Source organism: Dromaius novaehollandiae, chromosome 1, assembly GCF_036370855.1.
Source record: "Dromaius novaehollandiae isolate bDroNov1 chromosome 1, bDroNov1.hap1, whole genome shotgun sequence".
Lineage (NCBI taxonomy): Eukaryota > Metazoa > Chordata > Aves > Casuariiformes > Dromaiidae > Dromaius > Dromaius novaehollandiae.
Window position 1 is genome coordinate 42,539,060 of NC_088098.1, and position 144,179 is coordinate 42,683,238.

Genomic DNA, 144,179 nt, shown 5'->3' on the forward strand with positions numbered 1-144,179 from the left:
AGCAACAAGATATCTTTCTTTTCCATTTCCCTCTGCTCTTTCCAAGATTTCAAAAGAGTTGAGGGAGAGGTAAATGCGACATGTAAGCGGAGGGAGGAGCAGCATTCAGCTGGAAGTGATGATTGTCACAGCTGAGATAATATAAGTGTCTCAAGGAGGTAGAAATTTTACAGCAAAATAAAACAGACAAATTCAAATCACTTTCAGGGATGGTATAGACATCAGGATATTCAGAACATGCATGGAATTAGTTGCATAGACACAGCTTGTTAGTGGCTATGTGCAAAAGATTGTATTTTAAGTCAGTCTGAGCCAGTTAATAGCTGACCCAAGCACAGAACTTTGGCCCTGAATTGTGCTTTTCTTTTGGCTTATCCTTTTGTCATTCTGTAACTACAGCAAATGGACTGTCAATTAACTGCACAGCATAGTTATACCATGCCTGGGAACAAATGTTTGTTTCTAAATGCCTGTGAAGAGTCTACACTGTTAATTAGAGTCAATTGACAATCAATTTGTTCCTTTTATACCGTCGTGAAAACTTCTACTGTAGATAAACTTTTCCACTCAGGGATGTGCAGGAAGATATATCTGTTCATGGAATATTAAGTCTCCTCAGAAAGAATAACACCGTTTAAGATTTGTAATGCTTCATAAGATATAATTAATATAAATCTTGCTTTGTTCAACAAAAATAGTGAAAATTGCTTTAAAATAAAATTAAAAAAATTCTAGAAAGCGTGTATGCATGAGCAAATAACAAATGATTCAGCTCATTAACTGACTTCTCATGCATTTCCTGTAGTTAATCATTGTCAGCAGATGTTTTGTGCCAGCAGATAGATTAAAGTTAGAAAGCAGAGCTTACATTTAAAGAGAACGCTATTCACAACTATATTTACATTTAGCTTATTACAGAAAATGGGAATGGGAAGGTGGAAGTGAAGAACAGGAACACTAAGCTGTTTAATCTCACTTAGCTTTCTGGAGCAAGAGATTGCATCAGTTGAAAAGAACGTCTCTATTTATATTTAATTTAATTGAATTATATGTGACATTAAGTAGTTTGCACTATATGAAACTTCATGCTTAATGATGTCACTTTCAAAAAATGACCTTTACTCTGTATTCTTGAAAAAATTATCTACAAAATTTGTAGTTCCAAACAGTTTTACGAGGTCATAGGATCTTGGTTTTGGAAATCTGTGATTATCAGTAAATTATAATAATAAAGATGCTATTTAATCTGTTAGGAGGTCAACAATAAAATGTCAGATCTAATTCTAATGAACACTGTTAGTTTTAGGTTAAAGTGGTAATATCTTAAAAGGGTATGTCTTGTATCTTCAGTATCATTCATGAGCTAACAACCTAAAGTACCTTACAGACATGGTCATAAATGGTGAAGAATTTTCTTCTACTTTGTCTAGATTTTGCTTCCATATATTATTGTAAAACAAAAATGCTTTTTAAAAATATAATACAAGTAACTTTTGCTGGTGGTAGGCTAACAGGCTGAGACAAAAACAGGCATAGTATTATCAAAAAAACTTCCGAGATTTTCACATATTGTGTTACAGTTTGTCATAGAGAGTAGCTTCTATTACTTGAGCAGAACTAAGCAGATGGTATACAAAACCTGTCCTCATTAGTATATGGGTGTGTGGTTTGTTTTTTTCCCCCCCAATTTTACTGGCAATATTCCAGAACTTTTTACAAATATTTTTCTGAAATATGTTTTCTTTTCCCACACAAGTTCAAGAAAAGAATACATGGCAACATATTAATACTCTGTCTGTTAATAACACACTGGTGGTTATCTTTGCACATGATTTTCCTGCTGTAAATGCACTGAATTAGATCCTGATGTTCTGTACAAATACAATTTCTCTAACAATTTCAGTAATCAAAAACTGGTAGATAGAGGCACTGAGTACAATACAACAAAGGTATAATAAAATAAAGGGATAAAACATAAGAGATTGTTTATTAAAAAAGAACCAGGAAGCAACTTCAAGATTTGAAAATTCTGTTTAAATGTTCATTCACAGAAAACCACTTTTTCTGGAGAATATATGTGTTGCTAGTGATTTCTAATAGGCAAGGGACTGTCATACAAGATGATACCCATTCTAGAGGCAAAGAATGGAAACTTTCCCTCTTTGGAAAGAAACTTGGTCCTGAATTATTATTTTCGATTTCCTGTATTGCTTTCAGATCCAACCTGTTGCTCTGCCTTTGACTGATGGTCACTGGCCTGTCGATGGGATCTGCTGCTACCAATTCTCTGGTCTGCTCATCCTGCTCAGGTGCTGTGGGACTGCACCTGGTTGGTGGGTCACTGCCTCCCTGTGCTGGGGTCACCTTTGGCTGCCGGCTCACCTCATTATTGCAGCTCCCTGATAAAAGTCTTGGATGTATGGGAGAAAATATGCATTGCGAAAAATCATGCAGAAACCTGCATAGCCTCAGAATACAATAGGAGAAAGACAAGTAGTTTGAGTATACAAACGTGAAATTATCTTAACCTTGTATATTAGCACATCTGTCCTGGCAGAATCCCACATTTTCCTCTATGCAGAAACAAGTAAGGAAACAGCCATTTCCTACATGATCAAGCATTGGGACAGATTTTTACCAAGTGTCAGCTCTGTGAAATAGACCCCAGAGTAAAAAGAAAGCTGTGATTAGCCAGATTGCAACGTGGTTCAAATTATAGAATAGCTGAGGTTGAAGATCGCTTAGTCCAACCCTCTGCTCAAAGTAGAGTCAATTAAGGCAGGTTGCCCAGGATCATGTCCAGTTGGGCTTTGAATACCCTCAAAGATGGAGAAGCCACAACCTCTCTGGACAACCTGCTCCTGTGCTTGAACACTCTTACCATATATATATACATTTTTATGTTTAAATGGAATTTTATATGTTTCAATTTGTGCTCATTGTTTCTTGTCCTGTCACTGGCCACCAGTGGCATCCAGAAGTGCCTGGATCTGTCTTCTTTATTTCCCCTCATCAGATATTAATATGCATTAATAAGATCCCCCTGAGCCTTTTCTTCTCCAGGCAAAACAGTCACAGCTCTCTCAGCCTCTCCTTTTATGACAGATGCTTCAGTCCCTCCGTCATCTTTGTGGCCCTTTCCTGGACTTGCTCCAGTAAATCCATGTCTTTCTTGTACTGGAGAGCCCAGCATTGGACCCAGCATTCCAGATGTAGCCTCACCAGGACTAAGTAGAGGGGGAGGATCCCCTCCCTTGACCTGCTGCTAACACTTTTCCTAATGAAGCCCAGGATAATGTTGACCTTTGCTGCAAGGGTGCTTGCTGGCTCATGTTCAACTTGTTGCCTGCCAGGACCCACAGGGCCTTCTCTGACAAGCTGCTTTCCAGCTGGTCACAGCTGTTGAGTATTGCTTCTTTTCTGATTATACCTACTGCTATCGACTCTGGATTAATGTGGTGTGCTAAACATGGAGATAACTCCTGTGGGGAACTGTGGAGTTTTGGTAGTGTTCTTTAAGGCATTTATGGCAATTCTTGTAGTGTGTTGCTGCACATATCTCTGTTCCTGCCCTAAGAGAGTATTAACTACAGTAGTCAAGTTTGAAGATACTTCTGATTGTAGCTACACTAAATCATGTCAGTGAATACATCTTTCTTAGATCCAGGAAGCTGACATAAAGGTGCATGGAGTGAGGGGAAAAGGGGAGTAGTTGCATCTTCTTCCAATTTATCATGTCAAGTGTGACTCATTCAACTGCATATACTTGTCTATAGTTTGAGTTAGTCTCATATGTTCTCTTAATAGACTATGAAGTTCTAGTCACTATAGTCAGTAGACCCCAAGGTGTAATTCAGCTCATCCTGAAAGCGATATCTATATGGGGTCAGTTTGCATTCTAGTGTCTATTTCACTTCACTGAGTATAAAGGAAGCCCAGTCTGATTTGATCAAGTAGCTCCATGATAGAAAAATAAAACTAGATGAAATGGATGAAATGGTTCCCATCTACTTAGTCCCCCTCAAGAACTAATAACAAGCTATCCTCATTTATGCAGTGTGTGACTGTATGAACAGAGCTAAACATATGTGTCAGTTCAACAAAGTAAGTCCTCCTACCAGACAACAGATAGAAAAAAGCAAAAAAGAACTTATTTCCATTATCTGAATGAATTTATTGTTATCAAAATGAATCTTTAAGCTCGCCACAGTCACTGAAGGAGTGGCTTTCATAAATGTTCTTGTACATAAAAATAAAACATATTATTATATGCAGGCCAGTTACTTTGCTATTTGATTAGGTGAATTACTAAATTTGAGAGCCATAAGAAATTCCATGGGATACTTTCACATTCTTAAGTGGAACACAGGGGAAAAGCTGTCCCATGTCACACTTCCCTTCAACCAGCCCTGGATGATGCAGCTGTCTGACAACTGGACGCAAGCACTGACAAGTGTGCTAATCATCCTATGCATAGCTTTACTTCACCTTGCTTGCACTGTACTTCAGAAGTGGAAGAATAGCCCCTAGAGTAATCACAGTCTGAGAAAACAAAGAATAGCTTTTATTTTTCTGTTTTGTTTCTGTTTATTTCGTGTGATGAAATAAGAGTCAGAAATTCAAGAAGTTTCAAGTAACTGCCTTCTTTCAAAGAGCCAGGTATTGGTCTTTACAAGGAACTAGTACAATAAGAAAGATTTTGAGAGAGGCTAATTAGCACCAAAAAGAACTAATAAGAGTCAGTTGAACTGGTACATCTATACAACATCTTAGCACCTAAAACTGAAAAGAAGGAGACCAGAAAATAGCAGTATGTCAGGAATTTAAGAAACAATAACTCATGGCAAGAAAAAATAACTCATGGTGAAAAACTTTTGGCTTATGACAAGTGGTCAGTTGACATGAGTTTTGGGACAGTAATTAGCTTAAGCAATCATGCAGAAGGTGGGACACCAAAATAGCAAATGCAGACTGAAAGTTTACCTGAAATACTTCTTATCAGCAAAAGACATTATGACAGGGTTATTATAATCCAGGGTTCAACAAATTGTTTGAACCCTGAAACTGCCCCAGTACAGGATAAGGGCAATGCAAATACAGGAGGCAGCATTCTGTTACCATACAGATCATCAGGCAACTATGGGGATGTTTATTCAACCTCTGTTTCAGAGCTCTAAGATGAATAAAAAATAATTAAAAAGAAAAAAAGAAAACAAAGCAGCTTACCATCACTTTCTTGAACAGAAAGTTCATTCATTGTTAGATTTCAGCTTTTGTTTTCTTCTTCCAGAGGATTTAGGAAATCTTGCTGTATTCTCTCTTAAGAGGTGAAGTAATTTCCTGACTTTTAGAACAACTGTTCCTTCTAACTTGCTACAAGAATACTCCAAAGATGTTTAGCTTAGAGCAAAAGTTTATGCTGTTGTGTGGCCATCAAAAATCTAACCATATGTGTTTAATTTCCAAGTGATAATGTCTTTGCTGCTTGTGATTCATTTGCTTTCAAATGGCTCCAGAAATATGGCACAAAATATGTTCATATCTGCATGGAACTGAGTTATCCAGGTGGTAAGTCATCTTATGATTTACCATATGATGTTTCTGCAGAAACCCACAACATAACTCTGATTCTGGAGCTGCTGGAAATGTTTTATCGGTGATGTTTGTAACACTGAATTCAAAAAGAAAATTTGCTACTACTCATGACTATTAGGGACTTTGATGATATTTAATTAGCTGTTCCCCCCTCCCATCCTTTAGGACATAACAGCTCATGCTTAAACCGCCATGTGAGAAATGAAGTGAATTAATTCATGGAAGAATTAATAGAAAGTCAAATAAGGGCAAACTGAAAAACTGAGGCAAAGATTAGACTTTGTTTTAGAATCTTACCGATTAAACATAAAATCTGCTCACTCATAATCAGTTTTATTTTTCCGCTGGTGTATGTAGGCTGTGTGCTTGGGTTTGTAATGGAAAAGAGTGATCAATATCTGTTGAAGTGCATGCATTTTTCTACTGTCCTAAGATACTACTTATGGCCTCTCTAAAGAATTAAAACTCCTGTGTTGCAGACATGACTGTAAAAGAGAAGTGGCAATAAAGAAAAAGAGGGCTAACAAGCCCTCTAACAACCCTCTAACAAGTCCTTCAAATTCTAACAATATCTATATCATTTAACCTGGATTTTTTTCCTTGGTATAGCAGTCTCTTTCTGTAGACTGAGACTTCATATGTGCACATAAAAATCACAGCTACTTAGATATGGATTCAAGATGATAGAAAATAGAATGTCCTAAAGCTTCAGAAACTGCTAGTCATAGTACTTTTGCAGTGAAGCAAAACCAGGAATTATTAATGAATTTTGTTTCTATACTCATTGGAAGTACAAGCGTTCATCCTTTGTGATAGATCTAATGATTATGAAAAGTACTCTGAGATATGTAGATATCAAGCTATGCTCTATAAAAAGCTCATAATCCCCAGTAGCAATCCAAAACCACCCACAAACCCAGAATTGAACACTAAATGTATGCTACTCAAGGTCAGTTGCTAAGATGTTGACTGACATTTGACAGTTTTAAGGAACCAGCCAAGCTAGTTTCTCTAAAAGTAATCCAATAAAAATGGTCTCCAATGCTAATACTTTGTCTAGATTTTTAAATATATGTCATAGTAAGGAAATTAAGGTAAAACAGAAGTTTCTTTAAATATATTTTTGGCCAAAGAAACTTACTTCACATTTAGTCGAAGTAAAAATGGAAAAGTGTCAGACAGTTGTCACAGTAATTTGTTCTATAGCATACAATACTCTAAATGAATCATAAAATGGCAGCATTTTTAGAGGCATGGATGTTGGAAACATAACAAGAACATCTTTCAGCTGCATATCAGTATTTTAAGCAACAGTTTAGAAGTTATAATAAGGTGGATTCAGTCAAATTCCCTTTACTTAGCAGGAGAGATATGAAAGCAAAACTGAATCCCTCTGTCAAAGTAAAAGAAATGCTAAGACAGAGCTCTGCATAAAATCCATAATAGGTGCCCAGGCACATCTGAGAAACTTCAGACTAGCACTTATTTATTTGAGATCAGAATCTGAGCCTCTTGGCTGATTGGAAGAGCAAAATGTAGTAGCATTAAGTCAACAGTTAAATGTCTTGAATGTTAAATTGCTTCCTTAGTGATCCTTAGTAGTGTCGCTGCAAAACATTAGGATTCTTTGTATTCTAGTGAAACTGATCCTAGCTGTTAGGTTTTGCTTGGGCCTAATTTAAATTCCTCTACATCTTAGCCTGAAATACAAACCCAATCTGATCTAAAAAGCCTGGGGATAGGAAATTCTATGTCCATTTTTCCACTTCTTTCTTCTCTGTTTATGAACATAACTGTTTCCTGTATCCACTAGGTTAAAAAAAAAAAAGTTACACTGAAAAATTTACATTATTTCATAATGCAAAAAATTACGTTAGAACTTAATAATGTGCTTTGTTACATTATGCAAAGTCATGAAACACTTTTGGTTTGATATGGACATGAAATATCACAAGGCTGACTTCAGGTTTACTATAGGTGTTTTAAGATTGTTTATCTCAGTCTAAGTTCAGAGCTGTTTTTACACCTATGCAGAAAATTCCATTAATCTAGAAATTGATCACTGGTGAGTGTAGAATTCAAGATTTCTCTCCTTTCCATTGATCAGATACAAGGTGTGTGGGCCTCATGCTTAAAACTCTCATATTGCTTATATTATCACATGCGTCCAAAGATCTACCTTTATCTTTCTACACCACTACAGTGTTCTTCAGTCTGTGGGTTCAGTTTAAAGCCATCCTTAAAATTAGCCATAAGAAAGAACATTTCATTAAAACAAAGACCCACAGAACCCCTACATATGTGTTGTAAATTCACACTGATTTGACCACTAACGTGAAAGACATGTAAGAAGGGTAATCACATCAACAATCAGTAAAAGTTAACTAGTCATCTTGATTAATGAAAGTATGAGACCATGCATACTCTAACAACTTCCAAACTGTTGGGTTATTCAGTGTTAACATTAAAGTTGGAGAAGCCTGGTCAAAATTGCTTCGACCTGTATCTGAAAATTCATTTAATTTCACTGACTATTACATATTAGTCCTGGTTTTGGCCATATCTCAGGTTTTACAGAACCAGTTTCCTTCAAATCTACCAACATCAGGTTCAGTGGACCACAGGGGAAAAACTCTGCCTCTCCACTATATCAAAAAAATTAAAAACAAACAAACAAAAAAAACCACAGCAGAGACAGAATTAAGGTATTAAAAGGTCTTGCAGCCCAGCTTCACTGGGCTTTGCTCTAATAGGTGAGGAAATTAAGGTTATACCAATGCAAACAACATAGACCAAAAGGAATAGATACATAGAACTAAATGATTGGTGCTGAGGGCCTGATCTCCATACCATATGTTTTTGACAAGGGGGGAGTATGAACTAGCTCAGCAGATCCTGTGGACTGAATGCCCATTAGCCACTGGAATGCACCTTCTCGTTTAACTTAATCTTAAAGGATTAAGCTTAAGCATCCTGGGACAACTCTGCAATGTGAGCCAAAGAATGGCTAAAGAGTTTGTTTCAAACTAAAATGCTAATGTGGATGTACCTGATGCAGTCATGCACAAGCAAATAGCTAAGGAAGGACAAACCCATACGGAGCTTTGAAAGCTGCAACAAACATTTTCCATTTAGTGCATGGGAAAGACAATAGAAGAATTTAGAGACAAGATGATGTGTGTAGGTCTGTGGCCAGGGAGAAATGAAGTGTAGTGAATAAAACAGCTGTTAGCAGAACTTGTGATGACCTGACAAAGGTTACAGGGGTCAAGCCACGTGACAAAGATCCAGCAAAAAAGCAGGCATGTCCAGTAGCACCCAGGAAAGCACTGACACATCATCGGACATACCTTATTCCAGACTTCTATTTGGGTCCCTACAATTTAAGGAAAATAGCAACAGACATCACAAAAGATACTGCAAGACCTTGCCTCGTTTAGAACAACAGGTAACTGCTAAGAAGATGATTACTCCCTTGTTAATTACAAACTGCTGGAAGGGAAAAGAACAATTAAAGCTGAAGAGTAAAAGTGCATTAGAGTAAGCATTAATAACAATATTAAAATACTTGTAAATTTGACTTTATTTCTAGTTGGGTTTTTGCTACCATTTGTTGTTGAAATTAAACTAATCCTTAAACTGAGACTGAGAGAATAGAGCTGAAAATAATAACTGAATACCAATGTTGAAGACATTCAGGGAAGTGACAAATGGAAGACTGTTATAATTCGCAGAGTATCAGAGAATCATAATTTAAGGTCCATTGACATATTATAGGAAACCTTGCAGAAGATCTTTTGGCAATAATTTGCAAAAGCATCTTTGTTCTAAGGTTTTTTTTTTCTTGAAAATAAAATGTTTAAAATATCCACTTCTATTCTGCCTCTTCTTCTGGAAGTCCTGATCTTGTGATTATGACAAATCAGATGGTGAGAACATGCTTAAGACAATACAGACTTAGGATCATTTCAGGTACAGAATAAGTAGCACGTGCATATGAACTTCTAACAAACAATCTGTTGGCATCTAAATAGGCTTCAAAGAGACTAAAACATTAAACGTGTAGATTTCTTTCTAGATAAAACTTTTCCTATTTTTTTCTCAGAAGAAACCTTTGTGGCCTTTAGAAATATCTAAAGGCTTTTATAATAATATAGCTTTATTATAATAAATAGCTTTATTTCATACACTCTTCTTGTCATTCACATCAAATAAATTATATTCAATAAAGCCAGAGAATTCTGATAAGATAACAAGGCAAATAGAATATGGGGCAAAACACAAGTTACCTGGACATATACAACAAAGCTTTTACTATCATGATGTGCAAGAGACTAATTTGCAACTACAAATATCAGGAGTGAGCTACTTCAGAGGATTAATAGCTTTCTGGTGCATTATACTGGCATTAGGAAGTACTATAGTACTTGAGAATGGAATCAATTTGGGAATGGAATCAATTTGGGACTGAGGGAAATAACTAAAGGAATACTGAAAAAGAAGGCTTCTACTAGATAAAGGTAGGCAAACTCATTTTGTTTAATTTTTAACCCATTTAAAAATCCCGGGCTTGAAACGTCAACTCAGGCTTGAGTGATCAGGTTTGTGCTCCTCTGAGGGAAGTTTGATAAAAGGAGGAATGGCAGATAAAAAACAAGTGGAAAATATACAGTGAGAGCTGGAAAAAATATTAGGTACAATAAAATAATGATGGCAAGGGTGATGTTTAGACATTTGTAAAAGTTAGGTTAAAAAAATATCTGCAGAATATAGTAGTCATGATGAATGTATTAGGTTCCTCTTAAATTAAGATTGAAGCTAGTTCATTTACATGCTCACTTTTCTCTCACCTTTCTTCCAACTAAATCAAGCCACCTTTCTAGGCGTTTCAGAAAGAAAAGACTATTTAATATATAGGATAAACAACATTACAATTTGCAAGACTTTTTTTCTAAACTTAAGATAGGCACAGTTCTCATCTATCCACATTTCTGATTATATACATAAGACACTTTTTACATACAGAAATGTATAAAGTTACTTCATCTATTATAAAATGGAGTGTAAAATACAAGTATTTCAAGGAATAGCTAAGTAAAAGTTAATTTGTGTGAACTGATTTGCTGCTACGGCCTACTATCAATATTCTAGAAAATGTATTTCCTATCTTTCTTTTAAATAACAGTACTATCAAGATGAGGCTCTAAAAAGAACCAAAATGTTCTTATTTTGATGAAAATGGTTAACTAAACTTGCCAGCTAATTTTATGAGGCTTTTTCTAACTCTGCTTTCCTATGGAAACAATGCTTATGCACTCATGTTATTGCTATGTGTGTGCGTCCAGTAAATTGTAAACCCATTTGCCATTTTCAGTTCACATGTGGCAGAGTTTTGAACCTCAAACATAAAGAAACCCTTTCAAGTTTGGGGAAACTTATCAAATTTGGGGAAACTGGTGTGGCGGACAGATGAGTGAACTTTTGCCTTAAACATTTCTTGGTACATAAGGTGCAAGCAAACCATAACCCCGAACAAGCCATCTGTCCCTGGCGGAAACAGGACTGAGCTGCTGCAACCCCCGAAATGGTCTCCCTGCGACCCCAGGACACACTGAGCCTGCGCTGAACCAGACCATGATTGGGCAGAGACTTTGGGACCTGGACTGTAAATTATTGCCGTTTTAGCACAACTTCTGTAAAACTTGCTTAGCATGAGTAGCTAAATTTGCTGAAGCCTTAGGCCGCACTCCCTAGTTCAGTGAAAAAGGGCCCCAGAGCTGGTGCAGGCTGGAAAGATAAGGGAGTTACCAGCAGTTTGCATTCCTGTGCGCTGCTGAAACAGTGCTAATTGCTGGAGTTACCACCTCTTTGTCAGGACCTTGAGAAATGATGGTGGGACCCGAGGAATGAAGACACACCTGTTCGCAGAAACTGCAACAGTAAAGATAAGGGAGAAAAAAAACAGCCTGCCTAGGAACAAGGATGAGACCCAATAAGGAGCAGGAGACCCCAGACCACAAAATTACTATTGGTCTGAAGTACCACGTGGAGGGTGGGAAACTTAATTTGAAAAAGCTATAATTGCCCAGGGATTTCTTTGTTCGGGGTCCCTTGTCGGAGGCACCCAACTCGAGCTGTAACTACTGCACGCGTGTCACTACAATTTATTTATTTAATTTGCCTTGATTTGGCTCTGAACTTTTCAGCGGGAACCTAGGGTCAGACCCTGCTCGAGTTGTAATTACTGCATGCGCATCACCAAAACTTACACCCAGGGTGAAGAGGACCCACCCACCACCAAACAGGACCCCCCCCCCCACCGCCGAGACTCCCAAAGGAAGAGGACCAACGGGACGCCGCTGGATCCACGGGTGGTGATATCTTTTTTTCCTCTCTCTCTCTTTCTCTTTCTCTTTCTTTTGTTGAATGTTGGTAAGATCTGTTTGAAACGTGTGGCACGGGACTTGCCTAGCTAGTTGAAATAACCGCCATTGAATTATCCTATTTGACCACATGCCTTATCTTTGTGTTAATGAATCATAAAACTGGTTGGCTGGTGTAGTTTCACCTTAATTCAGTCCAAGGGCATCACGAACTTGGTCGTTGGTCCCAAGGGGAGGGAGGTTGTCCTAAACGACTCCTTTTGGGCCGCGACAGCTGGTAAGTAGGTAAAATAAAGAAACCTTATTAAGGCCCTGACAGTGTGAAAAGCTGTAGCATGAGCTGATGCTGAGGAGCTCAGACAAAATGCAGTGGAAAGACATTTATGTGGGAAAAGTTTCTGCTGAAGTTTATGCTTTATTAAATCTCACAAAGTTAAATAATCCCATGATACAGATTGATAGGAAATTAGTCTTCATTCATTCTAGTGCTGATGTAATGAGCTGTATGGGAAGGATTTAGACTCAAGATGTATTCCTTTGATTTGTTGTATTGATGCCTTGTAACAGTTTATTATTTGAAGATATCTATAATTTTAATATTCAAAGATTTTTTAATTTCCTTTCATTATACTCTATTCCTATGTCACATCTTGTGAATATTGCTGAGACAGCTTTATTTGCCCTAGGTTTGCAAAACTCCCTTCCCAGACTACAAGGAGTTTTCCTTTTCAGGTTCAGTGACTATTCTAACATACCTGAAGCTGCCCTAGCCTCTTCAGTGCCTTTCTGTAGAGAGTCAAATGACAGGAGGGGTGTGAGGAAGCAGGGCAGGAAAAGCGACTTATCAAGTTTTTGCTAGGTTATGCAGGGTCATCCACACAGGGAGCCTTTTCAGAAGAACTTAACTTTCCTTTTCTGTCTAGTACAGTGCTGCAGGTATTCCCCCCAACCCTAACGAAATACACACTTGAAAAAATAACTTCGTTTAGATACTTCACACAGGGGTTCAAAGACATGAGACCTATTTCTTATTTCAGTGTATTAGAATGCCCCTGAGGGCACCAAAAGGCCTTACTTGCCCTGACCAGCCTCATCAGGGACCTGCCCACGGGTCTTGGGCCCCATTTAAGCTCAGGCCCGTAAGTACACCTCTCCTGTCACCTACAGTTCTGACCTACTGACAGGATATGTTGGATGGACCTTGGATAGATATTTTTTGTGGCCTTATTGCTAGTCCTGCCTCTGGCTCAGTTTCCTACTGTTTCTGACTGAACTTCCTGGCCGGACCATGAACCTGACTCGTTGCCTTGGACCTGTTGCTATCACCATCCCTGCCCAGGACTGCATCCTGCTGGTGGGTCACTGCCCAGCCTGGAGTGCTGAGGTCACCCTTGGCCCCCAGGTGGCCCCTGGAGCAGCCCTACTCCTGCTGCTCCCTGACAAATACACTCTGAGAAAGCTATTTTAAAATTAAGCATATATAAATGAAATACACAAATATACCTTTTCATCTGTCAGTACTAGTAGCAGTTTCACTTGAAGCGTTTAATATAACAAGAGCTTACATATTCAAAGAACTAACTGGTGGGTATGTATTGTGAGAGTCCGTTTTCTTATTCTATTGAAATATTCTAATTGATGTCAATGGAGAAGAAAACAGCTGTTCTATCTATGAACTTTCTCTATATTCCTAGTGAAGCTTTGAAGCAGCCAGCCAGATTGCTTGTGTAAGCATTTTGAGCAAAACCATCAGTACCTGCTAGGAGAAGTCTTAGGTTAAGTTTCTCATAGCATCCGGCCAAAAAACACAGTATAAAATCATTTAGAAAGAAAGCACTAATCTAGTGTGGTGTTTACCTTGTATAGGGCATCTGATGCATAGTTCTGTCACCAAGACAAATGCGTATTAAAATACCAGAATTTAGATATGACTAAGTTTGGTTTATTTAAACTTCCAGTTGATTAACATGGGAATGTAGAAATGAGATATACTAAGTGACTGATAAAGTCGGTTCCATCAAAAACTCAACAGCCATTTACTCAGCAGTCACAGTATTATCCTACAGCTGGAATAATGTGATCCTTCATAAGTAAAGTCATTAATGTTTCACCATTCTTCTCCTCTTGTACTAGGGACACTGAGGTAGGACAGGGTCACATTTCTGTCATGGTTATGGAGTCACTAGGAGTCTCTCCATTGGTTGCAGGATCACTGAAAGAGGCGTCCTGTTGTCTGTATCAGAATATAGTGTTTGAATGGGATCTAAAATCTGCCACCTGGGTTAGAAGTGGATATTATACAACTGCCGTAGGTGAGAAAAGAAAGGAAATGTTTTATGATCTGAGGCCAGAGTCCCTGGGATATCCACATTAAGAACAGATTTTACAAGAATTCCAAATTAACGGTTAAATATTTGAAAATCTAGTTTATATTTAATGTTTGCTATGGTCTTGTTTTTGTCTCCCCTCCTCTTTTCAAATTTAAATGTGCCTCTTGGCTTGGATGGGAAGCAGAAGTGCTGAAATATCCAATCTTGTAAGACTTCCAGCCCAGCTGTGGAGAATCAAGTGGCTTTAGACAGTTGGAATACAGTTCAAAAGAGCATCCACAGTTTTTGGTGTTTGTCCAAGTGTTCAGACTCTTTATAGTTTACCCATCACTCTTTGTAATGTATCAGAAAGTAAACATACTCTGTCAATGAGTAAAAATGATATGAAAGTAAATCTGTTCCTGACCCTGCTGTCCACTTGCAGACATGACTCTGACTGAATTCAATGGGAGTTTCACTCGGAACGGCTTCATGATTAGACATCTGTACTGAAAACAGGAAAATATGTATTAGTATATGTATGTTTTCTCTCTGGAATCAATTACAAGTGAGAAAAGAGAACTGTGAATACAATAACTTTCCCATGGACAGAGACTGAAAAACTACTACTGTGTATCTATTCAATATGGTTGTAGAAGTTAGCATAGAAGACGGAAAGCAAAAATTGAAAAGTATAGACAAAAGGAGAAAGTCCATTTTCATATGGCATTTGAAACTAGAGGAAGGAGTAAGCATTAGAAAAACCTTCTTTTTCTTTGAATTAGAGAACCTGGTAAAGGGGCTGAGAGCAATACTGTACGATTGCCCTAGAAACAGACTATAGAAAATCTATCCAGCTTTTGAAAAGTAGGGAGATAGGCTTTTTCCTGACTGGCAGAGTGAAAGATAAATGACTGCTTTCGTCCTTGCCCCTTGCAAAGAATGAAAACTTGGCACCAGGAAAGGTCCTTTGGTAGGAGCGTTATGGCGCTGTCTATAAAACTGTACAAAAGTGGCCCCAGGACTATCTTAACTTATTTCATAGGAAGTATCTGGAGTGACCAAATAGTTACTTCCCTGGAGGAAACTCTTGATTTGTTGCAGGCTTTACAGGTCACTAATTGGCGCAGTTGCCTGTGGTGTGTTTCCCTGGTACTCTGTGCAGACTCTGTGCCTCAGTGGTCCCCAACGTGCAGGAGGTGCCTCCTGAGGTACGCTGAGGATGTGTACTGGAGGGGGCTGAAAATCAGAGTGGTGACTCCACTGCATCCAGTGCTGTCTTCCCCTTAAAACTCCAGCAATCCTGCTGGCTACAGTGCAGCAAGGAGAACTCCAGCAGGGACTGGTGGAGACTTCCCCTTGTCTTGCCTCTCCCATTGTAATCCTGGGTTGAACTAGGACCTTTGAGCAGTGGGACACAGTGAAAATGGCTAAACAGGCTGCTAAGAGAAGAGAAGCGTGTTGTTCATGATGCGTCAGGTTGCTCCTAGGGCTAACAGGCTTCATCGGGTACAAGATAAAAACTGTCTATTTTTTCACCAGTGAATTCCTCATGTAAGGAGGACAACTGTGAATAGTAGCAGTGAGGAACTCACAAGAGCTATGGCCATTTTAACTCATTTAGTATGTTTGGGAAGTCCTGATTTACTCCCTGCTACCCAATAGAGAGTAAAATCCTCATTTTCTGTAAATATAGCTAGTTCTTTACTTCCAAAATTTCTAAATGTCAGATGTTTCTATAAACACTGCTAGAAAAAAAAATGATGCAGATATAGGTCTGGAGGTGAGCCAAAAAGCTGAGTTGAATGGCAGAGTCAATGAGAAGACTGCCTAGATGGTGATAACCATTTACACATAGTAGGTGGGAGATGCCCGTTTAGAATGAAACATTTTGCTATACACTGGAAATACTTTTATTACACAGAACTAGAAAAAGTGAATTGTAGAAAGGTGAGTGAGATGCCCATTTAGAATGAAACATTTTGGTATACACTGGAAATACTTTTATTACACAGAACTAGAAAAAGTGAATTGTAGAAAGGTGAGTTTAAACTCAAGAAGGACAGAAAGGTACTTTAGTTTCTCATGAATATCATCATAAAGTAGGCATGTGCTGCTATTTCATAGCCTTGATAAAAAATTATCCATGTTCCCAGTAAGGAACTTTGTAGCCATACGTAGAGATACTTTTTGGAAGTGGTTGTCTGAAAGTATTGTGGGAAATTCTGGAGATCTTTCAAAATATATTAAATCTGCCAAAAATGAGATAAGTACAGTCAGTCCTTTTGAACCAGATCTTTTGAATCCTTTTTAAAATTTTCTCTACTCCATAAATCCCTCCCAGTGCTCATCTTCACAGATTCAGGAAGCTTGTGACCAGTCATAAACCTTACTCCAGGACAGGTAGTTCATGTGTGCTGGTTTCATGTGATGAGACACATAATATACCTGTCTGTACACTTGCACATCTACTAATATATAGAAGCTATGAACATTTTTTAGAATGACATTTGACTGTGTGTGGTGGCCGTAGTTGTGGCAGGTGATAGTATCTGGAAGACCAAGTGGCAAGCATCTCCCCACGAAAATGCTGGTGAACACCTGTGGCCCTCAATATGCATGCTTCAGGGAGCTGGAGCTACGTGGTCACTGTGGTAGTCATACAAGGGTTTTCTCCCCCTCTCACACACACAGAGGCACAGTTGCCTACGTTCTCTTTATCTTCATATAGACTTTCTCCTGTTAATCATGTCAGCTTGTCCCAGGCTAATAATGAAAGCAGTAGAACATGGGGGATACAGACTGGATTGTCACTGTACATCATGATTTGCCTGCACACGGGAACTGAAGAGGGAATTGAAAGAAGGTTGTAGTGACTCAGAGGTTCGATTCTTTACTGCTTTTCCATAGAGCTAATTCAAGATTTAATCACTCATATCTTACTACATACAAAAGTATGACAAGTCATAGCAGTGAAATTTTAAACAACTTAATAGTTTTAGTATCAAAAGTAACTAAAATATACCAGTTTAAAAATAAGTTAATCTGCTCAATAAGATATGGCCCAAATCATAGCTGGAAATATTTTTTCTTTGAAGCTCCACTAACTGCACTGCTGGAGAAGGCAAAAAAAAAAATCTAGAGAAGATCTTCTTTTTGCTATTAAATTTATTTTTCTTTCTATTCAAGATATTTTCCTAATTAATAGTTTTCTCATCTGTGAGGAGATTGAAAGAACTTTCCCTTAAGTATAACTAAAATGTGACTGAGGTCAGAATTTAAATTCAGATAATATAGCTTTTTGCAGTAATTTATATTGAAACCAAACTCCAGTGCAGTAATGAAGAACACTTACTTCCACTTCAGAGTGAAATCATACATACACACTAGATCACTGATACTTGGATCAAAGGACAGAAAAATGTTTAATACTGTACATGAAGTTATTTCAGTTTTATGAATCCAAAGTTAGATGTTATTCCAATTTTTTTAATCCTCAGCTTTTTAAATTACAGCTTACTGTTCAATACATACCAGTAGGTTAAAAATAATAATAATGCTTTACAAAGAGTCTTGGATTGTCAGACTTTCATAACTACCGAATTAAAGTAAAATCAATAAATGAATTGGGGAACGAAACCTGGGGGAAGGGAGGGAGGTTGGCAGAGAACATTATGCTGTGGGAGTACCTTATAGGATGTAAAAGTCACATTTACAAGCAATGACAAATTTACTGACTGAAGGTCTTCTTTTTGAATGTGCTGATTATCTTTCATGTGAGTATATATGAAGCATTCACAGTTCATACATTATCTGTTTACCCGGATCATTGGTTAAAATGATGAGACACATCAAAGTGACCCATCTTATTTATACAGTCGAAAGGTTTATAGAAAATTAAGATGTAGTGACAGCTTGAGTGGTCTGTGGCTACTGCTCTGATATAGTTAACCAGCTGTCTGAAGGAGTAAATTACAATATTGTTCTGTGATGACGATTGTGATGACCCCTCTTTTTGGCTGTTATAAATTTTGTTGTTGTTGTTCTATTTTTCATCTAAATCTTCCTAACATTTCTGCCTTTCATAACCCAAAGCACGTCTGAATCAGAAAGTGCAGTGTATTTTCATGTTCCATTTTTCATGTTGCATTCCTTTGATGTGTTATCAGAAAGATAGCACTGTAAATGCTGCGTTTTTCTGCTCTGTTCCCTGTGTGTACTTCTGTGGATGTAATTACTTACCATAGGTTCACTGAAGGAAAAAGAGCTGAACAGAAGAACTAAATGTATTGTCTTGCACATACATCAACAGAATTGTTAACTCAGCTTCAGCCATGGATTTGTAATCCTCAATTAGATATACTACAGTGATTTGTCAGGGGAAATGGAGAGTCTAGCCTGCATTACCAAACCAGAATAGAGCTGTATATTGTTCATTTTTTATTTTCCTTTTTTTCATGTTATGTGTCATTTCATAATTTATGTTTATTTCAGGTTTATAATTTCTCTCTCTCTCTCTCTCCCTCTCTCTAAGAATAAGCAAGGTGAGATAGATAGATAGACTAATTTTGAAAGAGATTTAGAAACTGAAAAGAGATCTTGGCATCCCGTTGTGCTGTTTTAAAGATGTTTGTTAGGTCTGAATTGAACTTTTAGATCCAAATGTTTTTCGGTGAAAACTTATATTGCACAGATTAATGGTCACTGCAGAAGCCAAGCAAATAATCTAATAAAAATTGAAAATAGGTATTTTTTAAAAAAGTAATCAGTTTTACAATGTGCATCATCTGTCTTAATGACTAAAACTGGGTTTTAAAAGGTATGCGCAATACATACCAGGAAATACCTCAGAAAGGTAGTCTATGAACCTTTCATTAATGTAGGGCCTAACAGCCTTAGAAATTTTATCTCCTAATAGCCTATGAAATAGGATATTATTATTATTATTGCATAGGACATGATTAAAGTACAAAGATTATGATCTGGCACAACGTTATAAGAATTCCTCTGATGATAGATGGGGACTTGCCCTTGTGTGCTAAGGCCATGCCTTGACAACTGAATCTTCCTTCAGCTAAAATCAAAATAACATCAAATACCTCTGTATCTGAGTATGATATACAAATGTTTGAGCATTTCTACAGAATACTCCTTACGGATTTGGGATTGAACTCACTGAGGAGCAGAAATATTACCAGTCATATATTTTTGAAGAACAAATTGCAAATATGGAACCAAGCAGTGGAGGTGGCAAATAGCTTACAAGTCACTTCCCAAAGGAAATAAATGTCACTAGTTGGGACTATGAAAAATTCCAGCCCATGAACATTAAATCATTACATGGAAATGTAGGAGTTATGTTTATAGTTTCACTTAAAATAGTTAGGTTCTGGTGTAAGAGAAAGACTGAAAAATAGTTAGTAATCTACCGGTCAGGATGCTGCCTGGAGATATACAGAGAAAAACCTTGAACCTGTGTCTCTAATGAGTCCTGTGCTTTCCTACCCTCTCTCAAGGGAGCAGTAAACCTAGGATAAGTTTTTACGAATCTCTCCTGTTGAAGCAATTTTGCTGATATTAAATGTTTTCTGATGTCTTGTTTCTAGATAAAATGTAAAAGACTTCTCTTTTCGAGGCTTAGGAATATTTTACCTGACAGGAACATCATTTCCCACACAGATGCAGAATTAGAGGGTTAAAAGAAATAAAAAGATAAATGTTTTCTTAGAAATCAAAGCTTCTTTGCGCAGTTATTTATGAACTTATTTATGAACAAATAAGGTAGCAGTATTTCTCTCGTTAACTGCACATACTTTGCCAGATCTTAACAAAATACACTTCTTTTTACCTCCTGACCTCTTCCCCACTTCTGTATTTCTCTACACTGTTTGTTCTTTGCCACTCAAGCAAACCTTTAGCTTTTTCTATGTTTTGAAGAATTCACTTCAAACACGGGTACCAGGAGGTTAATCACAGAATGAGCTGTCTTTTCCACTTTACATAAATCAAGATTCAGTCCTTTTTAGCAGCCTTACAGGATTAGAAGCTCACAACTTTGGAAACTGGTCAAAAAATGAGCTAAAGGAGGAAATAGCACAAAGTAACCTAGTGAATTTGCCTAAACAGCTTCCTCCCCTCCCCTTGCCCCGCCCAAAGGATTTAATTTTGCTTCAAGCATAAATGAGAAGTGTTTGACACATCCAAGGTCTCAGGGGAGCAGAAAAACTACAAAATAAAACTAACATAGCTTTCGGTACCATTGGCAACGTCTACTAGGACAATGCCAGGAACAATTATAGTAGGAGACTGAGTCAACCATTCACCACAGGAAAGGCGTAAAGTTTATTGGTATTGCACTATTAGGGAGTCGCAGCTCTAAACTATAACGTTGTATCATACTTAGCCAAGGAATGACGTAAAGACTTTTCTTCTAATTGTATCAGTCCATCTTCTTTCATGTGCTTTCATTTAAAGCAAATGTTATTCATTAAAGTTAAATTAATAAATTAAATGGTGGGTTATCGTATGCATACTTTACAGTTCCTAGCTATTTTATAAGAAACAAAAAAAATCCCATGGATCAGATATGAAATTTAATTTTGATAGACACAAGCAAACACTTTCAGCTCAAAGCATGACAGTCACTCCCTACCTTACTTCTTATCTTTTATATGTAGGTTAGTAAGGCTGGTTCTATATTCCCTCCCAGCCAGAGAAGACTCACTCTCTGGCTATTTAGAGCCTAATTTTCTTAGAGTCACAAATAAATGTAAGAGAGGTCTCTAACTGAGGAAATGCCTGAAGAGATCCATATATTTTGCTCTGAATTCTATAAAATAGACTGAATAAGCCTTTAAAAGACCAAAACCAACAGTATATGATAGTATCATGTCTCTACAGCACAGGCTCTTGACATATCTGTTTCACTGTTCATAGTAAGCAACCCACCAGGATCCTGCTTTTCAGTAGGAAACACTGAGTATTTCTCTGATGTGGAGCTAAAACACAGAACCATTCATGATTTATAATTTGAAACCATTTCCCTTTGGAAACCTGGGAAATGGAAGGCATAATTTTGTCCTTTCTTCTAATCAGAAGCTTCAAAATTCCAGTCTGAGTTAGTGATACCTCTCATTTTTCTTGTATGTAGTAGAATGAGTCATCTCATATTCATACCCACAAATATAATTTTATCCCTGTTTTATTTTCCTTACTTCATTTCAACAGCTCTATTTTTTTATGATACTTGTTACTTATGGAAAAGTTAGAAGTATAAAAGAAAGAAAAAAGGGACAGTGACATCATTTATTTTGTTATCGTTCTTGAAAAGAAAAGTGGATATGTGGATGCCAACTGTCTATGACCACAGAATTATATCTGAAGGTCCAGAAATGTTTGGTGAAATTCAGTTGCCTGAATTTAGACGAATTTACAAATAATTTTGAAAGTTTATTCCTAAATCACTTTCACAGTTTTTTGCTACTAACTGGGACCAATGCAATCAAGACTAAGAGCAGCAATACAAAAATGCATTTTTTTTTTTGTGATAACAGCAGCCATACACAATAGGTAGTTAGGCAAAACAAATAAAAATAATTTAGCTGAGTAATCAAAGAATCAGTCTAATTTAAGACTTCCCAATTCAAGCAAGCAACACTTTTATGCCTTAAAAAGGACAGACTTTGAGAAATTAAGGAAACTTTTTTATTAACTCAGCTGAATCAATTGGGCTGAGAAGATTAGGGAATTAAATTATGCTGGGAATTTCTTTGAAACGTTAGTGATGAAAGAATAATTGGAGTTTGTATCTCAAACAAAGGGGACAAGTTGTAGGACAGGACTCCAGACTCAGCTGGATAAACAGCCACTTCAGAAGGGATATTAGGAGTCAGCAAAGAAAGCTATGTATGTCTTGAAGATCAGGAAGTTTAGAGGAAAATGAGAATTTCCAGAAGTCAAGCTGAGTCAGACCTTGCAAAGGAAATTAAAACAAAAAGCAAAACTTCTTTAGCCATAGAAATTAAAAAAGAACAAGGAAAACAAAGAGAACTATCATGACATTACAGGAGAGGGTGGATATTTATGATAATCTGTCCATGCCCCCAAAACTCAATGAATACTTTGCTTCATTTTTGAATGGATATGTTAATCATTAATAGGCACAAGAGTGAAGATATGAAAGCACTACATCTAAGCAGAGACAAAACTCAAAGACAATGATGCACACATGTTAGTAAAATCAAGTAACCTCCATCACAAAATTCTTAAGAACTGTGACAGAAAGCTGCAAATATAGAATATCTGGAAATAGACCTCTAGTAGATTTAATAAGACCTAAAGTAGATTTAATAAACCTCTCAAAATCAGAGTTGTGCCATCTGACTATAAAAGACCTAGTATAGCACCTTTTCAAGACAGGAAGTGGAAATTCATTTGAAAATAATAGATTTGCTTGATCTCAGTATGATATAATATGCCTTAATAATGAAAAAACAGGAAGTAAATGAACTGAGACAAAATTCAAACTCTATTTACAAAAGCAAATTATTCCAGAAAAAATATTGTTCTTTGAAGATATAGAAAATATAGTTGAATCTGTTGTTGATGTTGTTATTTTAGAGAACATAAAGTAAATCTCATCTAACTACATCTCACATTTCATCACACTTCTCGCATTTGATGATGGAAAAGGACCATAGTAGAAGAATTGTGGCTGAAGACATTGCTGAGGGGATAAAAGGATACAAAACTAGTTTATGTTAAAGAAAGTGGCTACTGTAGTAAATACTTAAGAGTCAGTACTGCATTTGACTTTATTTTAGATTTTGTTAATCAAAAAGCTAGGCACCTGAAGGGCTGGTTTTGGTATTAACCTTGAACTAGTGGATTTCACCAGTAACACACAGTTGGAAGGCATCATAAGTAACAATGAGAATCAGAATATAATGTAGGAAAAAATACATGCCATTAAGGCCTAGAGGAAGAGAAATGGGATGAAATGTAATAGAAACAAAATGGAGAGGCATGTACTTGGAGACAAATTGGCTGGTGACTCAACTTTTTAAAAATTGTTGAAGAGGACAACGATCCTTTTAAAACTTAAATGTGATCTTAGGGCACCCTTGTAGAAGGAACTGGTGAGACCTCATTAAAACAGAAATTAGGAGATCTCCAGACCAGTTAAAGAGTTAATTTATAAATGACATTACTTGAGACAGTTGCTTGTGAGAAAAGAGATCAGTCCTCTGTTTTTCATATCCCTTTCCAAGCATTTGTATTGAACAGTGTGGCCTTCTGGGGGATGTCTAACATGCAGGTCTTGTCAGCTCATGGACTGTCCCATATGAACATGCCTGCATGGCTTCTAGACCAGACCTGGATCATGCCTAGCTAACTTCTCACAGGAGCAGAAAATCTTGAGTGTCTCTGCACCCATGTGTACAGATACGCCTTAGTAGCTCCACCACATGCAATAGCCTTTATCTGTAGCTTTCTTTAGGTATCCAAAGATGTAAAATGATGACAATTTTGGTACATAAAGGTGAAGTCAGCAGAAATGGAAAGTAAAAAAGATACTCATGCATCTAACTGTCCACTAACTATAGCAATCCAGATGGTCCTATGTTAACTCTTCTCCTCCATGCCCACAATATTTTTTTATAGCAATATGCTTATTAGCTGTAATGACATGCTTGGAGGTTGTTTTATTTTTCATGAAAAACTTTTGTTAATTTGATGCAGTGAGCACAGAGAAATCACAGATAGTAGCACAGTTGGACATATTTTTAAAAACAGCAGCTTCTTTAAAATGATTGTCGGCCATGCATTTGTTTGAGTTAAAATAGTGAGAGCCAAAATTGATGAAATAATGGTTTCATGTTGCTCTTGCCAACAACTTGCATGGCTTTAGTTGTTGAAAAGTTATTCCCCTCAAGGCTTCAGGAGTTCCTTTTAAAAATCAGTCTGTTACAATTTCACTTATAAAACAAAACTTGGTAACTCTTGACTTCTGCTTTGTATTATCAATGGGATGAAGAAAAAAAATTGTTTCCCACTAATGCAGTTTTGATTGTTATAACCCCAGCAGAAAATGCTCCACTTGGCTATCAAAATCTAGTTGTTTATTGAAAATAACACCCACATTGTAACTGAGGTGACAGTATATTTGTAGCAACTAGGATTTATGGGGAATCTTTTACCTATTTTTCCATATCTCTGTAGTGTACAGAATGTGAGAATTGGTGTGTAGCTTTGGTTTGGGGTTTGAGTTTTATCAACTTGAGCTGGAAGCTATTAACCATTATATGTTCCATACTTCTGAACAAGCAATGGTGAAGTAACTCAAAAATGGTAAGAATCATCGATCCAACCAGGCAGTATCAATATGACGTGTTTTCTTTTTTCTTTTTCTTATTTCAGTTGTAGCCTCCTGGCCTTCATTCTGTCTTGTTCTTGTATGGCTGATATTCATATTTCTCACTTATATGTCATCAAAGTTCATTTTGTTGGATTTGGGAAGACTTGTGTCTTTATGAGCCAACAAGATGATTCTATTTTTACATTAGTATCTTTTAGGCAGTTGTTGTAACCTGTCTGGTATGACACCAGTGCTGTGATGCTACAACACTGGGGTCTGGGGACCTGGCATATCAGTTTGTGATTCTCAGAACTGGGGCCTATAAGGACTCACTATAGCAGCTTTGGTCACACGAGTAGTGGCCCTGAAGGAAAGGCAGTACATGCTTGCTCAAAGCATGAGAAAGTTGAGCTGAGATTGCCACACGCATCAGGAATCAGAAATCAGCTTTTTATCCAAATTTCTGCTGCTGATGCTTTCTGACAGATGCTTTCTTTTGTCAAGATATCCAGGAAAAGTAAGAGAACTTACTTTTTCATTTTCCTTTTCTCTAAATCTTACTTCTGTCCTAGTATGAATTTGAAAGAAAAAATGGCCTAGCAACAGGGCTAATCTACAACTTTGAAGATCAAATTTCTCATCCCTTTCTCCATGGCAAGGCTCTTAGCCCTTCTGTGACTTACTTCCCTGTCTGTGAAACTGGCACCAAAGCATTTTTATCCCTCATGAGTAATATGATTTCCCATAAATTAATGACAGGACACTCAGCTGTTTTAGCAAAGTAGGCTGAATAAGGCCCATGGAAAGGTAAAATAAAATAGAATCTATCTTGCATTATGCTAGGGTTTGGGTTTTTTTTTATTTATTGGCATCTTTAGAGACACACTGTCTCAAGAATAGCCCCTGTATTTTACATACTGCATAGTTACATGAACATATCAGGAGAAGGAAATAAAATTTAGTCCAGTGTTTTCTTGAAGCTAAAAAAATTTTCCATGGCACTAACAGAAGCAGGAGTGAGGAACAAGATCTTATTTTGGAATAAAGATGGCTAACTTATTACATTCAGCCACTAAAAATGAATGTTTCCTTGGTGCTGTTTTTCTGGTATCTATTTCCTCCTTTTTCACTTAACACATTTCTTTCATTTACAACTCCATATTGCCAAGTTCTCTTCAAATAACTTGCACTGTATTATCCAAGATACTACTGCTTTTCTTAGGGATGGTTAGCTCCAGGCATTTCTAAATGCAGCTGACTTGAGGTCCAGCTTAGCACTGTATGATTTGCTGCTTCCTTATTCCATGATTTGACTTCATCCATCATATCAGAGGTATTCCTCATTAAGCATCCATTTTCTCCTTAAGAGTCTGCTTGTCCTAGTTTATAAAAAACCTAGGCATTTTTACAGAACTTTATTAGATACCTCAGTGGGAAGAGATGAATGGAGTAGCCACAACTAGATAGTTTTCTATCAGACATGCTGGATCCAATCTTATCTAAACTACTATATAGCTGATCCATGAATTAAAGTGTTCTAAGTTACCTCATCGGTGGCCTGAAAATTTAGAGCTGATACTGAAATTTCATCCTCTATCCCACTGTGTTAAACAGGTATTTATTAATAAGCTTTCCAAGCAGTCCATTTTTTAGTATTGCCATGTCTAAACCACAGTTGTCATAAGGCTGAAGTTTCAGGTCTAAGCAGAAGGTTGATGAGGTTTGGCAGCTGAGGCTTCTGAACTTACTTTATAAAAACATAGGGGGTGAAGCTATTTTTCTTTGAGAAGGAAATTTTATTGAAGAAAGAATATCATGCCAGTTGCACTGGACAAATTACATCTTCTCAACTAATAAACATTCATTGCAGTTTTCACATGCTTCAGCGGTCCGAACCTGGTATGTACAAAAGAACATGTGTGATGCAACGAAGCATATTTTATAAATATATGGGAATGATCATTACAAGTATTTATGACTAATTTCTCCATCATGAAGTGAAAAGTTTTATTAACTCTAAGACATATAATTGCAATAAATTTTACTACAGAAAACTACAAGTACTAACTTTTGCAGAGAAAGTTTAATTATTTATTTTCCCTATGTAATACTGAGTGAGGCTTCATCCTAAATCTTCTATGAATTCCTAGGAAGGTGAGTTATTTTCATGCTTACTTGGCTGCAAACAGAAGTCTGCAAAGCAGAAGAGTTTTATATAAAAACATGCAAGCAATAACTGTCTGCAGCTGGCAGCTTATAACACTGCTGCCTTACAAATCATACCAAAAGTACAAGGTTTAGAAAAATTGCTCCTACTAGTATGTGTTCTAGACACAAGTGCATCAGTAATATTTATGAATATTAATTACTTAGCATTTAAATGGTGTTTTGCAAAGAAGTTTGAATATGTAAAGATTAAACATTATTTTACTACAAAGGAGATGAATCAGAAAATATGAAAGAGTAATACAACGACTTAACTTCAATGTATTTGATGTCCAGAGCTTTTCCTGCTGCAAGGTAAGAGGTTTTTGGCATACATCTTTGGTTAATTGGCCAACAGAGCACTCTTATCCAGATGTCTGGGAATTTTAGGGATATATGAAGCCATTTTAACTTTACATTGAGTTTTCGTAGGATTAGTATAGCAGAAACCTTTAGCTTTCTGCCTAATAAACTTTATGAAGTCACCCAGGTAGAAGAAACCTAACTAATAAAATTTAGTTGGTATTTTGATTAATTCTGTGGCTTTTGCTGATTTTTATGCAATATTGATTTTGTAGTTAGCATTTTTTAAAATAAGAATACTCTAAGTAGATATATTTCCTTTACTGCATTTCTGGGAGAACTATGTTTGGTGAAGTTTACCAGAAAGTGTAAGCCACAATGGTAATATCAAGAGTATTTTGTAATTATTTTTTCATCTTTTTATTGACTAGAGAAACTTCAGATATGTTTATTCTGCTGTGCCACAGAGAGACTGGAAACTGGTAGAATCCAGGTACAAATATAACATACTGTACTGAATACCTACGGAACAGACCTGGTTATAAGTATCACACAAAATATGTTTTTCACTGAAAGTGCTAGTCTGTCAAAATGAACATAATTTGAACTGAACTCTTGTCCAGAAATGTTTCTTACGTGTATAATACACAGACAGAGAAGGAGAGAGACCTTCCAATGACAGTCTGTAACTGCATGGCTGAGACTCACCTTAGAGCTGGGAGGCCTGCATTGCTGATTCTGAAGCCTCAAAGTCCAACAAAACACAGATTTGGAGACGGGTATCATATCTTGATATTCTTGCCTCCCAGCTATATTTTGTGCACTGTTGTCTCCATCTACAATATAAAGAAGAAAAAATAATAAATAATTATGCAGAAGTCTTGGTCATAAGTGCTTGAGCTTCTAAAAAGCTTTCATAGAGAGGAAAGTTTTCCTTAGCTCTCCTGAAAATGAGGATCTATTATTATGACTCTGCCTTCCACACCATTATAAATTATATAAATTTGTATGCATTTATAAAACTTGTATAAATTTTCTCTCTGAAGACAGAGAAACTCTACTGAAGTGAATGCTCCAAAAGTAATAGTCCTAACTCTGAAGCTTAGGACTTCACTTTGCTCACAGAAATTACTGGAACTGATGAGAAAATGCTTTGCTGAATCAGGGTCCTACTGTACAATCTGGCCCTTTTAGCAAAGTAACAAAAAGTAAGCAAACAGTTTTCGCATGGTAAAAGATGATAAGCATTTGTTATAAATCAAATGGCAGTGGAAGATCAAATGAAGGTGGGAAGCAACCAATACTTTGAAACTAATGCATACTTTTTGCTGGGTAGGGATGTCAGAGGTAGTACTTCCATTAAAAATAAAAAAAAATTAGCTATCTTTATTGGAACTACAGGTGTGACTAACCATACTCCATGAGTGATACCTCACCTTTGGTAAATGGCATCATTTTTCTGCATATCTTTACTCAGCCTGGTACTGTTACAATAGAATTAGGAATTATTATTTAGCTTATGTGATAGATCGACTACAGTTACCTGAATAAGCTTAGAAAAGAACAGGTAGAATGCTTTATCTGCATAGTATCTAACACAAAGGCACCTTAATTCTCACTTGGAGTCAGGACAGTAAAAACAAAAAATCATAATACATACACCTCAGATACATTGGATGGTCTATCCCCATGCTTCACACTTCAGTGAGGTCTAATACATCTCTGTCTAGGTGAGTTATATCCCAACTAACTGCAACTGGTTACAGGATAGACATGGAGTCCAAACAACTTGCACAATCAATAGAAACCAAAGAGGGAGGAAATCCAGAGCGCCATTCATCACACGTGAGGATGGAAAATATTTTTCTCTGGTGCCTCAAGGAAAAGTGATGTGAGATTGATTTCATTCTTAATGACCATGCTTACTTCCTTCACATATAGTAATAGGTTAAAAGAAAGCAAGGGTGGGACCATTAGTGTATCTGGTTGTGATTTTTTTTGACCTTTTTTTTTTTTTTAATTGGAAAATGTTGGTTCCAAGAAAGAAACTCTTCTTGTGGAAATGTACTGGAGTGTTTTTTTCATGAAACTTTCTTAAATCTATGGTGGATTTTTTTGAAACAAAGAAGTGAACAAGACCACAACATATGCCTTAGAAGGCAAATGTTTTAAGTTCCTTTACACCTTGATTTGAACTTGAGTTCTTTTACATATCAGTAGGTGTCCCAATCATGAGGCCGTTGGCTGTTGAAGCTAATTATGTAACTCTGTACATAGATATGGAAATTTGGATGAAAGGAGAAGTCATATAAAATTTAGAAAGCCTTAACGTTGTCCCTGGGCAGAGCGGGAAAATTTTCATCAAGACTGGATTACTAGCTCTGACTGTGACCTTTTCTCTATTTATCATTTGGTCTCATTAAAGACCATAGTATGGCTCATTTTCCACATTCCCTTTTCAGTGTAAGCTTTCATCCTTCCTGAAGGGTACAATATGGTCTTTAGTTTTCAATCCATACAACACACTTTGAGCATTACGTCTAATAAAGACATACACTTTCCCAGTCATCTGGTCTATTTAGATAGTGGTAGTTCATTAAATTGATGCTTAGAAAATCTGTGCCATTGGGACTCTCTTCTATTTCTGAACACAGATTTAGTACCTGCTGACAATTTTTCTGTTAATTAAGATACATATCTAAATCTGAATGACTGTTAACAGAGAACTGCTAACTTTCCTATGAGGAGGAAAAAAGGAAGGAAGAGAAAGAAAATGAAAAAACTGTTGTTGCATCAAAGTGAACTGTAAATATAAGAAAAGATTTAAAACAGTTTTGTCATTGGATGTCCTTATCTAGACTAGAACTGCAATTTTATTTAAAGTATGAAAAAAGGAGATAAGCAAATCAGCTTGTATTAAACATATTCCAACAACAATACTTGCCTTTCAGCACCCAATTAGGTAACTCTGCTTAAAAAGTGACCTCTTTTTATTTGTCTCTTTTATTAGAAATTTGGGACGCATAGACCACAAAATAATGAAAGGACATATACTTATTAATGTTTCAGTAGGATGACATGAAACTGACCTATTTGGACCTTTCATTTGTATCAGTGTAAGAATTCTCATAATAGCTTCTTTTGAATATTTCTCTGATTAATTTAGATGAGAACAAGTCTAAAAAAATACATTGTTGAGCTTTTTGATGGGATTTTAGAAAGTGCCAGGTTTCTTAACTCTTGTTGGAACCAATAGAGTCAGTTCTGTCTAATGGCTTCTAAAAACAGACACTAACAGTAGGAGAAGAATAGCGGGAGCCATCTGACAAAATTTTTTGGTAGGCCTATACTGTGGTACAGCTGTCTTCAAGTTCTGGATCAGGTTTTGGCTCTGTCTACTAGTATCTGTAGTCTCATGCTTGAGTATAACAGCTTTGGGATCCAGCTGGCTCATCTTGCAGACCAGAGGCAGAGTGTGAAGCAACATGTAAGCTGGGAGTTTGCACTCAAGTATAATCTTGATCCTCCCAATCCAATGGTACAAATACAGCCAATTTGGCCCCGATCTTTCAGGTGTTCTCTCTTGCAAAGAGGGTGAGAGACAAAAAGAGCAATGAAGACAAGAGAAGACTGCAGCCAGTAATTGTTTAGAAAAGGAGAAAAATAATCTCAAACTAATGAATAATGTTTAATTAGCTAATTAAAGAAAATGCAGGAGAATTTATTTTTCTCCATCTTATTCATTTGTCCTCAGCAAACAATTTCTTTTTCAAGATATTTCTATTGATACTGTTTAGAGATATTTAGATACTATTTTTACTATTTATTTTATCCTTCCTATTTTTGTCTTTTAATGACCTTACAATATTATTTAAGGATCCCATTACCATGAATAGCACATTTTGTTTCTCTAGTTCCTGCTCTGATTGTCTGGATATCCCTGCTGTGCATAAAATTCTCAGTTTACCTCAGTTCTACACATTGTAATTTTTAAATTGGCTGATGGAAGAATTTCACTGACTACACATGAACTGTTCAGTTTTGGATTTGGTGATTTACTTTTAGCATAGTCTCATGCTGGACATTTAGAAAATACATTTTCTCATCTGGAGTAAAGTTAATGTGATTATTAACATCTGTACTGGCTCAGGTGAGTACCATGCTTTATTTAATTGTATTATGCAGATGGATCTCTTTTCCAAATATCGCATCAGCCCGAGTCATGTCTTTGGGATCTTTTAAGCAGCTGTTAAGGTACTAATAATGAAAACCTGCTTTCTGTATTGCAAGCTCTGCACAGATGCTATGGACAACTACACTGGGAGTAGAAAAAAAAATCCTTCAAACTGTTGAAAATCAAATCTACAGCCTAGTGAGGAGTTAAAGCTTCATGGGTTAACTGCTGAAATAGCATATGTAAGCAGTTCATAAAAAACAGACAAGTACACTATTATATTACTCGCTTCTATTGACTTCTACAATCTTTCTTCTGATCCTCTTTCTCTGAAGTATCCCACTGACTAGCAAAATAATCAGATATCTTTAGTAGACAGCAGGCTAAATTCCAACCTGCAAATCCATGCAAACTCTACATGTACTTCTTTAATTATTCTTTTTTTTCCCCAAGTCCATGACCTATTGTACTAAAGAACTATGAATTCAAAATGTAGTCACTGATGTGTACATCTGTCTGCCTCAAAACTTCATTCCACTCGACTCATTGCTGCTTAAACAAGGACATTCCCCCCTAGCAGTTAGTTAACCCCTTTTCAGTCAAGGGTGACTTGTTAGTGTATCAGTCAAGTATCCAATAGTTTAAGAAACACGAACCACAGATTTGGTTTGAAGCTCGGTGTGACCAGTTATTCTTTCCTAGCATCCTGCATAGATAGTCCCTTGAAGTTCTGTGGTTTGATACAGTCTTAACAGAGAAAGAAAGAATCTTTGAAGAAAAAAAAAACCTCATTTACGGTGTGAAACAGATAAAGAATTCTGCATAAATGAGGAAGCTATAAAAGGGTTACACTTTCAAAAGAAGCAAGACTCTAAAACCTGTTTCATTCCAGCACTATTTTTATAGCAATGATTTAATGAAAGTGTGCTTTGCATATAGATATGCAATAATCACATAAGCATTTTACTATGCATCTCTGGTACTGATATATTATGCTTTTCATAAACTAAAACATAAAACATACATATTGGAAGTGCTTTGGCTAATAAAGTCCAAAGTAAAGAAGAATTTCTAAAGAAAGCAGGGAAATTATGTATCAAAAGAAGGAGAAAGAGAAAAAGTGAACTAAAGAATACAGAGGGAAAAGAAGCCAGCCCAACTTTTGAATATTTCAGATTGAATTTCATGATTATCTCTAAATTATTTTTAGTGAAGAAAATAGATGAAAAAAGATTTAAGCTTCTCACCAATACACTAGCAAATTTTTGAGCTCATTACACAGGGAGACTAGAAGTGTACATGTTATAAACAACCGAGAACAGTGACAGTTGACATTTATTATAGATTGTATGTTATTAATCTTTATTATTCTTCTGACTAGTTATTTTGAGTTATTAAGGTTTATTTTCTTGAAAAGTAAGTAACAAATGTATATCTTCTGGCAAAAATGAGCTAGAGATAAAAGAAAACAGATTAACCAGCTGAACTGGTCTTCCTGTGAGATGGCAGGTGTCAATAATAAAGTTATGCTACTAAACTTAGAAGAAAGTTACCAGGATTTAATAACCACAAACCTATTGTCATATCAAACAAGTTAATTACCTTCACGTTTAGTCTGAGTCAAGACCAGCAATGAGCCAGGCCTATTCCAGCTATCTGATACAGAAGGTGTAGATAGCTATACATATACTGTATTTAGAAGGTTTCTTCAAAATACCTATTTCTTTTAACTGAAATAGTAGACTATCAGTATGGCTCTAGTGAAACATGCCAGAAGACAGGAAGGAGAGTTTTATCTTTGACTCCCTTGAGGAGTTGTTATTTAGCTGCTCAGTTACAGAAGGAAACACTATTTAACAGAGACATTTATTTTTTCAAGGTAGAGAAAAAAAAAAAATTAAGAGGCCTGGTCAGCTGAACTCCTGCAAAAGGACATTCTACAAGAACTGTCCTTGCCGAGACAGGCAATTTGTCTTAAACGCTACAAAGACTTGAAGGGGCATTGTGGCTCTAAGAACTTAACATTATCTGTTGAGAAAGCAGCTGCTCTGTTGCAGGGTCCCCACGGGAATGGATGCAGCCTCTGATGCAAGGTATGGATGGGCAGAGAGTGAGTTTCTAAAGGCGACAGGTTTACCTCCACCTAGGTTTACCTCACTTGAATTGACTATGATGGAAAAGAACTGTCCGGGGTGGAATGAATCCGTAAGTTGGGGTATTGGAGCACCCTAACAGGTAAAGATCCTCCACACATTTCTCAGAGCTTTTGAAGAACAGATCATCTCTTTATTTCTGCTGTATTGGCTTAGACCTGGTATCACATATGTCTCTTCAATATCAGGAAGGACACAATAAGCAGAGATCAGTGGTAATCTGCAAGGCGCCCTGTCGTACAGCAAGGTGTTGGAAACATGCTTAAGCTACAAGGTTCACAGGGAATGTGTCACATTTATTTTTCAGTTTGAATATAAAGCACACTATACATTTTCATTGTTCTACTAAGAACAAAGAACAGCTTTTAGAAATTCAATAAAAATCCAAGTTGTTTCATCAAGTCAGAATTATGGCATTCTTATGCCAATATTTCAGTTTTATATATCAGTCTTCCTTGTCCCCAGTAGCAAAAATTATGGGCTGAAACATTCGAAAAATGGTGATACTGCAGACTTTAGACCTTATTGCACAATTAAGCCACTGAGCCACAGCCAGATCAATTACTAGGTTCATGGCACTCATGTCTCCTATTAACTGAAAACTGCCAGGGGAAAAAGGCAGGAAAAGGGAAGTCAGGACTGATGGCTCTTAAAGTCAGTGATGCCTGTGATCACACAAAATATTGCTTTACGTAACTGTTCAAACAGATTTAACTTGGGTAGGTGGAACACCGTCATTCCAAAGTAGAGTCCCTTACCATATTTCTGGTAGCCATCAGTGATGGATAGGTTCATCATCTGACATAAGAAGTTTCAAAATTTTTTTATATTGTTAAGAATTTGTTTAAAGTTTTCAGCTGTTGGTATAATTTCCTGTGAGCACTTTCTGTAGTCTCCAGTATTATCTGTAAGCACAGAGACTTGGTATAAGGCTTTTCATGACTGACAGCTGCTTTTGGATTCAAAGATCTATAGCCCAATCCAGAGGGGATATAGCCCTTATAACAGTACCCAATTAGTGACTGCAGTTCTTCCATATATTGGGTCTGCAACAGGCTCGTATGTGCTTCCCTAGAGTGGTGTGTATGCCAGGTGTGCACTGGGCTGGAACAGTTTTGTGCATTTGGCCCCTGAGATTGTGCACTTGCTAGTGCGGGAAAAATGTTATGCATAATAGTCCCCCCTATTACTGAGCAGAAAATACTTTATACATCAGTATTGTAACCAAGAGGCATTCTTGCTTTTACTGCAAAGATAAAGCAGATTCATCTCATGTATGACATTCTCTACTCAGGACATCTCTCTTGAAACCTCATCAGGAAGAATGTAGCGTACTTGAATGTATTATGTGTGGAGCTACATCAGCCTAAGATTGTAGTAAAGAACACATAATACAAGTCGAGGTAGCCACTGGAGATAATGTAATCCACATTCGAGAATTTTGTTATGTTTTTAAAGGTAAAGTTTTCAGGTCAAGATTAAGAAAAAAGTTCTAGGAATTTTTGTCCCACTTGAAACAATCTTATAGGCCCAATTTTCAGAAAAATTGAAAGGTCTGTCAATATATATTCCATAAAAATGAGCACCCAAGATCACATCAGAAAAACTTAGCATTGGTTCTTACTCTGTAAAATTCTCTTGAACACAGATGATTGAGTGAAAACAAATATAAGCTCTCACACTCTAATGGCTATCTTAAAATCACAGAATCACAAAATGATTGAGTTTGGAAGAGACCTCTGGAGATCATCTAGTCTACAGCATGTTTCCAAGGATTGCGTCCAGACGGCTTTTGAACATCTCCAAGGAAGGAGACTTCACAGCCTTTCTGGGCAACCCGTTCTAGTGCTCTGTCACGCTCACAGTAAAGAAGTTTTTCCTCATATTCTGATGGAACTTCCTCTGTTTCAGCTGGTGCCCATTGCCTCCGTTAAGATATTTGTATACATTGATAAGATCTCTCAGTCTTCTCTTCTCCAGGCTAAACAGTCACAGCTCTCTCAGCCTTTTCACATAAGAAAGATGCTCCAGTCCCCTAATAATCTTTGTAGCCCTCCACTGGACTCTCTCTAGTAGCTCCATGTCTCTCTTGTACTGGGGAGCCCAGGATTGGACACAGTACTCCAGATGTGACCTCACCAGGGCTGAGTAGAGGGGTAGGATCACCTCCCTCGAGCTGTTGGCACCCCAGGATACCATTGGCGCTGTTGGCCACAAGGGCACATTGCTGGCTCCTGCTCAGCCTGCAGTCCACCAGGACCTGCAGGTCTTTCTCTGCAGAGCTGCTTTCCAGCAGCGCAGCCCCCAGCCTGTCCTGGTGCATAGGGTTATTCCTCCCTAGGTGCAGGACCCTGCATTTGCCTTTGTTGAACTTCATGAGGTTCCTCTCCATCCAACTCTCCAGCCTGTCCAGGTCCCTCTGAATGGCAGCACAGCCCTCTGATGTATCAAAAAAAAATATATTTACTTGTTCAGATATTTCACAACCATCTTGCTGCCTGAGTATGAATATTTCTGTTTTTTTTTTTTTAATATCTTGGCAAGTGTTAGGAAAGATGTGCTAATACTATAATCAAAGTACAAGTAAATATTATTTCACTTATTTTATTCTTTTTGTGTGTCTCCTTATTTCCTACTTTTTTCTCATAAAATATGCTTGTTTCATATAGATTTTCTTCTCATTTCCACAGATCTTTATTCATTTTTGAAGGCGAAAAGGTTGGCAAAGAGATAAATCATGAAAAAATATTTCAAATATAGAGAACCCACTCCTGAAATATTAGTACTAATGATTTTCTAGACGGACATGGAAAATAAGGTTTTTGATCCAAATTAAATAATGATGGCAATGAAGGAATATTACTAAAATGGTTTTAAGTATCTTTATGAATCCTTCTCATTTAGAAAGAAAGCATGTTTAATTTAATTTATCCAAATTTGTTTCCAGATTGCTCATTTTCTGGTGACTCAATTCTTTACTGCTAATAATGAAGGTCTCAGAAACAAGTAGAAGCCCCCATATGGCTCCTATTGTAATCTAAACTGTAACAAAATAAGTATTACTAGTTTCTTCTAGGTCTTCATTAAAAATAAATTAACCTAAATTCCAATAAAGCAACTTTAATTCTGAATAGGAATATGATCTAGAGGGTTAGTTCAGTTTAACTAAGCCACTTGGAAATATGTTATTTTTGCTGACTAACTCTGTTTAAACAATCCTTACGAAAAGTGTCAGGGCACAACTAACAGTGACATTGCCTTTGAATTTTGCTAGTGTTGATGATATACAGGTGGAAAAATATAAACTGTTGTCAGAACTGAACCTTGCAGTGCATAACACTGCAATCATATAACATTCAGTACATACTGAACAGCTGGTAGAATGTACTTTGACATTTAATAACATCACACATTCCTGATAATTTAATTTTCATCTTGTTAATTTGAAGAGCATTAAAGATTCAGGGTATACAGCTAGTGGAATATATGCACATGGTCACAGTGATTTTTTTTTTTAGGACCTGAGAGTGACAAAAGTGGCTACAAGGCTAAGGCTAGTATTCTCCCCAAAATTCCAAAGCATATAGTGATACACTGGGAAGGTGATTTATGAGCCTGTGGTACATGAACTGTAAAGGCAGTGGATTCAGCTGTTGTCTGGAAAGATTTGCTCCCACGGAAGGACAGGTGGCATCCAAACTCTCATCCTTTAGCAGCCTGTGCCTGAAGAAGGTATTTTTTTTAAGTACCTATATATGGCCCCTGATTTAAAACACATACTGAGTTGTTGTGTTCCTTGATAAACGCTGATCACGTTGCCCTCTTTAGCCCTTTTGACGTAACAGCAGTTTGACACTGCAGGTATTTGCACATGCTGTTTTTCTGGTTATTTTCTTTCCAATTTCAAGTGGAAGTGTCTTTCTGCAATGATCAGGCACTACCATGTAATTTCTACTTTGAGCACTGCAGCCCAACTTTATAGTATAAGAATAGGTAATACACACAGGGGAAACAAAGGAAGTGACTGCACATTTTATTGAAACTGCAGGAAAAGGAGACTTCCCACTACAACCAATCAACACTTATACACACAAAAAAGCCAAACATAATGAACTACAACTAGTTCCCAAAAAGCAGGGTGGAAAATGCGCTTCTACTAACTGCAGAGACGATTGACTCAGGAGAATATTCAAATACACGTGGCCACGGTCTGCAAGCAATATCACCATGCTGTGCTCCTTTGTGAACAATTTAGTTCGTAAAAGCCATAGGACTCATTTGTATCTGCATGAGAGAGACATGTAAAAATGACAGTTGGATAAGATGCAAACTAATTTTCTAGTTGGAAAGCACACTGAGCATCACGACTATAATGCTAAGGGAGAAAACAGAAGGCAAAAGAATAGAGATTTAAACAAATCTATAAAGCAAGATGTTCTACTTAATTTACTCTCTAATGAATTCTCCTTATATTTACAGGTTAGCTGGGATTACTGTATGATGAACTAGATGCAAAATGCTTTTTGTTATAAATGCAGATTTGGTGTCCGATTCCTTACCTATTACACAGAATTCACAATAAACAGTCTTGTCTTTTTAAAACCATTTCTTTTAATGTAAATGGTATTTAGGTGATGGGGAGAAAAAGGTGAATTAATATCCCTCTTTTCCTTTTCAAAAGTAACGAAGGAATCTAGAGATGTCCTGACAAGTTTTTAAAAACTGTGGGCTTTCCTTGTCGGCCAGTGAAAATCCACAGAGGCCTTGGAATGGGAACCATATTTTTTGACAGAAAAACAAGTCAATCAACTTGAAAGACAATGTCTTTGGCTCATTTCCTAAAAAAATAGTTGCATACAGTCAGGTCATACATTATGAGTCTTGTAAGCCTGTGACATCTGAATATACATAACAGGACCAAGTTCTTGTCCAAATTTCCTAGTATTTAGATTCTTTCCATGCTTTTTCCTTGATAATTTTATAGCTTTAATAACTAAGGTGCATTTAATTTTATTCTTTAAATAGTTGTTGTTTACAGAGGTGAAAAAAAGATTCTTTGAAAGAGAAAGAAGGCTCAGTACATTTACTGAGATGATACTCTGTGAAGAGGACGCAGAATGCAGTGGTTAAAAATGAAATCCTTCTATTTGATCTAATCTGTTGCACATAATAGGTGAACAACAGCCTTTAACCAATGAAGGCACATCCTGTACACCACTGAGAATAGATGAAAGTATCTAAAAAGAATGTCACTTTGAACATGAGACCATGCCTATACTGAAAGACACCAAGTGAGCCCAGAAATGTCACTGGCACTAAAGCCAGTTGGCCTGGAATAGCCTGTGCTGGTGTTAGCATATTATCTCGGCCTTTAAAACATGGTGAGTGCCCTCAGACAGCCTGCTGGGAATGACTCCTGATATGTTTTAACTGATGAATTGTATCTGGAAGTTGTTGGGAAGATACTAGCTGACATGGGCCAGAGGTCTGCTAAAGGCCCTTCTGTTAATTTAGAATTATAAATGATCAGATTCCAGTGCTGGGTGACATTCCTTGTAACTATTTAATCTATCAGTATAAGCGTAGCCTCAACTGTGTAACCCACAATCCATTACCCTTAAATAACACAAAAATCTTCCATAAAGCTCACCATACAAAGGGGACTTAAGGCTCATAAGGCTATTTCTATAAAACAATGTATTTGTCTTGGAAATGCACAAGAACATGCAGCTGTCAACCACTCAGAACCTAATTTCTGGAAAGAATATATTTGGACACTCCACTATATCTGAAAAGGTTACTGTAGCTTTGTCTTCCCAGCTTCTACTTCTCTTCTTATAATCCAAAATATCTTCCAAATATTATTTCAGTACTGAAAAGCAAGTATCTCCATAAAACAGACATATATATAGATATAGATATATGAAATATTAAATGCAATCATGCACACACACTTTCTCTAAGAGAAAAAAATACTTCCTATTACTGGCAATAATGTACGCAGGTTTTGTTTTGTTTTGTTTTTTCTTTTATTTGGAACTCAGATAAAACATTTGTTCCACAGTTCCTTTCTACTCCGTGCTCACATATTGCCACAGTTTCAGGAGTTTACTGTGCATCTTGGGAGAACCTTTTCAACAATACTTAATTTTTTTATGCCAAACAACTACTTATAAATATATTGTGCTCTCAGGATCATATAAGTCTAATTGACTCTCAGTATCATATAGGCACTTTAAAAAATTGTATTCTATTTCTCTAGCTGCAAATTTACCTAGTGTAAAAATGACTCTTTCCTTTTAGATTCAACACATTCAACAGTGATTATAGGAAAGCTCAAGTAACACACTAGAAATAAAATTATAAAAAAAATCTAAAAATTAATTAGATTTTATCAGAAAAATAGGGAGCAATGGATCTCTATATATATTCTTTTTAGTTAATTATTTTATTTAAAGGTATTACAATAACTTGCTTTGTTAGTTTTAAAAAATGTTTAGATGCTTAATTACTATCAAAAGTGGTATTAGCATACCTGGAATGCAAAACTTTAATTTTCATGATATTACTGTAGTTCATGTGAATAACTGAAAGCTTATGTTTCTGTTTGTGTCATAGATTTAATGACAACAAAATTAATCAAGTTACAACACAAAATTGTAACAATGCTGTAGATCTTATTTTTGTTGTATCTTTCAATAATGTGACAACAGGATTGTGGATGATTAGCACAGCTTTCTGGTGTTCTTTGGTGTTTCTCTGGTGTTTCTGTCTTTTTTTTCTACACAAAAAATGTAATCCAATGTTTGGTCTACATTAGTATCTGGAATGCTTTCTTAGCTATAAAATGTATCAGACAATTTTGACTCTGTGATGTGTGTTGCATTGGCTAATCAAATAATTCAGAATTCAATAAATGTTGTACAGAGATTTCAACAGTCTTAAATTAGCTTGTGTGAGAAAAGTAATTATTTTCCAAATGTTAACATATGCTGTTCTTGCAAAACGTCCTAACATGCAAACTGAAGTGTAGCTGTATCCTCCATACAAATTATACAGTACAGTGTAATAATTCTAAAAAGTATTAGTATGTGAATGATACATTGCTGTGGAGTTAACTATAATAACAGTCTGTGGTTCTGACATAAAGCTACTTGAATTGGGTAGATAATTGTTGTAGTGGCATTTTCAAACATTTCTGTGCTTTATTACTTTAACCTTAAATTAATTATACAACAGGAAGTAATTTACTTCATATTCTTCAAACAATTAAAATACTTTAAAGCAGAAAAAAACAGTATAACTGCTTTGGTGATTATTTACTCTTTTACTCTGTTTGTCATTATAATTCTATACTTAGAATTTTACACAATGGAAATATGTCAGAATAAGGGAACAGAGGATCAGAGCACCACAGTGCAATGTAAAATAAGAAACTGAACAAGCTCCAAACTAAACATCTCTTGATAGTTAGTGTAGAAGTTCTTAACCTTTGGAGTCTGAAATTATGACAGTTAACATTTTGGGGGTCTTCTCAGCATATATTTGGCAACAGAAAGGTCTAATTTCATAAAATCCCTCGTGCAAAATTTATGCCTATGGTGTTTTTGGACCAGATCCAGACTTCAGATTTCATGACTCAACTTTCAACACCTCTCAGAGTAATAAATCATAAAAGGCAGCTAGGAGTTTACTTATAATTCACAAAACCAAGACATTGAGTCATGGAGACACCACAGAAATCTGGAGTTTCCACATCTGAGGAGCAAAACAAATGCTTTTGAGATTGCAAATTCATGTTAGCAAATGGTAGGACAGTAACATTAAGACAAAACAGCCCTGTTGTACAATGAAGTCCATTTGCTCTTCTCATCATGGCTAAATTTGGCAGGTTAATTTGAAACAATGAAGAGTCAGTGTGAAAAATCAATGACAATGACTACAAATATTCACCACAGGACTGTTTTTGGAACTTAAAAATAACTTTTAAATATCAGGTTTCCTGGAAGATATCATGTGAAAGAAGAGTTGATTTTAACATACAAGGATTACATGTTCTAAAGGATGTCTTAGCCTCATACAGCTACAATTTGCTTTGAGACACTGACACATCTTTTGATTTGAAGGTAGATTTAATGACTGAATATGAGATGTCCAAACCATCAAAAAGTGTGGAGCTGAGCTGGAAAATGTGCTAGTTCTCATAATCTTTATTCAATTTAATTTATATTTGCCACAGATATATATATCCTTCTGAGGTAGAAAGGCAGGGAAAAGAGCAAATGGAAAAAAAAGGAGACAAAGCAAAATAAAAATCAAAGAAATAACACACTTCCTAAAATAATAGGGGAGAATGAATAGCATCTTTGTTTGAATTAGATGAAAAGTCTCAAAAGTTAAAATGAAACATTCTATTTGTTGTCTCCAAATCTGTCAAAAAAAAATTGTTCATCCAAAGGAGAAAAAACTTAAAGAAAAAATCTAGATTTTTTGCTGAAGAAGTTAAGAATCCAGCCAAAGGAAGCAATAATTAGTTTCTTCCTATCCCAACTCATTAAGGTGCTGAAAGCCAGTGAAGGGGGAAGTTTTATGAAGTAACTTGAGCATCTACAATACAAGAAGAGGCTGAGAGAATAGGGACTGATCAACCTAGAGAAGAGAAGGCTCCGGGGCATCTTGTCAATGTGTATGAACATCTGATGAGGGGAGTAAAGAAGAGGGATCCAGACTCTTGTGAGTGGTATCCACTGACAAGAGTCATGGCCACAAATTAAAACACAGGAAATTCTGTTTAAACACAAAAAATATTTTTTATGGTGAGGGTGGTCAAGCACTGGAACAGGTTGCCCAGAGAGATTGTGGAGGCTCCATCCTTGGAGATATTTAGAACCTGACTGGGCATGGTCCTGGTCAACCCGCTCTAGTTGATCTGGGTTTGAGTAGGAGGTTGGACTAGATGATTTCCAGGGGTTCCTGCCAATCTCACCTATTCCGTGATTCTGTGAGAAATATTTCCCCTTACTAAAAAACAAACAAACAAAAACAAAGCTGAAAGCAAAACTATTTCACTTTTGGACAACTTCCTTTAAAATTCTAAGCTTTCATAAAAATCTAGAAAATCAACAGTTTGGGTTTCAAAACTGAAATGTTTAAAAATTTTTTTTTTACAGAAGTTTCTTTTACTGAAAGCAAATTTTCTTTGAACCTAGCAGACAAGCAAACAAAAGACTCTGTAAATATTTTTACCAGATGTATAACTGCATTTATTCTGCTTTACATCTCTTTTATTGTCAAAGTAATAAAAAGAATCTTTATCATAAACAAGATGTTAGCTCAGAGACTCCTTCCTTTATATTTCCTCTTGAAACCCCTTTAGCTAAATCTTCATTGCTGGGCTAGTGGAGTTCATGACCCAAATGCAAGCTATTAAATATTTTAGTAAGAAGGTCTTTTTTTGTGCAAGGTCTGGAAGATACAGTTGAATCAGGAAGCTGTAACTTACTATTCTGCATTTGTAGCCTTTTTTTTTTTTTTTTTTTTTTTTTTTTTTTTTTTTTTTTTTTAAGCCTTAAAGAGGTAGTTTACTGGTACTCTAATGTTAATCTGATCAGATGGAGAATTGGCTGTAAATACTTTTATTTTTATTACTTTTTGACTCAGAAATACTTAAGCTGTAGGAAACACAATTATGCCTTGAAAATAATTATCAAAAGGAGAAAGTTGAAGTAAAATAAACAACAATATACATTAAGTAGGAAGAGAAAACAAAGGCATTTTTGCTATTCTAACAATAAAAACCAAAACAAAAAGTACAATATTTGGCAAACAGAGCTCTCCATTTAATTCTTATTTTAAAAAGACCTAAGAAAAACCTTTTCACAGATAATAACATAGTGCTTAGTCTTATTCGTAATTATATTTTTCATTTACTTAAGAAACAGTAGGCATACAACATCAGACTGACATAGGGAAATACATCTATTCATATCTGAAAGTCATCCTCCAGAGAGGGACATTTTCCTAAGGGACAGCCTTTGAGAAAGAAAGAAAGGAGGCATGTTTAATTCTACTATATCTGTTACTTTCCATAGAATTTCAGAAAACTGGAAAATGAACAGACCTGTCAGGTGTAAGTATCATACAATTGCAATTCCTTCTTAAATAAAATTCCTACCCCATTAACCAGCCCCCCCCCGAAAAAAAACAACAACAAACTTTGGGAGCAAAATAAATCTCTGAACTGGCTCAACAGTCTTTGAAGACATTTTTGCCTATTAGAAAGTCCTCTTATGCTTTTGCATAGAGAAAACAGCATAAGAACCTTAATTAAAATACAACAAAGTGGAAATACTCTGGGGATGATAAGAGAATATACATTCATTTTAAGACACAAACATGTACGCTGTTTAACCTTACCCCAAAGTCTGTTTTCTGATGCTGAAAAAATAGAAATTAGAAAAAGGGGAAAAAATACTACTAAAGATATAGTGCTAGCACATGGTGAACTCTGAGAAGAGAAAAAAAAAAAAAAAAAAAGAAACTTGTCCAGTCAAGGCACTGAACAACCTAATCTAAATTCAAAGGTGGACCTAACTTTGAAGTTTGACCTGCTTTGAGCAGAGGGGTTGGACAAGGTGACCCCAACGGACCTTTGATTCCACCTATATAACTGGGGGGAAGGGAGGATAAGAAAGAAAACTAAGAGTTTGTGTATTCATAGGAATGGTGCTATTCCTAGATTTTTTGTTGTTGCTTTTGTAGTTTGGAAACAGTTGAGACTATTTTTTTTTTTCATTTGACATGTTCTCTTTTATATGATTTTCATGAAACTATCATTTTGGTTTAATAAACAACATGGAATTCTGGTTGAATTGAATTTCCTGGCAGCTTTCGATGTGCATATAAGAAGTTATAGACTGTTATTTTTATAGTTCCATAGAAAACAGCTATTTTCTTCATACAAACAAAATTACTGACATCTTAATAAAAACGGGAAGATTTTTATAAACATTTCCTACAAATTATACAGACAATTGACAAGAGAGTGGTGAAAATATCAGAGAGGGCACACATGCCTCTGACATCCTTTATAATCCTTATTATTTTTGGCATATTTATTTCCTAAGTACACTTCTGTATTCATGTGGCAGTCCATGCAGTATATTTTTGTTCTTCTAAAAAGTATTGTATTTTCTGACTGGTGTTTGGAAGAAAGAATATCTAGTTCTTCAAATGTATATAGAGATATATTTGTAATATGTTAAACTAGTATTACTTTATAGCTCATACCTTATATATTTGAACACAAGATGAGGAAAGAAAAACTAAACCACTAGAATATTTGTCAAAATAAATTAAAACCACAAAATCTTACACTTATTTGGGACTTGGATTATCTGTCTTTGATTATTTGATCCTGAGTCCATAATGAAATGCAACTATAAAAGGAACAAGAATCCCAAGTGATTGTGAAAACTCTGTGAAATTGAGGGAAAAGGATGTCTCCATAACAAAGGCTGGAGACAAGACTGAGAGTGGAAAAGGGTATATTTGAAGAATCATGACCAATCAAATTAAATTTGGTTAAAAAGTTAATCTGGTTGTTTTCCAAAGTAGTGTCAAAGATTACTAATGCTCAAAACCAACACTATTGAAATACATTTGCCAAGGAAGACTCCTTTCGTGCTTATATGACTCAAGCAAATAAAAATAATGTGGAAAACAATGAAGCTATCCTCAAGCCACTGCAATATAACATTAAAAGAAGTCTACCTGGGTAACTGGAAACTCGCTGGAATGTCTGATCTACATTCAGCTGTGAAAGACTGACTCTGTCAATATATCCAAACTCTACAGGGTTCAGGAAATTACTTAGCAACTGTAAGCCAGTCCTACTCTAGCATCATCATTACACTAAGGATCTCATTATGGGCAAAAAAGAACACAGGTTTTGGCTGGGAAGTCATGGTGGGCATTTCTCCAAGTCTCCAAGACTGAGAAGGAAGAAAGCATGAACACCATGCTTCTTTCCTGGGAGAAGCATGGTGTTGGTGTTTTCTTCCACCTCAGTTTTGGGATATGCTTGGATTTCTTCCACATGCACACTGCTTCCTTGTCATCAGTTCCTACCTGAAGCCTGGAATAGCCTCGCCCAGCCTCAGTAGACACAAAGGGGTATAGTTCCTTCTTCAGTGACTTTGCCAAAGGTTTTCCAGACCTTCACCATAAGGTATTCACAGGGCTTCAGCTAAAACATTTTAGGCAATAGTTACTTGGCAGCAGAACAGCAGTTAAAGTAAGGTAAAAATAAAAATAAGGGTCAGGCCAGGACAAGCCCAGTAAGTTGTGAGACTCTGCACTGTCAGGTCCATGCAAAGCCAGTGTCTAGAAAGACAAATTCATATTTACTGGGCTACAGTCAAAATTAACATCACACTGCAAGGAGGAACTAGGAGGTTCAACTGAGCCAGAACAGCTAGGTCTTCAGATTGCCTTTCTGTGATATAAGTTTTATCAGTTTTATTTTTCCAACTAGGCCTAATGAAAGATTACTATAATTTGCTGTTTGTGACTTTGCCAATTTTTAACACAGCTATTGGGTCCCCAGGAGGCATTAGAGCTGGAAAGCTGGACTGGAGAGGAACTGGAGTTTTCAGTGAAGTAGAAGTTAGACTGAGTAAGGATAAAAAAAGAATTAAAAGAGAGTCTGAGATCATATAATTACAGTCAATGATGTAAAACCTATTTTTATATATACATACACACATATATATGTACATATGTATGTGTGCATGTGTGTATAAACATTTCTAAAAGGAACCAAGATGAATTAATTCTAATAAGTGATAAATTTGAATAGGCAGAATTCATAGCTCGTTTATATCCACCTTTAATAAAAAGCATCACATAATGGCTTCCATCCCAACTGGCTTAATTTTCAAATTTGAAATTACAAAAAGATATTTTAGACTTTAGTATACTACACTTTAAATGCAGATGTGTCTCTTTCTTCCTCTTTGTGATATTCTCCTGACTCTTTTGAAAATGTAGCTACCACTTACATAAATATATATCATAATATATTATTTGTTTTGTGAGAAAATGGAGGGAAGGGAAGAACAATTCTGTTATATTACCCTATAGAATCATTTTTTGTTATTTTTTTTACCATTTCAATATAGTTGACAGGGGAACTAGTTATTTGGGAACTAGTTATTTTTGTTTACATTTATTTTCTCTAAACCTGGCTGCAGACTTTCTCATGAAATGGTTTCTCTCAGAAAATTATTATTCAACAGATTCTAATCCCATAATGTCTTATGTGAATTTCTTGATTTCTTGTTTTCTGCTTGTGAAATAAGATTTTTTTACCTCTTATTATCAAATTATTTTGATCTATTTTGAATGCGTTGTTTCATTTTAATTTATTAAAACATTCATAAGCAAATATTCCCAGGATATTCAGTGTTGAAATAATTTTAATCTTACCTTACTCTAAGCTGAAAATGAAATGCTAGAATTTCTGGGTGATAAGAATTCAATCTTTCAGCTGCTTTTGCTTTTAAGTGTTTTTGTTTACTACTGCAATTTATTTGGGTGCTTTTGCAAAGTATACAAAATCCAGTATTATTTTCTGGGGCATTTATTTAATATGGTAAGTCTTTACATGGCATATGGAAGGAACTTTGAATGATACCAACCTAAATAATAACTTATGAGCTAAATAACTATTAACCTTTGAGTGTGCTTTGAACTGATCATTTCACTTTTATTGTTAGTTTTTAGTCAAATAAGTTTTAAATCATGACAAGTATTTCTTTCTCAGTGTGGCTTTCAATATCTTCAGTAGTACCTTGTGAAAGATTTTCACAGACTCTTTTATTAAGTCTAAATAAATGAATCCAGTTGATTTTTCTCTACCTACCACTTCAATAATAGGGAAGACATAGTCCTATGGAAGATGTGCTTTTCTTTGCTCTATTATATTATATTGGTCCTGGTGACTTAGTCTAATTATACCCAGTTCCTCAGAGAAACTCCTTATCTTGACAGTTTCCTTACCTGAACACCAACCATTTTGCTTCTGTTGATTTACGCATTTTTGATTTATGAATTTTGATTTATGATTCTGTTTGAAAATGAAACCTACAGTGAATTTTAGAGTGGGCTGAAAAGTGTGCTAGAAATTTTTCTCTGAATTCTTAAAGATATTCACACTCAACTGTGTCAGTGCTCTTCCAATATCCTTTTGTGAAGTTCCTAAAAATGAATTTGCTGTTGATAAGAGTTATAAGAATAATATGGCAATTAGTTTGGTAGGCCTCTTTGTTCAGGGCACAAGTCTTCATAAGTTTTTACCAGGACCTCCTTTAAGCGATTTTGGTCTTTTGGGGACCTTGTAACTTGATACTTGGATTTTGTGTCCAGCTGAACAGAACACTAACTATTTCGTCAAGTACTTAAATACAAATCGCTGCCCAAAAAATCTCCTTAACTTTGTCCCTGAAGTCCACTTTACATCAACTCTGTGATGCCAATGAGCTAGAAAATCATCTAGAGCTGGCCCCTGAGGGAGACCGCTGGTGGCAATGAGCTGCTGTGGCACAGCTGGCCCAGGGACAGAGCCAGAGGAGGTGGTTTTACAGCAGCATGTCCACGCTGCAGCTGTTCTCGGCTGCTAGAGTGGACCACTGCAGCTGAACATGAGTTACCAAAGGGTTTTGCCTGCTCTGTTATATGGGGGACTACCCAGCTTTTGAAGCATCCTGTACTTATATTTTACAACCATGTCTCCTCACAGTTGTGGCATTATATTCCACAGAAAAATAATAGTACAACACAATAGGTGATGAAAAGCTGAAGATTTATTTAAACTAAGTACAACATTTAGGATGAACAGCTTGCTGATGTAGTGCATTTCTCCAACTTGTCATTGCTAAGTTTCAGCTTCCCAAGAATATACACTTCTGATTTACTGTAAGCTCAAGTATTTGATCTGGCAAGCAATGGAAATTTAAATAGACAAACACAATAGTATAATATTTAGTCTAATATAAAACACATTTCTCCTCTGCTGTCACAGAAAATTGCGATGCATTTTAGGGAAGGTGGAGTGAGTCAGAGCATTTGGCAGTGAAGAAAGAGGTTCAGCTGTGGCAATTCTAACAAGCAGATTAATTAAATTGTAACAGGGACTCCTACCCACCAGCCAGTGTAAGTAAATATGTTTAGAACTTATGGAACATTTTAACCTTTTGATCAAAAGTGCAAAGACAACTATTGTGTAAATTAGGTCCCCTTACACTCCTCCCTTTTGCTTTCTAACCATGCTATTTAATCCTTGCACATGGATGGCCACTTCCAGATGCTTCTCTGCTTTGCCCAAGGTTAGGCAACTTTCTTATTTTCTCGCCTAAATATTAACAACTTGAAATATCCATGGAAAAAAAATTCTCCCTCTCCAAACAATATTCTCTCATGTTCTTCTGTGGTTTGGCTCAGACTCACACAGTCCAGTCCCTTTGCATCTGTGTCCCTATCTTCTCTCACTTTGGACCTAGAACTCCAAAACTGAACAGCAAAATATGGCTGCAGGGAGGTGACTGAGTGTGGCAAGGAGCCTTTAGTTACATTGCTCATGGCTAGACAACTCTTATCAGGGCTTAGAGGAGAACTTCAGGAGGTAGTGGAAACTCCAGCATTAAAAATTAAAGTGTCTAGAGACTTCTGAACTCAAGGGAGAAGACTCCAGGATGTAAATCTAAGTGGAGAAACTTAATTCCATGCAGCACAGAGGGAGGCATTTAATTTTAGACAAGAATACAGCAAGACTCAGCACTCTGTTTTGTCCTTTGTGCTATTTCAGGCAATTCCCTGCTGAGAAAGCTGGTTGTAAATCCCTTTCTGAGATCCAAAATGTTTCCATGTATGGAATCTAGGGAAGCAAAATTCAGATACCTAAGCATAGGTTTCTACTTCCATTTTAGATGCATTGTGGTCTTCACCTGTTGCTGCAAAAAGGGATTTTTTTTTTCCCGCCTGTAATGCAGCCTCATGCAGATAACTCAGATACTCTAAGACACCTAATGGCACTAGGGGCACTAGTGACTGCATTCAAGTATGTGAGTTGCCTGCTATGCGTTGCCACAGCTTGGACAGAGAATAAGTCAGATGTAACATTCTCTAAAAGTACTAGTTTGTATCCATTGGCTTTAAAATCATCCTAGGGTTGCTGCCTTGGATATAGATGTGTACACTGACTCCTACCACTAGCAGTGATGTCCTTGGGAGATTAAGGTCTTAAGTTTTATTTTTTATATGCAATTTTTAGTGACCATTCAAGAAGTCAGGTAGGGTATTGCAGCATATATCTTGTCAGGATGTTGTTTTTCTTGGCCGATGAAAAAATCATTGTTCTTTTTGAACCTGCGAAAGTGGGAGAAATTTTTTACCTTCTAATGCTGAAAAATATTTTAGCATTGTCACATATCTTCAGTGCTGGCAAAGATGGCTGAAACAGAGCCTTAGGGGGGAAAAAAGGAATGATAGAATGTATGCAAATTTGACTCATGATTTGTGTAAGATCATGGCGACCCAATTTTATAATCAAAGCATAGCTGGCTCATACTAAATGAAATCTAAAAATTTTGGAAGATCTCACAGGCTAGCAGAACCCTTGTAACAAAGAATGTGAAAGATTACTGCATCTTCTTTTTTATGTAATTCTGTTGTTAGTGTATCTGAATCAGGGATAGCTTACATCCATAATTTATTAGAAGCTAATTAGTTAAGTCTTTGAAGTATTCAGAGCAAATTTAGAATAGCACTGTGTAAGTCAGTAGCTGATATAGCAGTGTGTAAGTCAGTAGCTGATACACTGTTTGACATTTAATGTAATAATTAGTTTGTTCTTAGTTGAACTGACAACCAAGAAGCATGTACCAGTGGGTTTTCTGTAAAAATGAGGTCTTGAGGTCTTATTATTACTACAAGAATAAACCGCTTTATAATCTACAGTTAGTACAGAACATACTTGAGGCTTTTTCTTTAGAAATCTTTTCTTTCTTTCTGTAAAACAATATTTTTCTTAACTCAGACTGAGTCAAAGGTAAACAGGATGCAAGAATTCATGTCGGTCTGTTGAGCAGCTACTGCTGAAACAGCACAAGCAGACAGAATAAGAGAGGCAAGCTTTCAGCAAGCTACCAAGATAATTAGGGAAGGAGCTTGCCCAAACAATTATCTGGGGAATTTGCAGTAATACTTGCAACCGTAGCTGGGTGTAAAACATTTTTCAGAGTGTTTGAATGTAGCCTCTGAGAGCAGCCAGGAATACTCTTTTATACCAGCTGCTTGAATAACTAGAAGAGAAAAGAGATTTGCAGAAAAAGTGTTCTAGCCACAGGGGCAGATATGTGTCTGGGTGCACTAATGTACATGAGTGCACTAATAGGCCATAACTGCCCTGACCAGCCATGCCTGGGGCCTCCACCCACCCCCTTTGCTCAAGGGGCCCAAGGGCTCCATTTCATTAGAGGCCTGGGCAACCAAACCTCCCAGGAGGTTTGCCTGTCAGAGGTGCGCCTGTCTTCTGCCCTGTCTCCAGGCCTGTCTGTGGGATGGGTCTGTGTTGAGTCTTCTCTACAGCCGCAACTCCTCCTTCTCCTGATGGGGCTACCTGGATGTACCCTGAAGGGATCCTGAACTTGATTCATCTCCTCCCCTTGTCTGGGGATGATGGACCCTATTCTGCCCAGACCCTGCTCTGGGCTCACCCTTGGTTGCCAGCTCATCTCCAGGTGTCACAAGTCAGAACATCAGATGCGGTATTTCAAAATAAGCTAGGAATATAGCCCAAGAGACTCGAGAGTCAACTGGGAGAAAACTACAGAAGTAGACTGAGTATCCTAAACTCTTCTTCTTTATTGCCAACACTTTGTATATTTTGTTGTTGTGACACATTGCCAATAATTATACACATCGAAAAAAATCAAGAGTGTCAGAAGATCTTTGAAAAACCCTTAGCACATTTGGCCCCTTTTCTGCCATGACTCCCCAGAATTTTGTTATGATCTGTGTAAAGAGCAGAAGAGTGATTCTTTCAAGTAACACAGTCAGAACCTTAAATGTAAATGCCCTATCACACTAGCTGAAGCATGATGTATGGACATGACCCTTTCCCGTTTGTGCATAGCATTTATGACCCCAGGTCTCAAAGAAAAACAATCCTGCTGTCTGTCAGTCTTAAGTAGGAACACACAAGTCAATCAACAGATTCAATCAAGAAAGCTTAAACAATCACCACATAGCCAATGTAACTGATGGGTTTTTCTTAGATATGAAAAAACTTGCCTGCTTGAGTTCTTTCACTGAGGTTTTGGTTAACAAGGAATTGTGATACGTTAGATGTATGCCCACTCAACTAATGCACAGTAAATTGTTAAAATGACATAAATTAGTGATAGGGACACAGTCTCAGTTTCTGCAGATAAAAATGTACACGAACAATTTAATATTGGCCAGTGGAAATCTATTCACTTTTGTCTTTCTTGTTAAGACTTGCTTCACACATTCTGGTCATATTCAGTTTTCTAAGCTGTAACAAAGTACTCAAGGCTCTTATAAAGCCTGGTTGTTTTGCTTATGTTTTTTTGGATCAGAATAAAGCCCAAATGTACAATAGTGCAATCAGTTGTAGGCATTTAGGAATTAATTAAGAATTAGATCTAGCTGAAAACCATTCATTTTAATGATAAAAGATTCATTTTTAATTATAAAATTTGACAAATCTTATGAGTTGCAGTTAAGATAAGGAGGGCCTCTCCAGGATTTCTTACTTGACATAGTAAGAAAGATGCTGTTGTGTACCTCTCTGCTTACCTTTGTGTGTCACTCCTATCACAGAGGATTAAAATTAAGAGAGGTAAAAACAGCACTTAGAAATGCCCACCAGTCAATCCTATATAGATCATAGAATCACAGGACAGTTCAGGCTAACAGGGATCTCTAGAGGTCATCAGGCCTGAACCCCCCTCCCCCCCCCCAGTCTTTAAATCTTTAGTCTTCTTTCTGACTTCTCATTTAAAGACAACTTTCACTAATGAGAGAAGCATCTTCCAGAGGGTCTGCATCAAAATAGCCTGCTACAAATACAAGTTTGGTGTTCTCTATCCTAGAGAAGTTCTGTACCTAATGTAAGACTCCTGGTCCAAGCTATATCTGGAGAGGTGCTGAGCTCTGAGGATTCAGTTAAAGCTGTTATCTGTGGAAATTTTGACCCTAAAACTTGGGCCAAAACAAAAATGTTTGAAGGGGCTTTTGGCCCATCTTTGACTTGGAGGATTTATACATTACTCCTATTTTGGCAAGTGTTGTGAGTAATAATGAAAAGATTGGGAATAACATGTAAATTTCAAAAGTCAAGGGACAGGCGTGGGATAGATGGTTTGCTTATGATTCCCTAACGATTGCCAAAGATAATATGTTATGGGCTTCTCAAGCCAAAAAGAAAAAGGACAGTGGGAAGTGACATGTCCAGAGGAAATTAGTGTGAGAGATGATTTTTGCCTGAGTGTTAATTTCAGGACACTGAACTGACTCCCTGAACCTTGGGCACAGCATGAGCATGTACAGAAGTGAAACTGTTAAAAACCATTTTAGCAGAATCATTGCACTTTTAAGTATTATACACTGTTTTTGTTTAAACTGTGAGTGAATTTAATGTTCCTGAAAATGAGAGATGAAGCCAGCTAGAGCCAGGCACTCTACAGGCGAGCTCTCTATCAATTCCCTTGACAGCTCTATCAAATGCTAATGTGCTTCATCCCTGCCCTGGAGCACCTGGCTCCGGTCTCCCTTGAGCAGCACTTGTCAGTTAGGCGAGATTGTGCCAAATTGCTCAGTGATTCTGTAATACGGAAGAACCGGGGCAGAGGAACAAGTAAATAGCCTGGCCTGTCTCACTGGGGTGAGTTTAGGCTGCGCTTCAATCCAGGGATAAGGAGGTGAAAGTTAGCAGGCTATCCAGCTACAAAACTTAACATTTAATGATTTATGACTTCTATATTCCCTTCTGAAAATGCAGATAACGTGAGTTATCTGCGTGGAGGCTCTGTGAACATAATTTCCAGCTCAACAAAAAGCAAAGGGTAAAGCAAATGAGCTATCATGGACAAAAAACACCTGGAAAAAAGATCTCACAACTTAACTTTTGGGCATCTCGCCTCCCAGTACATAGAATACACTAAGCAGGAGAGAAGCTGACATGTACTTTGTTCTTATCTTCATGAAAAACAAACAAATTAAAAAAAAAGCATCAAAATCCTAAAACGGCAGGAATATTTCTGGCCTCATGTATGTGCAACTGACTGCTTTTGTTTAGACATCTGTCTAATGTAAAATGATACTCTGCACTTCAGCTGTTTGTGAGAAATTGTGGCCAAGTCTCCATGTTGCTTTCCTGTATGAATGAAGTAAAAGCAATATTAGAGCAGGCTGATGATCCAGGAACCTCCAGAGTGGCAACATCCATGAATTGTTTAGGAATTTCTATCCACGGACATCTATACTAACTCCCATGTGCTTACCTATATTGAAGGGGGAATCAGTTTTGGATTGAAAGAACTGTGGTAAGTATTTATATAGTCCTACCAGTAGAAAAGTGGATTAGAGCACTGTGCACTGATTCCACTGTGCATGTCTTTCAGTTATGGTGTTTTTATTTCAGGAAGTTTCCAGTATACATAATAAAACAACAAACAGTTACTTTACTTTTTAATGGGAGCAGAGTTTTTTTTTTTCATTTGAAGGTATAAATAATTCTGTTCCGAGGAAGTTTTCATTTACTTTTATGTAGGGAAGCAATTTGGGAGTTTAATCCAAAATTTAGTGATGTCAGTGAAAGTCTCCCCACCAATGTTAATAGGCTTTGGAGCAGATCCCTGTCCTCTTAATCCATAATCTGCAAAATAACTCTTTGAAATGAGTGTAAGAATATTACTTTTAGTAGAAAATGGACCAAAAAATAGTTTTTTGAAAATTATAAAATTCCATGTTTCAAGGGTTTTTTTGTTTTTGTTTTTTTCCCCCAAAATTAGGCTGAACCAAAAGTTGGAGCTTCTGGCAACCCTAGATCTTCATTGAAATACCTCCTCCTGGCTACTTTAGCAGCAAGGAAACTACCAAGAAATGTATTTCAGGGAGTAGATTTAGACAGGGAGACAGATGCACACCTGGCTTCTCGTCTTTGAGAAGACCTGCTGAAAACCCAGGCATGCTTATGATTCTTTGAATGTGATGGAAGCTTCTCCTCCCCGCACCCCCACACTGCCAAAAACAAACAACACCCCCCCAAAATACCCCAAATGATTCAGAAAACAGACATTTATGCCCCAAACCAAATGCTTGTGCCTGAAAGTTCTTTCGCTACAACATTTCCAAACAGCTCTATTCTGAACCAATTAAATTCTAGCATAAAGAAAATTGTTAGCAAGTGAGAAGTATATCCATGGGTAAATTTAGCTATTCTTTCCCAAAAGACATTAATAACACATACGATTTTATGTGACTTTTTCTTTATACTTATTTTTAAAAGTCTTTAGAGGCCATTTTTTCAAAACAACAATATAACTGTAATTGTACTAATAAAGATCACAGAATTAGAACATATGTTTTTTCTTAGCTTGCATTTTTTTTAAGACAAAATAATTGGAGACTCTTGGCATCAAGACATCCTAGTCAAAGCATAAGAATACATTATGTAAATACTACATATTACCGATATTTCAAGATCCTTTATTAACCAACAAAAATTGACTTATGTTTCTTATAAAGCTATTAAAGTAAAACAAAGTACAACTTTACATTACTTTGTTTTTCTAAATAAGAATTTCTGTACCAGAATCCTAGCTTCTTTTCTTTTCACTGAAATTGCCTTACTATTTGTTGTTCCACGAGGACTACCTTTCTTATGTGCTCGGTCCTATGTGATGAAGAATGAAGAATGGAAGACAAATGTTTCCTGGTATTCCATGAGAGATGCAGCAAAGCCAGGAAATTTAACTAATGATGTGGAAACTGGGACATTGACTTCCTGATGCCCTGATGCATGATAGTTGATGTAGTTCCACAACAAACTGATTTCAGTTACGTGAAAACAAAAGTGATGGTTTGCTTTCAAAAAAATATTCCTTTCTTTTAATGTGGAGCAAAAGCAAATGTTGGAACATTTTCAAATTTTGCTTGGGTCTAAGGAATTTCACTAGTTTAGAGTGACTAATAAGTGAAATTCATTTCTGTCTTTTTGCTTTTACCCCTCTTGCCTAACGTTCTCACAACTATGGCCATGAAGAGTGTCCTGCAATTGAAAGATTTATGCATGTGCTTTAAATTAAACTTGAAAAACTGCATCCTTCCTCTCATTTGTTTTTAATATATTGTGCTTGTACTGTTTCTAATTATTGAGCCAACATCTTGCAAAATGATTTTAAAGGCCTACAACATTCTGTAATCATTTTAACAACACAATCTCTCAAAGTAGTAAGAGGCATGAGTATCTGAAGTCCACAAGTTCCATTTTATTCTATTTTATCAGTTTATCTTTTACATTGTCTTTAAAGGGTACTTCATTTAAAGTTTTAAGAGTAGTAATCTGTTAAAATAGTGACCCTATCAAAAATAATTGATTTTTTTTCTTTCCTTTGTGGAGTAGTGTGATATAGTGTACTCCCATTATAACTTGTAGTGCCTAATTTTGACCCTGATGTGAAATTGTAGTTTGAAAGGTTTGGATTTTTATTCAGCGAAAACAATCTTGAATGAGTTATTAGTAGTGCAAAGTGATGAAGAACTGGATTTCTGTTCCAATAATTTAATTGCATCTGCAGATACAGCCAAAAATGAACACCGAGTGGAATTAACATATCTGTTCTTATATTAAACCTGCTTAGTTGGTGTTTGGGGCTGGACATCTGCTCATTAGACTTTTAATCTGAAGTCAGAAAGTACTGAAAATATTTTAAGTGCTCAACCTATTAGCTTATTAGTAAAATATGGGAAGCACTTGATAAAATCGGTATATTTCCTCTCTGGAGTGCAGTGCCATAGTAGCTATATCACATCAAATATCTCCTTCATAAAAGATGATGTAAAAAGTCTATATCAATATTAACTTGATTGCAGCATACTGACTAGTGGAAGCTTCTTTTTTTTTTTTCTTTTTTTTTTTTTTTTTTTTAGACTAGCCTTGATCGCAAATTCAGCCAAACATAGTTGATCTATGGTAATAGCTCTGCAGCATAAACTGTTTGTTTTAAACAATCTTTTTTTCTTTTAACTTTCATATGACAGATGTTAGCAAGCAGCACGTCACGATCACAGGAGTAATTTGCTGCAAGTAAAAAAAAAAAAAGTCATGGAAAAATACTGCCCACGAGTATAGAAGCTGAACAGCTTCATATTTAGATGATCACTTTAAATGCCCTCATATAGGTGAATATCAACATATTTTTTAAATATCTCTGATTAGGTGAAGATTATGGATAAAATGGTCTTCTTCACTGGTCTTCATTTGTTAAGCTGTCCTTCATTTCTAGGAAAAATGGCTTTTACTTTTCTTGTTTTTAGGCAAATCCAGTGGGATATTTTTAAAATTGGCAGTGCAGAACAATCAAGATTTAGGGAAGGAACCCTGCCTGAAGGCAAGTTTCTATATCTGTATTTATCTGATAAGTTGTCATATGTTGCTTGACAGGGGAAGAGAATGGAGGCTGAGCACCTCGGGAGGCCTTATGAGGCTATAGATTTGGCCTGTGTGTGTGTGTGTATTGCTGGACGAAGACACCTGAGCTGGATCCTACTGCTGAGAACCAGCTAATTAGTTCTGCTGTGAGATGGAGCTAATTAGCCTGGCCACAAATTACCATGCTAATACAGTTTTACTACTTCTGGGATCCAAAGTAGTACCTATATCCTAGACTTCTGTGGGTAAATATACTAGCTCACTAGGGAACTTTTAACATAGTGCTATATCTTGCAGTATGGACATGTCCAAAAGTGTGACTTTAAGAAACAAACCCTATAAACTATGGTTTATAGCTAGAAGTCAATTAAGGAGCCAATTGAAGATTGGAATAGGAAGCACAAATACTTCCTTTTCAGGGAAGAATTACTAGGATGAGATATCTCACGCCAAGAAGTCTCAATAGTGGAGTGAATTCAGGGGAGTGAATTTCTTTAGGAGCTCTAAAGCACGAGTTACTATAATGAACGCTTTGTTTTGTTAAAAAGGAAGTGATAGAACTCAGCTGTATTTCAGATAGAGTAAATCTGTGCTGAATTCACACTAAAAGTCCCTCCAACATCCACATAAAATAAGAGAACCAGACACAGAATTGAACAAAAAAGGATGGCTTTCTAATAATAAAAAGTGGGAATTAGTAGTTTTAGGAACTCTTTATGCATAACAATCAACTCCTTTGGCATAAGTTCCAGATCGGGCTACACTGACTGATGGAGCATGGCAAAGAAGCACCCAGACAAGCCATATACAGCCCTTACCAACCAGACCTGGACTGAGACAACTGCTTATATCTGAATATTATGTAACATCAGAAAAATCTAGTGCCTGGGTTAATAAATCCTTCCTTGCCCCATTACACAGGAAAAAGGTTTAGGGTATATTATTCAAATTCTACTGATTAAATAGTATCCCCCAAACCTGTCCATTATTCAAATTCTACTGATTAGATAGCATCCCCTAAACCTTCCCTCAGGTCTATACAAAAGAAACAGTTTAGCAGTGCAAAATGACTGTCAGTCACTGTAAAGTCTCTTCAAGAGTCACATCTTTCCTGTTTTCTCTGGTATGTGAAGCACTATGTTTTTCAGTGATATATCCTCCTTCCATGTTAGGACAATGTTAACATGCCTTCTTTCTGTTTCTTTTTTTTTTTTTTCCCCTTAGCTGATAATTGTGTATTCATCATAATCTAAATAAGTAAACAAATACTCCAAATCATTACCAAATCCAGTTTTTCCGGTGTGTCCTCTAAGTGTCTTAGCTAAAGAGAATTTTTTATCTTGTTTACATGATGTGTGTTTTGTCTTTGTATCTGTCCGTAGAGAATAAAGTTCTTTATTCATTTTTCTGTCATTGTAACACTAATTATGCTAATTTCCAACTCTTCAAAATATTTCTGTAAAAATGCCTATCTCTTGTGTATTAGCAGAGTTTAAAACTTCATGGTTGACACCGCTTTCTTAGATTTCTTAAGGAGCTTTCAGGTAAAACTTAATGCCATATATAATACTTAATGCCAAATATATATGCAAAAGCGGAAGACAAGAATTCCTTGCAGACTATGCCCATAAACCGTAACTAATTATTTAGAACATATGTCAACATATGTTATGTGACCAGTTGTATTTTAAGCTGAAATCCTATAAGCAGTCTTTATGGGTCAGTGTTTCTTTCGACAGTGACAACAGTCCTACTCCACCTCCTGGTGCTTCTCAAGATGCCTCTTATGTGGTGCCGATGTGATCTGTAGCAATCAGCAGAGCACTGGTAGACTGCGCTGCTCTACCGTGGGCCGCTACATCATCAGCTGCAGCTTTTTTTCTGACAATGCAATAATAATTTGCTCTCAACATCTTTGTAAGAAACTGATTTACTTCAAATTAGATCTTGTGTGCCTTTCTACTCTTCCACCTGATTACGAAAATGTTTTTTTACTTCTCCTGACCCAACAATTAGCCAACCCATCATGCAGATCATCTGATACCCATTACCCCTACTTTCTGTTTCAAGTAGTTATGGATTTTTTTTTTTTTTTCTTCACTCTTGTCTTCTTCTTCAACATGTCAAAAATCTCTGATCCCACCTCACGGAAAGCTGCCAAGGGGAGAAAGACCAGAGCAAAAAAATTTTCAAAACTCACTAACTGGAAATTCTCATTCCAAACTTGTTTCAGATACAGAAAATTATGAAGTTTCTAAAATGCCATAGGCTTCTAGCACTATTTCTTAATATGCTCTGAGTGATGTACTTGACAATTTCAGCGAGCAGTTTTGTGTCTAAGAGAAAGAGGAGACGGAAGGGAAAAAGCACTACGAGTACATGTACATTGTGGCTCCCAGCCATAGTTTATCCAATCTTCACACATTTTCTGCAACCACAGAAGAGCATAGGGCTGTCTGACAGCTATGAAGCTCAAAATCTCTAAGGCCAGCTCAAAAGCCAAAGCCAGAATCCACAGGTCCAGGCATCAAATGGACTGCCTTGACACTTCAGAGTCTGTAGGATTCAACAGTTAAGAGAAAAAAAACAGGATTATTCAAGAATCGTGTCTTAGAATCAGTGAGACTTTGTCCAGCTAGGAAAACTGCTGAAGGTACATTTCAGGCTCACTTGGTTTTCGATAGGTTTTACTTTTCTATTCTCACTTGACTGTCCCCAGGCTGACTAGTTTGCCTAGGGCAAAGCCTGTTCGCAAAGATCCCACTTGTCACATACTCTGTTAAGGGAGGTGCTGTAGTACAATTTACACTGGTTCTAATAAATAAAAATAAGAAAAATGCATGTTTTGGCTCACTTAGAAATGCAAAAGCATGGTGATGTCAACAAGCTTGACTCCTGTCATAATTATTCTGTAAGGAAATAACATTCACTCATCCTGTTTGATAACAGTGACAATTTAAATATGAGTAGCTCTTTAAAGATTTTGTCATTGCTCAAGCCTAATTTTACTGTTTTGCAGCTCTCAGTAATAAAATTCTCTCAATAAGAACTGAATGCCTCTCGGATAGCTCTAATGTTGCTTTACAGGAGGGGAAACCGAACTGCAGAAAGACTGATTTGCTCAGGACTTTGGAAGAACTGAAATGAAACTGTGACTTCCTTATTCCTATACCCTTCCTAATTTAACCACGTTTTCCCTACCATCTGTAACCAAAGAGATTCTTTCATTTACTGTACAGTACAGTACAAACATCTCTCATACGATCATCTCAGCTTTGCTCTCAAGCTGATTACTCTGTACTTCCATCTATTGGGAGGATGTAAATACTACATTACTATATTTGCTATAAGACCTAAAAAATGTTCTTCCGCAGACACTGAATGTTTTAAAAATGTGTATTAAATCTGTTTAATTAAATCCTGTCATTCCCCCCAATTCTCCATAGAGTTCTGTGGAGGCAGATCTCAGCTGAAGATGGGGGCAAGGTTTCTGGATATTGTAAATTTTCAGTATTGAGGAAATTTAACACTAGATAAATGTTAGATGTTACTACTCAAAACATTGAAAAATCACCTCAGTGGGCAAAAGTGTATTTTCTACAGGAAATTGAGAACAGCTGTCAAGCATGTAAAATATAGACAATAGTATCTACTCAGCTGTTAGTGTGGAATCTGCTAAATAATATATATCTCAAGCTTTGCTTACAGTAAATATTGTACACAGCTGCAAAGACAATGACAGTCCATGAAAGTAAGATATTTTTTAAAAAGCAAAGTAGCTACTAGTTGTGTAAAATATTTCAGATTCATTTTCTACTTAACTTGCGTTGCACCATAATTAATGTGTGCATACAAAAGTGTTAGTGAGAAAATTGTCTTTACACCTTAGTTCCAGAAATGTGCTATGTGTCCAGCTCTTCTGGCTATTGTGACTACTAATATACTTGCTGATATTGATCAAAGCAATTATTCTGCTTATTTATCAATCAGATTAATAATTAACATTTGCTGTACCTAATACTATATAAAACTTCTGAATTCAATGAAACTGAAACATATTGTTCCACATGTTTGTCAGTTTATGAAGGAGTTTACCTACTACATAGAAGCTCTGGCCAGTTGTACGTACTTCAGATAAATTAAATGAAATGTGTGGACATAACTAACAACAAAAAAAGATAATTGATTTGTACAGACCTTTTCAAAAATACACATAAAATGTTAATTAGTATTCTGTTATGCTCACTTATGTGGTTCGTTTACGGTGAATTCTTGTTTTTTTAAGCACTGATACTTTAATTAGGTCTGTGTGCTGTCCCTAATTATATAGCCACATTAGTGATATATATAGTGTGCGTGTGTGTGTGTGTTTGTGTGTGCGTGCATGTGTGTATATATATATATACACACATATATACATATATATAACATATATGACCAGAGTCTAAAATAACAGTTCAGTTCTATTTCATCTTACAAAATCTTTGAAAATTGTATTATGATATAATTTTAAAATAATTATTGTTTGCATATTTACATGATAATATTGTGTTAAAGATATAGAATAACATAAAATACAGTTTCTATGCAACCATGATCCGATCTTACCTTGTCTCATCGCCATCCTCACTCTTACTTTCTCTGTCTTCAATATCAATGGCAATCAATCATTTAAAATCCAGTTCTCAATGTTCATTCTATCAGGTCAAAAATGGCCAAATCCAAGCCAAATGGAGTTGAACTGAACGGATTCAGGAAAATTCTTAAAGCAAGCTCATTAAACAACAAGTTGTGGGGGATGCCTCATTTATTACTTTTCTGTTTAATTGGCTTCTGTGTATATTTTTCAAAGGGAGAGGAGAAGAGAGGAGAGGAGAGGAGAGAAAAAGAGAGGAGAGGAGAAAGGGAAAATGAAAAAAAAGGAAAATGCATGAAAAATGGGGAAAGAAAGAAAAAAAAGGAAAAAAGGGGGAAAAGTTGTGAAGCTGTGTTGGAACTGTATTACCAAGTTCAAGTCAGGGCTCCTCAGTGCAGTCTGTGGCTTTGCAAAATCTGCGTGCTGTCATACTGGGTCTCACCAAGTGCAGTGGAGGCTCATCAGGAATAAATTTGAACTAGTGAATTCTTGAAGGACTAGAAAAATGAATGGTCCCAGTAAGGGGTGCAGTTATCCTTAAGGTATAGAAGATGTGTTTCTACCCCTACTATTCTGTCACTTTCTTCCAATAATAAAACTTTGTCACCATTCTTGGAGCTCAAGCATTACAGTCTAAAACAACTGTTGTTATTTTTGTCACATAAGTCCTTTGTATCACAGGGAGAACTGTACAGCAATCACCTGGCAATCAATAGAATAGATCTTGCCTTGTGTTTGGTACATAAAGAAAAAGTCTTATTGTGTACCTCCACCTCATCACCCTCCACTGACACATTTCCTGTACTCAGCTAAGAACAGTTTTTCTGCACATGAGAGTAATTGGCAAGCTCAATATTCTCTTTTGTGTTGGCTGCTGACATACAACAATCTGGGATAAATGATGAAAAGGAGAAAAGGAACACCCAAGCAGATCTCAGCTGCTGAGGAGTTCATTCAGTTTTTATAGCAGCTTTGTAGAAGTGAGTGATACACAGGATAGCTGTTATGCTTGTTTTGATATAGTGTGAGAGTCTGATATGTGATTCCTCACTCCATGGACAACGGTGTCATTGTGTTTTATCTGCTTTTCCCAGGGTGAAAGTCTATGTGCAGGATTTTTTTTTCTTTCCTTTTTTTCTTACCATGAAAAGGAGTTCACAGAATGCTTCATGGTGCTCATGTTCTTCCTTGTGGTTTACTAATAAAACCACAGTCCGTGAGTTTCTATTTTATTAATTTGTATTAAAAAAGCTTTAATCTACAGCTGTGGTTTAGTAAAGCTACTTATTTATAACCCCTCAATTAACAACTAAGCTCAGAATTTGTGGATTAAAAATCTGGGTTAACAACAATTTAGGATAAACTTGTTACTCTGTAGGTTTTAGTTAACACCACAAAGCCTGATCCACCGTTAAAACATTCCTGGTTATTCAGTTCGTTATTACCTTTCCAGAGGAAGAAATGTTGCTCATCTAGTCAGTTTTCTGTTTAAATATAGGGTCTTCTTTCAGAAATAAAAATGAACAAGCAAAAAAGTATGAGTAAAATAAAAAAGATATATATTCTCTTGAATGACTCAAGCACACAGCTTTAAAGGCACTTTTTGTGGATGCTGGATGCCACTATTCAGAATCTTAGTTGAACATCGCATGATGTAGATAGGCCTCCTTAGGTACGCACGGACTCTTCAGCTTCAGATGTGCTATTTTATTTGCATGTACAAATCCAATAAAATGATTTATCCTTTGACAATTAATACAGACTTTATTTTAGATCCCCCCTCCACGCCTTTACTGGTTCCCTTTCTAGGCATTTTTTTAAAAGTTTATTTTCCCCTCATATATTAACCTTATAATTTTTAGGGGTAATAGGGAAGGATGTACAGATTTATTTATTTATTTATTTTTATGGGAGGAGATCACATTAATAAAAAAAGCCATGTCCATAGTCACTAGTTGGCTGTGCCTCTGTTGTTCTTACAGACATTCCTTGTTTCAGTAATTTTAGATATGTTACTGCTTTACTTTTACTATTGAAACATCTTTCCAAAAATTGTATAGTATTCTTTCATTAATCTTCAGTCTCTCTTTGGGGAAGTTTTCTGTTGGTGTTGGCTTAATGTAGGCTTTTATAAAATATTCCTCAACTGCTATAAGCATCTTCACTGCTGACATCCCAGTTGGCCTCCATTTAATTGCAGGGCCTTTTCCCAAATCCAGAAAGTTATTCATAATCTTTCAGCAGCTGACATATGACACAAGCAACTGTGAATGATCAAGGTTTAAATGGTGATGCACTGTTAATTATTATAAGAAATAGGCTTTCCGGTTCATAAATTCCTGTAAGCCTTTTATATTTTTCAAGCGGCAGCTCTCATTCCTTGGCTTGTTTAGGAGCTGGCTGATGAGTCTGCTGCACTGCTGGCTGTAGAGCTGCTTCAGGGACCGTCTTGGGGCCAGGTTGTTGTGGGTCTGGCTGGGCTTCCTTATATCATTCTGCAGAGTTTTTCTTTCAGGTCATATTTGTATCTGAGGAATTTTGCATGGCTTTCTACATGCAAATAAGGCCCTATACAAATTTCGCTGTTGAGATAGCATGCGGTTTCATGTATAGATCTAATGTAAAACATAAAAACTATTCCTCTGATCTTTTTTTATTATTATTATGGTACAAGAATTGAATCCATGTAGTCATCAAATAACAACATAGCTGGTAATTTTTCCATAACAGTGTATCAGGTAAAGTAATCTTCTTTAATGGTTTTCAGTAGACCTATAGAAGACCTACACAATGCACATCTATAAAAACAATATTGGCTTACTTCCCCCCTCCTCCCTAAAGGAAACCCATTCAGTTGGCTTATGAACATGACTGGAAAGAGACATGCCAAGCTAACAGAAAACATTTCCAATATCTGCAAGGCATCACATAAAAATTGGCAATGGCCTATAGAAAGATGGACTTTTTCTAACTGTAATGTTATTATTCCTCTAAATAGCATAGACCTCCTTAACTCATTGAATCATAATTTATTTTTGAATTTGATATCTCTGTGATGTTGAACTTCCCAGTTTATAGAGTTTATTTGCTGTGAATTATTATTTTTTTCATTTAGACAGTTCATGTTTTCAAATGACCTTTTTTAATAAGGTTAACATGGTATTTAAAGATCACAGTTCACAGTGGAGTGCTAAGCCTGTTGCACAGGATTGGAAATTTCCATGGCTATTTATTCAGATTCTTTTATTCCTTACTAAGTAATATGTTAGTGTAAATGTTAATATTTTAAGATGTGTCTCAGGCAGTTTACTTTTTCTGATAAATTAAACATTTACTGAATTGTATTAATATAGTAATAGAGAAGACTTGATAATATTTATTCTTATACAGACTGGGCCATTGATGGTCGTGACGATATCTGAGGAGAAATTCTGTCCCCTGGGCATGAATTATATATATAAAAAAGACTTAAACAGAAGTGTTTTCCACTCAAATGGACTGTTTTGTTTTGATATATAGTGCAGTATGAAACCAAAATACAGCTGGAGTTCCAAAAGCCTGACGCTCCACTTGAGAGGGACTAATGACATAAACACACTGCGCTTTGTTCTAGCTCAGAAAGCTTTGCTTGCTGCAGTAGAGTTTGCCCCAGACATGTCCATATTTGAACACTTTTTTCTCTATTGTCATTCACCTCATAGTGGCCCACGAGGTCAGTGCTGTTCTCTCTTCTTTGTAAAGGCTCTGCTAAGAGACCAAACAAATGCCAGAGCTGATGAAACACTTAACGTACCTGGTAATAAAGTGCTGATATGTCCACTTTTTAGGCACCTTGCCTCTAAGGTTAGACACTTAACTTCCCTATCAATTGTACAGGAAGCAACTGAAGAGATCACATACTTTCTAGGCAATATTTATTACTAGATAATTGAGAAGATTTTTATGTTCCCGCTCTCTTCTGGAAGTCTCTCTCTCTCTCCCTCTCTCTCCTTTTTTAAAAAACCCTGATGTCTAAATTGTGACTTAAGTGTAATGATGATTTACATTCTCTTTTGAGATTTAGCCCTAATCACCTTTTACTGCCTATCAGAATTAAAGGAACCGAACTGGCCTCTGCTAAATGGCTTACTAATTATCTTTATTCTAGGGAATCGAATAACCAAGTGAATAGCACAAACACACACACAATCAAGGCTACAGAACTTAAAAAATACAATTTCCCATAGAAAAGGATACAGCTGAACTCTGTGGATTACATGTGATGAATAATTCATTGCTTTTCACATTACCGAACATGACTGAAAGCTGAAAACACACTATGATGAAATTACCTGTTAGGCGTTCCAACCTAAGTATGAACAGTTGGACAAAGATGGATTTTCTTTCCTTATATCTATATAGCAGCTCACTCTAAAATTACACTGAGTTGAAATAGAGTAAAGAGAGAGAGTATTTAATATAAGAAACAGAGAAAAATAAGTAGAGAGAACCATATTTTGCAAGATTTGCTTTCAAAACTTGGCATTATTAATGAGCAGTAATTTAACAGAACATAATACCTACAAATAGGTGCATGTTACTATAATCACAAAAAATCTTCTAATATGTATCTAATAGTGGAAATATTTATATTTACAGCATTTTACATTAACAGAATTAGTTAAATTAAACCAACAATTGAGGCAATTATTAATCTCTTGCCCAAAAACAGTGTCTTGGCAGTGTAAAGAAGATGCTTTAAAGGACACAGTTTCTCTGCTTATCACACTAATTGCTTCCTATTTTGGCTGCCTGTCCTAGAGATATTTCCCAAATTATGCAGCAAAAAGAGATTACTCCACTGTATCAGCAAGTCAGTGTACATGTGTAGTAGCACTCTTTTTTTTCTTTCTATTTCTTTTTAAAAACTGTGTGAAAGCATGGGTCAGGCAAAGTTTAAGGACGCTTTGAAGCACCGTTAAAAATTAAAATGATCTGATTTTCCAAAGCTCGTTTTGGTTGGCTGCAATTCCTGTTTATACTCTGCTCCCTGATGTAGGTTTTTCCCATTTGCATCCTTTCAAGTTGTAAATAAGCAATACATTAAACTATTATTTTTAATGGAAGCTATTATGTCTTTGGAACTTGGGAAATTAAATGTATAACCTCTACTATATGGATAATGCTAGCAAAGCATTCACTTCTCTTAAAAAGCAGTTATAAATTATTACCAATACACAGCAAGTGAGGGAGCTTCTTAACAACAAAGTTGACTTATGCTGGTTGTAAAAGCCAACAAAACATTTCATTTTAGAACTAACTTTACAGGGGGCTATTATGGATCACAGTTGGTAATGGGAAACCAAGTCTTTTATTTTAAATCCCTGGCACAATTTTTCCTCAGTCTGCAGTCTAGCTTTATTTTCATTGGACCAGTGCTGGAAACCTCACATCAGCGCTGAAAGAATCCCCAGTACCGCGTACGTTAGCTTGGCTTCCATTGACATCTTCTCAAAAAAAGACACTTTTGAAACTGCTTCTAGCAGAAAAAAAAATGGCTCTAGGTCACTTCTCAAAGGGCTTTGTTAAAGATTTTGTTAATGTCTTTGGAATGAATTTCCCATGACCACCAAAAAATAATGTCTTAAAAACAGAAAGAGTTTGTTTCCTTCTTGACAGAGTCAGAAGAAAATCTGAGACATGGAAATCATACTCCAGATATGCTCTTAGGTAAATCTGTAGAACTGGACATTTGCTGATTCTTTTAGAATATGTATACTGAACGTGCCAGAAACTCTGCTGAACTGTCTTAGTTCTGTCCAGATTAAAAAATGGATCAATATAGCTATATGAGGTATCTAGGCAACAGCAGCCTGTGAAATTTTTTCTTGCTTGTACATCGTCCACCCCAAATGCAAGCCACAAGACCAGCATTTTCTTTGCCTTGGTTATTTGTGGCTATACCTATTTGACTTTACACTACAGTGGAAGCCAGGACAAACATTCTCAAAACTGGCGCTAATGTTGGCTGGGAGATATCAGTTAGCAGTACCAGTGTTGTTGTGCAGACACTCAAGGAGAGTGTTTGATTAAAAATATATATATACATTTATTGGAATGTTTTGCATAAAGGTGATGCTCATGTAGTAATCAAAGCTCTTGAACAGGATGGTCAGTTGCTGTCCACGTGTCTAACGGTCCTCTCAGAGTTGCCTCCACCTGAGCCGGGCGACTCCCCAAAGCACTGTGCTCCCAAATTCCTGTACCCAACTGGCCCATGGTCCTACCTGACCACTCCAGTACATGAATGATCTACTGCTATCCATTACCTTAACCTATGTATAAAACGTCTCCTAACTGTGTGCAACTATGTTTCTGTGCCTACAGGACCATTTCCTACTGCCTATTTAGAAGTACCTTATCTCTATGTACAGATTGGGCAGTCCTGCAGTAGGAGCCACCTGAGGATCCTGTGGGATGGCCAGGGTCATCATCCAGGATGTTACTCAGTGCTTTGAAAGGAAATCTCTGGGGCAGTTTGAAATTTGCATCCGGAGAGCTGCTGTAGCAGCTAGGCACATACTTTCTTGTGGAGGTGTCTTGGAGCTGTCAATCACCCTGTCTCAGGCCAGTCCGTTGTCTCATTTACGCAGAGACCAGCTGGGGAGCTCCTGGACCACCCAAGCAATTGGTGGCTCTGAGGCCTGACACCCAGCTATGTCACAGTCGCGATTATAGCACAAAGCAAATTTTGTCCCTCTGTAACACTTATAAACTTCCATAAGTCTTGCCATACTACTATTACCAGTCCAAACAACATAAGCACCCATACTATTGTTTGGGACCAAGCAGGCTCTCTGGGTACTGTGTCAGAAACATTAAAAAGCAGGTTTTAAATCTTAACTGTGTGAACAGAAAAGATGATAGAGTGCAAGCTTTGGCCTAAATATGCTGAGTTAATCACACCTGAATGAAAAAAAAAACAATTTGTTTGATAAACAATTAGTCAGATATGAAATTAATGTAAACAGAAATTAAGAAATACAAATCTCTTCTCCGTGGTTTGTCTTTTATTTTTGCCTAGATGCCTTCTTTCTGTTATTCATTCAAAAACAATAACTGAAAATGAATTTAGTATGAGAATGTATTTGGATGGGAAACTATTTATTGTCTTGTCCTCAGTAACCTTACTAAGGCATCAAATGAAGCTGGCAGGCTGCCTGCTTCTTGGTGAACAGATGCATACAGCAAGCGAAACGTGTATAAATTAGAATACTGAATGTGAACATTTTTTTGTAGCCTAAAGCTTTATAAATGTGTGTGAAGCAAATCCTATTTTTTGTTTGTTTTTGTTTTTTTGTTTTTCGAAAAACCTGGAGAATACAAATACATCAAGAAAGGAAAAAACAATATGAATTATGACTAGATAGAACTTTAAGTAAATGCTACTGACTAGGAGAAGCTCAGTAAATCAGTCAGATTATGCAGAACTCCAGTCTCAGCCCAGTTCCCTAATTCTTTTCATGTGAATAGTAGAGTATTACTACATGCTGTATTGATTTTGATATGTAAAGGTGATGAAATTAAACCTTCATTTAAGGCATCTTATGATATTTCAAGTTATAATGTCCTTATCAATGGTAGAAGAAATGTATTGACCCCCTTATTTTGATGTTCAAAAGAAAATCAGCTAATTCATGAATGTTGCCTATGCTGAGCCTCACTTACTGTACTATTCTTTGGCTTGAATGTAACACAAGCTGCAGATAACATTACCTATCATTTTTAATTCAGACTGACTATAGAGTTTATATGTTTACATATATAAACAAAAATATTATGTAGAGGAGATGTATCCACAGTCAGCCTTTTCAAACAATAAAGAATGATGGACAAGATTCATAAACAATAGTACCTTCCAAATTAGAGCTAAACTGCTCTGTTAATAATATGTTCTCCCTACAATCTAGCTGAATGCGTTCACTTTGTTATATATATGAATCCATGACAGCTAATAAAAAATATGTAATGCGTTTAGAAAATATAACCGGGTTTAAACACATTTATGCAATGAAAGAGTATCAAATTTAAACACTTACAGTGACTCTAGTACCCTCACAAAATTTAGAATTACATTACCAATAGAAGAAAGTTAATAAATGTGCCATCAAATTAATTTTGATATGTAAAACAAAACAAGTGTCTTAAATATTTCCTCGTGTTTGATCAAAACCAATTAGTGTTTGATCAAAACCAATTATGCCAGGACAAAGTCAGTCTCCATATGGAACTATTTCTAGTGCATTCTCCTTGACATAAATAAGGCTAGAAGTAATAGAAATAGGATGGAATACAATAGCACAGAGGGCAGGGTGCTACACACTTGGGAGCTAATAGTTTCTACTAGAACCTGAGAGCTTATCCTCAACAGAGGAGGAGAAAAACCAGGGAGTATTAGCTGATCACAAGATGACAATGAGCCACCAATGTACTATGTGTGGAAAAATGCAAATGTGATCTTAAGGCATGTCAAGGTTTTTTGGCAGAAATAAGGAAATATTCACATCATTGTACAAGACACTGGTGAGGTCATACATGTCATACAGAATACTACTTTAGTTATCTGTTAAATTAAAAGATGACCTCAAGCTAGGTCAGATTACAATACATTTTTTTCATGTTATTTTGCAGTATGTTATGAAAATCATAAAGTCAATGGCCTGTCTATCGACCCTGCCCAAATCAGCTCCTCCAATGCCCACTTGAACCAGAACAAGCCCTTAAGCAGGGAGCAGTATGATGGGTCTTGGACCACCAACAAAGCAAAATTCTTAGACTGAAAAGACTTTGAAGCCATTTACAGGACTGATCATAGGGATAGAGATGAAGTAATAGAGAATGATTTCAAAAAAAGGTCAGTTAGCTTTTCACTCTCCTATGGGAATCACCAAAGAATGACAAGACATGAGTGGAAAGTTTTCCCTAAGAGCAAGCTTCATCTGTCTGAGCAAATGATAACAGTCTGTCTGACCTCAGATGAAAAGAGACGGTAGGGACACTACATGTCTTTTACTGTGATTGTCTTTATTTTTACGCAAAACTAAGAAGCAGACAAAAGTACAGAGCTGAATACTCTAGCCTACCTACATAGCTTAGCTATCATAAAGATTTCTTAATTCATGACAGATTTATATGCGGAATGTATGATTCTCACTGGTCTGAGAGAAACAGATATAATTCTAAAGATTACCAAGAGCCACTGGAAACAATCACTTCATAATAACTATTATGACAGAGCCTGTACACAGATTTTTCACTAAGGAACCCAACTGACAGTACATGCAGACTCTCCAAAATTGGAGACTGACCAGAGTACATACGAGTAGTAGCATTTGTCCTGTGGAAAAATATCTGAAAGGTAGAAAAAGAAGTTCCCAGGATATGATCAACAGTACAAAATTTATAAGAAGAAAAAGGCAAATAACAATTTTCCCAGATTGAAGTGATGAGCGGCAGTATGTGTAATGACTTAAAGCAGGAATTTTCAGTGAGAAAGACATTGCTACATCTTAGCTTCTGGTGACCCAAACGTTGCCAATGTACAAAACTGGTAGAAGATGGACTGTTAGTTATTCAGTTGCCCTGTCTGTAACTGTGCAAGAGCAATGAATATTTTGATTCCAACTGCATTTTGGAGCTAGATGCAATTTCCTCTTAGCAGTACTGATTCATAGTAATGTCAGGTCTGAGAGATTATGTGTTAGAACAAAACAACTAAATGGTGAAGTGTGTGCCATCAGCAAAAAATTACACAATCATGCAATCACACATAAAAAGTTTAAAGCAGACAGGAAAAATGTCTACCAAGCAGCGGATATGTATTTAATAACAATACGATATTAAATATCTTCAGTGTGAAAGAGAATTAACACCATAAACCATAATAAGCATTCCCCCCCCTCCCCCCCCCCAAAAAAAGACAAGGAAATATTCTAGAGAAAAAGACACAAAGAGAGCAAGCTGCTGTTTGCATGACTTGTGAAACCATTACAAAAGCAGTCTCACTATGTCCTGCTGGAGATACTGATGAAGCCTGCTAAAGGAACCTTCTGTTGTGAAAGAAATAAAGTCAGTCAAAAAATAAGTGCAAAAAACTTTTCTTAAAAGAAGGATCTGTGGTGTCCCAAAGCACCAAACAGAACATTGAATATAAATCAATAACCTTGTTCCTCTGAGGTCAAACTGACCTATTCATACATCATTGAGGATGGCAAAGTAGATTCTAACATAGTCTCCAGAGAGCTTTTTCTAGCATTTTTGTTAGGTACCAGCACATATGCAGATGTCCTCCAATTAAAAATAAACCAATTCCTAGACATTACGTTTGTAGTCAATCATGTTCTTATTGTAGGAAAAGGGCAGGTCAAAGCAGAGTCTATTCTGGACTTTTCATAGGCATACTGAGCAATAACGTCAAAGAACTACTTGCAGGCATCTGGGGAAAAAAAGAAATCTTGACTTTTGAAAGATAGAGCCTGAGAATGAAAGAGTAAAATATAAATGACCCAGCAGTATAAAGAATGACCAAAATACATTTTAAGGTTCTATTCCATGCCAAAATCCTGCAGCCTCTTTTTGTAGGTTAACAGACAGCGAAGGAAGGAAATAGGCAGGATAAAAAACAGATCTGTGTTAGTCTGATTATCATAAAACAGTCACCCGTTATAGTGTCCTACAATCTTGAAGAAAGACACTGCTAGAAATTAAGAAGGAATAATGGCTCACAGAGTCTCAGAAAAGAAAAAGGAAAATTTCCTCATTCCCCACTTAAGCATGTAACTGAGGTGCAGAATTTTTTCTAGTATACTTTTGAAAGTATTGTGAACAGGCCCCTAAATGCAGCCAGGTCCCCATTGCTAAAACATATTCTGGAAATAGGTACAGAGAGAACACTGAATAGTAGTGGAGAAAATTTACGGGCTCGTGGAGTCTGAATACATTGCTGAAAATATATCAGAGTTGATCAGTTCTGATGCTCTGATTACTTCTGATGCTCTGATTACTTCTGATGCACACCAGATTACTACATGTATTCAAGAAAGTGAAACTACCAGGAGTCCACGAACAAACAAGCTGTGGCCAAAATGCTGACCTTGTATTTTTCAGGTTATAGTGAATAAACTGAGAAGAGCGTGTCTCCAGGAAGGCAACCCAGGTAGTTCTACAAAATGTTCTTGGCAGTGGCCACAGTACACGAAGGCCAAACTGAAATGATTCAACACCACTTGGGAATTTAAGCACCAGACCTCTATTCTGAAAATCCATAAAGAGATGAGAAGGCTGAGTTGCCGATACAGATATCCAAGAGTCTGACATTTTTTCTGGCAATCTCAGTCTGGTTCAGTACAGCGTGAGATGCTGATGGAGTGGAAAGCAAGAGTTGCTTGCCATGGAGGATACAATGCTGTGACGGAAGACATAAAGGCAGACTTAATGTGCAGATGAAGTAAGCAGTTATCTGGGGAAAAACAACTGCCTTGAGGAACAGGCAGGGCTCTGCTGCATAGCTGAGGATGGCTGAGCTCAAGAGAAGAGGACCTGCGCCCCTGTGCCATGGCCCTGCTAGCACCAAACCACACTTCGTGGAAGCAGAAGTTGCAAAGCTGTCTCCATTTCTTATCCTTCCCATGTGTATAGCAGTGTCCACATGTCCCATGCTACAGTGAGTAGCAGTTAGCAGAGCAGCTGAAAAGTATCTCTCTTCTCTATGTGCAGTGTCCTATTGTTTCTAGCTATTTTTTTTTTCCCCCCCTGGAAAGAGAAGTATATGGGTTCAAACTCCCTTAGCTGAGAAGGGATCTTCAGAGGTTCACCTCTAATAAGAAAAGTTAGAATTTATTTTGTTCACCATAATAAGCTGCTTCCATAATATAGAATACCAGATCAAGCTGTCAAAAACATAAACACTATAATTTTTTTTATAATTGATATGATTTTTGTTGCTCTATGATGATGATTTCTTTCCACTCAGACTGTAAGCAATCAATATACTTTCCTTATATATACTTTCCCTGTGCTGCAAGATTTGCCTAATGGAAGGAAAACTTACTAGAAGTGGACACAACCCTTGTATAAATGGGGAGCAATGGGTAATGACAAGAGAGGCTGTCCAGCTGCATGACTGCAATTATGTCATGATATGTAGGAGTTACTTTGAGATTCTTGGGTGAAAGGGTCTCTGTAAAGTGTTTCACACATAGATTGATTAAGAGTCAATTAAAGCCATATTTCGGATGAGTAAATCAACTCAGAAAACTCTGTTATGCTCTGACTCATTGGTGTTGGTTGAGAATGACAAATATAATCCCTGATTTGCAGACAAGATTTGGTAGCTAGTTCTAATAGCTAAATGGCTTTCTTTCCATAATCTTGTACGCTGCTTATAATCATTGTTCAAAAGACGATGAGAAAGAATTATCTGAATGCCAGAAATGATTATTTAAAGAGAAATGCTCCCTATTCTGTCACCAAATGCTTGGAAAGTTTAATGAAAATATTAATGCTTTACTGTACTGAAAAAGTGGGTGTTGTTGTCTTGGATTATAAACTTACTTTAGTCATAAATTTAGACTCTATGTTCTAAATAAGAACAAAGTTTAATGGAGAATTTGAAATAAAAATAAATGATCTGACAAGGAAAGAAGAATTTATTGGATGTAACTTGAAAAAATGCTGCAATTTTGGCCTGATATATAGACAGTAAAACAAGGAGTCTGTTTGTACAAAGCTTAATGAAATATAAAATGAGACTAAAATTCTGTATAGCATGTACAAATACCCTTTCCAGACTTGGTGATACTTTACATCTACTTGATATCTGCAGGGCACATTTTTAGGCTAATTTGAATCACAGATGAAAGAGTTCTATCAGGTTATCTTGCAGTTCGTCTTATTAGTAATGAAAAATTGTTCCCTAAAGGACATTTTGTAACCTTTTTGTCCAGTTTGGTTTTAAGTACTTAAAGACATAGATATTCCCGCTGCATTCGTTAAAAGGTTGTTCTACACACCAGTGAATCTCACTGTCTGTAAATGCTCCCTACCATTCGACTTAATAGTTATTAGTTGTTCTCTATAATCTATCTTAGTTGTTATCTATTTCATCAGCCTAAATGTTTCTTCATTTGGCTTGGTGTTAGCACATGAGAGTTGGTTAAATATCATTAAGTGTTAGGGCGGTTTCATTATACAATATTTAAGCTGAATTATTTAAATAACTTATCCATTATTCATTCAGACTGTGGTTAGGAATTAATTTAGAAATTTCTTCATTAATGCAATGTGTATTAGTATTAGAAATATCTTTTATAAAAGCTTTTCAAAATAAAATTTTCTACTTAACAAAGTGATGATTAAAGAAAGAAAGAAACAATTATATGTTTTCATCTTTTTATTTATCAGTCCCTCCTACTAATCTATTTATTACTCTACTTAACTTCATTTATTTTATCCATATCTTTTGGTCATAAAAGAGCCCCAGAAGTGTACAGCAAGCACCAAAGAAAAATAACTAGATGTATTCCAGCTCTGATCTACTGACTATGCGGCCCCCAAATGTGATCTCTTTCCCAGTCCTATTTTTTATTATTTATGTCTGTTTGTTCATTTATGAATTAAAGTTGTCAGTGAAACCAAATCCTACTCCCTTGTGCATGAACTTTAAAATAGGCTTTAATTGCATAATGAGCTCTTGCTTTTTCTTTTGTTCTTCTTTTTTATTTATTTTTTTGCATTTGTAATCATTTGTGTATTTGGCAACATTGCATCCTACACTATATTCTTTACAATTAGCCGAAGTAGTATACTGATCTTATACAAAAGCTAATTTTCTGCCCCCACTAAAGTCTAATGGGTATTCATTGGGATTTAGAATTTATCCTCTGTGGGAGAATACATAAGACCAATATCCAAGCAGAAACTAACTCCCTATGACACTAAGGAATATAATAGGGCCCAGCAGTGTGTCTTAAGATAGAATGTGTTTCTCAGCATGTGTGAAATACAAATCACATATTTTCTGTTTGGCAGAGGAACATGTTGTGATAATTTCAGAGACTGACTATGTATCTTAAAAGCTGAAATATACCATCAGCACACCGAAAGATGTTAGCAATACAGGCCAGTAAACACTGCCCTTAACTAAGGGGCTTAATAGTGATGAGTGTGTTTCTACCCTTATCTTTAACAGGCCTAATATTTTTTTCCAGTGTTTCTACTGGGCATGGATTTGCACACACAGTGGACATGGTCAGCAAGATTGGACTGACATGTAGGACTTGTATTCATAGCTGATGTACAGTTTAGATGTATGCTTTGAAAAATATATGTTAGTTATGATTGCCCAATAGATCTCTGAGATGGTTTAACTTCCTGTGCAGTCCTTTCCAGTAATGTTGCTGACCTCTCCTCAGCTTGACTTTTTTATTGGGACAGGTTTGGTTTAAGGCTCCTTCATATTGTCCTAAAATAATCTAATCTCATCCATTTTCTTAAAGAACCTATTTCTCAAACATTGAGAAACCATAAGACATGGCCTACATTATCACATAGCATGCTCTCATATAGCTCTTCATGCTTCATACAGCTCATGCTTCAGAGAGTACGCACTGTTTTCTTTAATGATACCCATAACAGGGACAAATGAAGCACAGCTATGTTTCTGTCTCCCCCTTTCAAAATTTTTATTAGCTTAATTTTCTGTGTCCCCTAGCACAGGGACTAAATTGGCTTTTTAAATTACACCAATTTAACATTGTTCAATTGAGATTAGCTGTTTGAATTGTTGGAGTGAGCACTCAAGCAAGTAGTTTTCAGGTGAGCTAGTATGTAGATGTACAGTGTGTTAGTTAGAGCAGCACTCGTGTAGAAGCATATTCCAATGCAGCTTTTCCTTCAGTGGAGACAGGACAGCTGTGAGCAGGTGTTCAGTTGACAGCTGTTGGTGTTCCACAAATGCCTCCCCCATAACCTCAGAGAAATGTGGTTTTGTTCCCATAGCCTCGGCGAAAGATCAGGTTCATAATGCTTGTATTCATCAGGTTACAGTCTGCAGCTAAGCACATAAACTTCAAAAAACCTGGGAGAAAGAGAAACTGTCCTTTGTCTGTCTTCTATCTTTTCCTTTTTTCTTTACCTATTTGTGTGTAGATTGACCACAGGCTCTACATATGATTAAAACAGTGGGCGGAAAGAAAGGAAAAAGAAATGGTAAAAATAAAGATCGTATTGAGGTATATAGCCGAATATTTAACAGAGATTTGGTGTGATAATGCACATCTGGGATATTTTTAGAAGTTAATATAATATCTTCAGAAGGACAAGCAGGGGAAAAGGGAGAAATATTTAACAAAAAAGTTTAGAAAGTATCCAGATAAAAATAATATTTTCAAAACGAGTAGTACAGTGAAATACCATTTGATGTCATTTCTGGGATGCTAGAAGCTATTTTTGCTATCTTGTGGGGGATGGATAAAGTTGTGTGTAGCCCAGTAAATATGAATTTGCCATTCTAGCAATGGTGACAGACCTGACAGGTCAGTCTCATGACTTACTGGGCTTGTCCTTGCCTGAACCAGTTTTACCTTACTTGCTGCCCTGCTGCCAAGTGACTATTACCTAACCTGTTTTAGGTGAAGCCCTGTGAGTACCTTGTAGTAAAGGTTTGGCAAACCTTTGGGAAATTCACTGCAGAAGGAACTATGCTATATAGTATAACTGTATATATACTGTATAACTACTATAACTGATACTGTATAACTACTATAACTGTAGGAAGTTTTTATTAATTAGATAACTTGGACTGTTGGTAAATTAATTGGACAAATAATGATTTCTTAGCTTCATGTATACAGTGTGTTCATTTTTGCCCATGACGACATTTTTGAGTGTAATACTTACAGTAATTGAAAAGGTAAATAAGCTCTAAAGAAAAGACATAATCAAGTAAAATATCTGTAACTGCATGGGAAGGAATAAATTGGGAAGTAACAGTCATTGTGTTTTTCAGAAAGAAACTGTCAAAATAATTTCATTTCCTTCAGTGAGTGGATATTAGACCTTGTAGATTGAGGAGAAACAACTATTGTCATGTGTTTTGCCTTTGGTAAGGCTTCCTAGAATTTTACTTTCAAGAGTTGACACTTTCAAGAATGTGGACCAACCGGAGAAAGGGCAGACAAGAACAGTAAGAATGACCAGAAGTTCAGAAAACTATTTGTATTGGAGTGAATTGGAGTAGTTTAGCCTTCAGAAGAAAAGACTGGGTAGGACACGATAATAGTGAGTTAAAAGATAATTGTTGGGGGAATCTGCAGATCCTGCTCTTGGTAACATGACTTGAAGAACAACAGCTGATAAGATAGAGATGTGAGTGTGAATAATGGTTGTGAGTAGAATACCCAAAGTTCTCTATTTGGAGAGGGTGTTTGCCCAAAGACTGGTAACTCTAAGATGATATTAACAATAAGCATTGCTTAAGACAACCATCAGCTGTATTAAACAGTAACATAAGGATTACCAAGCGATTTCTGAGACAAGGAGTCAGTTCAAAAAGACATGTAAAAGAAGAATGAGAATTTGTGGCTGCAGATCAAGATGTTTTGCAGTGCAACAGAGCAGCAATCAAACCAGGTCTGATGCTGACATAAGTCACCTGCCAGCATCACGGCCTTGGCCTAGCCCTGTCCAAGCATCCTTCCCTTTGGATACCATGAGTAGCCTAAATCCAACTAGTGGACTGACACTAGGAGTCCAACAGGTAGGGACCCACACCTCGGGTGCATATATGTGGGACACTTTCTCACTGGTGCATGAATTACTGGACTGTGGAGAGCGGTGCAGGTGCATGTAAAGTTAGAGCATCCCATCTCCAATGAGAAATGTGTGTAAGTAGGGAATCTGTGCCTGGAAGAGGGGGGGTTGCTTGTGATCGAAACATCCTATGAGAGAGGTTGTGTGCACACATAACCGTGAAAACACATATATGTGGGGAAGTAGGAGTGAGAACTTTTGGGGATCAGCTTTGTAAAGGTGATGACATTAGTAGGTATTTACAAACATTTTGTCTAGAATTGCGCCCTATCTATCTGTTGCATTGCTCCTATTGATTCTGAATGTATAGTTCATTGCTTGTTGGATAATTATGTTTCATTCATATTAAATCAATAAACTATTTCAATCCTGATATGATTTAAATCACATTGGTGGAGTATTTTTTCCCAGCAACTGCTGCTGCAATAAGAAAGCAATAATCTGTTATGGCTCAGAGAAAAAAATAACAGGTTTAAATAAAGAAGAGGAGAGTTAAGCTAAATATTAGCAAAAATCTTTACCACAATAAAGATAATGAAATACTGTAATAGGGGCTAGGGGAACAGGGGAATATGAGAAAACAAGGTTTATATAACTGCCATTATTGGAAGTTTTTAAAGCATTGCAATTTTTTTGAGAAAAGGTTTTGGATAAATCTATCTCAGGAATGACAGAGATAAGTTAAACTGTCTTAGAGAATGGGCAGAAATTACAAGATTGAAGACAAAATAATCTATCTGTTTAGGTGTTCTAAATGCATTCATTTAGCTTACTTTGACTTATATATTCACGTAAATAGCTTAAGTGAAATTAATCAGCCAGAGCTGAGAAGTGGCTAGTACAAGGACAGAAATCAGCAGAAGAGATCATAGTGAAAAAGGTGGAATTTAGAATATGTAAAGACTTGGCAGTGTCCTTGAGAAAATTTGGGTGCTATAAAAGTGTCGTTTGGTATTTCATTTGTTTTGGTGTAATTGGCATTGTGATGTCCTATCAGTTCAGTAACTCATTTCACAGTAAACCGTCAAAAGAGGAGACCCTGTAAACTCAGCATTAGTTTGATAGCATAAATAAAGAATTAGCTGTGAACAACTAGATTAATTAAAATGCAGTTATAGCCTCATGTTTTCAATTGCTGCAAAGCTACAAAGCTGCAAACTATTATTTCTGGTTGCTGTATTGTCACTCTATGCAGGAATGATACCAAACCCAGCCCATGTCTCTAGTACAGCCAGTCATTCTATAGTGATAAGATGCACGAAGACAAGATCATGATCTAGGGTACTATCCATTTTGACAGAAGAAATCTCACTTCTGTGAGATGTTTCCAGAATCAATTTGTATACAGACAGAATGGATTTGAAGCACAGCGAGGTTAACACAATGTTTCATGTCATTCCTGTCATGATCAAGAACTCTTAACCTCAAGTACTTTTTAAAGCTGACTTTAGCTGATATTGTTGGGGTTTTTTGTATGACAGGTTAGTACTGAAAAAGTTGGAGCATGTTTGTGGCAACCACTAGCATGCAGCCATATTTTTAAGTATATTGGGCCCTTACATATACATATACAAGGACATTCAGAAGGAAAGAGTAGAATAGACTAATTTTCCATTCTGACTCTTATTGTACTGTAACTAAAATTGGTGGTTTGACTTCTGCTCTCTCCTTTACAGTATGAGGTGAACTTCTCTGAGGATATAATTGAAACTTCTAGACATTATTACGAAATAAATAATAAAAATAAATTCAAGCAACTAAAGACAATCAATACAGAGTAGTAGTAATCAATACACAGGAACTGACTTTAAATTATGGCAAAACTGAAAGTATTCCTTTTCTGGTCACTGCACATAATAGTTGCTCCCATTTGTGCAGTACTTTAAATTACTCCTGAGAGTGTTGTTTTTGCTACTCTTTATCGATGTTCATGTTCATAACTTTCTGGTTTCATGCTCATAATTTTCACTTAGAGGATTTGTGGTATACTAGAATTTTGGAGTTTTCTTTGGTAGAAGTTTCTTCACCCTGACTCTCTCTTATTTTTTCTTCTGTTCTGGAACTTACTCATGTTTGGTCTAAAAAAATGCTGTAATTCATGCCTCTCCACTGACTTACAAAATGAAAACTGAGGCGCTGATTAAACAGTCTCTTTAACACAATATAAACCGTCATTTGACTCTGAAAAGTTTGGTCTAAAATTCCCCCTTACCTGGTGGCCACTTCCACCCCCTACTTATCATTGGCCCAGTGTTGACTCAAGTAATATGTGGCTGCATTTGTTAGCTGGACTGGAGAATCAATCTGATTGCAAATTATTTTTTTCGCTTGTTTGTCGTGTATTTTTTATTTTGTTTTTCTTTATTTTTGTGCGGGGGAGGAGTGAGGAGGGCATTGATTTCCACTGGATTATGTCCATAGTCTGAGTTGCCTTTCATTTAGTTGCCTCGCTAGATGTCTCCATGTCATCCTCCAAATGAACAACTCCTGTTACATTTCAGGTACAATTGTTTAAAATGAAGTAACAATGATAAATAGCAACTGCGAAAGTTTTATGAATTGTGTAGCAGTATTTGTAAATACAGGAAGTCGAAAGATGAGCATTTCAGCCTAGATTCTGTCTTTTTATGGTGATTTTTAGCTACATTGCTTGTGCTTTTCAGTCCACATCCCTTCATCATGGTGACTACTGTAGTTAATGTGAAATTCACATGTCAGATCTTGTGGTATACTAGCAATTTTAAACAGAAATTTTAAGTACTACTGTTGAAATACTGTCTTAAGATGATTTTGTGTTCTCTAGAATACATTAATAAAGTTGCAGTTTAAGTCATTATTTTTTACGTATTTTGGTAAATTTCCACTGTGTGTAGTTCAGTGAGAGGTTTGCTCAGCAAAATATTGCAGAACCTGGGCCTTAGATGAGAATCTATTAGTGATGACTGAAGAATCTTGGAATTTTTGTGGAAAAAAAGAAAAAAAGACCGCAAAAATTCATAGAGTAAAAGAATTTTCCATTCAAATTCTGAGCACTAATGAGGCCAATTACAGTTGTGTTCAGTTTCATCTCCTCCAAGTTAACTGGTCAAAGTTTCCCGAAACACTCTCTTGTCTGTCCCTCACTTCACTCAGTTTACAGCCACTCATGGCTAAAAGCCCAGTAGAGTTTATGGACTTATAGAATGTACTCATTGCACATTATAGCTGGGGTCTAAGGCTGAATGTTACGCCAAATCTAAAAAATTAGCATGTCATTAACTGAAGTTGACTTGCCCCAGCCTCTGAGTAAAAAAAAAAAAAGTTTTTTTTAAGCGGTAAAGTTTAAAAAGAGGACTTTCTCTGATTTGCCAGAACCCTGTCACACAAGATTAGTCTAACTCTTGGAAAATAACTTTCTACAGATTATCTGGCTCTGATAGTTCCAGTGTTATTCATGTGTTCACAGAGGTGAAACACAAATCCAAGCTATTTGAATTTTTCGAACAGTAACCTTGATCCCTCCTTTTGATATTGTTCTTGATTTTCTTCCACATGCCCAACCCTTCCCTCTACCTGTAAGGAAGATAATCAAAAGATAATTTGTTGATCATTTTAAAAAGGGTTTTTTCTCCTTCTCTGAAAGAATATAGATAATTTGTTCAATGAATCTAGAAGTGAATTTCTTTCAGCTTTTTGCCTCATTTATGACCTGTTCATGCTGAGTGCTTTTGTTGAGTACTCTTAATTCATACACAGCAGGAGTGGGATTTAATAATTTAAAAAAGATGATTTCAACATTCATTATTCCACTCACTGTTGCTTTGCAATTTTCTGCATTTTATGTAGTTGAGACCTTATGACTTGAAAATAGAGATTTGTGTATCCAAAAAACTTTGGTCCAAATCCTGCCATAAATTTATTCCTACAGAAATGCACGACTATCTCAGCATGGAGGTTGAATATTTGCTTAGTATAATAAATTGGATTCTTAGAAAAAAAAATTTTTAACAACTTGTTGTGCAGATGAATTTATTGTGATCTAGTGTTCTTATACCAAATAAGTAAAAAAAATCCCCCAAAACAAAAAAACAATTACATAGTGCAGGATGTAAATATTGTCCGGTATGTATGCTTTTAGGTAAATAGTATTTCAGATAGATGCATATATCCTGATCACTGCTGGAAATCATTATTTCTGAAGGAGGAGACTCACTAATTTGGGATAAAAACTAGTGTCAGAGAAAGAATCAAATCTTTTAGGAAGCCTCGTATGTCCTTTGATGATGCCAGCCTCTCTCAGGATGTTCTAGAAGATAATTCCACTTTGCAGAAACTGTTTGGTTTTGTTTTAATTACTCCAGTTTATCACCATTATAAATATTTTCTTAATCTTTGTTGAGTCTTTTGTATTGGGATACACACTTCCTCACTTGGTCTTTCAAGCAGGCAGATGTCTAGGCTTAGCTTGCCATGTGGGCTCTGTTTACAGTCTGTAAACTGCAGAAGCAGTTTCTCTCTGCTGTCACAGGAATCTCTTGAGTAGAAGTGGAGCCATATTACGTTTCAATGGCATAAGATAGGACAGATGAAACCTAACCCTCCTTTGTATATTTCTCTTTCTGGAAGCATATATTACTTTTCAGTTAATGAAACCTTGATAAAAAAGGTTTGATTGTTTACACAACCATAATAGAATTCCTTGGAAATTTCTGATGATTTTCAAAAATTGCCTTATTTCTGAGTGACCTAAATAATGAGATAAAATAAACCTGTTTCAGTAGTTTTTATATAAAAAAGTGTAATTATTGATCCATATTTTTCTATCTTAGCTTGTTTTAAAACTGATGTGCTTTCACTCTATATCCCTCACTGATTCATTTTTTCAGTACTAATTAGTATTATCTAGAGATAGGAGCTCAAATTGCTTTAAACAGAGAAAGGATGGGACCTTTGACCATTTGCACAAGGCTCTGTGATCACTATGGACATGTTTTGGACGACAGCCATCACATTGGAGAATGAAGCAGAAGAGTAACACATCCAGGTGTCTTATCAGTTGCAGGCATTACCTGCTCCTCCCTCTCAAGACACAGCTAGTTCTGGCCATATCTAGAAGCAGAGATTAAACTATCTAGATCATTGCAAATATCTTCAGGCACCTTCAGCTTGGCACCTAAGCACAGGTTTGAGGACTAAAAGTTATATTAGGCACTGAACTTACATGTAGTCATGGTACAGCCAGAATGAATAATCCTGATCTTGCCTTTTCTTGATCTGCTCCTCATCCTCTAGAAGGTTTCTGAGTGCCCTCTAGGCTGGGTGGGGAATTCATGCTACGGGGACCGCTCTGTTTCTGTTTGCATATACATCATCTACTTTTTCTGGAGAAAAAAATGAAAGTTGCTGTAAGGCCTGGCGTGTCTCATTCATGTGCCTGATTTGGTATGAGTGTGGTTTTTTTGCTGAGGATAATGTAATGGGTGTCTCTGTGATCCAACAATTATTTTCTACATATGAGACTAAATTTTTCACCCCATGTAGGTGTTAACATCAGTGAGTGAGAGTGCCAGTCAAGAAGTGCGTAAGGGAGTAGGTACCTGCAAAATACTGTAGACAGGCATAATTATCTCCCTTCCTGATGAAACTCTTCTGGAGCAGCCTGTTGATCTCCAGAAATGGTAAAAAGTAACAATTCTAGTAGGACTGAAAGCAGAGAACCAGGCCTAAAACTTTCGCCAGCCTTTGTCACACCTAGACCCCTGAGGTAGCATTAGGACTCAGTCTCAGCATTACTCCTTATAACCGCAAAAGAAGATTAAGCAATTTGCCTGAGGGTCAGTGTGGGCTAGTGGATCAGGTATAGAGATATCAATCAGAGGAAAAATCTCAGAGCTGTTAACTCATTTTTGCTGAAATTGACCAAAAATGCCTCTGGATAAAGATGGCCCATGAAAAATTCACTCCATAAGGGATTTATTTGATACAGCTACGAACAACTGAGTGCTAGTAATGCACACTGAATTAAACTGTAGCACTGTCTAACGCTCTCTTCACTGTACCTTTATTCGATATCCTTCATTCATTCTATTTTGAACTAAACAAATAATCTTTTTGGAGAGACTTGTTCTCTGGAAAGTCTTGCCATATGCAATCCTTTTGGCATGCTTTCTCATTTTTCATTTGATAAAAATGACTAAAAGAACTGATTTCTATTACTGAGCCTCTTAAGTCATCTCAAAGTAAAGATCTACTTCTATCAGGAAAATTTAAAGACAGATGTAGCATGTTATCTATTTTAGACAGCAGTATTCAGAATGTACATGTTCCTGCTGGGTGGTACAACATATAACTTTACTATATGACACAGTAATTTATATTTAAATGCATTTTTCTTCTTACTCATTTAAGAATATGCTAGTTCACCCACTGTGCCTTCCCTGTTCACCCACTGTGCAGCTAAGAAGTGCAGGATCAGAACAAGAAGAAAATGTATAGTCTCTTCCATAAAAGAAAAAAGAAAAGGAACTTCAGAGAAAAAAAATATTGTTACACATTCGGAGAATATTATAAGAAAATATAAGGACATGTTCATTTGACGTTAAACAAATGAGTATCAGGAATATTTTATATGCCTAGAGTGGGTTTTGGGTTACTTAACTGCAAGCTAGGAAACAGGAGAAAAGTACTAGAAGAGAATCAGTAGAATTATTTGTTTATCTGTATTTCCAAACAATTAATCTTAACATTGTAATAGAAATTTAATTTTTACTTGAAGAAATCATAAGGTTCTGACTACAAGAGCAGTACTGGTAGCTAAGCTACAAATTTTATGTAGATAAACACAATTCAAACATGTAAATTTTTAAAAAATGAGTGGGAAGAGGGTGGAGGATTACGGGGTGCTTAACAGTGTAAAGCAGGTGTTGAATTATCCTCAGATCTGAAGTGTTCCTGAATAATTTAAAATGCTTGCTTTTGGCAGATGCTCAAACTATGAACATATCTGATGATGTTTTGGATTGTATATTGCCTATGAAAATTTTATAGAATTATTCAGACTGAGGGAATATATTTCAATATTTCTGACATGTTGCTTTATGTCCTGGTACTTTACGTCCAAATAAATTATTTTGCACCAGATGACATGCTCAAATGGAACAAGGTGATGTATTCACTTTGTTATGAAACAGCAGCCATAGTCATCAGAGGCGTTATGGAAAGTATTTCTACTTAATCATATAGATTTCTGGGTTTAAAGAAAACAAGATATCCATGTCTTATAAGATGTCTTCATGTGTCTAATTATGTAGAAATAGGATTTATTTGCATTAGATAACACACATATATGTGTGTGTAAATACTTCCATGTTCGAATCACTGAACAAACAATGACAAAGTCAGTAAATATATTCTGTAATAGATTAGTCTCTGTTTTTCAGCCTACATATAGTAAAGAGAAACAATTCTGTATTAGTATTTTATAAGTTGATGGATATTAATGAAGGATTTCCAATAATATAATTATCCTCTTATGTGTTAGTAAGTGCCATCAATTTAATTTAAAGTACAAATTTTACACCCACTTAAATGTAAAAAAAATAGGTGAATACACTTTTACTTCTGCTTATTACAATATTATTTTGAGTTAAACAAATTGGGGAAATGGCTTAGATTAAACAGAAAAGAGCCACTCATAAATTCCTGATTTCATTCAGACAGTACAGAAAAATGTTTTAAATTGGATGGATGTAACGTAAGACAGTCTTAGACTTACCCACTGCAAGCACTTCCACAGAGCTGAGAGAAATCAATGGGATATGCAGAAACCCATGAAAATCACTAAAAACTGAAAGACTGAGCCTGCTTCATTGCTTCATAGTTCTACTTCTAAACTGATAACCTCAAACAAAAAATAAAACACTTAATGAAGCACTCAGTATAATGGATATTTAACCTTTTTGTTCTAGTGTCTTAAAATTCTTTATAAAACCATTTGGAGTAAAAAATGAAAAATGCTTATGGAAAACTCTGGAAAAACAAGCAGGGACCAACTTCATAGTCTGAGCTTAAAATTTAAATTCTGCATTTGAGACTAATTTGTATAAGTACATTACAGTTTCAGTGTAAGCATACTAACTATATATTTTTTTTTCTTTTATGCATTCTTAACTGTTGCTTTATATTTATGCATTTGGATTTAAGTTTGCCTAATATTTTCTGCAGCAAGCAAGAAACTATTGTTACAAGTAAACTTTTAAACTGTTTTCTGGGAAGATTACAACAAACTATGTGTTAAAATAGTTGTCTAGTGAGGCGGATGTTTGGATATATGAAGGATTAAAATGTTTCTATAAACTGTGATGGCGAGCACCGTCCTCTTCAGGTATCTGCCAGCCCAGGGAAAAGTCTTCTGTCACAACTGCTTATAGACAATTTCCAAAGATGTTGACTTCTGTACCTGAAATGACATTTGCCTTCACAGAGCAAACTAGCATGTTTCATCAATAGCTAGAACTGATGATTTGAAAAAGGTTTACATTTTCTTCTAGCTCTGTCTGCTATACAGCTCACGTGAACTATTTTGAACAGAAAGTGTTATTAGATGAATTACTTGTAGGACATACTTTTGGCTCTCTAATCTTAGAATGACATAAAAATGTATATGAAATGATTAGGAGAAGAGAAGATGTACCATCTACTTGCCCTCATCAACTTTTATCATTCCCTTGAACCAAGTGAGTAGAAGGAAGCCTCAGTGCTTCCAACCCCAAAGACACAACTTACAGCCACCGCTAAAAAACAAGTGCCTTCATCTTTTCTCCTAGGCCCAGCGTAACTTTATGAGCTCATGTGTGCTCATCTGTTAATATTTTTCTATGGGTCTCACTAGTTACATTCCTCACAAATAACATTGCTTCAAAACACTGCTACTTGTCCTTCAAACATTTTTGGCTTTCAGCAGCTTGTTCTGGCTTTGACCCTAACATGCTGTCAAATGGCACCAGCCAACTGGTAACATGGAGGATACTGAAACCCAGACATCGGCTGCCAGAACTGGTCCAGCTTTTCCTACTTATTTTCATTTTCTGTTGGTGTCTTTCTCTTTCCTCCCCAAAGTGGAATTGATTATTTTAAAATTCCATTTAGTTTTTCACTAGTCATCAGTTTTAATCATATTTCAGAAAGAAAACAAAAAATCTTACTACCATGTTCTCTGCCTTTCTTCTGTCGTTCCTGCTTCTAATTTTCCTGCTGCTTTTCTGGTTTGTTTGCTGCCAAAGAGACAGATTGTTCTTCCATAATTTAACATTTATCAACTTTTGAATTTGAATCCCTTTGATTTTCCTTAAATAGTTACAAAAGCTAATGACAACTAAAAATAAAAATAGTATCTCTACATTTAAAAGCTCATATATTTCAGAATACACAATTTTTCAAACCATGAGTGAAGGAATCAATTACTAAGACAAAAAAACAGTCTTAATTCTGAGATGCATGAAATTATCAAATGCTTCATATTCAGGAACACAATTCTTTAATCTCTGAACAAGATTCCACATTTTCAATATCAAACACATTTAGCAGTGACTCTTCAAGTGACCACATAGAATGATTCATAATCTTGTTGACCAGCTGCTCTCTCTCTTCTGTTGTTTCACTCGCTAGTCAGACAATTTTTTAAAGATTTTTTTTCATTATTTGCATCATTCTTTAATAACAGAATTGCCAAATACACAGCCTGAAGGCTGAATATAAGCTGTGAATAACTTAATGTGGCCTGCCAACAAATCAAAGATTTGAAGTCTTTCATAGCTTGTTGAGTCTTTATGTAGGAAGCAACTTTTGCCATGTAGGAGCTTAATTTACAGAGAGTAAATGATGATAGAAGACCACTTTGTAAGTAATACTATGTATAGTTCCATTAGGTGATTCTCATCCCAATAACATTAAGCATTTTAACATAATACTAGCCATCATTCAAACTAACTGACATGCCATCCTTGTCAGTAATGGCAATCTAGTTTTAGCAATTCATTGCATTGATAACACTATTAGACGAGATTTTGTATTGTTAGAGATGTTTGTTTATTTTATGACATTTTCTTTTTTTCACTTTTGTTCATATAGATAAGAATGCAATGATGTTAATCAATAAATAATTGTAGGTACTAATCATACCCAGGCAGTGTGTTGGCAGAGCGGCTAAGGGGAAGCTGCTGTGGATGACATCAGCCCTAGCCTTGTTCCCTGTTGATCCAGCTGGCACATGGTATTTTGGACTGAGAAATTAAAATCGGCAGCAGACGATGCAAGTCACCTTTTTCCCTTGTATGCTATTGCTTATCAGGAGCTGGTATTCCTTGAGCTCTTTGTGAGACGCTTATGCAATCGCTAGATACAGACACTCCATCTTAAACTACTGTTTCTTTTTGAAATGCTTAAATGCTTTTTAAATTGCACCCATATTTATTTCATTACATGATAAGAGTTCCATTTTATGTACTTGCACCTCTTGGAAGCATGGTAATGAGATATTTGTGTATATGTGCTGCTCACATAACAAAAGCCAGACAGATGTAATGGAGAAGGAAGTAATAAATCTACCTGAGTTTATGACTTGGCCCTGTTCAAGTAGCAAAGTTAATACAACAGATTTCTCAAGCATAAAAAGTATAAAATGAGATAAAACTAAAATAGCTAAGTAAACCTAGAGGAAAAATGTATTACTGCCTGTTAATTTTAAACAACATATTTTTCCATAAACCATCCTCACTGGGGAATGATACTTATTGTTCTTTTGAAAGCAATTACTCTACTGTGCAGTACATTATACTGCAAAAAACACACCAGTAAACAGCAAAAATAATGATCCTTTAAAGTGTCCCCTGTGTGCTGTGATGTATCTATTACTAACTCACATAGTAAATCCAAACTGCTCAGCAAACACTATAGAATGTATCTGCAGGGCTTAATCCAGATTTTCTCATTAAGGATCCTTAAAAGTGCACTATTGGCTATAACAATAAAGTTCTAAAAGCCACACTTCCAGAGTTTATTTAAATTTTCAGAAAACAATTATAGAAACTAAGCCATTGCAGAATATTAATGAGATACAGAAGTTAATGATAAAGCACTGTAAAGAAGAGTTGTAGGCCTTCAGTTTACAAGCTATTCTGTAATTGTGTTACTGGCTCCACTTTGTACCACTTAGTCTTCAGGTCTGAGACTCTTGATTCTGGACCATAAGAAACATTATACTATTTAAGCCTACTATGAAAGAAATCACATTATGTTTAACAATTATATATTTTAAAGCAAACTTCCTGGAACTCATTTTCTTATTTTCCTATTATAAATTATTTTATCTCCCTGCTTCACTAAGACTTACGCTATCCCTCGTGTTTGAAACAGAGTAAGGACTGCTTTCTCTTTGATGATTTTGGGTGCGTACATAATAATGGGAGAAGCATCAGCTCTGTAGTGGACAGATGAAAAAATGCTTCCCTCCTAAAGTTCTGAGTGACCTGTAATAATTTCCATATGATCACAGCAAGTATGAATTTTGCTTACACATCATGATTGTTTTGTCAAAACAGTCAGCTACTTGCCATGACGTCATTCTAATATATTTGCATGAAAATTTGATTTTGAAAATAAGATTGAAGACACCTCTTTCCATTGACCCCTCACAGAAAAATGTAAAGCACATGCTATTTAGTGACATGAGCTAAACTAATTTAAGAATCCATATTACTCAATATCAAATATAATTTTTTCTTAACTACCACCTGTATTTTTCCAAAGGAGAGTTCCATATATTTCACAAAAGTCTTTGATGAAAGCTGAGGTATTTCCATTAAAATAGCATCAGTCTATAGTTGTATTTTGTTTAGAGTTGAAACATTTAAGACATAATGCCTACAGTGGGGACATATGGTCAGTCTGATGTACTGTAAATGATGAGGTAAACCTATTTATAAAAGATGTTAACTTTAAAGATGTTAGTCTGAGTTCAGAATTATCTGTTTTCTACTGTATGTCATAACCCAGCATTTTTAATTGAGTACAGGAGCTAAGCACATCCTGAAATTGCCACCTGTCCAGAAAATTAAGAGTGCTCAGACTTCATCCAAACAGTTCCACTACTTTTTTTTTTTTTTACTTTTATGTAAATGCGTTATAAAAAGCCAACAGTTCTACAAAAATAAATGAACTGTTACATAGCAAAGAACTCATCAACTATCATTTTCACTGGCAACATCAACTTACTTTTCAATTACTGTTTTGAAATGTTTTTACAACTGCACTACCTATAGTTACCTAGGTCTTCTTTCCTTTCCTTGTTGAAGGTTTTGACTTCTGAGCTGCACCAAATGTTTGTAAGGCTATGTTTTACCTTAGTGGGCAGAAACTGACAATGAACAGATTAAAATGGTAACTTTTTTTAGTTTATATGATACAATTCATGATGCAAATTGTAATTCTAAATCCTTTCGACTCTGGCAGCTATAGATTTTCTGTGAATAATCTTTTAAATAGTCATTTTCCTATAAGCCTGAAATGGCAAGAGTTCATGCAAAGCTTTTTCACATCATCAAAGAAAAAAAAAAAAAAGATGAGCAGTGCAACTTTCTTCCTTGGATGAATCGTTCAGGCAATTTAATTTGAATTTAATTTGTCTATTGCTGATCTATGTTTACAGCTCATGACAACCTTAAAGTGATCTCATTAATGATTACACATTATGATATGAGAATTTGTCTGGTCTTTCATCATTTACTAAAGATAGAAGAATACAAATTGTCAAAAGTCTCAATATGTATGGATGCATAGACGGATTCTACTGCAAGTTTAAAGCTATAAATGTGTTAGTTTAAAGTCAAATTGGCTATGTATCATTAAGAAATCTTCAACTACTCTGACTGAGTCTGTGAATAATACTTTATGATACGTTGTCTTGCTGTGTAAATGCACTAGAACAGTAAAAAGCCTAAGAATTTTGCAAATTGATTTCCACTGTGATTTCACACAAAGCCACTTTGAGTTAAGAACAGCTGACCTTTTATTGAGAACAATGGTTTTAGTTTAAACTTTAAGTGTTTATGTTAACCCTACGTAGGTTCAGAAATCGATTAATAGGTGTACTCATGATTTATATGAAAGAAACCTTTGACCTGTGTTGAAAACATCACACCTTTTTCAATCAATATTACTTGGAATTAATTTGCAATGTAGTTATAACACGGTGATTGTGGATCCCACATAAGAATCAAGACAAATAGATACTGGTTTCATAATATTTTTAGATATATTAAGTGGCAATTCAGCTTATGTCACTAATAAATCTAGCTACTCACATACCTCCACAAAAAAATTGATTTTTTTCTGTGCTGCTGTATCCATCATACCAAAATTCTCTCAGGTGATGGAAAACAGCTTTCTGTGATAAGGGATAAAACAGTCATAGAACAAGCTGTGTAGGCAAAATTGATTTCTTATTTACAAAGTGAGTTTGAATTGGCAAAGGGGACTGCCTGCTGTTAAAGTCTTTTTATGGGGAACATCTTCAACAAAATTGAATTTTAATGTTCCCATGGGCCTTAAGGACTTTGAGCAGGTTGTGTGTTTTCCTGAGCTCATTTCATTTTCATAATCATCAAAAAAATGTGTCAATATTGAAAAATACTGGTATATACAAATGATCCTGGGCACCTCCTGGGAAAGGCTTCTTTATATGGATGATGTATACAGAAAGCGAATTCAAGTTAGGAATCTAAGGAGAAAATGTCTGACACTTTCATATTTTGTTCACATTTCTGTGCTAAAAGGCTTTGAAAATATGAGAAAGAACAATCTGCGCACAGACAGATTTCTGTGATTAAGTGCTTTCTACACTCTTTTCAACTTTGATTCCTTAATCCCCTTAAACATTATTTTCACAGCAGGTACTGACTGAAAGTAGCTTTCATTTTAGCTGGAGATTTCTTCTGTGAAAGCTCTGAAAATCTGCAACTGTTAATACCATCTTTTTCTTCATACATCTCAACCTATAAAGTAGAAGGAAAAAAGCATCCTTTAAAGTACACATTTTAAATACAAATCTTTTCATCCCTGATGTGAACATTCATCCTGTTTCATTTGATAGGCCTTTAATCCATTATTCAGAGTTGTTGCAATCAGCTGGCAGCTGTTTTCATAGAATCAAAACACCTCCAGGTTAGCTCAAAGGGAAACATGAATTCAACTTTCTTTACCAATTTGTGTGCATTATGCTGCATTAGGCATATAGACCTTCACCATGTTTCTCAGAAAATAAAAAGAGGGGAAAATCTCAGATTTCTGAAAAAAATGTTTTTTACAGATTTCTGAAGTGATCAATTATGATCAGACATTTGTTTCTCCAGTCTAGTTATCTCCTTGCTTCTACCTTCTTTTACTCTCCTCATGAGATGGTGGCACTCTTGTCACTTCACTGCTTTGATTTGCGAAGATGTGCAAAACAGTCTCTTATGAAAAGCTGATTCACAAAAAACTTGAATTGATAAATCACTGGTACCACTGATATTAGGGAGGAGAAGTATCCCTCAGAAAGTGATGTAGGCTAAAGAAAGTATAGATAAAAAGCACTGGACCATTTAGCAAGTCTTTACTTTTCCTTGCTTGGCCCTACTTGGAAGATAAAATGAACCAAGGGAAACTATTACTTCTTTGGTGCTTTCTTCCCTCCAAATGGACCAAAGCAATTTACATTTGGGTAGCATTTCAAGACGAAGCATAGTGTTAATGCACTATTTAAGTGAATAGGACTGGCAGAAAAATGGTAATTAGTTTTATGCAGACACACACACACACACACACACACACACACACACACACACACACACACAAGACCTATGTTTGTAGAATGTGGTTTCATTCCAATGTGGAGAGAAGTCAGATTCTTTCAGAAAGCATCATGAAAAATCAAAGAGATCTTGTGCAACAGAGAAAGACAATATCACTGTAGATAGATTTACCTTGGGCTGCTTAATTTGAACCTGGAACATAAGTCTTGGTCACCACATATTGCAGGTAAGATTTTCCACTGACAAATGGTGAGCTTAGACTATATTTTTGATATCAGGAAGATTCCTGTATCAGGAAGAATGTCCTTAAATATCAGTCCCCTAAATCTAGGGGATTCTTACTAGGATACTTATTTGATAAAAATTTCATTAAAATGTAAATATTTCTTTATTATTATTATTATCATTTTGAAGAAAGTAATGTTTTCTTGTGGAAAAAAAAAACTATAGAAATATTCCCAATCCCCTCTATAAATAAGATTGGTAAGCACTTTCATTATAAATGGCAAATTTGCCCTGTTTTGATGCTTAACAGAAAAATGAATCACACTGTAAGGGCAATAAGGATTCTGTGGCTTTTGCTAATGATGTGAAAGAAGCTGTTAAGAGAACTGTAGACTGTTCCCATGTCCCACTGTTTCAAACTATTGCAGAAGCATACAGTATAGAAGACCATGGTCTTTTAAGGTCTCTAACTTTGCCTGAACAACCTTTGGAGGAGCGATTAGTACCTGTGAACTTTCACCTTCTACTAATAACATGTTGGAGGATACCTGCGGACTTGTACCTGCACATGCATAATGTCTAACCCAAGCTGAGGATACTGACAAATCCTAGCTACCCTTACGGCACATGAAATTTGGACATTTCTAGAACAGCTTTGTCGGCTGACTTGCCTTTCCCATCTCCACCACAAAATGGTCCTGGGAGTGCAGATGGGATAAAGGTCAGCAGTGTGGCTCCGGGCTGCAAGTCCTACCTGCCCACATTAGGGGTCTGCCTGAAGCCAAGAAAAAGAGTGTATAGGCCTTAGTTTTCTTCAGTGTGAGTCTTTCAAGCAGTACAAACAAGAAGAAATTTGGATCTTGAGCCCACAGAGGTAATTTTGGGTTCAGGCTTATATTCAAAAGGCAGCATATTGTAGCTATCGTCTCCTCCAAAAGGCTCCAAGGAATTTTGCTATATCAGAAAAATCCTATGTTGTTTCCTTCATGGTTGATGTATAAACTGCTCCTAATATGTTAATTAAAAAAAATAAATGGAGTGTCCAGATTTGGCACTGGCTTCATACCATGGAAGCTGCCCTATCTTTGACCCGACTTCTGCTTTCTGGTTAATCTCTCTGTAAAGTCTTCAATAGTATTGGGACCGATAAAATTATATTGCAGATATACAAAAGGCCTCATTTTCTTTTGTCAGAAAAACTGATGCAATATTACTGGAGTAATTTCAGTTGAGTCAGAGGAATTATACTGAGGTAAGAGTAGAATAACTAGGTCAGGACTTTGTTATCATAGTAGCTTCAGATGTATTGAATGTGAAAGACAAAATTTAAACTATCCAACATATGTAAAGATTTAGTGGTCATCAGCTGCTTTTGAGGCTAACCCTTGGAAACACTGCAAGACAACTCAAATTTTACAAATGAAAGGCAATAAGTTTAAGGTTTAGTAAGGGAGTTTCAGGCTGGCATTAGGAAAAAAAGTAACAGAAAGGACAGAAGAACCCCTGCGGAAATTTAGAATCTCAGTCATCGGAAGTTTTTAAGAACAGGTTGGACTAACATCTGTCGAGGATGGTTTAGGTACTGTCAATCCTGCCTTTGAGCAGAAGTATGTAACAGATGACTTCTCAAAGTCCCTTCCAGCTCTTTTTTGTCATTCTGTGATTACATGTCCTTTCCATTATATTAACTGGAATTTATTCTAGATATCTGAGAGTCAACACAGTGCTTTCCATTAGGCATCTCAAGAGCACATGGGCTTTACAGAATCTCTCAAGAATTAGGAAGTTCTGCTCACCTTTCTCCTTAATAGTTTCTAGTCTAAACTCTGTCAATCTTAGGGGAAAACAAACAAACAAACAAAACCTTGAAACTCTCTCACTAGCGGTTTGGTTTGAAAATATTTATTTGATCTCTAGTTTAAAAAGAAATACATGAAACACAACAGTTTTTTTGTGTTACTTTTTTAATGATTCTTTATGCTTTTAGAGTTTCTATATCAAATATTCCTTGCACAATTATGGATAACCTAGATATGTCTAAAATACCTGTGAATAAAGGTCTCTGTCCTGTGGGACTATCATATTTTTCAGGCTAATTCCTTTGTGCAGTAAAAAGTAGGTGCAACTTTCTTTTAAATTCATGTCCAGACTGGATCAACTTCACAGGTCACAGCCTGCATGAGACAGACCTTTGGATAAGCATGGAGAGCTTGATTTGAATGAAAAAGCTGGATCTTCTATTAAGTGAAAGAGAAAAATACTATATTTTTTCTCGGTGATTCTGCTGAGGGCCTGCCGAGACTTCTGCAACATGACTGCAATCAGAGCAGTGCCCTAACAGTCATTGATCAATCAAATGAAGGGGCATATAATAACCATCATTTAGTATAAAATTAGTTGTCTTCTGTTTTCACCTGGAATTCTATTTTTAGTGTGCATTTTTCCCTTCTACCTTATAATCTTTTTAACGTTAGTTCATTGCTTGAAAATTGTAAGCTTTCTGTTACCGGAAACTCATGCAGACTAGGCATGTAGAGGCAGTTTTAGCAACCGTAATTGGAGGAACATATTAACCACAAACTCAGGTGAATAGTGAAGATGCAGAAAAGATAGGAAAGAGAGAGAAAAAGAAAGCATGAATAGGTAAACAGGTAAACATAGCTTCTTGTATGCCTTCTTTAATAAATTAATATATACAATATCTATACATTTTTTCTTTCCATCGCTTTCTCAGCATTTTCCTTTTCAGTGTAATTTTGATATGACAATACCTGCCTCTTCTCTGAGGTGCTATGATACTGAAATTCCTTACAGAAATAATACTACTCAGAAGGCAAGGTATTAATTATAGACTCCTTTACATATCTCCCTTTGAGGGTCACTGGATCAAACCTTTATACTATATAGTGTCTTATCAAAACTCTATCTTTAAGTATTCTTACTGCTCCTATCACAGTCATTCCAGAATGTTATTCATTCAGCAAAGAGAAACTATCCTTACAGCTAAAATTCACTAAATTAATTGACTAATTTTATGCTAATTATTCTTGTCCTTAAATTTTTAACTCTCTTTTTTCACTGTTAATCCCAGTTGATGCATTTTTTAAGAGAAAAATCTTATCAGCCTTTAACCTTTGACTTTTATATTAATCTGTTAACCAGCTGAACACTTTAAACCCTTTCTAAAGATGCTTAGGGTAAAACACCTATAAAAATTATGATAACAAATGTCCTTCTAAATGACACTGGCATTTTAAAATCAGTATTTGATCAACTGATTTCAGGAGAATTACTAGCCAAAGCCATGCAGTTTTGCTCACAGTAAGCGACAATATCTGCATACTCCATACAAAGAAACCCTTAGTAGCGTATCACCAAGTTTTCACACTTGAATAACTTGAATAGAATTAATCTCAAATCAATTTTTGCATCGGGATGTCCCCTATGACATGGTGCTGTAACGTGTAAAAAGAACATGTGAGCAGTTTAATAGAAGCTAGTATGCTAAGACAACAATTGCTAGAATACAGCTTTATCTTAAACAAAAGTCCCTAAGCAATAAAATATTTTCAGTTGCTCAATTTCAGTTTCAAGTGATAATATTTTTTGTTCTGAAAAAATTCTTTTAGGGTTTTAGACATCAGCTCCTGACATATAAATAAGTGAAATAAATTGGAAATTGCTTTCTAACTCAAAATTTTTCTTTATAATAGGAGGTATAGCTACATTACTTTCACAGACATTCACCTGAATATATTGAAAATAGCATTTATTTTCACAGAAATATAAAAAACGCTTTCCCATGGTGTAGTCCTTTAAAAAGGTTTGATTGAGGTGGGTCATTGTTTTAGCACTTCTCTTAGACCCTGATCTTGCAAATATTTACAAGAGACACCAGAATTGTCCCACTAACTGTAATAGGTCTATTGATACAAATAATTTTGAAGTGTTTAAATATTTTCAGGATTAGGTCTCAATGATATATCTATATATCTTATTTTTCTCTCTTTCAAGTCCTATCTCTCTACATAGCTAACAGCATATTCATAGTGATTATCTGCCTATGTGCTTTAAATTTGTGACCTACAGAAATTAATTTAATTTCTGCCCATCCATGGTGGTCAGCAAAACACTATTTATTTTATTATGAAGTTGGTGTTAAAGTAATCCATTTGTTTTTAGTACATTTAGTTCTTAAATAGTCTTACTGTTCAAGAAAACACTTTTATTGAAAAATGTACAAATATCTGCCTATTATTTTTGCAGTAATCAGAGTAACACATTCAGGAGCATATAACCTACAGCACATTGTGTAATTGCAAAACATCTGTTAGAACAGGTAATCTTGGGGCAAAACTAGAAAAGAAAAAAAAAGGAAAAAGAAAAAAAGTCTGGCTTTGAGGTGCAGGGCATTAATAAGCCTCTGTTTTCAGTAATGTCCAGCTGACTCCTCTCTGTAAGTAATTCTGTGAATATCACAGTTGTAATGTATATTTGGTCATAGAAGTAATGTTAAATTCAATTTATAATGACTTGTTCTCATTTCTTGAGGTTGTTCCCATTTCTCCAGAGGCAGAAAATTATGACATTATAACCGTATATAACCATATACAATCGTCTTTCTGTTTTGACTGTACCTCAGTTCTGGGAGAGAAGATATCAATACAAAAAGAAAAAGGTTTTAGGGTTTGTAGGCTGCAGTTTAATAGGACATTGATAAACACAGAAAGAGAAGTATTCATACAAATTCTATACTTCAGCTGTGAGACAGGAATTTACAGCTCAAAGAAGATAAATATTAAGGGATTTTTAGTTCATATCTGCTGATATGAACACTGCTTTTCTGTTCCTTCAAAACTGGCAACCTATGAAATCTTTTAGGTTGAGTACAGTAGAATGAATCTTTTTTTTTTTTTTTTCTTAAAGATTCTTTAATGATATCTGGCACTCCATCCCCTATCTACTTTCAGACGTTTAGCATATATATGTCAAGGTCCTCATCTGGTTTGATGCTAACTTCCTGAATTTGAATTTCTATCTGTAAGCAGGTTGAGAAATTTGTGGCTTTCTAGACATGATACAGGCTTGGAGAGTAAAGAAAATCAAGATGAAATTTTAAAATTTCTTTGGCAGTGGGTAGGTCGGTATTATAATTACAGAGATGATGCTTACACTGCATTTGAGGTGGTTTGTCCCAAAGCCTTAACAACCTTTCTTTCCTAATTTTCCTTGCAAAGAGTCTAAGTTTGGCCTGACAGCAAAACTTGTTTGCTATTTTAGTTGACTCTAGAGAGGTTTCCTTGGCATCTTATCTACCTAACCTCAGTCATGTGGCATCCTAACATGCCCTAATGGGAGGGACAGAGCTTTGAGTGTGCTCTCATTCACTTTGAGTGTGCTAAGAATGAATTTAGTTTTTTTTTCGCTTGAGAGAACAAGAGAGGTTACTCTGAGATGTCCTCATTGATGGTCCTACGTGGAAGTATCATCCATGGATGGATATCACACTTAGCCTTCAGACCAACCAAAAGACTGTCCTAAATCAGAGGGTCTGGCTTTAAACTAAGTGTCTGGATACAAGTTGGATGCCAGATAGTACATGAATAAAAATCAAGCAATGGTAATATGGGATAAACACGAGTAAATTGGCTTGTGATGCATATTGACCCTGAAAGTAACTGTAACTGTGACAGGCACGATACTGTTCATCCAGTGGTTGTATCTTGCTAACAGAGTGCCTAGATTTTATCAGTAATGAATTTTCAGAAGTATCATCTTTAACTGTGCTCTTTTACTGCTGTAACATCTACAAAGCTTGTAGGAGCAGGACAGATACTAGTCGCTATGGCAATTAACTTTTTGTGGCTTCCTGAGGCTTTAAAAATTTATATTTAAACCTTGGCTGAGCTCCATCTGTCCACAAGAAACAACTAATCTTCCAAAAAGACAAATCATATTTATATTTAAAATGCATTTTGGAAAAAAAAACAACCTTGCATAAACATAAATACTTACTCCCTAAGTAGATGCATGAAACAGAATAACTTATTACCAGTAAACATATCCAAGTGTAATACAGAGTAGATGTGGAACTGTGTAGAAGACACAGATACTCATAATGCTCATTCATTGCATTACATAGTTTTTCTGAATTACGCTAGGCACTCTGTCATCTTGCTCTCACATGCATTCCAGAATAATCTGTAAATCACTTTACACCATATGTCCTATAGGAAGTTTATTATACATAAGCTAAAACAGGCCAAAACAAAGAGGAAGCACTTTGCAGTAGATAGCAGAGAAGACTGAAAATGCCTCATTCTTCTGCAAAGTTTCTGTGTGGCCTTGATGAGTTGAGGAACCTGTCTGAATTTATTTCCACAGCTGCAAAATGGAAATAATATTTATCCATGTAAACAGAAAGTTATGAAGCTCTTTCTAATAACGTTTGCCCAGAAGCCTGAGATTCTTCTATGCAAGACATTGGCTTACTTACTGAAAAATATTTTCTATAAAATGAAGCCTGAGACATGAATGGGTACAATTTAGATGACATAGCTGCATTTAACATATGTGATGTAAATAAAATTAATGCAAAATCAATGGTGTTTGACTGATATTTATAATGCCAGGACCAAAGCTAGTCAGAAATTTTCTTTTGGAATACTTTTCAATAGGAAATGTTTACAAAATCAACATTTTATCCATGCAATTTTGAAGTATTTCCTCTTTTGTCATAAAACTAAAAATAAATTGCATAGAGTTAGTGAAATATTAGGGGACAGAAGTACTTACTCTCTGCCTTTTAGACTCTCAACAATTTCACTTGCCACCAGTAAAACTGAAAGGAATTTTGGGCAGAAAGCAAGCCAAAAAATTCTCTTTATGTTATCCCCAAACCAAATATTCCTGGGAATCCCTTTGCTCATAAAAGTTATATTTTTGACTTTTTATCCCAAAGTGGGATGACAATATGAAATGTTTCAATAATTTTAAAAGGATATTTTCATTTTCTATTGCTGTTTGTACAGGAGACTGTTAGGCAAGTAGTAGACTAAAACTCAAACAAAAGATTTCTATGAGTGCCATGTTATTGCACAATACATGCCTATGCCATCGAGGAGCCTTAATATAACACCATAAGCCAGTGGATATAGGCAAATGTTCTGAAAAGTGAGTTATCGGAAAATCTAAACACTTTCTATGTGTCTGACATCTTTGTTATATGAATTTCTGTTGCACTGGGTTACAAATCTAAAAGCATATTTTATTAATCCCAGTCACATTGCAACAAATTCTACTTTCTCTAATGTCTGTTCAGTGTCATGGGACTTTGTGAAAATAACAGAAATTGTAGCCTAGACTGTGGCAGGACATTATTCAGAGAACTTTTACTAATTCATCTTCTTCCAGTTCACATTACACTGATGTCATTTTTCTAGGAACTGTTGTTGGGGAATTGCTATTGCATATTACATAGTTATTCTTTCATCTCACAATACTTCTATTCCCAGGACTGGAGGGAAGCAGGGCAGGAGCGGGAGGGGGAGAAGATGTCATCTTCTATTAGCTTCACTTACCCATTTGTGAGATACTTCTAAAGTTCTGTACTAAGACATAAATCCATAAACAGTTATTTACACTGAAACCTTATGGTAGGAAGCTACATTTACAGGAAATGCATAAAAATAATGACTAGTGATGATATTTTATGGACAAACCAGAAGAACATTCAGTTGTAGAAGATTTTAAAATTTCTAATTTATGTCAAAAAAACTGTACTGTCAATAATACATGTTTTCCCACAGTTGAACAAGTTACCTTGCTATACTAATGAATTTCAGCTTAGATCTCCAGCATGCACACACACACATTCTGCTTTGCAACCTGCAATGCTAAACCCTTTACTCATTGTGAAATCAGGCCCCATCTGGAAAATACTCTCTTGCCTCTATAACCAGGTACTTAGGGCTTCCTTTTCTGTTGATGAGTACTCCAGAAAATTCATTCCTATGATGTTATTTGACAACAACAAAAGAGATTAATTCTTGGGCTGCTCGAATTTGGGGAGGAACAGGAGCTGAGGACAGAAAGAGAGTGGTTTTGCCATTTGGCACGTGCATGGCACCTACATTCCTACATTTACCTTTTGATGCTGCTGCTCCAAATGAACTTTCTTTTCTTCCTTGTCCTTCATCTCAGATTATTTGAGAAGAATTAACTGCAACTTAAAAACCGAACATTACAGCTGCAAGATCCAGGTGCTCAATTGTGATATACATTTTTCTAGCAGCATCTGGAAACTTGGCTGGCTGCACTGTGGAAAGCAACTGCCTCTATTATTGCTTGTATTGGCATCCAAGGAATTGCCTAAGAATCGGTCTGTTGTGGGGCTGGCTGGGATATGTTGCCCAGCTGGAGTCTGTAGTCCTCTGATAGGCCTGTCATTGTCAAGAATTTCTTCAAGTTTATATACCTAAGAATAAAATCCCGTTCAAATTTCTTGTGATTTCTTCCACATGTAATGGTACAAAGGAGCTTGTCCTAATTCATTGGGGCTGAGATATAAGGAGCTTTTTAAGGATCCACTAGTCTGGCTAACCCTTTCACAAATTATCAGTCCACATACTGCAGAATATGTCACAGAATACTGCCTTCTCTAGGTTATACCAAACTTTTGTTCCTAATAAGGCTATTGTAATATAACTGGTTTACAGTGCAATTGAAGAGATGCCTTTTAATCTTGAATTTTAAAGGAAATAACCTTAGGTTATTAAAGATTGGCCAGCTCTCTCAAGCACACTTCTTGTGGTCATACAGACTTGTGGCTGGAAATACTTTCTTTCAGTTAGACATTAAAGAATATATATAAGGAGTTCAGGAAGCCTCTGGCAGAGAGGTGAAACGAGTTGTGTAATTAAGAAGATTAATAATACTGGCTCTGTGCAAATAATAGGACTGGAAAAGGATGTTTTTTCTTAAATCAATAATGCATTTTTTAAATTTATTTTTATTGGGTTTCTTTTCCAAATTACAGACATTCAATAACAACCAAAACCAAACAAATAATACTATGTATTCCAGAGTGAGAACACAACTCAGGTCTGTTCTTCCACATACGGAGGAAAGGCTGGCAAGGCAGTTGTGCAGATGTTATTAATAAGCCTATGCATGCTATCTTTTCCTCCCTCCAATGACTGTCAATATTTCTGAGTTTCTCCAAGTGGCTTCTTCCACCTTATACAGTTGGGAACTTCCTACATGTCACCCAAACTCCACCATAGAGCAACACTTACTCTTACTGTTAGTTTTGAATCACTGGCTTGGAGAGCAGAGAGAGGGCACAGAGATCATCTGACTTCCCTGCCACAGTTTACCAGCATTCAGATCTCTTTTTGCCTGCAAGGCATCTATACTGAGCCAAATGCTGTATTACAAAATACACAAATATGCAAAAATGTGTTTGTGTGCATATCTGGAGGCTAGTAAAAGGTTTTTTTGCTTTCAGAGAAATTTGCAAATCTGTTTTTTTTCTGGGAAATGACTGATTATGGGTTAGTCTGACAGAGAGTTATAAAAATAAATCACTGCCTTAGCCTCATTCTTTCACTTCGGTTGTTTGTTGAAATACACAAAAAACTCCATGCTGGCTAGACAGAGCGCCTACGAGACTTAGTCCAATTAAGAGGCAACAACCTGTACAGGTTCCCAGATCATATCTATGAATAACCGCAATTTCTATTAGATTATTTTAGTAGTAAATAATCTAGAAACAAGTGGGGAGAGTACCTACCATAAAATTCTAAATTAAGTTCATGTTCCTGTGTCTGGGGTTCGGTGTTAGTTGACCCTGGACAATTTTTCACTCAGCTTATGCATCTACAAAATCACTCCCTCTTCTTCTGCACTTCTGTGCTTAAATCATCATAGAAAGAGGCAGACTCCTCATTTAGGACTCTGAATATATTTTCAGGGTATATAGATTCCTCTACTAACTACATCCACCTCCTAGACTCCTGCCTGAATGTAGGGAGCATATGTTCCTAGCTCGACAATGTGCCATCTTTTTACATAGTTCAGTACCTAAGATATCTGCTGAGATGTGGTGGCCTGAATGAGGCCAAAACTACCATTACTTGTATTTCTTCTTAACTCTGAAGAAATAAATTCCATTTGGTACATCAAAGACATTCTAAGGACACTGTGCCATGACGTTCTCTGATGAACCTATTAAAAATTAAACAAATGTTTTCATGAAAGGTTATCCTGTAGAGACTAAAAAGACTTTGTATTGCTTTATTGCTCCTTATTATTTCTGTAACTCTTTTTGAATCTGCTCAGAACTTCTCAGCTGAGGTAAAGAGGAAAGACGCCTACTCACCATTATTCAAGGTCTGTTTGATTAGGCAACCATGTGATTGCCAGCAACTCATCAAGTTGTCATCGTGTTGACTTAAAACTACGCTGGAAAAAGTCAATAAACTCAGGAAACAAGGGAGCAAAGAGCAAAGCTTTTCTTTAATCTATTCATGCACTTGGAATACTAACCTAGTTCTCCACCAATTATACAATAAATGGTTTAATTATGCACTCTCATTTGTGTAGAAACAGCTCAGACGTATCCAGGTCCACAGAGGTGCAGAGCAGTGTGTAGACAGCTGTACTGCTTCCAGAGCTTTCACAGGCAGCATGAATCTTTAGCAGGAAAGTGCATGTGGGTAAAATCTGGCATCATGCAGAGCCAGTCCCTTGAATACCAAAGCCCTAGACCTAGAGCCACTGAGGCAGGGTGATCCAAAATGGACTTAGTCCAAAAGAGCTTAGCTCGTTTGTCTAGCCAGGAGAACTCCAGGGCCAAACACTCTTTTACACTTGGACATTAGGGCAGAAGTAGTGCTGTGACAGTTCCCATAGGATGTTCTGGTGTAGTCCTCAACATCAGCTGAAACTCAGTGCTGGCAAGGCCATGCCCTTGGTTTAATGAGTCACTTCATCCAAATGTGGGGGAAGTAGAACAGAAACCCAAGTGATTCTGTGGAAGACAAACTGAATCTGGTATGGCTATAGCTGAGATAAAATTAGGAAGCCTGCCTAACCAAAACTGGCTCTTTGCAGCTATGCAGTGGACAGAAGTTCTCCATATAGCACTTTCCAGTGTGTCCTGTATAACCCATAGGATATGTCTATACCAGTAAATTAAATAAGCCTGGAACCATGCCAGCTGGCACAAAATGGTCTGCATCCATGCTTTTAAATTCTTCTGCCAAAAAGGGGTGGCCACATAAAATTTTCTATTAGCAATTGTCTCTGGCCCACAGTTATTGGCCACCTATTCTAGGAATTGTCTGGCAGACTACAATTTGATATTGACAACGATAAGCCAGGAGCCATCTGAGCGGCTGAGCTTACATGATGGAATTTCAGTGTGTGGCAATATTACCCATTACTGTTTCATTTACCACTACAGATGCTGCATTAACTTCTGGATTTATCCATCAGTGCAGTTCCATATTATTCAGGTTAATGGAAAGTTGATCGCAGCTCACATCAGGCCAGTAACTATTGCTTCTGTATGGTATTATCTCATTGTGTTATTTTGTATTTGAATATCTTTTAGTCAATCTTTACCTTGGGTCAAATATACATTGCAAAATCTTGACAGTATAGCCACACTAGTGAGCTGGGTTAAAAACGAACAAACAAACAAAAGTGAAGGATTGTCTCTATAGCCTCCTGGTGCTATGCTAGAAAGTACCCTTGTTACTGAAGCTGCAGAGACATCACCGGTAAATATATTAAAATACTTTTATTACAGTACACTTCCAATGTGGTTTACAGAGATATTTGAGAATAGATTTCAGCAACATTGTGTAACATGAAATATTGCAGCTGTCTTTTTCCTTCTTCCACTGCAAAGTGGATGAAATAATGTAAAAATGCCTTATCTGGTGTTCAACACCTAGTCTTTCACTATTTAGATATACAAGTATTTTTTCTGTTATGATAATTCATATGATAGTAGTGGGGAAGGAATGCAAATTCTATGTAGTGCTGATGCTCCACTATCTCACTTCTCATAATTAAAGAGAAAAATGGAGTGCTTTTCTTATCTGATTTAACAGGACTTATCCAAATTCTCTGCTCAGCATTCAGTCCATCAGGGATGCATAGCTGCTGCAGTGTTTGAGAAGGATTTTGTACAAACCTTTGTGTCTCCTGTTTTGATCCATATCATATTTTAATAAAGAATAATTTTTGAGCATATACCAATAAGAGCTTCAAAAGCACCCTATCCTTCAAAACATGTTTAAAATACTTATTGGACTAAAACTGAGAGAGTAAATGTTGTGACTAAGCCATTGAAGGTCTACTGCCCAAGATAGACTTTTCTCTTAATTCTTCAAAAGTTTATAGGCTTAAAGAACACAAAATTATGTTAGGTTTAACAAACTATTTGTGCAAATTCTCTGAAATCATGTACTGAATTACAACAGTTTCAGACCAGTAAAAGAAATCGCAAGCCATTTATTTTTCATAGGGGTTTATTTTCTGGCCTTTGCTTTGCTTTCCATGTTCATAGTAGGTTTGAAACCTTGCAGATGCAGATGCTTAAAAACTATCTGCAAGAAAATGGAACAATGCATATTTGTTGACTTCCAATGGACAAGCTGTATGTTTGAATCCTCTTTGATCCTTAGCCAGTAAAGTTGTCTAGATAGAGTTTGATATATATGCCTTGAGAAATCCAAACATAAAAAGTCTACCCCACAGACAAGTTATTCAGATCGGTACCAAACATTCTCTGGACACCAAATAGGGACAAATGAATTATAGCATTGTGTCAGTCTAGTGTTTTTATCTCTGACAATTACGATATGGATCATTGTGTAGCAAAACCACTCCAGATCTCAGTGGGCTAGTTCTTCTGAGTGGGTAGAAATTAACACAAAAAATGTGCATTTACTATATGCATAGGTGCTGATATGAGTTTTCTGTTTATAGAATACATAGATATACAAAAAACAGTTGAAAATCAAAGCAAAAATTGCACAAAAACACCTGCAAAAAAGCACAAATACATCTCAATCTAGTGCAGAATGCATAGGGAACCTGTTAATTCCTTTACCAGGTGAGTTTGCAGTGCAGTGCTTGAAGTTTTCTCTAGGCTTAAAATAATTGTTTTCCTGTAGGTGGAATTGTGAATTTGGAAATTTCCCCAAATCGCTGGAAGCTGACCTAGGGCAACTAGAAGCCAGTGGTCCAAACTTCAGGAAAGACTTGTGGCTTGTGGCAGATAGAAGTCAGGGGACCTCTGAGTCTTTTGATCAAGAGATCACTTTCTAAATCTAAAAGGCATGCTACAGATTCTGGCAGAAATTATGTTTTTTTTTCAAGAATTTGCTTAGTGCTGTTCTATGACCTTAAGTGTGCAAGAGATCAGACCACAAGATTCCTTAAAGGCCTTCCTTTTCCTTCAATAAGCATTTAAAATTATTTGCACACATAAGAGTTCAGGTTTTGGGACCTAGTCCTGAGCCTTGAATAACAGGATCCTGTCTTTGAAAGTTTTGGTAGGGTTTGGACAAAATGTCATATAACAAAATTGCTGTAACTCATATGCATATGTTCTTTTTCCTCTGAAGTCACTCAATTTTCATCAGGAGCATGAGGCTGAAAAGGTAGTATTTTCTTAGAAATGTTTCTAATCATACTCAAAACTTTTTAAATTGACTCTCTAAAAGTAATGAAATAAATTGTATTACTTTTCAGAAATACAAATATTGCTAACTGCTGGAAATCCATCTCTCAACTTCCTTACGCCAGTCATCTCAAAGATTTTATACCCCTTTATTAATTTTGTTGAACATGAAAGATTGGTATATATCTCAATAATTGTATAGCAAATAATCATTGTATATCTTATACAAAACATTCCATATTAATGGAGCAATGAATTACTTCTAATATGTTGTTCAAAGATGGCCACTACAACATACTTTCACGGACACATAAAACCTTTGCAAATAAACATCTTGTAATACATTTAGGTCACTTATAAGTATTAAAGGAATAAATTATCCAAGCTATCTATTTTCCTTAAAATTACATAATGATCACAATTTTTTAAGAATACCTTTTCACCAGAATATTTTTATGTTTTTTTTCATGTCTTTGGAATTAAGTATTTCTCATATGACAGAAAGAACAAGGCAGAAAAAGGTTTTGATTTTTGTTTTGCTGTAGCCTAGATAATTCTATATATCATTTTTCTCTTTGAGATTAAACCAAAACAAATGTCTCACTGTGGCGGCCAGTTGAGTGAACTTTTGCCTTAAACATTTCTTGGTACATAAGGTACAAGCAAACCATAACCCCGAACAAGACATCTGTTCCTGGCGGAAACAGGACTGAGCTGCTGTGACCCCTGAAATGGTCTCCCTGCGACCCCAGGACACACCAAGCCTGCGCTGAACCAGACCACGATCGGGCAGAGACTTTGGGACCTGGACTGTAAATTATTGCCGCTTAGCACAACTTCTATAAAACTTGCTTAGCATGAGTAGCTAAATTTGCTGAAGCCTTAGGCCGCGCTCCCTAGTTCAGTGAGAAAGGGCCCCAGAGCTGGTGCAGGCTGGAAAGACAAGGGAGTTACCAGCAGTTTGCATTCCTGTGCTTCACGCTCCGGGAGGGAGGATGTCAAGGCTTTGAAGTGAGGCCTGCTTGGGTGCCGGGACCCTGGGGAGCAGGGCCTCCTCTCGCTGTTGGAACAGTGCTGATTGGGGGGGGGTCTGGACTATCTCGGGGTCCAGATTATATTCCCTTTGTCTGGACCTTGGGAGATAACACCTACTATCACTGCTGGGGCAGTACTAATTTGTCAGGGCCTTGAGAGACAAGGGCAGGACACGAAGAATGAAGACACATCTGTCAGCAGAAACTGCAACAGTAAAAAGCCTACCTAGGGACCCAATAAGGAGCAGGAGACCCCAGACCTAAATATTACTATTGGTCCAAACTACCGCGTGAAGGGTGGAGAGCTTAGATTGGAAAGTATAATTGCCCAGGGATTTCTTTGTTCGGGGTCCCTCATCGGAGGCGCCCAACTTGAGCTGTAATTCGAACGGAGTTAGCAGAACATCATTGGCCTCGGAGTGGTGGTAGCTAGCTTCTTCTCTCCTTTTCCAACTTTCTATGTCTTTTCCCCTTACCCTTGTTCCCCTCTTCCCTTTGCCTCCCCTTCACCTTCCCCCACCTTTTCTCTCCACTTCATGGAAAATAAAGTCAAAAGGTTGTACGATATTTGACCAATTTTAGCGTCTTAATCTCGTCCTTGGGATTGTAACGAAACCCCCCCGATATTGGATTGGGACACTCACATTCCTTAATATGGAAGGTAGCTCTGATTCTTACATAAACTCCTGTATTCCTACAGATTCATTTATAGCATGTATTTTTACTTTATTAATTTTGTCAGCTGAGAGAACTCCTTAATTTGAGGAATAAAGAAAGTGATTATACTAATCATGACAAAGATTCTTTCTGTTTATATTCCTCATTTCAACCTATTGCTGGTATCCAGAAGGACTATTTTATACTCACTGTGAATGTGTGCAAATAAAGATCACATATTAAACTAGTAGCATACAGGGATTTGTATGAGTATGTGAAATATCTATGTATGTCTGTGGCAGGCATCTTGCTCTTCGTAAGTGACAGCTCATGTGTGTTCTACTGAGCTGATTTTAATGAAATAATCTTTCTTCGTTAGCTTTTAATGCAGAGAATGATGAGAAAATTCAGTGTTGGCATACATTCTTTGCAACAAGTTGGGGAGACAGTTGAGGGACAGCTGTAAAATAAATCACCTACAGCAGATGATGCTCATATGAGAGAAACAACATATGGACTAGAGAATGCACTGGATGAAAACCTTAAAGTCTTTCCAAGTATGAAATTCCCATGGATTCAAACCTTAGTTCCATGCTTGTAGGAGCTGGCAGGATTGGTTCTGTCTCCTAAAACACAGTAGATCCAAATGAAGAATTTACCTGACATTTATATAGGTAAACAGGAGGGTGTTTTTTACTACTGGTGAGTAAAAAGTAGAACTGACTTCAAAATTTACTTTGACGACAAAAAAAAAATTGTTCTGTTCTGATGCAGGAAGCTCTCTCACTCTGATGGAAGATTCACTTTTGGAAGTCATAATTTAACTATCATTTAAGCTGGAAAAGATGAAGTTAGATGGGATTCGAAGGAAGAATTTATCATTACAAAAAGTCCACAGGAAACACTGATCTGTTTCTCCCCTTTCTTAAGCTCTCCCACAGTATGAAGAGGAAACTTGCTGGAACTAATACCTGAAAAGGCAGAGCAGTTAAAGAAAATGCTATTTAGTGGAGGGAATGGTCATCCCTTGACAGTCTTGCTGTACGAGTTCATGTTTTTGTGGGACTGTACAGATAGCACTAGGAAAATTAAATAACATTATCAAGAATAAAAATTAAGATATAAGTAAGTCATGAACATTTATGTTTCAGATTAGCAGAAATGATAAAGCTCCCTTTAAACCACAGATCTGCATCTTTTCCTTTCTAATTGTGTGGTTGCACTCTGGAGCTTTTCACTTTTCTCTAAGTTATTAGATATTGACAGAAGCAGTGTGGCAAAATTTGCAAAAATAGAATATGAGCTAGTATGATATACTCTTACATAGTGAAATAATTATAAGGCCTGCACTTGATCTGTAGCAACACTCATAAAATATACATGGTTATTTCACCTTATCTTTAGCGCTAAAAAGCATCTTGGCAATTGTATATCCAATACATAAAAATAAAAACTCTTTTAAAGAACTATTCAGGATTGTAGTAAGCAGATCTTTTACCACTGCTTTGAAATAACTGTGGGAGAGAAAGCAGAGCTTCTGTAAAATAAAATGAATATCTTAAGCCTAGAATAGATAATAAACTTGCTATGGACAATGAATTAGGGATAAAGGATCATCATCATCTCTTACCTGTGGAACAAGTGCAAGTAAATTACTGGGCTCCTGAAAGCTTTGATTAATAGGTACAGGTTTTGCCAGGATTTTGCCTGTTATTGTTTGTCAGGATCATTTCCTTGCGGTGCTGCCTTTCCATGCAACAAAGCGAGAGAAAAGAAAGGAACTGTGTCATCAGGGATGGATGGACTTGGGCAAAGGCATCTGAAAGACTTTGTGTACATTGTTTCTGGAGGTAGTCCAGTGAATTTATGAGGGTAAAAAGCTCAGGGTCAGCTTCTGTTTTTATCTTCGCAACCTGGCCACGTATAGTGTTTCTGGTCTTTGTTCCTGCTGCTCTAGCTTCCCTTTCAGTTGGTTAACTTGAGGCAAGGACAGGTCTTAAAAGTTAGGTGATATTATTTCTCAACCCTTTTCTTTCCCATTCTCCTAAGGCAATCTTTCTGTAAGAATAAATGTTCTTTACCCCTTCTCCATCTATTTTATGTTTCTGTATAATGAAGAAGTTTGAATTACTGCCTCACCTTATGGCCCACCTGATACAGTGCATGACGGGAGTCCTAGGCAAAATGGGAGAGATAAAGAAGCATCCTCAAAACTGAAATCCTGAAGTAAATTGACAGGTGAGTAATTCCAGAGTGGCACAGCTTAAATTTATCTGAAATGATAATTTTCCTTTGATTTCTGAGCAGAAAACTATTCCTAAATCCATCTTTTCCTGAAGAAAATGCCAGTAACCTTAAAAAAAAAAAAAAATCATTTTGTCTGTCAACGCTGTGATTTAGGGTGATAATTGTCTTCCTTCCCAACAAAGTAAGCAGATAAACTGCATAATTTTTTTTTCCTGCAAAGCCAGAATAAATCTACACACATGAGCATGCACACACACATGCACACATGCGTGTATATATGATATACACACATATATAATATACGTCTATATACACACATATATATGAACATATGTATATTAAGATGTATACTTGTGTGTGTGTGTGTGTGTGTGTGTATGTACACACAAACATACATGTATGCATATGTTCTTAAAACAAAGATGCTGGCTACCTAATAATCTCCTAGGCTTCATCTCAGCAGCCCTGTTGCTCACATTTGAAAATCATTCTCAAGGTTGCAGAGTTGGAGTACTCCAAATCTGTGGCATCTTTTGAAAAACTGACAACATTGTGTTGGTAAGAAGAAAATCTCTTTCCTTTCACTCCTGCCCTACTTGTAGAAGTCAGCTCATAACCATATTAAAAGAAGGAAGACAAGCATGACTACCTTTTCTGGTAACATTATTCCTATGATCATTTCCCAGCTCCATAATCTCCATTTTCCTCCATGGTCTCACCAGCGGCAATAGAAATCATTTGATCTATGTAACACCAACCAAGAATAAAAATAATCAAATAGCAGAGTTTAACCTTTAATCTCTTTTTTTTTGAGTTCCTGCTTGAAAGTACCCAGTGTCCCGCCCCCAGAAAAGGATCTCCACTCAATCTGTGGGTAAGGACCTTAAATGAAAATGCTTACATTATGGTAGCTTATTTTGGTTCTCTTTTTAGAAAAGTGTTACGACCTACTTTTATTCCCAAGGGAAAAAGTCTATTGCAAGTTTTATACATTTATTTTTATTCCTAAGCATTACTGCACAGGTCTCAAAATAATTAGGTTAAGTGGTGGCAATAAGCCTAACAGAAATAAACAACTCATCTCCTGATTTTCCATAAGATATTTCAATTGGATTTTGCAGCTTAGATTGTTATATTCATGCCAGCCAGACTCATACACTGTTAATTTTATGCAATACATGCGTTACAGATCTTTGCTGCTGTTCAAAAAGATGTCAGATCATTAGTGCCATTTTTCCTAAAACAGCTGAGGAGAAAATCTGTCTAACCTCAGCAGCCTCTGAAAATTAAATAGAACAAAAGATGTTGGAATGACTACAAAATTGGAATTAGCCTGGCCGGAAGGCCAATCTTTATTAATAAGATAGGTTAATACTAACAGCTAGTGTAAATCATGTAGTGCCACTGGCATGTAAAAGGTTTGAGAGTCTGGACCATAATCAGAATAAAGGATATGTTCCTCAGAAGGTAATCCTTCATGTTCCCACCATTTGCTAGTAATGATCTACTCTAAAATGTCTTTTAAATAAATATATATTGATATAGATATATATTTATGTTTTATATATATGTATTTAATAAATACTTTACTTTTAAATGTCATAGCATTTATGGAACATAAACCACAATAAGGAAGGCTGAAGTTATGCAGTCTACTTTACTTCTATGCCAGTTACAATGCATTTGTTCCAGTAAACACAAACCAGAAGAACATTCGGTAAATGTCTATGAACATTGGACAATCATTAATAGGAAATGGGGAGGGAAATAAATTATTTAAATAAATAGCTATATTATCTATATTGCTAAATAGCTAATTAAATTTGTAGGTTATGCTTCCCTGAAATTAGCTTTCATAATTTGATTGAAACTGTCCTTATAAAATAGATATTCAGAAAATATATAGGTAAACCTATACAAGCTACATCTACACACACACAGATTAAGGTAGCATAATATACTATTGGTCCTGTGCTAGTTAACCTTAATCAATGAGTGTATCAATGTCAAATAAACTGCTTCAGTCCATGCTACCAAACTCTGTTCAAACATTAAAGAAATTCTAGGAATGGCATCTTCCCTGAGGAACCAATCTTGAAATTCCCTCCGAAGGTGGACAGAGAAAGGGATGGACACACACAGGTACAACTTTGGACTGGAAAGCTTGACCCTGAGATCAGGGAATTTCTGTCGTACAGAAAGAAAGGCTAGATAGAAGGGTTTTTCTTTACCCTGCGTGTCACAGAACTATGCTTTGGAGGGGTTTTATATCCTTGGGAGATCAAGCTGGTTCATAATATGAGCTCTGTGCCAAATTCATTAGCATCAAGGTGAATTGCTTGCTATTAGTGGCAATGGGCTTTGGATCGAGATGTGACAGAGTCTGCTGCAAGTACCCTACGACACTGCCATTTGGCTTTTCACTCAGAAAACTGTATGAGACCACATTTCTTCCAAACTGTCCCCAGTATAATTGCATACAACCTACTGCATACAACCTATTTACACAGCATTGGTACGTTCTTCCTATGTGCTTTTATGGATGATCCGTGAACATGAAAAATAGTAATATTTAGCAAGGAAATAGGATGCTGCATAGATTTTGATCAACATGGTGCATAATGAGCCTCTTTGTCAGCAAGTGCATATAATCATTACTCTTTGCCATGAATTTCTCACTGTTCAGCAGAATCTTCGGTGACTAAAGAGAGGCTAAAATGGGGAAGGGAAGAAAGGACACTGGGGGGAAATAAGTAAGCAGAAATAGAAAACTGAAATTAAAAGTGGTATATTAAGCATCTAAACCTGTCTGAAATTTATGTCTTGTGCTTACAGCTCTGGTAAAACAAGTATGTAATATTACTGCATATGCACTGCCCTTGATGCTGTTCATCAGCTGGAAATGCTCACACAGGTAAAGTCTGGCATGAGATTAAACCTCTTCAAGACTGGTTTAAATGCAGCTGGTATTCCATCTGCACGCACACTCTTTCTGTTGACACTGATGAACTGATTGTTGGACTGATGTTTGTGTGAGAAAAGGGAGGGAGAAGACCAGAAGACCTAGACAGGTGAAATATTTAACAGTACTAGAGTGGAAGGTAAGACTTGATTTCTTGTCTCCTTTTCATTCAGTTCTGCAAAGACATCATATAAGTACTTTAGATAGAAATTAATAGATAAGATAACAACAAAATACCAGCACAATATTATTATAAGTCTTGGAAATTTCCCATGCTTCTTGCATGTTAATTCTAAAAGTAAATAAATATTGAGTTTTCGGAAGATCTTTCTTTCCTTTAAAGAAAACATTATGCTATTCTTTTAAAAAAATACATATATAAGCCTATTTGCAAATCAGAACAGATAACATAATTAGTATGACATGAAATAAAAATGTCTGAATAATTTTTTTTCTAGGTATTCCTCAGAGGTCTGATCTGTCTGACTTCTTTCAGATCTTTGCTTCCTACAGCAGGCTTTTATACTTTTTCTCCTAATCTCTTTATGCCTGTTAGTCCTACTGATCATGAAGTGATTAATTCAACTTGTGAAAACATATCAGAGCAGTAGGACTTTAACAGTTGGAGCTTATATCCTCTGCTCTTGAGACCCACAGGTTTGTGATCTAAAAGTCTGAATTAGAGAAAAAGTCTCTTTCCCCGCTTTCTTTACAATCCGTTCCCTACTCACACATAAATTGAAATGCTTTATATTCCTTTTCTTCTGATAAAACTAGCAAAAAATCCCTACAAAAAATATCTCCAGTTGCATGGAATTCACTCTGTATTTCTAGAAGTTTTTGAATTTTTGGAAGTGCCTTCTTATTGGAATTAATCAATAAAACAACATCTTCCTGTAAGCCCTAATTTATCTGGAACACTTTAGGCACACTTGAAACCTTGAATAAATAATACATACAAATAATTATAGCACTAAGAAGAAATAATGTTTAATCACAGGACAAATTAAAATTTAAGTATTTTTCTCAGTTTTATTTTTAATTACTGTCACTTGAAGTGACAAACCTAATTAAAAATCTAAATAGCTTTTGAAGGGCTTAGAGTGTTCAACAGCCTATTTTATGGACAATTTTCCTATTATACTTCAGAAGAATTTCTGGATTCCGAGTATTTTGGAAAACATGGCCTCTTCTTTCTTGAGTCTTGGGGAGAGTCATTCAGAAACATCTATAATCTAGTTCCCTGGGCTGCCTCAACCTCTTTCCATTCAGTAGAGTAGGAAATATTTGAATGTGCATCCATGTTTCAAAACCTATGTGCTCGCCAGTAGAACTGCTAGTCCCGCAGGGGAATGAGGGCTAAACTGCACCCACCAGATTTATTAGTTTGGGTTTATTAGAGCCTGGGAGATTTGCAAGAAATTCCCAAATGCTTTGCATGATTTGCTCTCTTTGTGGAGCTCTGTACTTGGCTATGAACAATTTATTTTTGCAGTGGTGTTTGTGGCCAGTGGTCACAGCAGAAACAAATTAAATGTATTTCTGTGACTTTTTTATAGCTTGAAGGGCACACAGGATTCAAAACACACTAAATATATATGTTATCAACTAATTTATTTAGAGACCAGCCACATAGGCTATGCATAAAACTAATCTTAAAATTTTAGTAAAAAATCTACTAAATGTTGCAAACAGAGAACTCTGTAACGCATTTGCTACGTGTAAGCAAAAAGGCAGAAAGGAAAGACAAGGAGCTTTCCACCTGCAGCATTATTATGGGCTCAGTTCACTCACTAGAGTGCTAGAAAGTACTTCGGAAAACCCAGCTGATGAGCTCATCAAGAGAAAACCTACCAAGTGCTGGAGGTGCAACAGAAATGAGGGAAATACAGGCTTTCAAGAAACCACTCTCACTCCTGGAACAAAAGTGACAACTCTGCAAATGGTGTAAGATAACTCTGCTTTCATGAGCATGGCTGGAACATTTTGTACGTCAGGTGTAGTCTTGGACAGGCACATTTGTTCTTCTGAGTCCTGCTGCCTCAGAGGGGGCAGTGAGACATCAGACGTGATCTAACCAACTTCTAACAGTCAGAAGAAACCATAACAGCAATTAATTCATAATAGCAGATTACTAATAAATAGTAGGTCTCAAAGCTTAATTTCTACTTTGTTCTTCATGCTCTAAAATGACAGGCCACAAACAAGCTGTCATAGACGGCATAGACAGCTGGAATCAGACTGCCCTGGGGAGGATTTCTGTCTCCTAGATGAAAATACAAAAGCATTTTCCAGCGTTTCATTTTTACCCAGGAAACATAGGAGGACAAAAGTGGCAAATGGATCACTCCGAATCTATGTAAACTTTGTTTTATTTGAGGAATGAACAAAACTACACGCCTGTCCTTATTTCAACTGAACCAGCTCACTAGCTTCTAAACAATGCAAACAGGCCCATTTTCGGTAACTCCACACCATGTGTTTTGTGTGCGTCTACTGTTCTTCTTATTATTTATATTGTCATAGCAACTTCAAGTCCCACTTTTGAAAGAGTACCTTAGGTGATATGCGAACATGGGTGTGAAAAAGATGACCCTCATCAGAACAGTCCTGCTCCAGCTAGTTATTGCAATTGTAGCTCATTTCTAATTGCTATCAGCTACTCTCTAGTACAGCAGTAACAGCCATCCACAGTGTGGGCTGCAGCAGATTTAACTTGTCAGTGTTTCATTTAATAAGGATTGTTACAGAGAGCTTCTAAATAAATACTGTTTGTAATCAGCTTGCATGGAAACTGTTTTCTCAGATTTAAATCCCTGTTAATTCCTGTTCATCATTTGGCCAGTGGTTGTTACAAATATCATCAATCACTAGATGAAAGTTCCTGGAACAAAACCTCATTGCTTGTATATGGTTTCCTAACACACTTTACATGTTAGAAGTACACAGGCTTTTCATGCTCTTTGTTCTCTCTGCTGTATTACAGTTCTTTCCAAATTAGATTATTTTTATTAATTATATTGCAGAAAAGTTACTCCTCTACTTAACCGGATTCAAAGATTGCTGGTTATCATGTGTGGGGGTGTTGTTAAAGTGAATGTTCTTGGCTGTTTGTACATGTGTTTATAAAATAAAGTAAATCTTTGCAGAACTTATCTGATCCAATTCAATAATTATAAACTTTGACCTAACAAAGACATGTCTTTTGCATATAAACTGCATATATACCAAAACAGATTTGTAACCTAAAATGAAATGGTAACTACATAAAATAACACTGTACAAGCTAGGCCTTAAGTTTGGAGAGGTGGGACAAGAAAGACCGAGGAAAGACAAGCAAAGGAAAACAAGAGAGAACTGGAGTGAAGATTTTCGTAATAAATCCCTGTAGTTAGTCTTTCAGCTGCTTAAACAAGAGATCAGATTTTCCAGAAGGGTAAATATACAGTGACATCCATTGCAGTTATTCCACCTATTTATTTTGGTGCTGGCATGAACCTAGCTTCGAAATACCTTAGGTCTGCCATGTAGGAGTTTGGGAGACAAAAGAAGAAGAATATCTATATTTTGCCATACCATTTTTTAAGGATGATCCCTAATCCTGCTGAGATCAGAGTGATAGCAAGAACATAATGGGGACTTCAGAAAAGAGGAATGACTCTGTATTCAAACAACCGACTGTAGGGTTTCACTGAAAACATAGGGGTAGCGACATATAAAGCTGGTGTCACTTCATGCCATGAAGAAAGAAAAAAAGCATAAGAAATATTTCCATAAGGAATCTAGTTCAGAATTTTCAGTTTCAGATCACTGAGGCATCTAATATTTATCCACATGTTGTACATCTTCACTTTCAACGTATTTCATGTAAATTAGACCAACCATGTGTAACACAACAATTAAAATCAATAACATGCCTACAGTTCTGTTATTAGTTCCACAGTAAAACACAGGTTCCACCAAACAGACATACTGATTAAACTCTGAATGTCCCTATTTACATACCTATAAACTGGGAAACTTATGTCTCGGTTTAAAAAAAGATGTCTGCATCCATTTAAAGTAGATGTAGATTGGTATTAAATTGAACTGAGCAAAGTGTATTTATGGCAAAGTGAAATGAGATAATTATCAATGATTTGATACTGTGAGCTGATCTAACACCTGTTAATGTTCTACAGTGCAATTTTGCCTTTTATTTATGGTCAGTATTTATATCTTGCATATGAATGGGTTTACCAACCTGGCAGACTTCAAGACTGTTTCACCTGCTCTCCGGGATTAAGTAACATTGTTTGTTTGACTTTAAAGCCATCTAGAGAATCAATTTCTCTTCTTTTCAAAAAATTGTTCTAAAATTGACAGTTCAAGTCACTATCATATAGGTCATCACAGAATTTAGCGACACATTGGAAACTGTGAGATAGCCATTTTCAGAAGTTTAAATTGCTGATTTGTTGTATTTTTGTGCTCATTTTTAGCTCTGTAATATGCAACTATTACATGGAAAAGTACTACCATTGGAATATGTTTTAAAGCTCTCACCAAGCTTGTCTTCCTTCAGCTTGAAAATTGTCAACTAGGCAATACAGGATTTTCTTATAACATTTCCATCTTATTTGTTGTCACATCAGCCATATTTCATCTAGCTTAGAGCCTGCACTCTAAAGAGGAAAACGGAATCAGACAAACATTGTCCTGCTTCCTCTTTATCAATGTTTCCCAGCAGCACTAATGTGACACAGTGCTATACACATTATGCAAATATGCCCATTCATTTTCACACTTTACAAACTCTTACAAATCCTCTACTGACTTATCACTGAGTCATTGATTCACATAACATTTTGTTAGCAAAATAAAATATTATAGTCTCATTTAAAGCAATATGTACATTTTTAAACTCCAAAACAAAAATATGTGACTTCTTTCCATATATAAATGCATAGCACGACCTACCAAGGACATCCAGAAATTTTATATATGAACTCATTTATTCTCTGAATGGTTCTACTCATCCAGTCATAAAACTAAATCATACCTTTTACTTGGGTACCCAAGTAGTTAAGTTTTCTAATATCTGTGTGCGTGTGTGTGTGTGTGTGTATATATATATATAGTGTATATATATATATTTTTTATTTACATTTTTATTGAAATTGTAATGAACTTTAGGAGACTGTTACATATGTGTGTATCTTCAGTTGTGAAACAAACATATCATCACTAGAGTTTATCACATTACCTGTAGGACAAACTCTTCTCCTTTTTATGTTTTCTTTCCATATAGGGAAACCTGAGTAACGAACAGCTGGTTTAGCAAGGTTTGGGTTTGTTTCACTAATTGCTGTCCTCCAACAGATGGACTTCAATAGTCATGAGCAAGAGAAAAGATATATAATTTAGTACTCTTACAGTCAGCTGTCAGCTGGTTACAGTCAAGCATGGCTTAGAGCGGTCCTGAAGCTGCTCTGCTGTGTGTGTAAGGCAACAGCCCCAGTCTGCCCCAAGAGACGGAGACAGAAAAAGAGGTTTGCTCCACTCCCTGAGATGCTCCAAGCTATACTCGATAGAGCTGAGAAGTTATCTCATACCTTAAGGATACAGATATTGTCAATTAAATAGTAACAGACAGGCATCTAACTGCTCTGCATACTGAAAGAGAATTGCAGACTGATTCAAGCTTCTTGAAGCACTCAGAGTTCAGTGACGACTGCAAATTCAAAAGACCTATTCTGTACTTGTTTGATACATGGATAAATTGAAGATACTTTTCAACTCACATGTCCAGAGCCTGAGTCTCACTGTAATGTCTATGTGCTTGAGTGATGTATGTAAATCGATATACTTCTTTATATGAATGTATAAGGACAATACACATGATTCACCTCTGGGTCTTGATTAAGATTTTATACAGTGTGATCAACCATTTTGGGATGATAACAAGTTTGCATGATAGATCCCTACCAGGAGCTTTTGGGATTCCATGTATTGAAAGTTACAGTAATATGAATGAAAACAATGTGCCCACGTTAGAATCCTATTATTAATATTTAGTTCCCATTTCTCTTTGAAACAATTTTGTCTATTGCTATCTGCTGCAGAAACCGGCTGGAAAGTAGAAATGGAAGTATACCTCAATATATAGTACCTCAATATATATATATGATCAGGAGTACAAGACAGATTTCTGTGTTTCTTTCTCACTGTGACACTAGAGTGAATGACGACCTTACAGGAAAGCAGACAGATGGATATACATGAATTCCTTACAGAGGCTGCCAATGAATAATGGCAGGGAACAGCAATCTAAAGCTTCAGTCACAAAGAATGAAATGCTGAATGCTGGTTATAAAAGTGAAAAATAAATTTGTACGAAATTTTATATCTTTCTGACTTATTTTTAAAGGAATATATCCTATCTACAGGAGGTCTTAGAGGCAAATAGACTATATTAATTTTTTTAAAAAAAGCTTTCTAATTCTGGAAAAAATTGTAACAGTCATTAGATGTTTAATCAGCAGTAGTGTGATACATTTCAAAAATGTGGTTTAATTTTCCACAGACAGGAAAAATTTGCAGAGGATTTTAGGCAGCACGAATCATTTCATCTGCTCTTCCACTCACCTTCCTTCAGACTTGCACTCTAGGAAAAAAAAAAAGCTACATAGGCACCATCCAGAAAGTCATTTTAGTGTAATGCTTATCAATTTTCTCAGCAGGGCTCTGACAGAAAATTGGGTTGAACAATAGCTTTAGGAAGCAGTTTTAAAAACAACCCTTCCCATAAATGATATGGTTCCAGTGGAAGAAAAAAAACTTGACTAAGCTGCAATGTGTATCTCTCAATGACCATTAAATAAAGTGTGGGGTGTTTTCTGTTTTGTTTTTTGTTTTTCATTCCCCCCCACCCCCCTCCTGGGAAAGTATTCTCTAATCTGTTCCAGGTTTAAAGTTAGCTCTTATTCAATAAAATAAACATTTAGAAATAAATTTTAATTTGCAATGTACATAACCAAGTCACGGAAGAGATAAAGGTTAAAGACTACCCTCAGACCACCTATTATGACTCTTAAAAACACTGAATCTAGGCATTGTAGTTGCTTCTCTCAGTTAACTCTACAGAAAGTTTGGATGAACTGAGAAAACAGAACAGATTAGTCATCAGTGTCTTAACCTTAGAAAGTGGATGCTTAAGTCAGCCTGCCATGCCCTAGCAAGTAGTTTGAATATGATCTTAAATTACTATTGTCATTTTATGTTGCAGGTGTAGATCATGTTAAGTGTACTTCATGGTTCAAGGTTAATTTTTCATGGCATTAGTTGTAAAATTCTATTCTACCTAAAGTAAATGAGTTTTGCCACTGAAGTAAATGGAGCTAGGAGGTCACCTCTGAGAGAGAGGTCCTTCATGAACTGGTATTAAAGGTGTTTAGATAAACATTTGGGAGGATTTGTTTATCAAAATATTACTCTAATACAGGGTTCTTGTTTTAGCCACCTAGAAAAAAAGGATGAGTGTTAATCTCCTTCTATTTCTGAGAATTTGTCTGTGTTAGAAAAAGAATAGAATGATGTACCATGCTCTTGAAACACATATTCAAATTTCTCTCTCCTCAGACTTTAAAAGTCCCTTCAATATCATCCTGTAATTGACAATAGAATAATTTGGAATAGTTTACAAAGCAATAAAGAAGCATAAAAGTACTAAAAAAATCAAATAAAATCACCAGGGATTTGTGCCAAGGCCCTTCGTTCCCAGCTAGCACTGAGGTCTTGATGCTGCTTTTCTTTTGCAAGATCATAGGAGATCGAAGATAAGAAAGATGAAGAGCTAAAGATAAAAAATAAAGACTACTTCCTTGTTATTCGATAACATCCCATCTCTCAGTTTGGACAACAGGATTCTGGTATCTGGAGTATCAGAGAGATGAACTCTTTTTCTCCATTTCCTTACTGGCAATATCTACATGGCCATCACCTCTCTAATTTAGTCTGTGTTCAGCACTTTCAGTTTCCAATTTTAAGTAGCTAACTTGGAAAAAAAATGTCTAGACCTTGTAGTTGTTGGTGTGTGTTGGGACAGAGAAAAGTACATCATACTTAGCTGGGACAGGGAGAAGTACATCTAGCTAACAGTAACAGAGGCAAGAAGTATTCCCTTCCCTCATTCCTACCTAAGAATTGTACAGAATTTTATAGCAGCTATGCCATGATTACTTTTACAAACTTTTGTCTTACATACATAGTCAGCCTTTGTTTCTAGCTAATGCTGAAATCTTATAAAGTCCTGAAAACCAAAGTACATATTATCCTTGCAGCTACCATTGAGCTTTTTACCCGTTTGAAAATGGTTCAAGGACAAAGTTTTTCATTCTATCTCAATCTAATTTTCCAAGAGCCTATGATATAATAGCAGAATTTTGTACGGAAAGATTATTCCATACAAAGATTAATTCATGGAATATTCATTCTTAGTTACAATCTTTTTTGTACTAGGTCATCATCATAAAGATCAGGACTTATTTATTTATTTATTTATTTATTTATTTTAAGAAAGTTTCCTAAAAAGCAAAGATTTCAAACTGGCAAATTGTCCTCCCAACCTGTACTCCTAATTGCCAGTCTGGCAATTTATTTTATTTTATTTTATTTTTTTTACATGAAGCCTCTCTCCTGCTCTCTTCCTCTGGTTTATATACAACCTTGGACATATGGAGTAAAAGTCCTTTCATAGCACCACTTGAAATAGTAAATTGGGCAGTTCTGGATGCCAAGGCGTTTATTGTTGTTTATATTTGCTTCACAAAGAGTAGTTATGCTTTGTCCTAGTTGGCCTCTTTTGTTTCCAAAAGAAAACCTTAAAGTTGTCTGATCTATGATAACATCAAAGAAAATATGGATTGACAGCCATGTGTACAATTTGAATGAGTTCAGGTGGCTTCACAGGGTGGTGCCTAAAAAATTTCTTTTCTGGCATCTGTTTTTTAATGCATTCAATGTACTGATAATTCTTTGTTTGACAATATTTTAAAATGTTCAAATGAGTATTCCAAAGCTGTCTTTCAAAATAAGACAATAGTCAATTTTTGAGAGCCAAGCTTTATAATTTATATTAACATGAGTGGTGGCTGGTAGTTAAAACGTTCCCACTCCTAAAGGAAAAAAACAATCTTGACAATCTATTTAAAATAAAGTACTCATAAATTTTTAGTGTTACTATGTTTAACATTAGAAAAAAAGGGTTATTATGAGTAAAACTACATTTTTAGCATTCAAAATTAGATCCCCAGGGGCTCTTTTTAAATCATGGGAGTAGGTAAAAACTACATTAAAATATCTATGATATGTTGAAACCTATTTAAAAATTGTGATATCTATAAATGAAATTTTATGACTTGATATGATATAATAAGTCTAAGGGCTAAAGATCTGAGAGTATTTTATAATATCCTTTAATGATCCAGTCCGTAGTTGTTCATGAAATGTTTTACAGTTATAGCTGCTTCAAGATCATATTTTAAGTAAAAACGGATACCTCTATTCTTAAAAAAGCAAGATCATTAAATATAAATCCTATTAAAGTAGAAGGGCAGTTGGTTTCTGGATCAGTTATTCTGGCTCTTTCTATAGCACAAGTGAAGGAGCTCAAGTTGCATGATACAGGGAGCACTGAATTTCGCTGGGTAGGACTAGTCTTTAGGCATGTTCAGAAAGAAAATATCTTGAGAGATTTTTGCAAAAATGGGTTGTACCTCTATAGGTAAAGTGAATTTGTATGCTGAATCTCACAGATTTGGTTTACGTGGGTAAGCCCAGGGTGCTCTTTGGATTCTGGATTGAGTGTAATGCTTAACCATGCTGTTATCTCGGGAGACAGACACATGCACTCTGCTGAGTGTTGCTATAATGGTTTAAAAGTTATCCCTCCAGTCTCTCTCTCTGCCTTCCAATTTTACACCTCAACAGCAGACAGGAGTGCTGCACAGCATAGAAAAGTCCAGTGTTTTAGCATAAATCCAACTTCCTCCACATAAAATATGGCATTGTACATCTCCCCTAGTAAAGGTGCATAAACTCCTTTGTTCTTTGATTATAGATGGCTTCTTTTTCCAGACACTGAAGAAATTATGCAGTTTTGTCACTTAAATTCTTCAGCCTTTGAGCAGAAATTTAACCTCTCAGACTTATCCAAACACTTCGGCATCACACCAGGTAACTACCAAGAACCTATCATAATAGTAAATTGGTTAAAAACATAAATCTGTATATTGTGTTCCAAATACCCCTAAAATTCTTCTGTGTTTATTTAAGTTGGAGTCAAGCTAATGCCACTCTGTACTGCATGTGTCTTAGAGCATCCCACAGCTAATCCCTAGATTAAGGTAATTGCAGAATGTTACCGTTACTTAGACTTTATGCAGGTCCTCTACAGATGGAAGATTTTCCATTTAATTAACATTTCAATAACCAGAGAAAATCTGCTATTTTGAGCTCTTCATGTTGTTTGCCACATATGCACCAAGATATATTTCTCCATACTATTTTGGAGTTTGAAATAGGTATTTCTGATTAGTATAATCGAAACAGTGTGCTGTATAGATCTTTTAAAAAGACTAGCACTATGCTCATGGTTTGACAAGGACCGCTTGTGCTGAAACAAGAAAAAGATACTGTGTGTCTATGTACTACTCATAACTCCTTTAAGATGATGTACCTACCAAGTCTATGTATTGTTGTGCTGGCCTGCTGGTAGATAATGTTTGAACATGCAGCTGTGAGAGGAACTATGGTACTTGTCTATATTCTTGTCTGTACTGTGTCTTATAATACTGTGTTGCACTGTCCATGTGTGTGTATTAACTATAACACTATTCTTTACCCACTCGACTAGTAAAACCAAAAAAATTAACATTTGTACAGAAAGCAAGCCTGTTTCCCTGTAATGCCACTGTGCCTATTTTTTTTAACATATCGAAGTTCTTGTGAAACTGAACCTGATCACAGTTGAGTGTCTGACAGAGTGAAAAATAAAGCCAAGTCCATTAGGGACATTCATCTGACACTTATTTTTATTATAAATTTCTTGGTATGACAACCTCACTGAGAAGCAATGTCCTGTTTTGGAGATATCCTGGGCAGAGCATTAATGTTAATGCAGTGAATTTCACAGCTGCTGATAATGAAGCAGTGGGCACAACCTGTGCTGTGCTTCTATTTAAATTGCAAAACATTATATTCACCTTTTCTCAAGGAAATCAGGTGACAACCTTGATCTTTAATGAGATGCTCAGAGAAAGCATTCATAAATATGCAATTTCTGTTTGAAGATATCAGCAACTGGAGACAGAGCCTAGGTCACCACTTTGAAGCTGATCCAGCCAGGTAGCCATCGGAAGTCGTTCTCTCCAGTGGCTGGTTGGTGTCCTCTGCGCAGTTAGTTATTGATCTCAGCCCTACTGGACACCTGCTGTATTCAGAAAGCTGATCCTACACTTAGAATTGACTGATAATTTCAGAAGAGACAAATGAAAATAAACTATGTTCTCTTTTTCTCTTAATGTGCTTTTAGGATGGGGGATGGGATAGTATTTTTTAAAAGATAGGGATGCATTTGTGGGGAATCATGACTGAAATTAAATCATCAGGAATGTAACCCTTATCTACATCCCTATTTATATCCAGCATGTGTTTATTATTTTTATAGTCTGTTAAAAGGAAAATGGAAAAAAATAATAGAAAATCTGAGGAAATTAAAGAGTTCAGTCCAAAGGGAGGAAAGAGAGAAAGAGAAAAAGGAGGGGAATGAGAAGGAAAACTTTCCATTCACAGAAGACTTTCAATATCTTTCTTTCACCTTCTCTTACATCATTAATTTTATATAAGCTTTTCTTATAAGCTCATGAAATCGGTGACCTCATTTTCAATAAGATCTCAGCTTGCTAGATAATGTGTCTTGTCTCGCATAAGTCAGGATTGTCTTGCAGTCCTCCAAGTGCATTTTCACTTTCACTGAGTCTCGTTCTCAGTACAACATATCACTTATTAAATTTCACATCTTAATGTATGATTACCAAGTACAAAATACTCTTCAATTTTTCTTTGACACTTCAGGTGAAACAGAATACTGACACTAGAACTATGAAAATATAGAATCATAGGTTTCCGGCAATTTTCATAATATAAAAAATAAATGAGTTCTGATTTTCTGTATGAGCTAAATACCAATTTAAGGACAGCACTTTACTTCTGTTCTACAGAAGACCACTATGAGAGCATATAAGTGCTTTGTATGCATAAATAAAATTAAAGCGTTTGTTTGCATGAAGAGCCTATTTGGTTTATCAGACAATATCTTCAATAAATGTATTTGCATAAAAATTGCATAACATGTATGTATCTTAGCCATGGGTATTTTGCTGTTGACTGCAGAAGGAGCTAGCTTTATAGCTCTGTGTCAGATTCGTATCCTGTTCCCTTGCGGGCTGCATCCAAGCTCTGTTTGGTCCTGCTTAATCTGGGCAGGGGGAGGGATGACTGGCTCCCTCAGGTAAAAGCTAGCATTGCCTCTGAAGGAGAAGCCATCCTTTTCCCTGAATATATAAGGTAATATAAAAGTCACAGTCCCCTTCTCTCCAACCATATTTAGAAAGGTATTTTAATTGCATGTTCTAATTAATAGCTCTAGAATTCAGTTCTGTTAATTATGGACAATAAATCAGTTAAAACACAAGATTCAAATAATTGTTTTTCCTGGCCTGAAGATTAATCCAGCTAGAAGAAGAAACCCTGGGGGTGGGATTCCACCAAGAAAGCCTAGCCAGCTTTATCCTTGTCTTCTGCTCTATCAGTCTTGTTGTGGCTTGGGAAAGGGCATGATCAAAGCTTGTTAATCTCTTGTGATTATCAGCCAAAAGAGATATCTCCAAGGGATGGTACAAGTCCAAGAAAGTTGTGGATGCTGCGATTTTCCTAGGTTGAGGGAAAAGGAAAAGTTCTTCTAAGCTAAGTTACAATTAGGAATTTGGCAAATAAAACTTAATCTTTCTAAGAGTTTTTTTTTTTTTTCCACTGAATAATGGAATGGAATTTGGTTATTTTTTGTTGTCCTACTTGTTATACAGATGCTGTGCCTTTTGCAATAACATCATTAGTATGAGGAATATCTCATTTATAGAAAAAAACAGAATATGAAAACCCAGTGTAGATTCTTTCTATAGCGTTCCCAGCAGAGAAACATTTCTAAACATGGACACTCAGACCTACACTTAAAGCTACTAAGCTTTAGTCTGTTTTATGCTTATATTATTTAAATTATAACACAGCTTTAGTATGTTGATTCCAACACATGGCAACAGATATTTCTGGACTTTGGTATAAATAATTTTGCAATAAGAGGATATCAATATTCTGTCATCTGAAAATGATGTTCATTGACTTTGGGAAGTTTTAGTTTTCAAATAGTCATTTAGGTAGTTTCCTGCTTAAAAAAATCCTTATGTTACTCTACGCTCTAAGCAGCCTCCTTAGATTTTTCTTAGGAACAACACAGAACTGTTAGGTAATTTGTACTGAACGTATTAACAACTAGGCCCACAGCTAGCAACATTAGGAGGGAAAACTGCTGGGGAAAAACTTCTTGTTTTAGAAGTTGTTTTCATTTCTCTGTACATGAACTGCATAAAAAATACGATCTTCATACTAAACTGGACAGTAGTGTTTTTCCAGTTGTGCTCTTAAACAAAACATATGTGTAAAAAGAAGAGATAACAAGATGCTGTCTGTTCTGGTGGCCAAGGCAGCACGGAATAGCAGAGAGATGGAGTGGTGTCCCAGCACCTTTTTCTACACCCACTAATTTATTATCTCTTTTTTCCTCTACTTTCCATGGGTATTTGAAAGGGAACAGCCCCTCTGCTCAAGGGAATATTGAAACTTTAATCATCTCCCATTCCTCTCTGGCAGGATAGCTATGTATCCCTCTTTTTTTAGTGTACCCATACACTAAAGGCTAAGGCAAATATGCCATCAGATTAGACAGGTGATCCAGACAGATTGGACTAGTGGCCAAGAAAAGCCCAGGGGCTGGGTTATGAAGGTGGGAAAATGCTGGAAAAGCCTGGCAATGAGCCAGGTTGCTCCAAGAGAATTTTCTGCTGACTCCGTTACCAGACACATGCTACCACTAGCCTGGATCTTAAAGTCTATTGGTGTCATAGTATATGACACACAGCCTACCTGAACCACCAACTGCATTAGCATTTCATCATCAGAGACTATTTTAGTGCTAAACATAATCCAGAAATCCTTTCAAAACTTCCAAGTTTAGAGATCTGACCTTCTTAGAATACATACATAGCATAAAAATACATGACCCAGTCACATGCCTTTATTCTTTCCTTCAAGAAATATCAATAATTTATGCACATGGTAGGACATTACTTACACAAGTATACAGTGCTTGAAAGCAAGCAGAAATTCAGAAGATTTTACCACTTCTGGAAAGCACTTCACCTCTTTCAGATAAGCAGTTACCTATGTATTTCTTAATTGATTGAGGCTCTTTTTATACAGATTGTGAATACCTCCTGATTAATACCAATTGTACTGCTGTCTTCTTTTCATTGCACTCATGTTGCTGTGTTTGACACCTTATGTATTTTGAACAAAAGTGGATACAACCCTTTGACAAATAATAATAAAAAGCAGGTAGGCTTAAGCTGACTAGCTAAACTAAATTTTCAACAAATAAGGTTTGTTATTGTTACAAAGACTGATGGAAACTTAGAAGCTAGTGATGTGGCTTTTTTCAAAAATACAGCAATTAACATCAGAGGATTTTGGAAAGAATAATATTTCTTCACTATCAGATTTCTTTTTATTCAAGCAGCTCTTGACTCACATAACAAGTTTTGTGAGAAGACTGTATGAGAATAGCAATCAAGTTCAACTTGATAAAAATGCATTTAAACAGATGGAGCAACCATGGAAACTACTAATAGTTTTCTGAGCTGCAGAAACAAGAATCTCTTCATCTGAGGAAGTGAAGAGTTTTACAGGTTCTCAGATTTTCTTTCATCTGTACAGTTACAAACATTTTAAATTTAAATTTAAATTTTAAATTCTGCTAGATTTTGCTACTACTTGCAATAGGGGACAGTCTCAATCTATGATATTATTATATTTGAAGAATTAGATTCTGTACAGAAGGCCTGAATCGCACATATACTACTGTCACTATACAATTCCCTGGCTGTATCCATTGACATGATCATGGGAGTAGAATGTGTGTTACATAAATTACAACATGGTTCTGGAAACTTAAGAGGCTTTTTCTTCTTAATTACAATTACTTAAAAATTTTTCTTTACTCCAGTCTCAGTTTACTGGTTTGAAATTGTTGACAGAAGTTGAACCAGACTGTAAAATGGACATTAAATTTGGGTAGAAACTGTCAATCAGTTCTTTTGAGATTATTCATCTGACAGCAACGTATGTAGATGATCTGTACCAGACATTGTTCTGTAGTATATATATAAAACTATTTTTGGATTATATTAATATTTTATCAAATATCAATACACTGCATATATATATATATATATATATATGAAAATAAATAATCATATAAATAATCTTGGGCACTTTCTTTTCTTGGACCCTCAAACGCAACAGTTCAATAATTGCATTAACTAATAATCTATTATTTGCTGCTCTCTATGTTCTTGATTTCCTTTGCCTCTTTTTAGAACTGCTTTCTTTTTTTTTTTTTTTTTAACTTTGGAATTTTTAAAGTACTCTTTGGATTGAGAGAAGAATTTATGTAAGATTTATTAGTTAATAAATCTAATTTGAAGCTGTGTTGACACTCGTGTTGTTTTTTTCTTCTTTTTCTCAGCTGTTATCTTTTGTTCTATCCCTTGAATGTCAACTGTAACACAATATATGAACTTATATTTCAATGGACAAGTACTTTACAAAGTGATAATCTAATTATAAGTTTAAAAAATAGTCCATTACTCAAACATTCATCTGAATGAATGTTCATCATTCTCATGAATGTGAATTCTCATCAACTCTCATTGACTTTTGCGCTCTTTTCCATTTCACTAGTTCTCATGGTGACAATGGCCTAACACAGTTATCAAAGTTTGTTTTTACAGAAATTTGCACTGAACTACATTAATACAACATTGAAAATGTAAAATAATGTAATACTTTGGAAGAACACTGTTTTGAATACATCATATCTTTCAGATCTTCTGCATCAGAATCTTGCGTGGAATGATATTGGGTACACCCATAAAAGTGTATGTAGTTGATATGTGAAAAACCAGCACATTTGCTACCCTATGCATTTCTTTTTGAAATTAATACAATAGAGATTTGCCTGGTGACAACCTCCAGTTTCCTACATATGGGTGATCCTCTCCTAACGTCAATGCATGAGGAAAATATGCAGAAAGTCTTCATATTTACATATTTGTCACTGCAACCTTCTGTTCCACACCATAACAATAAGAAAGCTTATTGACAAAGGCAAATCTTATATGTTCATTATTCCCATAACGTCAGTCAGTGCACTCACTGAAAAGTTTGTGACTGTGGCAGGTTTGATTGATAAAATGGGTATCAAATCAGCAGGAATGAATTTAGGCTACAAAGTAGAAGAAAGTTTCAAATAGTAAAATAGTAGGAGTGGGATTCTTGGATAGTCTTGAAAATGGGAAACTGGAAAAATAGTATTAGAATGGATCTGGCTAAAACCAGGCTAAATCTGACAGTTAGAGACCAGGCTCAGGATTGTACTTGTACCGTTTAACATTAGGAACTTAAGTAGGCATTGATGATCTGACTGAACTTCATGTAAATCTACAGTTTAACACTAGCCTTGCTGATTAGACTAGAATGGTCTAACTCTTCTTTACTTAATTTAAATGTATAAAGTTAGTCAGACTGGCCGAAGTGATTCATGATGTTCTTCTCAGTCTTCTATTTAAAAATGCAGTCAAAGTGCCCAGTAAGCATTTGAAGCAGTGCTTATCTGATAGTTGATCGAGTGCATTAAAAGAACATGAAAAATTATAGAAATCATAGAAGATACTATATTGTATTTGGCAATACCAGGTGCAGCCTGTGGCACTGATCTTTAAATATGTAAGAGGTATAGGGTAGTGTTGTGTGTGTACAGTTGCCTTTGTAAAGCTCCAGAAATCTAACATATGAGCTTCAGTGTGATAAAATTTGAATAAAGAACTTGTTCTATAAATACAATAGAAATTTGAAATTTTATGGAACCACCCTGAAATCTTGCAATATACTGCTATTCCGAACAACTCTTGTCTAGTCTACCATATGACAGGGCATGAAGGCTTTTGAGATCTCCACCTAATGGAAGCTTCTTTATGCAAAGTACATAAAATAGCATCAGATGCTCAGTCCTGCAGTCCTGACATGGTTTCACTAAGACCAAAAGGAATGTGGAGCTGAAAAATCAATCTTAATACAAGAAAGAACTGCAAGTACATACCAGTGTGGCATAGGTTTCTAAATTCTATATGAGCTGATACTAGAAAATGCAAAACCTCCTTAGGATGGTTGGAAACTCAATACATTTAACTGCTTTACAGTTCTTAAGTCTGTATCTCTAGACGCTAACATACAGAAGGGGGAGCTCATTTCTCTGCATCTTCTTCACCACATAATGGCAATTTTGTCATTCGGAGGGAAATGATTGTTTATGTAGGACTGTTTAATACCTTTTGTGCTTTTCTTTGTGCAACTCCCTTCCTCATTTTGTCCTGGCAGTTTGATATTCTCCCCCACTTCTCCTTAGTCAAAAGGAGTAGCTCAAGGATTATTACAAAAATGACACCTAAATGCGAAGGAAGGGAAAAGAAAGCAAATCGTTTCTCTCTTCATCCGGAAAAGAAGCCAAGACAGGGGAGGGGGCTCTTGCCTCAGATTCCTCTTGTGAGGTGTCTTCCAATGGCTCAAGCAGACCCTGTGCAAGCAGCCAAAACTGGGTCACTGCCATGAGGCAGTGGAGAGGTAACCTTAGCAACTTCACTGTTTGTTATTACATCTTTGGAGATTAAAACTGACTCTCTCACCCCGAGGGTTATAGGGGTTAGGGAGTAAGGTGAAAATAGATCAGAAACTTGGCATCTTGGGAAAAACTCCACACAAAAGGGGAAACAATTCGTACCGGGCTATTTCAATAGTTTTTATCAAGCTTTCTTCTTCTCCTTCTTCTTAACTGTGATACTGTAAAGAATGTTATTAAAATGGGTATATGGATTAAAACTAGAGAAAGAAGACTGACAAAAAGATTGATGGAATATTCCAGAGGAATATATTTTCTAAATTACCTTAAGAAGGAGCTTGTAATATAAACATGAGCATTTGGATAAACCTTACCACCATTTTCTGGGTTAAGCTCAAATTACACTGCCTCCTAGAAAAAAAGTAGGCCAAAACATAAATTTTGGAAGAACATTAAATAAACTGAATATAGCCTGCAAGTTCTGGGCCATACCTTTGATTCACCTACTAATCCCTGGGTTTGATTGCATTATTCATTATTATTTTGTTCAGACACAAAGGTAAAAATGTCCCTCCTTTGCATGGTTCAGAAGCATGTGCACAGTTAAATCAGTGTGGAATTCTTTTGCTTTTTTTTTTTTTTTTTTAAGCAGATTTTTGTATTTGGTTATTTAACATATGTAAAAATAGGCCCAAATTACTGAATGACATCGAAGAATGCATGGAGACAGATGTGGGAATGTGGAAGGGGGGAAACTGGAGATTTGTTGGAATAAAAAATGTCACTGTTGCCAGGGGAACACAATTTTCATTTTGTCATCTGATGGCAGTTATCTGTCAGGAGAAATTATTAGACCATATTAGTGATATAATATTTATCTTTCTTTGATTAATTCTGTAACTCTTTGTAGGTAATTATTATATTTTCCGAGCCGCATGATGAACATAAAATATATAGCCTAGATATAATTCTAGAAAATCTCAAGTTGCATTTTCTTAGAAATTACATAATGCATAGAGCATAAATATATATATCTCTCTCTACATATATGAACCAAAACACTTGCATGGTCCACACTGAAATTTAAAATACATTTTTTTATATAGCTCCATTATTAAATCTGATAAGGCCAAAACTTGATGATATACATTCTCCTTACCAGAAAGGAATTCCAGGATTTTTACATTTTTTGAGTTGTTCAGTCTTTCTTAATATGACAGACTCTTTTTTTTCTCTCTAAATTACTTTGACCTTTAAGACCGTGAATACCCACCATATATATAGGACAACTCTGAATTTAACTAGTCTCTGCAAAGTAAGGGCAAGACCTTACTGACCAACAGTTCTGAATGTGAAGACAAGTTATGTAAGAGTAGGCAAAGATACTAGCAAATGTGTCACTTCCATGGCATTTCCAGCATTATACATTTGGGGGGTTGTTTGCTTTTTTTTTGGAAAGCTCAAAAGAGTTAGCTGAAAATAATATTTTCCTACTGAGAAATAAAGTACCACTAAGATGTTCGTTATTATATCTAAGACCTTGGTATGTACAGATTTCCCAGTGTAGTTTGGAAAGCTGTCTAGAGCGTTATAAGTAGTATCTATTATCTAACACCTAATTTGGAGATCTGGAAAATCTACCAGGTAATCACTGAAAACAGCTTGTATTTCAAATTATTTCATCTAAACTTTTGAGATTTGATGTATTTCTGAAATAAGATAGGATTACAATAGTAACTCTGCAGTAGGTACAGAAAGATTGTGTACTGGATGCTTGGCTTTCATGCTATATACCAAGGCTCTCTTGAAGAGACCCGTGTCATCTGTCCTGGATACATTTTTGAAAGAACAATCTCACTTAATAATATGATAATAGAAGGACTGGGCTGCTGCTGCTGCTGAAGTTGTTAATATCTCTGGGAAATGTATTACTGGAAACTGGACATCTTTAACTTGCTTTGTAATACTAAATATACATGGATTCCTGTACCTTTTAGAAGCATTATCAAAACTGAATCACAGCAATGGCCAACAGGAAATGTATGTCTGAAATCCCATCAGTCAAGTGCCTCTCTCTACTCCAGATTCAAAGCTGTGTCCTCACCTGAGACCAGGCACTTATCGTCCTTCTCTCAGAAAATGGGGTTGGCTCAGAGGGTGCTTTTAAGACAGACAGTGGTCAGACTTTTGCCCACTTTTTGTATTAGTTTGACATTACAGAGTCACTGAAAGGTTGAGGTTAGAAGGCAGGTTGTCTAGTCCCCTCTCCCTGCTCAAGCAGGGCCAGCTAGAGAAGGTTGCCCAGAACCACGTCCTGTCAGGTTTTGAATACTTCCAAGAACAGAGACTACATGACCTCTCCAGGCAGCATGTTCCAATGTTTGGGCACTATAAAAAAAGTTTTTTTCTTACATTTCAACAGAATTTCCTGTGTTTCAATTTGTACCCTTTTCCCCTTTTCCTGTCACTGGGCACCACTCAGCCTACTTAAGCCTTCTCTTCCCCAAGTTGAACTTACCAGGTAGGAGACCCTGAAATAAATTTTACCACCAGGAAACTAGAAAATTTTGGGTGTGCAGGAAGCAAGGGAAAACGAGCGAAGAATGGCCGACAAACTTATTCAGGAGGTCAAGAGCAATGTTATGGTTAGAGCAGCAAGCAAGGAATGAATTTACGGGTCTCAGTCTTCATTGTCAGGAGTCTGGTTGCTGTTGTTGTTAACTAAACAAATGAAAGTTCTGTGAACAATTACACAGATTCAGGACCAGATTGGACTTGATCCTTTTCGATGTCTGACCTTCAAACCACATCTCATTCTTTTTTCTTACAATTTTAAGTGATTTAGCATGAATATTCTTGTGGTCATGAGAAAATGTCTTTCTAGTAATAATCTCCCAACCAAATTATTCATGGCTGCTTTAGAGAAAAAGATACAAACATCAAACAAGAATTGTGCTTCAGCAGGGGCAGGAGGGAAATGCCTTGTGTGAGTGTAGAAAAGAATTCTTTTTTTCTTTGAGGAAGAAAGTCATATTGAAAAACAGAAGTCAAATAGCAGGTATAAGTGACAAAAACTATAGCTGATATTTCCAAAATGTGTGTGATATCATGGGATCAAAAGTCTAAGCTTCTTAATCGATACAGGTGCTCCACATCCAACATTTAAGCAATGAAATTCATGTGTTGGTTTTGTCTGGGCTAATCCTTTCCACATCTGTTTCTTGGACTGTGTTTCGAACTTGGATTTTTAGTAATTATCATCTGCATGAAAATTTCTTAAAAGTGTTTCATATTACTAAAACAATTTTTTTTCTGAACTTAACAACAAAATGGTGTACATTTACACAGTTTTATTTTTGGCATGTTGCTGACTATTCTTCAGTTTCAGCAAAATGTCAATATCTGGATATTTCCTCAATTTTGAGTATTTTTTCATTGACATTCTTGAATGCATGTATTCATTTCTGTTCCTCTATGCCATTAAAAGTCCTAACTTCTCCACGTGTAGGTATGACTGAACATGCAGAATTAGGTGGTCATATTAATTTTATGTTATACTATATCCTCAGATGATGTGAACTGGCATGGCTTAATGGAGTCTGATGGAGTGATGACACCTGAAGATACAACGCATTTATTTTCACTGAAAGTTGGTCTACTCATCTGTCGTTCTTCTCCAGGGAGTGATATTGACCTTTGAATACTGTTTATTATTTACATAATGATTTCCAAAGCCACTGTTTTCAGACAATCCAATGGAGTGATTTTCCTCAGCCCATCATGTATATTCAAAATTTATTCTCTTTTCTCATTATAAATCTCTTTTTCCTGAAAGAGCGGAGAAAGACACTTTTGTTGTAAATATTTGCAAATAATTTTCCACTCTAATTGAAATTTCTAATTTTCAGTGGTCAGATTTTAGCAAATGACTTACTTTTCTTGTCAGATGTGTAAAGAAATAAATCTGTTACCTGTAGTACCATATCAAAGGTATTAAATAAGAAAACAAACAAATAAACCTTTTTAAACCATTATGTAAACACAAACAAACACCAAGACTACATCTTAGATACACATATGGACTATGATATTATAGGGTATCAGACTTCTTTTCCTTATTGGAATGTAGCCTGTAAAGTTTTAACCCTCAACGAAGTTTTTTTTTCCACAGTTGCATGAAAACAATAGAATACAGATTTTTTTTTGCAAGAAATTTTTTATACCATCACCAGTGAGCTGTGTTTTAAACACGACAGCATTTGAACAATAACTCATCTGTTCCTTTACTTCTACTCTCTCCACCAGCTACGAAGAAACTAATAGTCATGACTGACATTAATGCAGTCTACCTAAGGAATCACAGAAAGTAGCTATTAAAGGAAAATCAATTAATTAAGCAAAAAAAGTACTGACTAAATTCTAGCTAAATGATCAAGCCATTGATTTACAACACATTTACAGAACAAGCATTATCATTTTTTTTAAACTATAATCAGACTTCCAGTGATTAAAGAACAGAGCAAAGATGACAGATGCTTTCTGTGTTTGTCAATCAATTTGTCTTGATTCATAATAGCTAACAGCCAGATTAAATAAAATTCTGGATCTCACACTGTGGAAACTGGCACAAGACTGAACAAACTCACTCTACGTCCAAGCTCCATCAACTTTTTGGACTTATCATGAGCTTCCACAATGCAGAAACCAGATGGAGGTTTTGTTGAAACTGGCCTGAAGATATTATCTTTATTAGATTTGTTGCAGTCATACTGTTATCATTTCATAAATTCTGAAGCTAACAATAGCAGCCTGATTTTTCTGCAGTGTCCTTTTATACAGAAATCCTCAAACTCCTGAGCGACAATTTATCCCCATTGACATTCAGACCCAGGGCTGAACTCTCTTGGAACTTTTTAAATAGGCTTTCTGCTTTATTTTTTTTTCCTTAAATCATTAGAAAAACATCAAGTTTATAAAATATAAATATAAATATAAAACATCAATTTTACATTAACTAAGTATCCAATGTCTTGCTTATTGGTTGTACAGTACCAGACTCTATACAATCATTTTCTCTTCAGTAAATTGCTAACATTCCATTCTTTCTAAAATGTGAATCAATGCAGGAATCTAGTTTTCAAGCCACTGTTCGATAAAATATGCATGTGAATTACATCATAGTGAGGCTAAAAATGATTTGAGTATCAAAAAGAGAATTCAGAAGACAAAGCAGAATGAATATCTTAGACTACATGACTTTAAGAAAGAAAAAATACAGGTCACAATTAAATACAAATGAGTTCTGTGACAAATGAGTCACAAATGTGCCAGGAAATTTTCTGTGAGCAGCAGTGCTGGAAATTTATGGCTGGAATTACATAGCTGCAGAAGAAAGATACTTCTGGTTTCATTTCCTAAAATATGTCCCTGAAAGGGCAGGAGCAACATTTGATTATGTTAGTATAGTAACATTTTAAAAACCTACATGCTTAGGCAATAACATTTGTGAATAATAAAAATTAGCATGCATTCAGTTATTATTAAGAGAGAGATGGAGGGAAAAAGATTGTAAATCCATTTCTAATTCACATTCACAACCTCAAGGGCCGTTATGCCCCAGCCAAAACACCTTATGCAATACTTGCCAGTTAGAGTGTGTCCTCTAGGAAAGATGCTACTCGTCACTGCCCAATGAATGTCTCTAATGAATGCAGTAACATTTTTTGCAAACGAAGAAGTCCCATCTAGGATAAACAGGGAGTGAGAGTAACAGTTCTGTTTGTATTCTTCTAAGCCACTGATTACTGTGGGTTGTGGGGTACAGTTTCAGATTAAAACCTCTAAAAATATTCATACATATTTGAGCATCTTTATGTGAACTAGAGATATGAGCTTCTAATATATTCAATAGTTACATATTCTAATATAGTCAAGGCAGCTGATAGAGCCTGCAGAGTGACTCCATTGACATAAGAAACGTCCTACATGGTCACACCAATGACCCATCTAGCTCAGTGCTCTGTCTCCCACGTTGGCATTAGCACAAGCAAATAAGGGAGTTTGGCATGTTCTGGAACACAGGAGCCTGGATACTTTCTGCATGGAGTCCATTCCTCTCTTATTCCCCTGTCATCCACTAGTTTTGTATTAGGGATATTAGAGGGCACATTCCTGTCTAGTCTTTTGGTATCTGTTTATGCAGATGTTGTCCATGAATTTGTTCAGTGGAAGTCAGTAAGGGTAAAAACCAGGCTGATAGAAAGAGTCCAAGTCAGCTGTGCACACACAGGCTCTAGTGCCAGTTGAGATGCCCTAGGGTAGCCAACAAGAAATTCTTAATCTGTCACTGCTCTGTAAAAAGACGCTTACATTCGATATATTGAATTACATTAATAACCATAACAATTAACCTGTAATAGACTGCATTGAACAGTAAGCATGAGAATTTCATATAGGAGTTACATGGCTTCTATTTTAAAACCCCAAATTCTTAACTTCTTAAATAAATACTTAAATAAATACATATAAATCTATTCAAATGTTTTAAGTTCTCAGTAAATATCCTTCAGTCAAGAACTGTTGTAAATTCCAAAATCTCTTAATATGTTGGCAGATAATGGAGACAGTATACCCAGTTAACAAAATCTACTTTATTTTCTCTTGCATACATCTAAAGGGCTTAAAACATGATGATTTTGATTGGGTGAATTTTGTATAAACTTCATACAAGTTTACATTCTGTAAATAATGTAGGGCAGTTTGACAAAAAAAATCAAGCCCAGTTACTTCTGCAAACAGAAGACCATTAACCTGAACTTACTCTTGCTCAGAAGAAATTATTTGCAAAAAATGTATATGAATTTCAACAGAAGTAATCCCCTGGATTAGGGAGTATTTAAAATATATCTTTTTGTAAATATGGCCTAAGCTTTTCCCAATTTGCTTGTTTGATTCTCAGGTGTTCTAAAAGTTACTCCTATGTATTCCTAGCTGAAAAGATAATTGTAACTAGATTAACAAAATACACAAAATGAGATTTGCCCTTTCCCCAGTGTACTAAATATTAATCTTTCCTTGTTAATAGAAAGACTCTTGGAGATAATGGTTCAGTATTTATTTTTTTCTTTTTTTTTAAACTAGGATACCTTGAAATTCAGTATTGGAAAAGAGGATGCCATAGAGATGTACTTTTCTCGTGTATTTTGACCTTTATTTTGCATTCTCCTTAATGGCAATTTAATTATTTTGAATGAATTCTGGAAAATGTGAATAATGGAAAGGAGGAGTTGAAGAGTGACAAAAGAAGATAAAGTAGGGGAGAAAGAAAGCACAGAGAAGGATATATTAGACCAAAATGGCAGAAGATTATGGAAAGAGCAGAGGAATGAGGAGGAGACAGGCCATAAATGGATGACGAGAGAGTGGGACTTCATGTAGTAGAAGGGAGAGAGGAGGCACGGGCAGTGTATTTGGACTGCTGTTAACCATGACATGCACTCTTATATGCTTGTTGAAAGTGACCTTCCACATATTTTATTGCAATCAGAAAAATTAAGTAAATGGCGCCTTAAAGATCATGTGGTACTCAAATCGACATATAATTCCTTGCTGCAGAGACCATTTTGCCACGCTGCCCCACGCTGAAGCGATTGCTGCCTGATAGAGTTGTTCCTGCCTCAGCACAGCTCGGAAACTCCGTGAGCCAGACTGCTGTGTAAACAGCTTGAGTCTATGCTGCTAGTGAGCTGGACACTGGCTTAATATTTGAAGAGAGTATAAGGGGCCTCAGAAGATGTTTTTGCAGACCATTCTAGCATAATTTTTCTCTAACATCCCTTCTAGCTCTGAGATGCTTGCCTTCTGATCCGCTTTCAACAAAACTGGTGAGCACAAGGATATTAAGTGTATGGTTCAGTTACTCCCAACAGCAAGTATTCAAACAAGTTTATAGCCCATTGAAGCTATGTGATTAAAAATTGAGCTTCAAATATTAAGATTTCTAAGTGTTTTGCTGAACCTGGCATAGCTCCAACAAAAGAATAAAACCCCTGCTGTACAAGCAACATCTAATACAATGCCCAAGATGTATGTACTTTATTCATGTGTACAGGCATTTTAATTTTGGTTTATCATTTTAAAAGATCACGAGGATCTAGTAATACAATTTACAATAATACTCTGTCATTTTCTTATTTAATTAAACTGTTTCTACTATGAATATCCACTGTTCCTATTTGCACCTCTTTACATGCAATTTAGCGTCCATGATGGGATGAAGACTGAATCTGCCTGTATTTACAGAGCACCCAGCAGAAAATAATCTGGTCTGTGACCACTGAACTTGGAGTTCACTCTAGGTCAAATATTTAACACAGTAAAACAGTGGGAAATGAAGCAACCTTATACTGAAAGAGGGAAGTAATATGCACACTTTGTAATTTAGATGACAGTAATATTTTTGTGGAGAAAGAAATAAATATGAGAAAACATGTTTCAAACAAGCTAGAAGTAAATTATGATTTGAAAGACAGAAAAAGAAGGCAATCATTTAACTTTATGAGTAAGATACCTATAAAAAGTGACCCACCCCTAAAGTCTTAGTAATTTCTGCCTGTTTGTACATAATAATGTATTACTATTCCAGGAAAGAATAAAAAATAGCCCAAACTATCTGCATAAGTGGAAAACTGTTTTGAAAAGATCTTCATTTCAAAGACAGAGTTGCGCTTATGAAAGGCTTTTCTAAATATGAACCATCTGGTTACTGTGGCAATTTGAAGGTCATTTTTATTTTAGTATAGTAAGCCCAGAATTAACTGTTCTGGTCATTATTGATAATAGTAGATCCTGGACACAGTTTTGAAAATACACAACATTCCTAATGTAGTTATTACTCTTGCAACTAAAAGTATTATAATTCAGTGATGTTTACCAGTTCCAATGGCATGAACTGGCTATTTTATACAAACAAATATTTATCTATATACATGTATATCTGTACCCAAAACCACCAAGTCACATTTCATATGTCAAAAATGAAGATTTCTAGGTCTTCTCCAAGAAATATAAAGCAAACTGAAATGTGTAGAGAAGATTCAGAAATCTTGGTTTTTTTCTTTTTTTTTTTTCATACTGCCCATGGCACCAAGCCAAACCTCTCTGTTGTAGGGTCTAATGCTGCAAAGGGAAGTTTATGCACAAGAATTCCTATTAACTTCAAAGGGATGTAGCACAGTCACAAAAGAGCTGTTTGTTTTCCAGGACTGGCAACCTACATGTGACTGGTATCAGAAAGAATTACTGGAAATGATCCAGATTTACACCAGAGAAAATGTGTATAGATTTAAACTTCTGCTGGTATCTAAATCTCATCTCTGCACATTTTAACAAGTAGGATTTTAAAAGAATTCCAGCACAGTTCATCTTTTCTTAATAAAATTGATTCATGTAGTTGAAGCCCCAGCCAGGGCTGTTAGAGTAGCTAATTTGAAGATAAATCTCACTTTTAAGGAAAGATTTGACCCTTGGATGCACACATGCAACTTTCATTATGCTAATGGGAGCCACACTTGTGCATCCAAGGGCAAAATTTGTTCCTTAGCAAAATGATGTAAAATAAACAGATAATAAAGTGCATCAGTGCAGTAAGGGAGGCTAATGGCATAGGCGGGAATTCCACTGGGGCATGTCTTTAAATGCTGGAGAAGGAAACTTTTAAAATAACACATATAACTCACTGACTTATAAAAACTAAATCCTTTTATATGTTAAGTATTTTTTCCCTCATCAAAGGAGATGGGTTTGAAAATAAAAGCAAACCAAGAAAAAAAAATCAAACTGACTTTTTATAGAGCCTTTTTTTTCCCCCCATGTTGAAGAAGAAACAAAAAAGGAGAGAGGATAATTTATTTTTAGAGGCATGCCAAAAAATACAAAAACTTATGAAAATATTCACTATATTCACTGTAACATTATTAATACTATATTTACTTATACTACATATAATATTGCTTTCTGTTGGTAGCAGAGAACCCTGTCACACAGAGCTCTGGCATATGGGAAGCTCCATATAGAGAAATACACAGTTGGCTGCTTGCTGTGATCAGTGTGACCTGATATCAGGCAAAGTGAGCTCAACCCAATATATGACAGGCTGAAGTGTTTCCACCCATATAGTGCAAAATATAGACAAAGATACTGATTGTCTCAAAATGCCCTAAGAGGTGACTCTTTTTCTTCAAATCAGTTTTTGTTTTCAAATATAAGACATTAAAAGCCCAGAATTTTCCATATTCCTTCCACATGGTGCTTTATTTCAAACTCTGCAAAGTTGTTTTTACCAGACCCCTCCTGAATAGCCTCTAATAGATATAAATTTCTTCGGCTGGGCATCTGATAGTAAGTCAATCAAGTAACCTTTCTTCCTGGGCTTTTTGGCCCAGCTGGCTTTTCTCAATGGAAACCAAAAGAACCTGAATGAGAAAAGGCAACCACCAGACTGTGTGAAAAAAGGAGGGGATTAGAAAATAAACTACTATTTGTATTATATTCATTTCTTGGTTTTCAGCTAGTAGACTACCTTGTCAAAAAAATATTAGACAATTTATTTATTTACATTTTATGCTGTCTCCCAAGACGAAAACAAGAAAGAAGATTCATTTGAAAGGTAAAATTCCCATATCTACTGTGAGCATGCTTATTTTCTTGGGAAGAAATAAACTTTCCCTGGTTATATTATTTTGTAAAGGAATGCAGATCTGAAGTAATTCAGGGGAACAGCAGCTTCCCAAGGAAGACAAAAGTGAAAGGAAATATAGGCCAAAAGAAATGGACTATTTCCATTGGGAGGACTTATATTCTGAGCCTCCAGAAAGCAGCAGCATTTTTTTTTTTTTTTTTCTGGCCAATATAGCTAACTTTATACCTTCTTATGCCAGGAGCAACTGGGACAGAACATATTGTGCAATACAGGAAACAATCAGGACATAGGTCTTCTGAGGAGTCCTGACCATGGGTTTCTTCTGACCTAAGAGCCTATATACCCCAACCCAGCGTAACATTCATTAGTCATACCTCACAGCTGCTCACTTCTGACATGTGAAACACATCAAGATCGACCAACATCAGGAAGCAGATCACTAGGTTCTGCAGAAATGTTTCCAACAAACAACATAAGCCATCGCATCACACACATTTTCCAATTGCCCACAAAGGCTAGTTATCATAATTTTAAGAAGATTTATAGAAGAGCTTGTTTTAGGTGGTATATTTAAATCAATGCATTGCACAACAACAGATTGCATACCATTTTATACCTTTCACGCTTTTGCAGAGTTTTTTTTCTGAGGGAGGTGCTCTGAGGTACGCTCCTGAATACCCTAAGAGTATCAAGTATTAGCTGCAAAGTACTTTCACAAAGAGTAGCTTTATTCACTGCTAGTGTGTTCCCCTTCCCAGAGTTTACAAGTTCCTTATCTAACAAGAGAATCTCTCTTATTCTCAGTAAGAAAATCTTTTTGCTTCAGGAAAAATATTAGTTACAGTTAGAAGATTTGATTGAGCCCCTAGAGTTTCTCCTTTCTGTCTTTCCCTATGCTACGCACTTTACAGACAGTTAAAAAACACTCTCTAGGCAACTTGTAAAAGGTCATCCAAGTGGTCAGACATAGTAAATATACCAGACCTAGCTTTGCAAAACCTACTCTGATGGGAATCAAATACTTCTGTCGATTTTTACCTCATCCTGTTACACAGTTAGTAAAACAGATGCCTTAAAACCAAATA

At 36.1% G+C, this 144,179-nt stretch overlaps 1 long non-coding RNA gene across 5 annotated transcripts; it reads left to right on the plus strand.

The window, feature by feature from the left end:
• Window positions 1–11,676: 11,676 nt before the first annotated feature.
• LOC112981459 (uncharacterized) lies at window positions 11,677–117,500 on the plus strand. Of its 5 annotated transcripts, XR_010388600.1 has the most exons (5): window positions 107,670–108,261; window positions 111,259–111,378; window positions 112,202–112,261; window positions 112,993–114,301; window positions 116,546–117,500. It is a non-coding gene; the product is annotated as an uncharacterized LOC112981459 (long non-coding RNA). The 5 variants fall into 5 exon arrangements; XR_010388593.1 differs by lacking the exon at window positions 107,670–108,261 and adding an exon at window positions 11,677–11,969 and having other exon boundaries at window positions 112,993–117,500; XR_010388596.1 differs by lacking the exon at window positions 107,670–108,261 and adding an exon at window positions 11,677–11,966 and having other exon boundaries at window positions 112,993–117,500.
• The last annotated feature ends 26,679 nt before the right edge of the window (window positions 117,501–144,179 follow it).